The following is a 143,887-nucleotide window of genomic DNA, read 5'->3' on the forward strand; positions in this document are numbered from 1 at the left end:
TCAGAAACTCCAACATCTCCAGAATCAGTTCAAAAGGCCTCTTCTGGCAGCCTTCCCTGCCTCCCAGCAGACTCAGTGGCTCCCTCCTCTGGCTTCTGCAGCTTTTGCGCACACTTGACAAGGGGCTTAAGACATTGTCAGGCAGCCCGTCTGCTCCTTGCCTGTTCCCCCAGCTCTCAGCTCAGAACAAAGGTCCCATAACTGTTCCTTAAATCCACGAATGGAGGAGACAGATACAACTTCTGAGACAGGCAGCACAAGCCTCTAAGCAAAGCCCCAGTGCAGTTTTGTGCTGAGCATGTGAGACCTATTGCAGAGGATGGCTATTATACTATGTCAAAAGGATGTCTCTGTTCCCGGGGCTCCAAGGCAAATTCCCCTGCCAAACTCAAGCTAAATATGATTTTCTGGATTCAGGCCTTATCTTTGAAAAAGGTAGTCTTTTCCTTATGTCCGCATCCCCACCTTACACTAATGATGCCCATGTCTGGCTGCTTGCTGGGTCATTCCATAGGGTCACGAATGGTGGATAGTGGACAGAGAAAGCCAGAAGCAACTGTTAAAAACCATCCACTTTGGGTCCTAACTAAGATAAGACAACTATAAAGAGATATTATTCAGACAACTGGGTCATTTGAACATGGGCTGAGCAATATTAGAGAAGCATTATCTCATTATTTTTATTAAGGGTGGTTGGTGATATGTGTGTGTGTGTGTGTGTGTGTGTGTGTGTGTGTGTGTGTGTGTGTGTGTATTTAAAGTTTTTATCAAAAGTGCATGCCAAAGAATTGACAGGTGAAATGATATAACATCTGGAATTTGCTTTAAAATACTTTAGCAAAATCAAGAGTCAGGAAACAATGTAAAAAGATTAGGAGAATGTTGATCATTTTTGAAGCTAGGTGATGGTTACATAGGATTTCATTTTACTCTCTCTACTTTTGTATATGTTTGAAAATTTCTAATAAAAAATAGTCATCCTCTTGGTTTCTCCCCTCTGGAGGCTGCAAACTAACAGAATCCCCCTCAGGATCCAGAGGGTCACCCCTTCGGGGAGTGTCCTGTGGCCTTTTTATATGAATGCATTTGTTTCTATGTACCAGTTCAAGAAACCACAGACCTTTAGTATGACAGCTTTATTAATAACCCTCAGGTTCACCTTTTTTTTTTTTGGTATCATTAATCTACAATTACATGAGCAACATTATAGTTACTAGACTTCCCCTATCATCAAGTCCCCACCACATACCCCATTACAGTCACTGTCCATCAAGGTTCAGTTTTTTAAAAAGATGACCTGGCAATGATATCAAGCTTAAAAGAAGGATCGGGTGATTCTGCAAAGGTCAAAGGGATTAGGGGAGCCCAAAGGGGGGCCAGCCCCTGGTCTAGGGCATGACCTTCATCACAGTGGGAGAATTTTCCTGCCACAGAAATAGCCTCACAAACCAGGGTGGATAAAAGCAGAAGCTCTAGGTGGTGGGCTCTGAAGACTATGAGCAGATTTTGCCCCCCGGGGCAGAGCACCAGAGACCAGACCACCCAGCAGTGGGAGTAATTAAGCAAGGAAAGGTCACTGATTCATAATTTATGTCTAAAGGGCTCAATTTAAGTAGCAGCCCCCTCCTCCACTAGTGGCCACCTCAGTGCAGAGGGAAAGGGGCCATCGGAAGATTTCCAGGCCAGCAAAGACACCTGCCTACTGCAGCTAGGAGCAGATTCCTCCTGCTAGAGCTGAGGACAATTTCTGTTTTGAGGCCTAGACTATTGTCACGTGGTTAAGGTGCTCAGCTGGCGGACTATGATAGCAGACTTTGTCAAGGCCATCCACTTGTATTTGAGGTCATTCAGCAATCACTTACCAAGTCCAAATAATAATTGTAGAGCTATTGTTTATTAAGCACTTACTGTATGTGAAGTATTTTTCAGGTATTACTATATTTAATCCTCTTGACACCTCTGTAAGTGATTAAGTCACCCCCTTTTGCAGATGAAGAGAGGTTGGCAGGGTAAATGTACACTGAATTAATCAGACCCCAGGATTTATATCCATCTCCATCCGACCTAACTCCAAGGCCCATCCCCTTAACCTCTGCTGGATCTTGCCAACTGACAATCATCTTGGGCTGAAAAGGAGGATCATCCAACTCTCTGGGTGGTACTATGGTGTTGTTTCCTGTTTTTATCAGAGGTTGGCATGGCTTGACCAGCTCATCTGAAAACTGGCAGTGGCTAGAAGGAAGGGAAGTTTTCCACTCTGCCCCAATTCTTTAATCTTAATCAGTCACTCAGCTGCACAGCACATCAACAGCCCATAAAGGCAAATTATTTTAAATTGAAGTACAGTTGATATACAGTCCTGTATTGGTTTCAAGTATACAACACAGTGGTTCAACACTTATCCATATTATTAAATCCTCACCCCCGCTAGTGTGGTTACTATCTGTCAACATAGGAAAATGTTACAGAAACAGTGAGTATATTCTCCATGCTGTACTACCATCCCTGTGGTCAACTTATATATGATTGAGAATTTCTGAGCCCCTTTGTCCCCCTCTCTTTCCCCACCCACCCACGCCAACTCCTCCCTCATGGTAACTACCAGTCACTTCTCAGTGTCTATGAATCTAAAGGCAAATTCTGACCATTTTTCAAATGTTCAAAGGTTTGTGGCACTTGCCCATGGATGCAGCCTGCTTTGGTTCACCTCACCCCTGCTGGCCTCTGACATTCTGGGTCTGCAGCTGGGATCTCAGCTCTCTCCTCTGATCCTGGTGGCCTTTAGCTTTGGTATTGCACAAGGGACCACTTGGCAGTGGCTGCAGAGTTTATGGTGAATCAGGACCTACTCATTCCTGCCATTTAGTTCATGATCTCTGGGAACCCAGCTTTAGCCTTGCCCTAGAGGCTCAATCTTCCCAGGCCAGGAGCCTGGTGAGGTGCCTGTGACATGCACCTGTCCTTTCTGGCTGGGGAATGGTGACTCCAATCAGATGCTGTGCTTGGGAATCTGACTATTCAAAACTTTTTCTCATAATCTGTGATTCCTTCCTTAGTAGTTCTTGAAGTTCCTTTACAAATTGCTGGCCTGTGATTGCATGTGGAGGAGAATCGGGGAGAAGGATTTTGAATCTAGGCCACACAACAATCTGCTGTCCCTGATTCCTCCTCCTTAGTCCATAGGGTTAGCCATTTCCCCCACTTCTTCCTTATTCTTCTTTCCATTTCTGCCCACCTCTCCCCTGGGCAGTAAGCTTGGCCTTCATCAGCTGCTGTTGGTTTGTGCTGGTCAGTCCCTGGGCGACTGTCCGGCCCTCCATGAAGAGACCCACCTAGGAATGGAGACCTCAGTGGGCTCTGGGCCTCCCCTCCATGATTTTCTCAGCAGTTTCAAAATTTGCTCCATTCCATCATACAAAAATTGCTGAGATTTCCTAAAACTCAACAGCCCCCAGAAGGGACAGCATGTCAGAAGATCTGTCAGGTACTTTCAGGAGTATGGTAGAAAATTCCCCCTGTGGGATATGTCTGAACATGGCCTATCCACATGTATGTCCCAGTGCCTGGGTATGTATGCATAGGCATGTATATGTGTGTAGGATAAATAATTACCTACAGAGATGGGAATTATTCTGAAACAAAACATACTGCCAGCAAGCCAAACAGCCACAGCATTCCCCCGCAACAGCCCTGTTCCCTGGCCTTGGCACTGGGCTGTGTCCCCTCTGCTGCAGAAAATCTCCCTATTCCTGGGACATGACACAGGGTCCCTAAGTGTGGTGCATGGCTGCTACATACCTTGAAGGCTGCTGGGTGCCTCCCTTTTTAACTTAACTAATATTCTCATCTGAGGCCAGCCTCTCCATCCCCTTCATCCTCATCTCTTTGTTCTTTGCCTCCCTCCCAGCTCTGTGTGCACTTTGCTAATTTAGTGGGGCCTAGGAGTCAAAACTCAGCCTCTGAAAACACCACCCTGGGCCCTCTTCTGCCACAGCCAGCTCAGTAGTTGGGAGGGAGAGGTCAGAGAAGAATGTGTGTGCAGGGGTGAAAAAGAGTAGAGAAAGGTAAAATGAGAGGGAGGGAGGGAAGAAGGGAAGGAGTGGGAAGGGAACTTTGCATTCCCCATTAGCAGTGCTAATTGCACAGTAATGACTTTGTGTTATTATCAGAGATTTATCCTGGAAAACAGTCAGCTGCCCCAGCAGACACATACTTCCTTCACAGAGACGGTTTGACACTTGAGGAAAATGAGCAATTTCTTCTCATAAAGAAGCTTTTCATGACCCCAACTCTGGTGTATTGACAGAGGAGTTTGGGGCTGGTTCCCCCAGCCTCCTGTAGCTATGTCATAATCTCTGGAAGGCAGGGACGGGGGCTTCTTCCTCTTGCCTCTGACTGGCTGGAAAAACCAGGGCCCTCTACACAACTCCAGCTGAGCGAGACAGCATGGGAGGTGAATATGGGGATGCACGAGGGCTGAGTGGTCCTTTCTCTCATCTGTTTCTCATCGATGCTCCAGCCAAGAAAATCCACTCACTCTTCCTCATGTGAAGTGCTGCTTTTTGCTGAAAGCCTTGTCACAGTCTGTGCCTGCCCCATGGAGTGAATGTGTTCCCCCAGTTCTTCCAGTCTCACTTGCCTAAAAACTCAAAACCTCCAGGAAGTCTTCTCTGATTTGGCCCATTTAACTCTAGATTTTTCTAGCACTCACATACTCATTTTGCAATGTTACCTTCCCATATTCCCTCTCTTCAAAGGACAGACCTTCCGATTAGGTGTGAGGCCCTGAGGTTATAAAGATGAATAAGACACAGACCCTGGCTCAAGGAGCTCACAGTCTAGTGTCAGTTAACAGGGTGCTATTCCTAAACTCTTTGACAAAGGTGAGCACTGAGTGCAATGGGCTGACAAGAAGGGGATGCCTGAGACAGCTTTGGAAGTTAGGAGGGGGCCGTTCTGAGTGCTTTGTGTGTATCAACTCATTTAAACCTCTCAGTAAACTGATGAGAGTGGCACTACTGTTATCACCTCCATTTGTGGACAAGAAAACTGAGGCACAGAGAGGTTTAGTAACTTGCCCACAGTCACACAGATACTACATGACAGGTCTAAGATTTGAACCCAGGCAGCCTGACTCCAAAGCCCATACTCTCAACCTCTATGTCCTACTGCATCCTCCAGGAACTAGCTGGGTGATGAGGAAAGGGTTCAGGGCAGAAGGGGCAAGCAATTGCAAAATTCCAGACCTTATAGAGAGGGCACAGTGGAGAAGAGGAGCTGCAGAACCAAACAGAAAAAGAAGGAAAGTTTGATGGGATATGGGGAAAAGAGATGGGAATTATTCTGCGAGCATAGCACAGGCAGTCTTCAGAGATACAGGAGTGTCTGGAGAGGAAGCTAGATAGGTGGAAAGAGGCCAGATCTGGAAGGACCTTGTATGCCATGCTAGAGAATGTCAACTGCATCCTGAAGGCCCCAGGAAGTCCATGGAAGATTTTAAGTGGGAAGGTGACATAACTGTATCACCCCATAAGGCGACTAGATCATAACATGATCCAGAAGAGGCAGGTAGAGTGCCCGAGCTGGGCAGCGAAGGTGGTGAGGAAAGAGGACGGGGTCCAAACACACTGGAGACGAACACAAGAGGACTCAGTGACAGACTGAATGTGGACAGACAAGAGGGAAGGATGAATCAAAGAGGGCTCTGAGGTCTTTGGCTTAGTTTGGTGTAGTTCTGTACTTCTTTAAGGATATGGAGCAGCCTTGTAAAGCAAAACAGGAATTCTGTCTTGGACATAGGGGATTCAGGAGGTCTGGGGCAAAGGTACTCAGAACAGGAATTTAGAAACGCACACGCAGGACCAAGGAGAGACAGATGAGTAAGAGCTAGAGAATAGGGAGTTCTTAGAGTCCAGGCTCTGGAGTGAGACAGACTGGGCTCAAATTATGGCTCTGTCACTTGACACCAGTTGAGAGCAGATAATAGAGGACTGTTGTGAGAGATAAATGATACCAGCTGTGTCAAGCAACAGGGGAGATCCTGAAACAGGTATGTGCTCAATCAATGTTTAGTATTATTACTATTACTACTACTACTATTGCTACTATTACTATTACTATTACTATTGCTATTACTATTACTATTATTACTATTGTTTAGTGTTTGAAGTCCTCTGAGTGGATGAGATCACTCAGAGAGGATGTGCAGAGATGGAAGGAAGAAGGGATGAGAGCTGAACCCTGGCGAAAATGCAAAGGTTGGGAGGAGGCACAGGAGAGTGAGTGAATCAGGGAGGGAAAAAAATCCAGAGAGAATCATGTCACAGAAGAGAATTTCACAGCTGATGTGGGCGTGGGCAACTCTGCAGCGAAGAGGTCAAAGTACTCACTTTAAAACAATCTCATGTGTGGCCTCTCTCCACCACCGATTATGTGTTCTCTCCCAGGACACAGCTTATGTGTGACTGAAGGCCAGTGTGGAAGGAAAATAAGAGGACTGTGTCTTATGTGCCTGCTGCAGAACTAGCTCTTAGTAGGACCTCAAGAAATGCTCAGTGAATAAATGAACGATGTGAAAAGGCAGGCTCTAATTCTGGCTCTGCTTCTTGCTAACTGTAATCCCATCAGTTATTTTTAGCTTCTTGGAGACCTTGCCAGTAAAATGAGGATAACAATATCCACTTGTCAGGGTTGTTGTGGGTATGAAACAAGAGAACATATGTGAGAGTGTTGTGTAAACTGTACCATGCTTTACAAATGTACAGGAGTATCAATAAAGGTTGGAGGCTAACTCACTAAAACCATTTACTGTACCTCTAGCAGAGAGCAGAAATGGGGGCTGGGGTAGAAAAGGATTCTAAATACCCAATGGATGGAGGGTAAAATTTGGGGGACAGATTTGTCCTCTCTAGGGGCTCCAGCCTCTCAGTTACACAGGGGACTGCTGGCCCACTGACTCAAAAGATGTTGATTCTTCCTGCTTGGTTCCATTGAAATCAAGAATAAAGACTTCCCAGCTTTGACAAAGGCTTTTTGGTTTTGTCACTTCAATTAGTTTTGGCATTTTATTTGGTTTCTTTTCATTAGGGAAGCAGCCAGAGTCCTGAGATTGCAAACTCTCTCCAGGCTCCTTGGGGAGAATTCCAGTCTTTGGGGTCCTGGTCTGACAAGAAGCTTGGCTTGCACCTTTCCTGGAAGCTGGGCTTTGACTCCAGGATACAATCCAGGCATGCCAAAGACTCCCCAGGCTGCCTTCTGAGGAGCCCTGTCTCTGTCAGGAGTTACGCAGCTATGCATGCCCTGAGCCACGAAGCTGCCTGGCCCAGCCCTGGGTTTTATCAATGGCACTGTCTTTCCTCTATGCCAGCAACTGGGTCTAAGAGGCAGCTGGGATGGTTAAGGTCAGAGGGCCAACACCTTTGCAAAGAGACACAGGAGTAAGTCTTTCACTGCTCTGTAATTTATTTCCAAATATTTTCTATTTAGTATAAAGTCAATTTAAAAATATTATAGCCTTTCTTGTAGAGGAAGAAATATTATTCACACCCTCATCATCTTCCCCAGTAGAAGGAAGGGGTGTTAACCAGGGATCAGAAGGCCTAGATTCCAGTTCTCTGCCACCTCCTAAGCTTGTATGACCAGGACCAGTCACTTAATTCCCTCATTTACCAAATGGACTAGTAGCATCAACCCATTCTGCCTCTCTGGGTGGTCACAGGATTAAATGAGATAAATTCCCTCTTGGCAACCTTTAGGGACTTGCCCAGTGGAAGAGTATGAGTCACCCCTGGACAGTGTGGCTAATGGGTGTCCCTCTGTGATCTAAGAGACAGAAGAAAGGGATAAGAGCTGTCATTTGCTTTAACACCTGCCATGTATCAGTCACAGAGTATCAGACATTTAAGCTAACTATATAATCCTCGTAAACCTGAAGCAGTCCTTACCTGTCCCATTTTACAGATGAGGAAGTTAAGGTTCAGAGTGAAAGTATAGTGCCTAAAATGATGCAGTTGGTGAGTGATAGAGCCAGGATTTGGATACAGCTCATAGACTCTAAAACCTGTGCTCTTCCTTCTACACAGGGTCAGTGTGAAGAGGAGTACACTTGTTTCCTTCCCAGCCTCTCCCTTCCTATATCATTCTCACTTCTCAAGTAATACAGAGAGAGCCCTGGACATACCATGGGTGGTATTACAGATGTCCAGACTCACTTTTGGCTTCCCCTCCCCATTGCTCTCATCTCATCTACAGCCATTACTGGGCTGGTATGTCTGGACATACCATGGTTAGGTCCAGCTCTAAAACTTTTCAGGGAGGATGTTCCCTTCTGACATTGAACCTGTCTCTGCTTCCCCAGGCCCCAGTCTGCTGGAAGCAGCAAACTCTGTGCAGCATTCCCAAGTCCGACCTGGAACACTGTATGCTTGAGCAGAGTAGACAACAGAGAGGAGAACTTGGAAATGGGGAAGAAATAAGAAAGAGGCAAATATACCCCTAGCTCAGGAGGTTTGAATTATAGAGGGTCTATCCTAGAATAAAAAGCAAGATTGGACTCTCAAGAATACCTGTGCATTGATCAGGGCTCTGTCATGTCTTTCACATCTTTTCAGGCAAAGAGGAACTCTAGAAAACTCTTTATGGTGCTTGGATTGGAAGGGCTTGCAGAAGTCTTCCAGGTTTGGCTTAAGTTGCTATATTGGGGCTGGGGGCTTGGGGGCAGAGGGTGATTTCTGCTGGAAACACTGACAATGCTGTTCTGGCAGAAATCCCATAGGGATTCCATAGCAGTGTTTCTTCCGAATGGTATAAAGGTACTCCCACTCCCCAATACAGTACATCACCTTAATTCTCCACCAGCAGTAGAACATGCTCAAGTGATGTCTGTTTTCTTAGCATAAATTTAAAACTTTTGTAGAAAGTGGCCACATGCCCCAGTAAGCAGGAGATAGAGGAGGTGGGGAGATGAGATCAAGGACTCTCAAGGTTGGGTCAGAGCTCTCTTGGCTCCAGTCTGCTTGGCAAAGCACTGGGTCCACTTGTGTCTGTTTCTCTGTGTCTCTCCCTGAGTGTCACACAATCCAGCTATGAACATCAGACTGTTCCCTTTGCATCTCTGCTGGGGGCTTGGAGGGGTGGAGGGAATAGGGGAAAGGGCTCCCTATTTAGAAATTGCATTGAGATGGAAAGACAATATGACACATCGGCTCACGTCAAAGGAGCTCATTCTTCCCGCCTACAGCATTAGCAATTGCCTACCAAGGTTTAATTTTTTAAAGAAATTATTATTTTGTTTTAACTTATTTTATTTGTAGCATAACTGAACAGGCCATTGCTGCTCAGAGCAAGGTGGAAAACTGTCCAAGGGCAGTCAGGCCACTGCCTGAGACTTGAGGTGGGGGGCAGGGGACGAGCGCTTTGGATGTCTCTGAGGAGAGGAGGGCATAGGAGTGGGAGGCTGCTGGTTTCTGCCTCAAACCTTCTCTCATTCTGCCTCCCACCCCACCTCCAGGCCCCCTCCCTGCTTCTGAGCAGCCGGCATTGGGCGGAGGGGAGGGCGCAGACTCAGGATACCCTAGAATGGCTGTAGATGAGATGAGAGCAATGGGGGAGGGGAAGCCCAAAATGAGTCTGGACATCTGTAACCCCACCCTCTTCTTCAGAGCCAGGAAAACTGCTTGTCAGACCCCTTTTCCTTTCTCCGCTCAGTCTCCTTTTCCCTCATGTAAAATCCCAGAGGGTTGGTGCTGGAAACAGTGTCAAAGAGCCCCTCATCCAACTTCTATGTCTTGCAGATAAGGAAACTAACACCCTGCCAGGGGATGCACTTGCCCTGTAGCTGATTTGGTGTGCCAGTCCTGCAGCCCAGCCTCCTGGAGCGCTGCCCAGAGCCCTTGTTTGCCACTGTGCCATGCTGACTGTCTCTGCTCCCTCTCTCCACCCCACCCATAGACCAAAACTCAGAATGGCCTTTCTCTGGGGCCCATTGAGGGGCAACAATTTCGCTTCTTTTCACCTCCTTCCCACCCTGGGTCTAGGTAGGACCTTGGGAATCTGAATTTGGTCTCTTCATGTGGAAAGAAGCATAGGTGTGTTTCGGAAGGGGCTTGTGGGGAGATGGGTTCGAGAGAGAAAAGTTACCATCTTTACATAAGAATTTTTTTTTTCTGCTTTGTGGTGAGTTATGTGACCACAGGCAATTAACCAGGGGCAGGGAGAGGGCATTAAGATGACAATTAGAAAAGCGTTTTTTTACTGCAAGGAAAAATAAAATGTTTCTCTTTTATGTCTCTTTCTAAATGATGTCCCTTCATATGTGTGTCTGTCCTTCTGTCCCTCTTTGTTCTGTTTCTCTCTGTATCTCCTATATATGTCTCCATATGTATCTGTCTCATCCTCTGCCTCTCTGTCTCTCTCTCTCTTTCTGTTTCTGTCTCTTTCATCTCTGTCTGTCACTCAGGCACTCCAAATTCAATAGGTCTCGATTGACCTGGGATCTGCTGCCCCTTCCCGCAGGCCCTCCCCTCAGCACTGTCAAAGCAGAACCTCCTTCTCTCTGTTCAGTTGAGAAATGTCAGGTCTGGTGCTGCTGGGGCGCCAGAGATGCTGCAGAACTGCCTGCCTAGTGTGGAGGCTGAATCCGGGAACAATGAGAAATTATCTAATTCTCAGCTCCTGCCACCTGCCCTGCTCAGGCTCCATCGCCTTCAGTTTAGATGCAAATTTCCCCACTCTTTGTAAAGCAAAATATTGATTTCCCTGCATCACAGGCCTGGGCCCTTGGAACGGTCCTGTGTTTTTTCATTATCTGCAAAGACAAAACAAGGCGCTTTGTTCTGTGAATTTCCCCGGGAACTCGAGAGGAGGAGGGAGAAATCGCCGCGGAGTGGCATAGTTGCCACAAACATGGGCAGAGAGCAGTTCTTCTCCATTTGTATTTTACATAAACACAAACCTGCCGCCTCAAAACTGCTAATGAGCATGTAACAAAGGGGGCCTCTGAGCTCCTGTCTGTCCCAGATGCTAAGCTCTGCATTGGGTGGTGGGAGGGGAAGGTGACTGGACCTCTGAACTCCTCAGGTGGGTTCTAGAAGCGCTGGAGGAGAATAGGGACTCCACAGCCTTACCTGTTATTAGATCAGCAACTGAGCACCTCCCCCAGGAAGGTGACCTGGATTGCATAGGGTCGCTGGGCTCATCTGTGCTTAGTCCATCCCGCCTGAGTTCTTACCCCTCTCCTATTGCAGGCTCCAGAGGTCAGAGTGGAAGCTGGGAACCCACTGATACCCAACCCCCACTTCCTCCCCCCACCCCACCTCCCCCATCCAACCCTCTGCCCATGCGACTGTCGCACCAACTGGACCTTCAGAACAGTGGACAGGGCCAGAGATCGCTTCCTGAGGGGGAAAACGCCAGGTTAGACCAGGGTTCTCTCAGGCCTCAGCTTGGGCCTCTGAACCCCGGGCACCAGCTGCCCAGGACTCCCAAGTCCAAGGGCCGGCTTAGCGCAGCTGGCACAGATGGAGACCGCCAGGAGCTGGGGCTCCGAATCTCCTCCCTCCGGAACGTGAGTCACCACCCGAGCCACTTCCAATTAGAGACTTAATTAGGAGAAAAGACCCTCCTCCCCCCAACCCCCGCCACCCGGGTACACATCAGCCCCACGGCCTGCGGAAGCTCCAGCTGAAGTTTCCTTCCCAGCTTTGGGAAGTTAAAGGGACCCGAGCTTGGAGCTTCAGGGAAGCCGCACATAGGAACGGGCCCACTTGCCGACAAGCCGAGGACACGAGACGTCGGTGACAGCCCCCGCAAGGCCGCTCCGGGTGGAAGCCATAGATCTCCAGAGCTGAGTGACGGGCTTCGGAGCCCGTCGGCCAACCTGCTCCTGGACCTCAGGCCACATTTCTGCCTTAAGTCTGTTTAGCCTCGTTCCTGCGGTTTGGTTTTCGGTCTTTCTGGCCCTTGCTATGCGTAATAGACAGCTACATTATCACCGATGGTGTTGGACATTGCAGGAAGGTGGGTCTGGCAGGAACAGGGCGCACTCTTGAAAAGCCCCCATTCCCAACCACCAGAAACTTTCCCCTCCGGTTGCCATGGAGAGAGACGGCCGCTGCCTTCCGTTGCCATAGTAACGTGCGGGTACCAGGGACCGCAGGATTGCGGGACTCGGAAAGTCTTGCTGCAGTTCACATCGCCCCGCAGTCTTAGGGTCTTCTGCCTCCGAAGCCGGGACTTGAGGCAAGTCTGACTAACTTCTCCAGTCAGGAACTGTGGCCAAGATCCTCCCACCCCCAGCGGGTCACCCTTCTTTCTGTAAAGTTTTTATCTATTTTGTTGCCACTTTTTTGTCATGTTACAATTTACCCAGCTTTTTCACAAACACTATCTGTATATCCTCAGGGAGCCCGTGAAGCACTAGTAATCATTATACCCCTTTTACAGATAAGGAAATTGAGGTTCAGAGACGCCCAAGGTCACACCAGGCAGTGAATGGGTGGCCAGATCCCAGGCTCTTTCCGAGGCCTTGCACCCTCCAGGATGCGGGACAACCGGGCCCCGCTGCCTCGAACCCGCAGGGACTCAGACCCGTCCCTGGGTGTAGAGGGGGCGGCCGGGAGGCGCCAGACTTGCCAGCTGCCGCGGGATGCCACGTGAGGGGCGGAGACCCTGCGGGGAAGTGATTAAAAGCCGAAGTGAACCGCAGGGGGCCGCTGCGGGGAGGGTCTTCCTGGGGCCGCCTTGCCCCGCCCCAGTTCGGCCGCGGAGCTGGTTCGGGCAACTGCTAGGAGGGCTGGGGTGTCCGGGGCATGAGCGGGGTGTGGGGTACCGGGGGGCCTCGGTGCCAGGCGGCGCTCGCGGTCCTGGCCTCTCTGTGCCAGGCTCGGCCGCCCCCTCTCGGGCTGGACGTGGAGACCTGTCGGAGCTTCGAACTGCAGCCCCCAGAGCGGAGCCCGAGCGCGGCCGACGCAGGTAACGGGAAACCCGAGGCCCCCTCCCTCCCTAGATTCTCGCCCTGGCTGTTCTTCCTCCCCGAAGCCCGGGCCCAAGGAGCCCCGGAACCTAGAGAGAGAACTCCACTTCAGGATTCTGGATTCGGAACCAGTGTCAGCCAGCACCCTGGCCCCATCGCCAGCAGGGCAAGCAGAGAAATGCGAAGGGGACCACGGAGAGAATCCCCCTGCCTGCTCCCGTAAGACTGCAGGGTCCCCGCGGAAAGCCAGGCTGCGGGACCTGGCGCCCTTCGGAGCCTCAGTTTCCCCGCGTCTCTCCGCTTGCCCTGCGGGCCATCTGTCAGGGAAGGGGTCCGTGGAGCAAGAGACAAGGACATCCTAGCTAAGGAAGTAACTCGTCTCCTGGGGGTGTCGAGGTCCCAGGGTTCGTCTGCGGGCTATCCGTCCGTTTGTCTGTTCTCTCGGGGAACGCTGCCCGAGCGCCCTGGGTTGCTCAGGTAGAAACTTGGCACGAGGTCTTTGTTCCCTGGTGTCTCTCCGGCTGCGAGTGACTCTCTGCGTCTCCGCGGGAGGCGGGGGAGGGGGGAAGGTGTCTCGCATCCTCCCCACCACCCCCGCCCCTATAACTCGCTCCCTCGGTCTCTCTCTGACTCACTCGGACTCGGGGCCGATGCGCGACTGAGCCGCTGCCTCTCGCCGACTTTGGCAAGCGGGCTCTTCCTGCCCGAACGGCGCGGACCTTGCGCCGGACGCGGACTCAGGTGGCCGCCGAGCCCAGGCGGGAGCCCGAGCCGAGCCGAGCTCGCCGGAGCTGGTGAGTCCGGAGCCCGGGCCCCATTGCGCGCAGCTGCGGCGTCTCCCGGGAGTCGCGACAGCGGGAATGGCGTGTCGCGCCCTGGCGGCCGTAGCCGGGGAGGGTGGGCAGCGTGGCGGCCGATTGGCCCCGGGTATTTACTTGCCGCACCAGCGCCTTTCGGCCAAGCTCGCCCGCTGCAGCCAGGCTTCTTTGTCCGGATCCCGACGTTTGGAGGGTCCTGGGCTGGAGGGGATGTCGAGTCGCGTAACCTCCGGGGGGAGCGGCTGGGGGCCAGCGCGTGGCCTCGAGAGAATGCGGAGTGGGGGTGGGGAGATCCTGCAGGGGCCAAAGCGCCGGGGTTCTTTTGGCTCCGCAGACTCCACCCCTCCTGTCCCCTGACACTGACCCCAGTGGGGTCGGACCTTGGGGTATGCAGGGGTCGCCCCGCAGTTGCGCACCACGCGCGCTGAAAAGGGAGCAAGGGGCTGCAAGAGGCGGGAATTTCGTCTCCACAGGCTTCTCCTGGGACCTGCCCGGGAGTGGAATGGAGGTTGCGGGAGCAGGTACAGGTGGGGTAAGCTACCCAAGAGGCTGCAGGGTCCAGGGTTCTGTTTTTACTTGAGGTTAAAGGTCAGAGATGTAGGTAGGTTCTAGGATGTTCCTACCTAGGATGTAGGTAGGAACAGGGCCGCTGCCGGGTAGAGGAAAGGGAGAAGGGTAGTGGGCTAAAAGGATACTTGTGTGTGGGAAGAGGTTGTGTCCAGTCTTGGGAGGAGTGGAGCCCACCCCAGCTCTGTGTAGGTTGTAGGGGGCGCTGCGCCCTCCCTCTCACTGGCCCTGGCAATATTTAAGCAATGGGTCGATTACTGCAGCAGAAGGGACTGAGGTTAGACATGAAGAATTTTTAGAGGGTGGTACAGTGATGGAGGCTGGAGGGGTTGATTCTCCCTTGTGAAGAATCTCCAAGCAGATTAGGCCCACAAATACTAAGAGGCTTTGGTTCTCTGGTGCCATCACCTCCTACCACCCAACTCCCTGTACCCACCTGACTTCAGAGGGACACTTTTCCCAAATCAAGGAGTCCCTGCCTGTCTGCCTTCCCAGCTCCCTTCCACCTTTTCCTTCAATGGTCCCCAGGGGCCCTGAGTGCTGCTCCTGACCTTTCACACGCTAAAGGGAAAAATTCAAGGTGAGAACACACCTGTCAAGTTCCACCTTGGATGGAGACTGCCCCTCTTGTCTGTCCAAGGCAGAAATGCTGGGTAGAGGGGCAGGAAAAGCGGGTGGTATGTGCATAACACATCATGATACTAGGAGGCACTGGTGTTCTGACTTCAGAGGGACACCCCATAGTCTGGAATGACAGGTACCTGGATGGCCAGGCTGAGGTTCAGAAAAGGCTGAGGAGTGAGAGCCAACAGGCCCAGATGAATCAGTGCGCCCTCCCTGCAGGCTGCTTCAGAAAGCGAATTTGAGTTGTCAGCCCTGGGGAACTTTAACTTTGACTGCTGAGTCACAAGCCTCAGGAAGCCCCTGCTGAGGTAGGGGGCTGAAAGGGATGGGGGAGGCAGAAGGAGACCCTTGATCATAGCAAAAGAAAGAAAGTGGTGGAGAGTGGCTTTGGGATCTTGGGGTTTAGATGAGCACAGGGCCTGGGGAGATGCCATGGCATTTGGGATCAAGTCCCCAGGTGTCCTTCCTCCCAACCTACTCCCTGCATCCTGGGTCCAGACTCCCCAGTCAGAGAAATGCTGGACCTTTTTATTTGCAGTTTCATGAAGAAGACAAGTGGCCAGAGCATGCCCAGTTCCCCTTACCATTCATTGTATGTTTTCCTCTGCCTTCCTTCTGCTCTAAGTCTCTAGCTCATGGGATTTCTAGTAACACCCTGAGACTCAGCAATTGAGATTCAGCCTCTGCTATCACCAAGGTAGGTGCTAGAAATTACACAGAAAATCTCAGTCCATCAGACCCTGACTTAGAAACATATCTACACAAATTATCCCAGCTAAAAGCAAGTTCCTTTTTTACTTTAAAAACTCTAAAGGTAAAGGGTCCATTTTCTTCCCTAATACATTTCCTCCTGCCACCTCCCACAAGTGGACACTGACAAATATTTTTCCACCTTTGTGTCCCTTGCCTTGTGGAGGTGAATGAGTTTTTTCCAAAGGCCAGGTTGCAGAGAGTTAGGTATGGGTAGCATGGGCTCTGGGTTTGAGAGGTTCAGAGGTGTTCCAGGAACCCGAGGGGTGGCCCTGAGCCGCCCGGCCCCACAAAGGCTGGCAGTCGGGAACAGGTGTTCTTCCGCCTACATATGGCCATGAGATGTGATGTTTGTTCACTTTTCTAATGACTCTGGAGATGTTCTGTGACTCAACCACCTGGCTTTGAAGTTGGCCTTTTGCAAGCACAGAAATATTTTTCCTGCTTGTGATGGCAAATTAAATGCACAGCATTTCATCAAAAAACAAAAGTCCTCTTTCTATAACTGAATACTCCAGTCACTACCTCACTCCTTGCTGAAAGGCAGGAATTCTGCGATTTTAACTTCTTTGAGGAAGGGTGCAGTGCACAATCCTTTGAAATCATAGTGATGATATTCTGACTCTAGGTGTGCCTTGAGTATCAAAATTCTAGGACCAGGGTCCAGTATCTAGGAGTTGTAGAGCCCTTGGATTTACATTTCTAAAAGATCTCTTCTTCTCATTGTGGGAACTTTAAGAGTGGGGATGGTGGATCCAGAATGTTCTATTCCTCCAACTTCTGTACAAAAGTTATTCTCTTCTAAGAGTTCTAATGTTACTGTGTCCTCCCTGTCCAAGGCATTGGAGGTATAACATATGGCTGCAAATAATTGGGACAAGATAGAGGCATCAGGGTCAGGCCATGTTTCTTTAGGGTCTGTGTAGGTTCTGTCTGGAGTGGGGAAAAGCAGGTAAAAGAGAATCCAGACTGAGCTGGATGGCACCGTGCTGCTCCTGCTTAGGAAGAGAGGCTGCGAAGGCAGGAAGGACTGAGCCACACTTAGGAACTTGAATCAGAGGGACTTTTGACAGTAGAGGTGAGCAGGGCATCCAGCTGAGGACACTCAGCTATATGGCAGGACCTCAACCCTCCCTTCTCTCCACTGCTGATCTCTCTTGCTCCATGTTGAACCAGGCAGACCTCACTTCTCACTATGTGCAGGTATAAACTGGGAGAGGGGGGCAGAGAGAAAAGAGTCTTTCTGGCTCTTTGTCTTGTCCTCCCCTTCATCACCCCAGCCTTGGTCTCCGCATTGAGAGGGGCCACATGCCCTGACTAATCAGGCAGAAGGTGTAGTTACCATCTGCCAAAACAATAATACTAATGATTGCTAAATTAATGCCCAAACAGAATATCTCTGTTATAACATTCCACATTAGTGTCCGATTTATCTCTGAATCTCTTAATGATGGTGTAAGCTGGCGCCCAGTCATAAAGCTTGGTGTGGCCATAATTAGCCCAGCATCATCTCTCCTCACCACAGCTTTTTCAGGAGCATTAATTCCTTCTCTGTTTGGACTTTGCTAATTATCCCCATTGGTAGATTGGCCTGGATCTCTGAAAGAAGGGAAGAAAGCAAAGGCTCTCGGCTCTCCCTCCCCCTAACCCTGAATTTAATTACACCAGGTTCTCTCAATAAATTTACAAGCCATGGCAAAGCTTATTATTAATGGACCACATCTGTGAGCCTCAAAATAGTCCCAGAATAGTCCCAGTTCCTTCAGTAAACCCATGCTCACAGACAGACAGACAGACAGACAGACAGACACACACACACACACACACACACACACACACACACACACTCACTCACTCACTCACTCACTCACTCACTCACTCGCGCGCGCGCGCGCATTTCTCAGGAACATCTCTGGAGGCAACTTTCCTGGAGGCTGCCTGCACTCTCCAGGGAAGATGAAAGAGATGGGGGCTGAGGTAGGTCATAATCCTGTTCTCCAGGGCTCTGCACAGGTTCAGAGGGTCAGGCCAAAGAGTAGAGGATGCCCCCAACCCTCTCCTGATTACAATAAAGAAATGCCTCCCCAGCTTCTCTGCCCAGTCTTCAACTTGACAGTTGTTCAGCTTAGCCCTCCAGTGCCCAAAGACTGGCTCAAGAGCCTGGGTTTTGGTATCAGAACATCCCAGGTTCAAATCCCAGCTCTTCTGCTTTACACAATGTACCCTTGAGCAAGTTATTTAGTTAATACCTCTAAACTTAGGTAATTTATCTTTAAGAGGTGAATGCTAATTTCTTAGGAGGCTGTAAAAATTAAATGAGATACTATCACTAGAGTACAGTGCTGACCACGAACAAACAATAACAATATTACCAGCATATATTATTGATATTGATAGTTCTGCTCAGAGTCTTCCCTTCCCAGAGTAGGCAGTTCTGTTCGGGCTCTTGGGCCTCTGTGTTGCTTGCTGTCTGGTGTCAGGTAGTCCTTGTCCACGTTCCACTCGTGTCTGAATGAGAGTTTCTTGGCCCATGCAGTTCCTGCTCTTTACAGCCCAGCACTCACCATTTCTGAGGGTCCACCAGTAAACCCAAGCCCAGAAGCAAGACTTCTCCAGGTTTGGGGGGAGCAGGGAAATGGCTCTTTCTTTTCACTTCCTCTCCCTAGTTTATCTTTTCAACTATAATATCTTAGCAAGAATGCCTGTTAATGTTACAAAATGGATTTTCCTGACCTGGAAGCCCATCAGAAAAATGGGAACAACAGCAAGTGATAAGAATTGCTGATGAATCTTAACACTATGGGTGGAGCGAAGGGGAGGGGACACCGTGGCTCTGTCTTTGGGGAAAGAAGTGTCTGTGGGGGAGCTAAGAAAGCCCTGGGTTACCTATTAATAACCCAGCATTTTCCAGGGAGAGAAGAAGGCCATGAGCCTTCTATCCCGACAATCTCACTTAAGGTGACAAGCAGATCCTTCCTGATAACCTCAGGGAGATCTTAACTTCCCAGCAGAGATGAAGGGCCTGAGGTCTCTCAAGAGCTTTGCCCTCTGATACAGTGTCCCTTTCCTTGCCTCAGAGGACCCAGCTTTGGGTCTCTTCTGTATGCAGTAAATTATTATTTTCTACCAAAAGAGCAAAACATGAAGAATAAGAGCAGCTTACATTTTGGGAGCCATTAGCCATGTACCAGGCATTGTGCTCAAAGTGTTATTTATTTAATATGCATAATGATTCTATGCAGTAGGGGTAATTAGAATCCCCATTAAATAAAAGGGGAAACCAAGGTTTGGAGAAGTTAAGTAGCCTGCTCAAGGTCACACAATTAGAAATGTGGATGGATACGCTCTGTGGTCATTCTGGCACTGGTGCTCACCTGAGATGTCCACTTGGTGTCTGAGCATGCAATGAAGTCTGCTTCCTTAGCCAGGACTAGAAGCCATATGCCCCTCCACAGCACAAGGCCACTGGGTATGTTTCCAAAGCTAGACCCATATCTCTTTGCTCTACCCAGAAGCTGCTGGGTAATTAGCTAATGTGGTTTCCCAAACCAGGTGCCCATGGAATACTGCACTCCTCTGATACCTCAATGAAGGTGCTTCATGCTTAATATTGAATAAAGACTTCTTTCCCCAATTTCCAAGAACACTTTGCAAGAGCATAGCATGTCCTCGATTGTTGATTTTCTTTCCATGATTTTCATTTTACTTCTTTGGAGCTCACTCCTGTTCACCAGCTGGCTGGTGATGGTAATAACAAAACTGGACAAGTGGCAAGCAAATGATTATTGATAGAAAAACTTGGAGATGTAAGATCTTTAATATAGCACATATTATGTCTTGAGACCTAGAGAGATTAAGCTATATAAGAAATACGTGCATTATTTCTGTTAGCAAGATGTTCCTGGTCTGTAATGATGAAGTCAAAGCTATCTTTACTGATTAGTGTTCATAGCTGGCAAATGTTCTTTCAACTAAAGGAATTTCAAAAGTAGGGGATGTTCAAAGCTGGACTGGGTAGGACTAAATAACTCCAATAAAACAGTTAATATTACTGTATTGCTGGCAAACATTACAGGCTGTGTCCTCAGCACTTTGGATATACTTTCTATCTCACTTAACCTCATAGTGGCCCTATCAGGTAGATACTAGTATTATACCTATTTTATATATGAGAAAACTGAGGCTGAGAGAGACTAAGTAGCTTGCCAAGAAGTCACACAGTTTATATATAGCCAGTGGAGATGAACTTTGAGCCCAGTCTGACCCCAGGGCAGTGCTTCTTTCTCTCCAGGTTCAGGAGGAAATAAAGAAGGAAGAAGAGAGGGAGGAAGAACACAGATATTTAGGAAATCTTTTCTCTCTTTCAGTGCTGTGGTATGGGCTTTCTCCTTTACTGAAGGGTGCATGGTGCATGGGTGAAGCCAGTGCATGGTACAAGTAAGAAGAACACTGGACTGAGACTCAAAAGGTAGCTGAGTGGCCCATCAAAATACTCTCTGCCTTACAGTGTTAAGGTTCAAAGATGTAAGCAGGGAAAAAGGCTTTGAAGGCTACTTCTACACCTGCAATTTATTAGAAAGCAACACATCCTGGTGGGTTGGCCCCAGCAGGTACTGGGTAGGAAGGTGCATGTCTGAGGTGATCTGGGCCTTTGCACACAGCCTTAGGCCTAACAGGAGTTAACCCTTCCCAGCATCAATGCACCTTTCACCAGGCTATGAGGGCTGGCTGAGTTCAAGGCTAATTACAGCGATTTAAAAGGGGCTAAATCCTATAGAATCACCCCCTGCCCTGGCTGAATTCTGCTCTTACCAAGCCTTGCTCACTACCTTGTACCCCCCGTGGGAGTGAACCCACCCAGTATCGGGGTCTGATTCTCCTCACATTACCTGCCTGGGAGATGTCCTGGAAGAAGATTCTCCAGGCAGAGGAAGGACCTCCTGGTCCTACATGACCAGTAATGAGCACTGGGTGCTGATTCCCAGTAATCCATACCTCAGCTTTCCCTAAGCACAGCTCTGAAGGAACAACAGCCAAGGGTCACATGGAGAAGCATTCAAACGGCCAAGGAAAATTGATTCCTTCTGCCTGCCCCCTTCCCCCACCTCTCTTTTCATTTATGAATTCAGTTTTTTTGTTAGGCTGAACATTTAAATGCATTCTATGCTCTCTGGATTCCCCCCATTTCTCCCCCTTTCTCATTAAAATTCTAATTATTATCAGAGCAAGTAAAATGTATGATCAAAGGAAAGCAAAGTCCTAGAAATGCCTTTTGTTTTCAGGGGACTCATATTGCAGAGAGTGCGTCCAGAGCGGTTGTGACAGGCAGCAAATGTGAAGGGTCCGGACGTGGCCAGGTACTTAGAGTAAGAGCTTGTATATCCAGTAGCTTTCCTAGTACACTCCTGGGACATCAGGGCCTAAAGAAACAGTCTCTAACCATTTTGGTCATGAACTCATAGCAGCAAAAATTATTTGATTTAATACCACCAATATGTGTTTATTTGTTCCCATGTTATATACACATCTCCCGAGGGGAATTGCAGAGCTGAACTGCCTGGGCTGTATCCCAGTCCCACCACTTATTAGAGGAGTAATCTACTTACTCCTCTGTGCCTCAGTTTCCTCATTTGCAAAATGAGGATAATAATCATATCTATTTCACTGGGGAGTATTAAATGAGTAACACATAAAAAGCACTTTGTGCCTTGGGTGTAGTAATGGTCAATAACTTCACTAAATCCAAAATAAAATGCTATCATTCCTATTACTATCAACCTGAATAATCAAAAATTTTTATTTATTTATCTTTTCAACTAATTTAATGTTTGGAAAAATATTAAGCATTAGAGGAAAATTAAAAATTTTTATTTTTAAGATAAAGAAATATTAAAACAATCTGACATTTTTTTCTCTTGTGTCCCTGGGATGCATATATACCACATTGGTGACCTTTAGTCCCGAAGTTAACTTAGAATCAGCTTTGCTGGTCTCTGGCTGTCTCTGGGTGAAGAACTAACCCCCCAGCTCCTCTGGCTGGGAAAAGCCTCCAGTGTCTCTGTGCAGGGGCCTGGGAATTGGGGTAGGTGGCTAAGGACTTGAGGATTTTCTGCTGTTGGACCTTATTCATGAAGGTGTTCATAGCTGATCAAGGCCAGCACCCTATATCCAGGGAGTCTGAAGGCAGTGCTAGCTCCCCAGAGAGAGTAGCTGGTGTTCTCACCTCCTTTCAGATCCCTCTAGATGGGGGACAGCTTTCCCTGGGGCCTGTGTGCTGTGAGTGTACTCTGGGCTCCTCCAAAAGGGGGCTGGCATCTCTGTTCTCCAAGCCTACTAAGCCCCTGGCACATACCAAGTCCTCAGGAAATATTGGTTGAGAGATAATTGCAGCTCTTTTAGGTGCCATTCATTGCTTCACTCATTCATTCTCATGTGCTAGTTTCTGTGCTATGCCCTAAGTCAGACAAATTTAAAAAACACATGAGTTACTGTAGCCTCAGTTGAATCAGGGACAAAAAGGCTGGGACAATGGAAGGAGTCCTGTCTTGACCCTGGTCCAGGCTCTGTGTCTGACCTGTGAGCCCAGGCAAGTCCCTCCACTGGACCACTGCTCCCCTATGCAAAAGCACAGCCCGGCCTCTGTACCTACAGGGTTATTCCTCACCTTAAGCCCTAAGATTCATAGGGGTTGGGACAGGATAAGCCAGAGGCTGCAAACTCCTAGGCCTGCAGGGCTGGGCAGGTAATAGAGAGTGGAACTGGTGAGGCTGCACCCCTCCCAGGGGCACTCTGCAGGAGCATGTTCCGCCCGCAGGAGCATAGGTCCACTCACCAAGCCACCTGGCCTTTTCCATAGTAGTCAGAAATCTAGTGTGATGACACTGTTGGTGGAATTTCTCAACTTTTTAACCATTGTGCAAGCCATACAAGACTCCTCTGCTGGCTTATCCACAAGTGACCCTTGTGAATACCCTACTAGTAGTCTCATTGGTTCAAAACTTTCTGACCTCTCTGCTGAGAGTAAGAAGAGGCCTTGGGCTCAAAGGGGGCATTCCTAAAGGTGGGATGGGAGGCCTGCTTAATACTTTCTTCCGTCACAGCTCTCCTGGGATAATGGGCACCTGCTAGGGGTAGGCATGGGCTGGGGGTGGGGCAGCGAACACCCGCCTCTGAACCAAGCATGACATTAAAAGATACCAGTTTTACAACAAAGTTCTCAAAAGGCCGCAGGAATGGGGAAAGACAGCTATAGGAATCTTCTGTATTTAGTTTTGGAATGAACCATGTACCTCAAATTCTGCCTTAATGTGAGTATTTATTGAGCCTACTATGTGCAGAGCTCTGAGAATACAGAAACAGCATTAGACCTAATCCCTGACTCGAGAGTATGCTCGATCTCCTTTACTTCAAGTCAACTCAATAACTGCTTACTGAGCTCCTGTTCTGAGCTCAGTGGGGGTGGGCTAAGGGAAGAGAATGAGTTGGCCAAGCCTCTGGTCCCCAAGGCCTCACAGCCTGTTGAGGAAGAGAGCTATATACTAAAATGACTCTGCTATTAGTCTGGCCATAGTAACAGCTCGAATAGAAATTCAAAGAGCATCCAAATGTGGACGCTTCATGGATTTGCACATTTGCTTAGGCTGCTACTTAAATTACCTTCCCTTCCCCATGCCAGTAGGCAGTAGGAGAGGCAGTCCAGGTCCCCAAGCTGGCAGTGGGGAGGAGGGTGCCATGCTGGAGAAATCAGACTGCAGTGAACACTAGCTGCAGATATATCACAAAGTGGACTGTGGCGCGTCAACCCTAAAACCATCCTTTCTCTGCCTGGGCAGCTTTCTCATGGCCATTCTTTTCTCTTCTTCCGTCTTTGTCCCTTCTGTGTGTGCCCCCCTTCCAACACCCTTACCTGCTGCTCCTGCCCTCTGTCTGTCTCTGTGCCTCCCCGCCCGGTGCATGCCGAGGGCAGGCACCTCTGTCAGCCTCCTTGCAGTGGTAGTTATTGTGTGTGGCGTGGCCCTGGTGGCAGTTTTTCTCTTTCTCTTTTGGAAGCTGTGCTGGATACCCTGGAGGAACAAGGAAGCCTCCAGCCCCTCTTCTGCTAACCCTCCCTTGGAGGCCCTCCAGAGCCCCAGCCCCAGAGGCAACATGGCAGACAAGCTGAAAGATCCCAACACTCTGGGATTCCTGGAGGCGGCTGTGAAGATCAGCCACACATCTCCAGACATCCCGGCTGAGGTGCAGATGTCGGTCAAGGAGCACATTATGCGTCACACACGGCTGCAGCGACAGACCACAGAACCAGCATCATCCACCAGGTGAGGGGTGGACCCCTCCCTTCCCTAGCCCTCCACATTCCTTATTCAGTAGAGTAATGAGATTGTAGCCTGTGAGGGTCAGCAAAATAATGACACATGTACTTTGACTGGAGACTCTATTAGGTGAGGTACTCCGTGGTGGGTGACCACCTAGGAGGTGAGCACCAGGAAAGACTTCAGGGAAGGGCAGCCTCTGAAGTGGGCAGCTGTGGTGTGCACTGGCATGTGTGTGGGTGGAAGGTGTTGGGTAGTTGGAGGGAAGGAAAGACTTCAGGCAGAGGGAAGAGAATATGCAAAGGCCCAGAGGCATAAATGTTCACAGTGTGTCCAGGGTATGTCAGTAAAACCTTGTAGATAGAGTCTGCAGGGCATGGGAAATCAGAGGTTCCTAAAACTTTCTGAGAATGAGGATTCCTTTGACAGAGTTCCCTCTATAACAGCAGTTGTATACATGGTGTTCTTTAGCTGAAAAAAGAAAGACAGCCACCACCACATAATTACAAAAATTCACTCCAGATTCAGAAACACTTTTAAAAGAAGTGGTCCATACAGTTATGAGGCATTGTGTTTACTCAAAACTTAGGGCTCTTGTGGGTTCCTGGGGCCCTGCAGTGTTGCCCCAGACTCCCAGGGGACCAGTCGCAGGGAAGGAGGCCTGGTCTTCAGGTGGGAGGCTAGGAATGAGAGTGCTTCATTTACAGAATTTATCGTTTGACCTTGGGCAACTTTCTCATCTTTCCTAAGACTTACTTCTTCCAACTCTAAAATAGGGCTAATGACTAAGGCGAAGACTAATGAGTAATAGGGCTAAGGAGCCAATGGCACAGTCCATGTGATAATGAGAGCTAATGCTGTATCACTTATTATACACCTGGCCCTAGTTTGGATGTACTAATTCATTTCATCCTCACAACAATCTACTGCAATTGCTGCCTTTATTAACCTCATTTTATAGCGCAGATAAGTTAAATAACTTGAGCAAGTTTGCAAAGCTGGAAAGCGGCAAAGCCAACATTAACCTATGCAGTCTGGCTCCAAAGCCCTGTGGATTTTAACTACAGTGGTGGTAGTGGTGGTGGTAATGGTGATGAAGGGATGCTCCTTCTCCTAAGGGATCTCATGCTTTAATGTGAGAACCAGAGTCACACCTGCTAGGAAAGAAACCTAGAAAGCAGGTAGCAGAAAGGCAGGGAAAAAGATAATTACAACAAAGGCTAACATTAATTGCACTTACTACCCACAAAATGTGTGCAGAGAAAAAGGGGATCCCACAAGGGGTAGGATGAGCTGGGGCCACAGGGGTGTGTCTGCCTGCAGCCCCCTCCCTCTGAACCCTAATCATACTCTCTCTGTCCCCTTCCAACCTCCTCCAGGCACACGTCCTTCAAGCGCCACCTGCCACGGCAGATGCACGTCTCCAGTGTGGACTATGGCAACGAGCTGCCTCCAGCAGCAGAACAGCCCACTAGCATTGGCCGAATCAAGCCTGAGCTCTACAAACAGAAGTCAGTGGATGGGGACGATGCCAAATCCGAGGCCACCAAGAGCTGCGGGAAGATCAACTTCAGCCTGCGATATGACTACGAGAGTGAGACCCTGATTGTGCGCATCCTGAAGGCCTTTGACCTCCCTGCCAAGGACTTTTGTGGCAGCTCTGACCCTTATGTCAAGATCTACCTCCTGCCTGATCGTAAATGCAAGCTGCAGACCCGGGTGCACCGCAAGACCCTGAACCCCACCTTTGATGAGAACTTCCATTTCCCTGTGCCCTATGAGGAGCTGGCCGACCGCAAACTGCACCTCAGTGTCTTCGACTTTGACCGCTTCTCCCGCCATGACATGATTGGAGAGGTCATCCTGGAAAACCTATTTGAGGCCTCTGACCTGTCCCGGGAAACCTCCATCTGGAAGGACATCCAGTATGCTACAAGCGTAAGTATAGCCCTGCCCCCTGGGCTCCTTGAGAGTTTGTAGTTCTGGGTTGAGTGGGACATGTCCGCATCTGCCTCCCCCACCTCATCCCTAGAGATGAATGGGCCTTTGCCCTTCAGGGTGGGCTCCAGAAACTGACCAGTGGCCCAGCCCACCCTGGGGGAGTTGTACTCTGCCTCGGGTTGGGGTGAGGGCAGCAGAGCCCCCATATAGGTGGGAAGGGAAGGACTTTTTATCTATTGCTTCTGATCATATGTTCTGGGGTGGATCTCTCTTATCTCCTAGGCCACAGGTCTCCCACCTGTGAAATGTCATCTCTCTCTGATCATAGGCAAGAATTGGGCCAGGCCTACAGACTAAATTAGACAGCAGGATCCACCAAGGACACTGATGTGTACTAGAAGCTTGGAAAAGGCCCTCGAAAGTAGGCCCTATTACCAGGATGAACCAGATTATGTTGCAGCCACAAACTGTCCTAGGATTTGGTGGCTTAAAGCAACCAAGGTTTAGTTCTCACTCATGTTGCATCTTAGAGTCCTTCTCTACCTGGCCACCCAAGGCCCCAGGCCAACAGAGGTTTCATTTTGACATCTGCTCCCACAGTTACCACATCAGCGGGTGAAGGATGTGGCAAATCATGCACTATTCCTTAAAACTTCCATGCGGAAGTGACACATATCACTTCCACTAGTATTTCATTAGCCAAAGCAAGACACACGACAACTCCTAATATTACGAGGGCAAGGCACAGCAGCCCCACCACGTGCCCAGAAGAACTGGAGTTACTCAGTGGCCGAAGCAACTACTGTGAAGCACAGGCCCTCCTGCTGCACTGCCAGCCCAGGCCAGGCTGGGAGCTGGGAGGCCTGAAGGGAGCTCATCCACCTGTGGGAGAGGGGGTGCTTGGCTGCTCACAGTCAATGGGAATTAACCAGGGAAGGTTCAAGGGGCTGAGGCTCAAGCTGGCTTTTAAGAGGGCATATAGGTTTGGCACAGAGAATTAAGAAGGCAGATCTATGCCCTTCGGGTCATTGGAGACATTGACGCCAGCCTCCACTGGGTAAGTGTTGAGGAAGCTGGGCATCCCACAGGCGTAAGTGGTGTGCCTCATTCTAAACCCACCCAGGCAACTGAGAGCCCAGCAGGGGCATTTCCGCCAAGTGCCAATGGCTTGCATCTGGGGTCTTGAGTGCTAACTGGTTGAGTATCTCCCTGGATATTTCTTGCACCATTTCTGTGTGTCAGGGTTGACCCTACTCAGCCTGCAGGACTTCCTTTGGACAGGCAATACTCAGTATCTCTGTACTGAATTAGTGAGGAGAAAGGCTGCAGCCATCAGCTCTACTCTGGTGGGGAAAGGGTAAGAAAGCTCATTTGTTCAAGGAGAGAAAGCTTGGTGGGCTCTGTCTGTCTGAGACATCTCATTCTCAGAGCTGGTGCTGACACTGACCAGTCTGGTCTGATGCCCCAGTGCCTCCCTACCTTTTCTTTGGTGAAATGTCATCTGCAGGAATATCACAAGCAGCAGGGTTGGCAGACAGGGCGGGCCGATGGGGCGGGGTGGAACAGCAGCTGTGTGCCGGCCCCAAGCCCGGGAACTCTGCCTTATAAATCACTGTGAAGTTTACATCTGGTGCAGCTCCTCCCTTGTGGCCTCCTAAGGCAGCAGCTTCATTATGGTGACTGTACAGGTACAGAAAGGCAGCTCAGCCCTCCCCCTGCTGAGGTCAAGGCCCAGGGGCTTGGAGAGAAGGAGGGGTGAGGTCCAGGGGCTGCAGAGCCCTCTGAAGAGCCTCTCTTCTCCCCTTAAGTCTTCCCCTCTTCTCCTGTGATGTTAGCTCCAGCCTGATGGAAGCTCCAGTCTGGAGCAGGCAGTTCATGCAGAAGCACACTCCTCACTTGGATGCTGACTTCTTAGATGCTAGAACTCTGTGGCTGTCCCTGTTCTGGTCCCAGCCCAGCTTCAGAAAAAAGCAGATCATCCAAAAGGCACTGGACAAATTGTCACCAACTTCAACATCCTTAGTCAATACTGTTACAGTCCCCTTCCATCTCTTCCTTAGCAGAACACCATGCTAGGCACTAGGGAGTGGGGTGGCGAGTTAAAGACAAGTCTCTCCAATCCGCAGAAATGTATAACCTAATAGACGAGACAAAAATGTCCATGCAATAACTAGCAAAGCTAAGTAGCAAATACTAAATACTGTGTGAGGCTGCAAGACCTTAGAGTTAGGACAGCCAGTGAATGTTTCCTGAATAAGGGGGGATTAAGCTGGGTGGGGAGGGACTGGTATACACAATCTGATGGTCAAAGAGGAAGGAGAAGCATTCTAGCCAGGAGCAGAGGGAGTTCAGGCCCAGCGGTTTCTGAAGCTGATGGGTGGGTGGCCACGTGTACACACTGTCTGGCTGGGTGTCTGTCTAAGCTGGGTGTTCCACCCAGGTGAGGCCCCTGGGTCCCTCCAGTCCATAGCCTCTGCAGTGGACTAGCTCTCAGGAGCAGGCTCCTCATCCTGGTGGGCGAGGAATCAGGCAAAGGAGAGGAAAGGAAAAGTAGAAGGCTGGTGCTTTCACCTGTTTTTTGGTGTGGAGTCTAAAATTGTAATTATTCTGGGGCTAGAGAGACCCAAGTCACAGTCGCTGGGAATGACTGAGCACTGAGTGGATAGGAAACCCTGGAGCCAGCACAGTGTGGGTTGGGGCTGGAGAGGGTGGTGAGTCCAGCTGAGCACAGCCAGCTCCATCCGTCCCGTCCCATGAGCCAATTCCTTTCTTTCCTAGAGCTGCAGTTAGGCCTGAGCACAGAACTCTTGCAGCACCTCAGTCTGCAGGCTGGTCCCTGCACTTGCTGGATGTTCCTGCCTCTTGCCTTGGCTCACAGGGTCCCCTATTAGGCAGGCCTTTCTCCACTGCACTGCCTTGCCCAAGCCAATTTACCTTTCAAGGCTTCCCTGAGCTCTGCTCTCACAGCAGTCATTCTTCCAGATTTATTCTCTGGGTCCTTCAGTTATATCCAAAATCAAATTTGGTCTTGCAAAGTCCTCCCAATGGCTCAGGAATGGCTTGTGTCCCACAGTTGGCTTTCTCTTTTATTTTTAATAGGGCTGAGCATGTCATTTAATGTCAACATAAGAACTCAGCACATTCTTGTTGAATGATCAATGGCTCAGTTCATGCAATTAAAGCTATATATTGGTACACAAAGAAAGGATTACTAAAGAAGCAACAGGAGTTGGGTGCAGTTAATCTGGGAAGGCTTCCTGGAGGAGAAGGGCAAGTAGTATTTTGAAAATGGATAGAGCCAGGCTTGGTGGATAGAGCCCCAGACTGTGCATTCCTTCAGAGGTATGGTTCATGTAGCTGGTTTGAGTCTGAAGCAGTAAAGAGATTAACCATTCAGATCTGGTAATCTGGACTGAAGTGGAAGGTCAGGGACCCATAAGGCTGGGTAGAAGGAGAGGCATCGTGACAATGGGGGCTCAGGAGACTGCTCTGAAGTCACACAAGTCCACAAGTGCTGTGCCTTCATTGCCCCTCACGCTTGTGTTGGAGAGTCAGATTCAGCCCCAGCAGGTGGGACCAGGTGTGCCCCTTGTTTTGGCCCTGGTGCCAGTGTTGAAGTTGGTTTTAGGTAGCCAAGCCTGCAGCATTTATACTGTTTTCTCACAACCACTGAACACGGAGATGTAAGACTAGTGAAGGGTAAGTGTACATTCGGGGGGTCTAGCTCTTTGTTAATTGCAAATCTTAAGCCACAAGGGACACTCTCCGCACTGCGCCCCAGGTTGTTCTGGAGGGAAGCCTAGGCAGCAACACAGCTAATATGCACCCCACCAGGCTGGAGGGGGAGAAGCAGGCAAACGCATGTGCTACAGCTGTGGGAGGAGGCCTCTGCTGTTCCCCTGAATCAAGAGGCTGAGGCGCAGGAAGCAGGTCACAGGGGTTCTTAAATCCATTCCAGGCCCAGGTTGGGCAGCCCAGCTGCTCCTTTTGCCCCAACTCCTGCCTGGCTTGACTGCAGTCCCCTCCTGGTCTTCTGGGCATTCCCCGGGGCTTGCCATTTTCTTTCCTCCTAGAACTCTGATTGGCTGAAATCACCCTGCTCTTCCCTTCTCCCCTCTTCTGCCCCCAGTCTCATTATTTCTATATAAAGCTGTAGATTTATCATTATAATAGAGCCGCCAACACCAGGGTTTGCCAACATCTCTGTAATCATGTAGTTATTGCTACAGAGGCCTCAGACCCCAGTGCACACAACTATTCTTGTCGCTATTCCCACTCCTTCACCGTGGTGGGGAGGTGAAAGCTGTAATTGGGGCCATAAATATGTATTGTGCTTGGTGGTGTTCATAGACTCAGCCATCTTCCTGCTTTAGCAGGTCCCCACCAGGCCAGAGTGACCAAGCCTGTGTATGTGTGTGTGTGCATGTTATGTGTTGTTTGGGGGAGGGGTGAAGGAGTGCTCTGTGTATTTTCAGAGAGTCTGGACTCAGTCTGCAGAGAGGAAGAGAGGCTGTAGGTGGTGGACTAGTAAATGAGCAAGGTTGTGTGGAAGAACTTGGGCTTTGGCGACAAACCTATGTTGCATTCTATCTTCTGCACTTTCTAGCTTTGAGACCTCGAGCACATTATCTAAACCATTCCTAGGTTTCCACATCAACAAAATGGGGATTGTAGCGGTGCATAGTTCATAATGGTATTGTGGTACTAAATTAAAGAAAATACATAAGATGCCAAAACAGCACCAAGGCAGAACAGCTTTCCTGAGCCCCGTTCTCACAGAATCTTTCCTTCTAGCTCAGCCTGTGGGTCACTATTTGTACCACTCCCCACTTTGGTCCAGACCACTTATTCTGACAGGTTGTTGGTTATTATCCCTATTTTATTTCTTGTCTTTGTACGCCATGTGTTCTCTCTGTGACCTTGGAAAAGTGACTTGCCCTCTCTGGGCTGTGGTTTCCTCAATATTAAACCAGCTTCAAAGTGCTGAGATTCTGAGATTCTTTTCTTCTCCTATAGAGATGTGCTTGGCTCTCTTGCTTTCAGAGCAGAGCTACCCTGTCTCTGGAAGTGTGGTCTCCATAGTAGAGGCCTAAACCCCAAATTGATAGGCCATTGGGCAGAAGGTCCAGATATACCCTCCTCTTAAATGTCAGTAAGAATCAATCCTCTCTTCAAGCCCCTGGGAAATGTCCTCTAAGGGGATCCTGCCATAAGGAAAACTCCACCAACAAGTCATCTTCCTTCTTTTCCCAGGAGGCACAATCCTGTGCTGGGGCTCAGCTCCTGCCCAACCTGTCTCCCTTCAGATCCCTCACTAGTTACTGAGGCTATATGGGTAATAACTTAAACTCCTACCAGAAGAGAAGAGCACAACTTTATCACAATTCACCATCGCCACAAGCCTTATTACCATCACCTAAAGTTACTAAAGAAACAAAGATTTCAGGTTAAGTGACTCACCCAGTATAGCTCAGAGAGAAAGGTAGTGAACCAATATTCAAATCTAGGTCTTCAATAGAGCCTGTGGTCCTTACATGGCTAGAGGGGAGTTGGTCACACTGCTCCTTGGGACAGAAGACAGGTCCTGAAATTGTGTTGCTCGTCAGGGGATCCAGAAGAGTTTTGTGTTTTGTTTTTCCCTGTGGCCTGGTTGGGCGCTCTTTCATTTCAAGGAAATTTTGTGCTGACCTCTACAGTCTCCCCCATATTCTTCTTGTGAATGCACTGAGTATGGCATTCATTCCTCTTTCATGCAACAAACTTTTATTGAATGTCAACTATATGCTGGTCAATTGTATCTTTGAGCACTTGTTGGATACAGAGGCTTGAGCTACAATATGGGAAGGATTGTGAAGAGAGAGCCCTCCACCTCAGCCAGCTCAGAATGGCCAGGCTAATGGGATGTGCAGAGTAAGCCTAGTGGCCCCCAAATCCCTTGCATGCAAGGCACACACTTGGAGCAGACCAGTTCAGGATGCTTATAACAAAACTATGCAAGCTGCTGTCCTACAAGCCATGTGCAGAAGTGTTGAGAGATGGAGAACAGAAATCAGTGTCAGATAGGAATGATCTGAGAACGTTTCTGCGAAAGGAGTTCTTGGCCAGGCCATGACAGCAGTGAAGGTAGAGAGCACCAAGGGTGGGGGGCAGAGGTAGGGGAGTATTCTCTCTATATTCTTTGGGTAGGGGGAAGGCTCTAGAAAAAACCTGCATAAGACTGGGTTTCTTTTCTTTATGAAATAACTACTTGTGGTGTAATTACTATGCACACACTTCAGGCTAGCACTGGGGGTATAATAAACTCCAGTCCTGTCCTCAAAACCTCACAGGCTGTCTAGGGAGGCTGTAAAGCAGCTCTGCTATTCGGTCCTCACCAGCATATGGAGGGAAGGCTGGCCTCCCGGAATGAAATTGCCTCCCTTGCCAGAAAAGACTTCAGTTGAGTCCTTTTCTCACGCCCACATACTCAAGTTGAATGAGATCCTGCAATAGCCACAAAAGGTCTTTTCAAGTAGAGCCAAAGAATCAGCTAAATTGGTCTACTGTGACTCATTAAATCATGCTGGACCGAAGCTTCCCAAAGGCTCGTTGACCAGCAGTGTGATGCAGCGCCTTCAGAGTTCCCACCTTGGATCTCAGGTTCCCAGTTTTATCCTGACCAGAAGGCAGCCAGGAACAAGACGGAAGCATAATGAATCTTCATCCACTCAACAAGTCTTCAGTGATCACTCAAAGAACTTGTCTGGGTCCAGGAATATCAGGGTATTGAAAGGGTACACATAGCCCTTGCTTTCAAGGAGCTTACAGTTGGATGAAGGTTTCAGAGCAAGTAAAAATGTAACCAAAAGAACACAATTATTTACAGTGCTGTAAAAGGAAAAAGGGGGAGATAGAGGTGATTTTTGAAGCTGAGACAGTGAGTAGGATATAGATGCAGAAGGAGAATTCAGGAACAAGAACTGAGCTTTGGGGGTCACCCACAGTCAAGAAGGAGGGCAATGGGCTAGCTAAGGGTACCCAGCAAGAGGAGATCCAAGAGCAAAGGGAACTGAGGAAGTTAAAGGAGGAATAGATAGTTTGGAACCATGCATTCAGCAGTGACCTGTCTGAGCATCTGTGAGGTGCCAGGCACAAACCTAGGCACTGGCGATGCAGTACTGATCAAAGTCCCTGCTGTCATGGAGCTTATACTCTAGCAGGGGAGGATGAATGAGTGAATGAGATGAAGAGTATGTCTGAGAGTGATAAGTGGCATGGAGAAAATAAAGTAGGGAAGTGTGGTTGAGAAGGTGGTTTGAGGAGAGGATTGCAGGCAAAACAGTGTTCAGGGAAAGCCTTCCCAAGAGGGGGCCATCTGAGTAGACCTGAAAGATGAGAGGGAGTGAGCCATGCAGGTATCTGCAAGAACAGAGGTCCCAGCAGAACGAATGGCAAAGACCCCGAGGTGGGGGGATGCCTGGTGTGGTCACAGAACAGTAAGGGGACTGGCGTGGGGGAGAGTAAAAGATGAAGTGAGATGGTTTCTATGGTTAATGCGCTTCTACGGTTGAAAGTTTAACAGGGTCATTGTAGCTGACAGTTGGGAGTAGACTACACAACCAGGGTGAAGAGGTAAATAGATCAGTTGGGAGAATATTGTCATGAAAAAGAGACCAGGGTGGCTTGGACAAAGATGGTGGTGGAGATGTAAGACGTGGCTTGATTCTGGATATATTTGGAAAATAGAACTGGCAGTATTTGCTGACATGTTGTGTGTAGAGAAAGAAGAATCAAGGTTTCAGCCTGCGAAACTCTGGAGGGAATCGTCATTCACCGAGTTGGGGAATCCTGGAGGAAAAACCCAACTGGGGAGGAAGATCAGGGGCTCAGATTTGGACATGTAATGTTTGAGACACCTTTGAACATCTCTAATGTCTTAGAAGCCTTGGTTAAAGAAATCTAGGAGCTGTCAGCATATAAATGGTGTCACAAGCCTTAAGACTAGTTGAGATCCCAAATGTAGAGAAGTGAGAAGGACCAAGACTGAGCCGTGGGCCTCTAATGTTCAGACGTGGGGATCACGAGGAAAAGCAGCAGAGGAGGTGGGCCACCGGCAGCTGCAGAAACAGGAGGAGAACCAGGAAAGCACAATGTCCCAGGAAACAGAGGTGTTTCCAGGACAAGGAAGGGCAAGCTCAGCTGTATCAGATGCCATGATGGATCCAGTAAGATGCAGACTGAGGCTGGACCAGTTTGTTCAGCATCAGCCTTGACAAGAGCGGCTTTGGTGGAGCCCAGCTGGGGAAGAGATCATTTGTGGATGACTGGGGCAAGGGGTGTATGTTTTAGGGAAACCTGCTCAAGTCGGCAGCCTTGAAATGAGGTTTAAAGGAATAGGACACTGGTTTGGCCGTGCCTGCCGCTGGCTCCCTGTTTGGGCCATGCCCTGGGGAAAAGGTGGGGTGGGTGGGGTGGGGGAGGGAATGAGCAGCCTCAGCTCACTTAGCAACTCAGACCAACAACACACACACTGAGGCATTTCACCAAGCGCTCAGTAGCCCTAGAATTCTGCCTTAAATTCCTGAGGGTCGGAACGCTTGCAGGCAAGACCAGCCCCATAGAAGCAGAGAAGGGGAGCTTCCAAAAGAGGCCTGCAGGGCAGATCAGGGCCATGCAGAAACCCTGGGAGGTGTGAAGGGAGCAAGGCAGGGCCTGGGCTGCCTGCCCAAACCCGTGAACACTGCTCCCCAAGCCCTTCAGCCAGAGCTGCTCTGAATAATGTATGAAGCCAGACAGCTTGCCCGCCCTGCCCAGCCGAGTGAGTGCTGGCTGGGCCCTCCAGGCTGCCTGACCCCACTGTCTGAGTCAGAAGCCACCGGGGTCCAGTCCTTGTTTACTGCAGCTCAGCGGGACCTGCCTCTTAGCCTGCTTGTCTTTGCTAATGTTCATTTAGCCCCACACTCCTTCGGGCCTGGCCTCATTATCCTCATGACTGGGCTGCCAAGCTGCCCTCCTGCACTCCCACCCTCAGGCCAGTGGGCAGAAATGTGGGGTCCCTGCCCCCATCCGGTTTATTCCTTCAGTCCCTGCTAGTGCAGAGAGCAGCTCTCTGCCCTCCCTGAAGAGGGGAGGAGCAGAAGGGCCTGGTTGCCTCCCAGGAAGGATGTCTTGGTCACGTGGGAACATGGAAGCCAGAAGCAGTTTTGCCTGCTCTGGAAGAACTGCAGTCCTACCCTTGGGACTAGTGCCTATAATGCCTGGGGGGAGCATGGTGGGAGTTCTCCAAGGGGTCCTCCCTGCTCAGAGCTCAGGTCCTAAGAAGGCAGTTCACCCCGGCCAGGCCCCAGGTTCTAAAGCCAGCAGGATCTTGACTTTTCTAGACTACCCAAAGGGCCAAGGCTCTTCCAGAAAAGGATTGCTAAAAATCCACCAAGAAACCAGAAAGCGGGAAGTGGAGCCCAAGCTCCACCCCACAGGCTGCATGGAGGGGAGATGGGGCGGTTGTGTGCACACACAGACATACACGTGCACATGTGCACAGAGGAATGCCCTGAGCAGAGCTCCACCTCGTGAGCCCTCCCTTCTGGGCAAGCCATGGGTATGCACTGATCTTCCCACACTCTCTCACTTGGGCCCACTGGGACCAGGAGTGTTCTTGGGTACACGGGCTTAAAGGTTTCCCCTATGGTTCAGGAAAACACTGCTATTTGGTCCAGACAGGGCTCTGACCCAGCTGTAAACAGAGTTGCTCCCCTGGCCTTGGTATTCTTATCTAAATTGTTTTTAAACTCAGGCTTTCACCATAGGTCCTTCTCTGTAGCTTCAGAGGAAATGGCCTTAAGAGATTGCCAGAAGCTCAGAACAGTGGAGTCCATTCCATTCCTACCCTAGCATCCCAACAGGCCCACTGCCCACTCCAACTAGCTTCCAGCAGACCCCAGCTCCTGCTGGCAAGCAGACCGCAGCCATGTCCTGCCTTCCTCCTCTGCTCACAGCTTACCGCAGCTCTGAGCTGGCTGGGCCAGTCCACCTTGCCCTGCCCTGGCCCCTGCCCCATGCCTCCTCATTAGTATGCTGTGCATCTCAATGGTATAAGTATCTAATATTTCCCTTAAATGAGAATGAGTGGGAAATCATTAAGCAACAAATCAAATCATGAATCAACAAAAACCAATTCCTCTAACACTGGTGCACTTTACCTGCTTCCCCACCTTGCTGCGCAGAGCATATGCACTTGTCTTTGCTTCAGTCACTTGATAATCCATGGTGACATTTTCTCCTGTAGGGAGATTATTCAGTCACAAAGGAAGCAACAGCCAAACATCCCCTCTGGACACTGTCAAGGCCATTTGAGCACCAGGATTCATTCAAGAAGAAGGGACCACACTGGGTCCCCTATATCAGCAGCAATTCAAAGAGACAGGGTCACCGGGTGTTACTATGACCAGAATAGCAACCACCTTGGGAGAATCGGAGCCGTCTCTGAGGGGTTTCTAATTCCCTACAGACCACACTGCTGTGACTCCACATTCTCATTGATTCAGGGAAGTCAGGGCTGGGAAGGACCTCTAGATGATGTGGCTCATCCTCCTCCTGCCACAGATGAGCAGGTTAAGCCAGGGGAGTCATAGTTGTCTGGGGTTCAAATCTGGACCCTGAACCCAGGTCTCATGAGTCCCAGTCCTATGCTCTGCCCACTGTCTTCCTTGCCTCCCCACTGCACATAAATATTTGTACCTTGGAGAAAGGGGACAAGGCTAGATGTAGAGTCTAGGTCAACTTGTCCAGTTGCTAGCATACTTTTATGGTGTTTCAGTGTCAGCAGCAATGTAGGGAAATGTGGCCTTTCCAGCAGGCAGCCTTCCCCACCCACTGCCCGGCCAGCCTTGTGTCCATCTGGTCCTCATTCATCCTCATCAGTCATCCCCTGTAGCCACATTGTCCTCTCGTGTCTGAATTGACACCTACTCATTCTTCATGAATATTTGATGCCTTCCTTTCTGGACAGAGTGTCTGAGACCTTGAGGGTCTCCCTAGGGCTGCAGTGAAACTTGGGATGGAGGGTTTTCCAAGGAGTCCACTTGGCCTTGGGATGAGGAACTAGAGTAGGGAGGCAGCCCTGGAAAGGAGGGGCAGGAGCAAGATGTTTAACCATTCACCTCTCTCTGGCCAGCGCAGACTGGCATTGCCCTCTGTTGTGGGGGCCTGAGAAACACCAGGGATTGCTTCAGAAGACTTGGGTCATGTTAGAGTTCTACCCTGCTGATGGTCTGGCCTTGGCACAGCTTTGAGTTCAGGAGGGCACTGACGTCTCTGACTGTGAGACTGGTTTCTCCAGGAGCTGTTTTACACTGAGAGCAGAAATTATGGGTCCGAATACATATGGGGTGGAGGGATTCATGGTGAGATGGGGAATGGACAGTAATCTGCACATCAGATTATTGCTGATGTGCAGAATCCAATCGTAGGTGTAAGTGGGGCAACGGCTGGGGCTAATCTGTTTCCCATGTGCCAGGCTCTGTGTACCATGGCTTACGTTTAATCCTTGCCACCACCCTGCAGGTGGGTACCATTATTATCAGATGAGGAAATGGGCAACCTGCTCAAGGTCACAAAGCCAGGCGGAGACAGAGTCAAATCCATGCGAGCTGGCTCCACTGCATGTGCTGCTAACGCTCTTTATTGCCTCTCAAGAGGCAGCTACGAGGGGCTCTCCCCAAGGTCCTCCCTCTTCCTGGGATGGGGAAAGCAGATGTCCTCCAGTCCCCTCTGGCTGCAGTTTTCTCCCTTTTTGGAAATGGCCTCTTCTGGGGCCACTAGTGGCTGTTCCTTTGTTCACCCAGTCATAGGACCCAAGCCCAGCTTCGCCTCACCCCAGGCAACACTAAGTGATAGCAGTGCTTCAGCTGGAGGTTTGCTGTTGTGGGAACTGGGTGTCTAACACCTGTTGCCCAGTGACAGCCGCACAGGACTCTGGGGGCAGCTGGTGGGTTGTCCCTACCAGACCTCCCACAGAGTGCAGTTCCCACCTTCCTGTTGACCCCTCTCCACCCTCCTCGAAGCACAAACAGATAAACAAACAACACTCCTCCTTAAATTGCCCTGGACAATTAGTTCTCTCCAGCCCCCAGGCCTGGGCCCAGTTCCAGGCCCATCTTTGGACATTCAAAACCCAACGAAGTATTCAGTTGAATAATGGGGCATCTTCTCCAGGAACAACAGAACCCCCCGTTTGCTATATTGCCTTTGCCAGGCCACACCCCTCAGAGAAAGCAACTGGGGTTTCAAATGGTGTTTGTTTTCTCCTGTTACCTAAGAACTATTATGGCCATTGGCACTCTGTGAGTCCATAAAGGGGCATGTAGGGCCATCCATGTGTATTTGGGAAGAGCTTCTCCTTAGGGGAATGGGGGAAGTGGGGAGCCACTTTCCCTCTCACCCTCCCAGTTTGGCCAGTGGGGTGAGAATGAAGCAACCCTTCCCACCAAAATGGGGCCTAAGAGGGAGGCCTCAGACTGGTAGAAGGGTTGGATGGGTTCTCAGCCAAGAAGGAACAGGTTGTTAGGAGACCACAGGTGGATGTCAAGAAAAGAGGGTGCCACTCCCAGAAATGAGCAGAGAACTGCCAGGGAAAACACCCCAGGAGGGGCCTGAGAAGTTGTCCCAGCCCTTGGGGACAGTGATTAGAGACTCTAAAGGCATTCTGCATGTGCCATTTGCATTGAGGGTTGTTTCTTTTTGGTCACCCTCAGTGTTTAGAGAAAGAAGTTCTGGCTGTTTCAGGGATACTGTGGGGACCAGGAGTACCAGAGCTGGATCTACACTTGGTTGGAGCTTTCAAGACAGTGCAGGAGCGGAATATGATGGGCAGCTAGAACCAGAGAAAACCCAGAAGAAAAAAAGGGAATCTCAGTGGGGAAAGAAGGGAGCTACTGCTTCGGGCTCCTCCCCACCTGGCAACCTCCCTGGAGCCCCTCTCTCCTGCCCCCAGGTCTAAGGGAGATGCACCTTTGGGTGGGGGAGGTTGTTCCCCCCAAGCCCCTAGAAGGGCACGGGTGGGGCTCCTTCCCTGGGGGACTGAGTGAGTCTGCTCCATCCTGGAGCCGTTGGGTGACTCATATCTCCGTAGTGACACATTGGGCCATGTGCTAGGAACAGTCCAACTTACGGAGAAAAACAACTCTGATGGTGTGGCATGAAAACATGATAAGCATTTCTCTTCTTGAGAAGTTAGGGACAGGCTGGCTTGGCGACTTGAGGCACCTGTTTCAAAATGCCTCCCCCACATCGTCAGAAACCATCAGCTGAGTCACTCCCGAAGAGCCCTGCTAGTGTCACTCTAAGGAGCCCTGCCTACTGTAAGTCCAGGGAAAGAAAACCCTGGGGCAAAATACCTCTAAAAACCGAAATCAGTCAAAGCGAGAAACAAAGTTTAAAACCCGTTCATTGCTTACAAAACTGCAGTTCTGCCCATCTCTCTCTCCTGCTCCAGCAGCAGCAAAACCAGCCCTCCTCTCACCTCTTGGGTACAGATAAGCCCTCCATTGCCCGGGTAATTATCCATTAATATGGAGATGAACTTCTCTCCACCCCTGAGGAATGATGCAAATGCACTAAAGCCATACTTCTTTCCACCTGTGAACACCTATTGATATGCAGATGTACTGAAGCCAGGCGAGATATTCTGGAAATCTACAATTTTACCCACATCTACCATCTCCCCAAGATCCGTACACCAGGTTAACTGATAGTGAGCCAGAAGTGACAAAGCAGGAAGGAAGGTACACGAACATCTAAGTTTTGATGTCCCTACCAGGCAGTGGCAACAGGGAAGTATAATTTGGGAGAATCATGGAGCTGGCAAGCTGTCCTGGGAGGGCAGAACCTCCACAGGCATTTTGAAGCAGGGTCGGTGGGGTTTGGGACTCTGAGGTGGCTTTTAAGGGGAGAAACACCGGGACCAAACTTCTGTCCTGCTTCTGGGCCTTTTGGTAGATTTGGGGAGAAAAAGAGCCAGGGGGAAAGGCGGGCAGCGAGGGCCTCTGATTCCAATTCCTGCTGACAATGGGTTTTTGGGTTTTCTTATGGTATTAGTAAATCTAATCCAGACTGGGCAGACTCCCAGCTTTCTTTAGGGAATGAGTGTTCCCTAAGGAAAAATATTCCCCCAACCCTATTTGGACAGTGTTTACCAGAGAAACTGGCTGAGCAATCTTGCATGAGATGGGAAAGGAGATCTCAGCCGAGTCCCTTCCGCTCCCCAGTGGGCACCAGCCACCCAGAGTGGGACACCTTTAGGTTGTCCTAAGCAACTGCATTTGTGAAAGAAGAATTTGGGAAGACCCTTGAGTCTTAGAGACTATGCAGTTTATTACATGTCCACATGGGTGGCTGTAATATGCCCAGCAAGTGCTTCTGCTCCAGGCTGGGTCTCTCGTGAGTTGAAAAGGGATGATGAAGATCATCTCTTCATCTCACTCCTAGGGAAGCTGAGGCACTGTTAAGGGAGCAAAACTGTTCCAGCCACACGGTGAGTTGTGGTCTGTCAGTCAGGACCCGTAAGCCTCTACAGTGCATTTGGCAGACATGCGGCTGGCCCTCAGGAACTGGCAGGTGGGCAGGACTTGGAGTCAGAGACCAGGGCTTGAATCCTGCCTCTGCTGTGTGGCCTCAGACAAATCACATTGCCTCTCTTGTTTCCTCATTAGGAAAATGTGGAAAATAACCTGTTTTTCACAAGGCTGAAGTGAGAATGTAATAAAATACCAATGATAAAGAGCCTTCAGAGATTCGTGCCATAGTTTATTGCTCCTGATTCTAACAACAATAATACCTAATGTTTGTAAGGCACTTTCCAAATATATTTTCTCATTTAACCCTCTCGACACAGTAAGAAATCAGTATTTCGGTTTTATAGATGAAGCAAACTGAAGAAATTCCCAGAGTCACACAGTTTTAAAGTGACAGAACAGAACCAAAGCTGAGATAATTTTCCTTAAAAGCTATTTGGCTGTTAGATAAGTTTTTTTACTCTTCCCTGCCTCGAGGCAAAGTATTACACTTTTGTTTTAGATATTTTGGAAAATACAGAAAGCCACACACACACACAAAGAAATATGATTCACCATAAGCCCAGTATCCTGAGATAACATTTTGATGAAATCCAGAGTCCTCCTATTGCTTAGGAAAATCACATGAATGCAGTGAGGGACAGGAATGCACAGGAGAATGAGAGGGGTGATGGGTTGGCAAGGTTAGGCCTGGAAATTTCCAGAATTAAGCGATTCTGGAAGAATGCTGGAAAGAAGAGAAGAATGTAAGTAGGGAACAGGAGGAAGGGATTGTTAGGAGTGCAGGGCCAAGGCCCAGAGATGGGTATTGAAGGTGACTCATGGGTTCTCGCCACAGACCACGGCCGCTGTTTCTCTAGTAGCAGTGAATCCCTGAGTTCCCTGACGTGGGGAGTGGGGGACCTGGGAGAGGGGCAACTGGCCTCCTCTTCCCCAGTGATGAGGCTGAGACCTCCTGGGAGACTCTTTGGGGAGTCCTACAACCTCACAGTGAGCTGCTGATCGGGGCCTGGAGTGGCCCTGGGGCCATTGCCTAACCCTCTGCAGCTAGTCACTTCCCCAGTGGGCAGAGAAGCAGTGACAGTTTCAAGTAAGGCCCAGGTGTGGGATGTATGAGTTCTGGCACAGCTCTGATGACCAGTCAACACAGCTCTGGGCTACTTTGTGAAACCCATCAGCAGCTCTGGTTATCTTCCAGTGTACAGAACCAGGTCCCAGCTGGCCAGGCTCTCCTTGCCAGTCCTGGCCCAGACCACTCATTCTGTAGGTGCTCCAGACGCAGGGACCCCACCACGCTACTAATAACAATATTACTAACAGGTCCACCTTGGCTTTATTTAGCACTATTGAGTTGACAGATCCTTTTGCACACATCGTCTCCTGTAATCCCCAGCAAGCATTATGGGGTCATTATCCTATTTTGCACGTAGAGAAAATTAAGCTAAAGAGGCTAAGTGAAGTTTGCACAGCAAGTAACAAAAACCTCCATTTATTTTTGTCTGTTACTTTCAGTTGCTCCAAGATGATTTAACTAGCCCACAAGACCTATAACATAACTGAAAATAATTTTAAAGTATCATACGAATCTGGCAAAAGGAACATGAAAAAAAGTCAAATGGAGTTCAGAGAGGCCACTGCATAAAATGAATGTCCTGCAGTCCAAGCACTGACCAGTGGGATACACTTGACTTTAAGCATTCTAACAGCTAAGGCAAAAAGGGAAACGTATTCATGGAATTCTGTGTCCAGGACATAAATACAAGCCATATCCTTAGGAAAAACAAAGCTATTCCTGGTCCTAGGAGAAGAGGAAGGATGAACAACCTCCTGGGGACAGTTCAAAGTGTGGTCTTTGAATTCTAAAACCATATTAACAGTTTCTTCACTTGCAAAATGGAGGTAATCATAAGATCTAGTTTATAAATTTGTTGTGACAAATGAGATTCTTTTAAAAAGATACAGAAACAAGTAACTGAGATACCTAAAAGCATGGTCTTAATCAGGGCTCTACTATTAAGCACTACTTAATCAGGGCTCCAGAAGCATTGGGGAAATCAAAGTATTGGGTAATTGTAGTGTAATGTATACAATCCTTATGACAATGTTCGGAACACCAAACTGGCTTGGCCCGGTGGTTAAGAGGGAGGGTCCTGGGGTCTGGCTGTAGGGCTTTGAGCCACATTTCCTTCCTATTTAGTAAAGTGGGCTGGTTACTGCCGTGAATATCTGAGCTTGCTTCCTTATCTGTAAAAGTGGTTAAGAATAGTCCCTACTCTATGAACACCCAGAGCTCTTAGCCACGATGAATGCTAGTGACGAGTATAGTATCCTGAAGGTTCTTCCTTGTAATCATCCTTATTGTGATAGAGGTGGGCAGGCCTGGAATCCGGGCTCTCGACTTTCCACAGCCACCGATTGGTCTTACTTATTTGTATGTCCCCTGTAGTCCCTAACCCTGGCCTAGTAGGTACTAGATGGGCTAGTAGGTATTCAATTTAAACATGTGGAATGAAGTTGGAAAGTGAGAGACAGGGATCCCACAGTTGTCTAGGAGTTGGAAAACTCCGTCTAGCCACACAGCCTTTCAGATTGGTTTCCTGATCTGTAAAATGCGAAGGGACCTTTTTAATATCTAAGGACCCTTGAGCACTTGCATTGATTATCATAGAGAGGTCTTTACTCTGAAACTACTAACTGCAGGAGGTCTTCAGCTGGGAATTCTTTGAAGAGACCCAGCCACCCAAGTCTCCAAGAAGGGGGTGGACTGGAACAGCACTCTGCTGGGTGCTTTGCAGAGCTGTGGCTGGTATGGGTGGCAGGGAACACAGGTTTGCAGGAACCCTTCCAGGTCCTGGAATCTGATTTCCCATTGTTCGGCCTGGCAGGGAGGGGCATGGGTCTCCCTGGGAACAGGCGGCTTCCGCCCTCATTTGGGACCCACCCCCTGGGGGAAGAGTGGCCTCAGCTGACACAGACAGAGATGGCTCAGTGTGATGTGAGAGGAGAGGCAGATGGGGGTGTAGGAGGGGGAAGAGGTGAGAGAGGAAACGCTGGCTGCTCTGTGGGAGGGCAGGAAACTCTGGAAGGAGCCTGAGAGGTGGGGAGATCCGGAGAGCAGCAGGCCCCTCCTCAGCAGCACCATCAGCAGGAGGGCATCGGGCCGGGGAACCCTGGGGACACACAGCGGGGACCCCGGTGGAGCCCAGCTGGAGGGACTGAGGGTGGGCGGGGCCCGTGGGCGGGGCCCGTGGTGTGGCCATAGGGTGGGGCTTTGCTTCCAGGCTCATGCAGTGCCAAGAGGCAGTAGCTCTGGGAGGGGAAGGATCTTGAAGAACTGCTGTGGAGCTCAGGCACCCAACCAGCCATGGCTCTGGGACAGCGAGTGGCAGCAGCCTGGGCTCCCTGGATCCCTCTTCTCTGCACCCCCAGGGCTGCCTTTCAGCCTGAGTCTCACTGTTTCTGCCACTGAACTCAGTGCCTGGAAGTGAGGAAATTACCATTAGTGTCACCTGCTCACCAGTGGGAGACATTAACTGGCTCTGGCAGGACACACAGCCTGTAATTTTTGGAGGAGTTACAATAACAGTTAATTTGGTGTTTCATCACTGTGCTCCTGGGTAAGCAGAGGGTTGAGGGGAGGCCTGGGCCAGGTTCAGAGCAAGCTCCCAGCACAGAGCTCTGTACTTCCTTGGGCATGGTTAGGGGTGTGAAGCTGTGTTCCCTCGTTCCTTGTCCTCCTCTCACCACTTGCTCTCCTTCCAGTGAAGCACTGTCAGGATACAGCTTGGACATGGCGGAAGCCACGGGGTTGGCCCAGTCAGCTGCCAGACACAGCTCCACGGCAGGCCAGAGCAGGAAGGGACCTGAAAGTTTGAGGAGATGTATGAAGAGTACTAGGTACTATGCAAAGCGTTTAGGCACACAGATCCATTCATCCTCCAGACCAACTCTGTTTTATTGATGAGAAGGTGAGGTCATCTCGTACAATGCTTTCATTTTACAGCTGAGGCAACTGCAGCTTGGAGAAGAACAGTGCTCTAGATCATTCTGCTGGTGAGCAACAGCGCTGGGATTGGAGCCCAAGCCTCCTGGCTCTAAGGCCAGTGTCACCCCTAAGTTTGTCATGTAGCTGGGGACACCTGATCTGGAGCCTAGAGCCTGAGAAGCCACACAAGAGGCCTTCCATAACTCCACATGCAGGTGCTAATGGGTGGGGAAGCTCAGGGCTGCAAAGGAAGAAAGAGGCAGTCCACGAACCAGTGTAGCTTCCCACAGGCCCTGATGCCAAGTGCTGTGGCCTCTGAAACCCAGGCTAGGAGATGTCCTCATTCCCACCCTCCACCCAGACACACACCCGAGGCAGCTGCTCTGCTTCCCTTGCTGACTCAGACATCCTTGGGGCGTACCTGGCCCTCAGCTCATGTGGACTTTGTTCCCCACACCCAGGGCCACTGCCTGCCCCAGCATGGCAGGAGAATGTGGGGTTTACAGACAGATTGTATGCTTGCTACAAATAAATCTTGATTTTTCTGCTAGCTCCTGCTAGCAAAATCTTCCTCGTGGTTCCTCATATGCCTCCAGATCAAGGGATTAGAGCAGCTGTCCAATAGGGAACCACCTTGAGGATGGCTGATGCACATGCCAGAGAGGGTCAGGAAATCCCATTGCCTTTTACAGTCACACAGCAGAAAAGCAGTAGAGCAGGGATTTGAACCCTCGGTTCTGCCCGAGACTCCATGCATCCCCTTCTGAGGCTGTTTGTAATTCCCTTGTAGCTGACTTGTGATTCCCTCCCCTAGTTGGTGAAGAGTCAGGACCCTAGCTTCCCACCAGACTCCCAGTTAAGAGTTCTTTGTTGATGAACTATTGTGGGTCTAGCTAAAGACCACCAAAGTGCCTGGAAACTTTCGAAGGCCCAGGACAATGTGTTCCTCAGCTTTGGAGAAGGGAAGAGAGAGTGAAAATTGATATAGTTTTCAAGACTTTGAAGAATAAGGTCTACGTTATAATGAAATGGTAGGTGGGAAACAGGAAGGAAGGGCTTATATGCCCTAGGAGGCAATGGGGCATTTCTGCATACTTTTGTTGAACAAAGTGCTAAGTTGCTCCAGTGGACACTGCTTGGTGGTAAAGGTTGGGACAGCTTGGACATCAAGGGGAATTTCCTGAGTTCCTGGATAATGGAACACTGTAAAAAGTGTGAGTGAAATATTTTAAAAAGAGGACTTAGTTGTTCAGTTTAGTGTGGTCCTGCTTGGAAGCCAGGACTGGGTGAGTTGACTAGTCACTCATGGTCTCTCCGTGCCTAGGGACATGTGATGGACTGGAGTTCCTCTTGCTCAAATCCACAAAGATCCCACACCAAGGGAATGAATTCCAAGATGTGACACCTACAATTGCCCCCGAAAGCCCACAGGGACTGCAAGCCAACCCCTACCCCACCTCAAAACCTGAGGAAAAAAGAAAATAACTCCGCATGAGATAGAGGGAAAGTCCTCACCTGCCCCAGGCTTCTTCATATAAGGGTCTCTTCCTCCCAGTGTGGATGTCTGCACCTCAGAGAAGCTCAGCGGGAGGATCCCTGTGGAGAGAGCCCAGGAGCCTTCCACTGAGCTGTGCGTGAGCACACGAGCTTCCGGCGCAGGTATTCTACCCACCACTGACCCAGCTTCCTCCTGTTCCAACCTCTACCACCAGGCAGTGTCCACTGGAGCAACATAGCACTTTGCGAGACTAAGTGTGCAAGTGCATTTCCATGGGGAGTGACAGGATGAGGCCAGCGAGCCAGCATTGGCTGGTTTAAGGGAGCAGGAGCTGGCACCCTTCACAATCTGTAATGCAGGCTGACACCACCATATAGTGCTTCTTGCTTCTAGAGCACCAATAAATTTCACCTTCAAAACCCACACAGGTCCTTAGCCCACCTGATCCTCCACAACCAGAGGCAGAAGGTAGGGCGGAGAGGGGCAGGCCATATGCAATTCCAGAGGAAGCTGTGTAGCATTGTGGAGAAGAGCAAGGCCTTCAGAGCCAACAGACAGGAGTCCAAATTCAGACTTAGTTGATCAGTCTGAGAACTTAGGCAAGTTACTTAACTCCTGTGAAGCTCAGTATGGCCGTAATTACAGGTCCCTCTGAGGAATGTTGTATGAATGAAATGAATTAAATATATATTAAGTACAACACATGGTATCTACAAACTAGTAGATGCAATGCTCCATATCTGTGAGTTGCCTTTCTCTTTCGACTTTGGTTTTGATCAACAAAATAAGTAGGTTGAAAGAAGTGGAAGAAACTTCAAAATCCTGGCCAGCGTGTGCATGCTCAGTTGGTTCTGCTAATTCTAAGGCAATGGTTCTCAGTTCCTAAGTCTTCTCTAGAGGGCTTGTTAAACACAGATGATTGGCCCCTGCCCGCTGGTGAGGGTGGGGCCCGGTAATTTGCATTTCTGGCAAGTTCCAAGCAGTGCTGATGCTGCTGGTCAGGGAACCACACTTGGAGGACCACTGCAATAAGGAATATTTACAGAATGGTGTCAGATACTTATTAAACCCTCTACATGTGGGTGAGGCTCCTTCTTGCTGAAGTTGAGCTCTCCAGTGTTCCTGTGGTGCATCAGGAAAAGGTGAAGGGTGATCATGAATAAGTCCGCATGGCTTTGATCCTTGTTTGCACCTAACAAAGGAGAAGAGGCCCTTTGGTGACCAAATTTTGCTTGGTGGCACTGATATTCAATGACTCTGGTTATGTTACATGAGGACTTGTTCCAGGTGACAGAGATTCTAATAGGATCTGATCCAGGGCAACCTCAGAATCCCCTTGTTTGCTTGTGTTGCAATTAGGATACACAAGAGCAACCTGGGAAGCTTGTCAATCATTCACACACCCAGGCCCCACTTTCAGATTCTGACTCAGTAGATCTTGGGTGCAGCTCGGGAGTCAAGTTCACACTTCCCCAAGTGGGTCCAATGCAGATTTTTCAGTCTGTACCCTGAGGAGCCCCTTACACGGCTTCACCCTGAAGCCACAAGGACATTTCTGGACAGACCAGAGGCTCAGGCTAAGCAAGGGCCTCTTTCACCCCCTTCTTAACCAGGTGCACCTTACAAAGCTGGGTTGCTCATTAATTCAACAAATATTTGTTGAGCATATGTTATATACCAGGCTCTGTGCTCATCCTGGGAATACAGTGGTGAGTCAAACACAGGGCATCGACTAGGGTAAGGTAAGCAAGGCATCTAGGGGGCAAAACTGAAGGAGGCATTCATGCTTGGAGGTGTATGTGACCCTGAGAGAGGGACTCCTTCACTTTTCCACACAAGCACCTAGTTTCCTCACCCTAGTAAAGTCCTGGTCCTGGTAAAACAGACCCAGTCCCTGTCGCACAGGAGCACGCAGTCTAGAGCACAGGGTGTAGCCTTGGAGGATGAGGCCTGAAAGATGAGTGAACCCCTGCCAAGTAATAGTTGGGGAAGGAATGAGCATCAGAGGGGGCAGAATGTGCAAAGTCCTGGGGGCAGGGTGAACCTGGGGCACTTTGGGGGCTGACAGAAAGCCCGAGAAGCTAAAGCAGAGTAAGGAGGGCTGTGGCAGAGCAAGGGTGAAGGGGGGGGGTGTCTAATCATGTAGGGCCCTAAAGGTCTTGGGAAGCGTTTGAGCTTTTATTCCTAGTGCAAGGGGAGGCCAGTGGAGGGTTTTAAACAGAGGAGTGACGTGATCCATCTCACAGAGTTGAAAGAGCACTCCGCCTGCTGTGTAGAAAATGAGGCAGGAGAAGAGGAGGCAGGGAGGCCCATCAGGAGGCAAATGCTTGCTGGGAGGAAGACATGACACTTTCCTCTGTGTGGTACTGGAGATGGACAGAAGTGGGTAGATTCCATAGCCAATTTGGAGACAAACTTGACAGGGCTTGGCGGTGAACTGATGCAAAGGAGAGGGAGGCAGGCACCAGTGATGACATCTCTGTCCCGGTTTGGGCAGCTGGGAGGGGGAGAGGTCATTTCCCGAGTTGGGGGAAGGAAGAGCAGAATGTAAATGGGAGATCCAGGTTCACCTCTAAGCATCTGAGTTTTAGATTTCTGTGAGACATCCACATTGAGAGAGAGATGTCATGCTGAATATGTGAGTCTGGAGTCTAGAAGAGAGGTCTGTGAAGGGACCATAAACCCCAGAGTCCTGAGCACAAAGATAGGTGTTAACACTGCAGGGAGTGTGGAGAGAATGAGTGTGCAGAGCCCCATCATCCAGGGGCAGGATGGCGGGGATCCTGCAGTCTGGGAAGTAGCTGGAGAGTTGGGAGGAAAACTGAAGGAGGCGGATGTATCAAGAGCAGGATGGCCAACCCTGTGAAAGGCTGTAAGGAGACTCTTCACTGAGCAGCCTCAGCTGACAGATTGATTCTGGAATACCTGGAGCAGGAGCTGGGTAAAGATCTAAACCTTCATGTCAGCCAAGAAAACCATGAAAGCTAAAACTCCTGTTGCTGGCAATTCAAGCATGTACCATTGGCTGAGACAAAAGCCCTGCCTGTTTGACATCACCCAGGGCATCTGTTTGCAGAAATGCCCCTTGCTGCCCCAGGTGACCACCCCAGCCACCCAGGGAGGGGCCAGAGCACCTTTCCTGCTGCTGAGAGCCCCTGCTGCCGCAGCCCTGCTTGGGGCAGTGACCAGATTAACCACTGCTGAGATGCCCACCCCAAACCCACACCCAACCCTCGGGGGGAAATTGACAGCTGTTTGACAGCCACCCCGCAGGACAGTTTGAAGCAAGAAATGAGGGAAGATTCTCATTGTTAACTTCATTAATGTGCCATTTATTCCTCTCTGTCACTAGTGAAGATGCCAGGGGAAGGACGAGAGCGGAGGTGAGGTTGGAGGTCCTGGCCTCTCATGGACAAATACCCACAGAGCAGACTTTCCAGCGTGGCCAGGCATTGCCTCCAACTTTTCCAGAAGCTCCCCAAACTCCACTCTCCAAGCACCTTCCACCCCCTCATAGCCCCTCTCCCTTTCCACCCACCTTTTAAAAAAGTCATTAGAAGAGATCTGCACCTCCCAGTGTGATTCTGACTCACGGATATTTGCCCAAAAGTAATGGTGCATGTGAAACACTAAACCTCTTTTCAAGGGCAGGTTCAGGGAGGAGAGGCAGAGAAAAAGTTTCCTAAATAAAACCATCTGTTTCCCTGAAGATGCTCAGATACAGAAACATTTGCCTCCCGCTGATGTGCTTTAGTCTCTCATCTGGTCCCCTGCTACCAAACCCAGCCACCAGGATCTCACCCACCTGCTCCCACACTTCCCTGCTCCATGTCAGCTGGAGGGTCTCCTTCTTCTCCACAGCCGGCCACTCTCAGCAGTGTGGACACTGAGTGGAGTATATAGAATTTATTTAAGGTGCCTCAATTCTGCCGGATCATTTATTCATAATGCCACAAAGCCCTTGGGGCAAGAAGCAGTTGAGAGAAAAAGCAGGCATGGAACTCAGAACAAATAGAACATGCCCCAGCACCCAGCAGGGAGCCCAGAGTGACAACAGACATGTCCCGCCCTGCCACCTCGGCCACCCCCAGCATTCTCCCTGGAGCTCTGGAAGCCGGGCCTGAGGAGGAACAGGGAACCAACCCACATCAGTCAGCCACGCCGGGTGCTCACAGCGGGAGCCCTGTCTTGGTCCCTGGGAAGAAGCACCCACCCCCTCGGCTCCCCTCTCCCAGCAGAATGTTGAGCCAGTCGTTGGGCTGCAGGGAGGGCCAAGCGCCCATCTCTTCTCTCCTTGGCTGCAGCCTGCTCATGCAATGGGTCACCGGGTCCTGCTGCTTTGGTCTCAGATATGCCTGGCCTTTGCTTCGATACCTTTGTGACACTTGTCCCTCAGCCTTTAGACCCAGAAGCAATGGGAGTGTGCCCCCAAGTCAGAGTGGGTTGTGAAGAGAGATGGCCCAAGAGGAGGGAATGGGAGAGCTGGCCTGGAAAGATGAGAGCTGTCCAGGGCAGTCAGAGGTTCTTTCAGGCAGTGGAAAGAGCAGGGCAAAGGCACGCAAAACAGCCTGGAGGGTTTGGGGAAGTGGGGAGTCAGAGAGAGGCAGGGTGGTGTAGTGGCTAAAACTGGGGGCTCTCAAGCCTGGCTGCCTGGGTTCACATCCCACCTCTGCCCCTTAGGTGGGTCCTTGGGTCAGCTGCATAGCCTTCCTCTACTTCAGGGTCCACATGTAGAAAATGTAGATAATAATAGTACCCATCTCATAAGGCTTTTGTAAAGATTGGATGGCTCAGTATGTTTAAGCACTGAGGGCGGAATGGCTGTAACAGGGCACCTGGAACAGAGCGGCTGGCAAGAAAGACAAGGGCCCGGTCCCGATGAGCCCTGAATGCCGTCTGCTGCTGGGTCCTTCTCCAGCTGACTCCTCGAGGTTCCTAGGAGAAGGCTGAGGAGGCAGGAGCTCCGGTGCCCTGTCTCAGAGCCACTTTTCATCTATTTGGGCTTCTAGATAGTATTTCACTTGAAGAAGAGGTTTTCCCACTGCAAAACTAGCTTGGAATGGGGCACCACTGAAGGACTGTGAGCAGGAGAACAGCAAGAAAAGTCAGGGGGGTTGGGAGGAGTCAGAAATCTCACAGGTCCAGGCAGAGCCCATGGGATCCCAGCTAAGGCAGTGCAGAGGGGACGGGGAGGGATGGGGGGAGAAGGCCTCAGGGTCTGGGGACACTTAGGAGGCAGAGCAGCCCGGCTGGTAAATGGGTATGTAGGCTGCAGGAGGGCCAGAGACCGAGGGTACTTCCTGCTTCCACTGCCCCCATCCATTCTCTGCAACCTGCTGATGTCTCCAAACTGCTCTGAGCCCTCCAATGGCTCTGCTTTTCACAGGGAATAAAATCAGAGCATCTTGCAACCCTGCCTCCCTGGACCTCCCTCGCTCCCTTCCTCTCCCCCCTCCCCTGCCCTCTAGCATAACATTTCCCTTCCCTGTGTGTGTGCCAGACCCATGGTGCCCCTCGCTGTCCCCTCTGCCAGTGCTCTTCTCCCTCTGGGCTGGCCCTCTTTTAGTTCTGACCACCTTCCCGACCACTCTGTCTAAAGGTCCCCCAACATTACCCTCTATCAAGTCACTGGTTCACTCACCACTTGCCCTCAGATACTCTCTTGCCTAGTTTATTTTTGTCTCCCTCCCCTAGAATTCAAGCTTCTGGAGGGTGGGTACTTTGTCTTATCACTACTGTCTCCCCATACTCAGAACATTTAGGGGGTGGGCAATGAATGAGTGACACATGAAATTGGTCTCTGGTGTATCTGGGTGGAAGATGGCACTGTGGACTGAATGGGAAATAGAGGAGGAAGAGCAGATGTAGAGATTGTCTCCCACCATCTGCAGGGTCAAGGGGATGCTCCTGAGTATGGGCTGTGAGGCAGACAAGGGCTGGCACTGCCCTGTGCCCAGCTTCTTATGGGCTGCTCTCAGGCTCCCCCCACCATCTCACCCTCGCGCCACATGGGACCTCACTGGGCCCCTCATTTTGCCTTTATGCACCTGCTGATCCCTGTGCCTGGCATGCCCATGCTTGTTTTCCTCTGCAGTCACGCTCCTTTTACTCACCTTGCCAGATCCTATGGAATACCACTCCCCCTGGGAAGCCTACCCGGAAATCCCTGGCAGAGTATATTATTCTTCCCTCTGCTTTCCCACATCTTGTCTCCACCTCTCTTAAGACACTGATCAAACCAAGCAGTGCTACTTACTTATATGCCAATCTCTGCCCTGTGCCTGCCCCAAGACCATGAGTGCTTTATAATAGTAGTAATTATAGTAGTAATAATTATAATAGCAGCTAATACTTAATGAGAGCTCACTCTGTGCCAGGCACTATGCTAAGCACTTTGCACAAATTACTTCATTCAATCTTTGCAACAACCCTAAGAGGTAGTAGGTACTGTAATCAGCCCCATTTTACAGATTTGGAAACCGAGACTATGAAAGGTTAAGTAAGTTGCACTACTCAGAAAAGTCAGAGCTGGAACTCGGACCCAGAGCTGCTTGGCTCTAAACTGATATTCCCAACCATTCATGTGTTAGCCAGTATTTATTGAGCACTTACTAGGCATCAGGCACTGGCAAGACACAAGAGGTATAATGAGTAAAACCAGACCCTAGCACTGCCCTCTGTGAGCCCACAATCTGATGAGAACACAGCGTTCATCATATAATCCCTACAATCAGTGTGAATCAATGTAAAAGTTATGGTCACAGCTTGGGCTATGAGAGAGGTCTGTGGCGCCATGGGAGCAGATGCTAGAGAAATCTGCCCAGCCCCAGGCATCCAGCCTCCACATCTGACTCATTTCTAATTCTGGTTCCAAGCCCCAGGCCAACACAAAGGGATGCACACTGGATGCTTCTTTACCCATGGAGCCAAATTGGCTCCTACCTCATCTCTCTTCCAGAACTCTTGCCCCAGTGTAACTTAACAGCACTTGCTGTCCAGTGCTTCAGAGATCCTTTTAGGTCTCCCATGGCTTTCCTGAAAGTGTAGCGGTTGCTTCTCTGCTGATGATGAGAGATTCAGACAAGCCACTTAATGACTAAGAGACTAGAAGTGTTCTTGGAGAGATGGGGAAGCATCATCCTTGCTTTGCTCAGCCTGCACTCCCAAGAGGCAGAGGCATTGACGCCACTCGTTGCCTATTTAGGAGGAAGAAGGCCAGCCCTGGGGAAGAACAGAACTCCTGGGGACAAAGGGAACTAAAGGAATGGGAGCATCTGGGTTTCAAAATGAACTTCCTAGATTATTGAGGTGGGCAATAGTTACTGTTAGGCATCCTTGACCATCTCAGCTGGTGATGACTCATGACCGATTTTCCAGTTTCAATCCTTAGTTTTTATGGCTAGCAGGGATTGTAAGGCTAGACCATCTAGTGCAGCTCCCTTAGTTTACAGACTGAAGTCCAGAGATGTGAAATGACCAACATGACTTCTCTCTGCTAGTGGTGGAGGGACTAACACCCAAGTCACCTTGATTTGTGGTTCACTGCTCTTTCTTGGGCAGATAGGAATTTTTTTCTATGCTTAAGGCTAAGTGAGTGCATCACAGAGAGAGAAGTGCTTTAATGAGCTCTGGCAGACCGGCTGCTGGAGAACCAGTGAGAGCAATGCTGAGCAATGGGCAAGCCTTTCAGAATCTTACTGCCTGGACACCGGGGCACTGCAGCCATGGCAGACGCTACTATAATGGGCAGCAATGTCAGGTGAGCAGGTTGTACATAAGGACACACTTCTCCAGGAGCCAACACCCTGGGCCATCTCAAGTGGTGATGGCTCATGACCGATTTTCCAGTTTGAATCCTTGTTTTTCATGCCTCCCATGGTGGTTGACCCACCCCTGTGAGCACTAGCCAAGACTTTTAATCAGCTGCTACAACCCCCCAGGTTAGCAGTCAAGGGGGCCAAGTTGGTTTCTACTGCTTTCTGGAGGTGTGAGAGCTGTGACCTCTCCAGCACTGGGGAGCTCATTGCAGTCAGGAACCCTGAGGCGGCCTCCTCTGAAAGCACATGAAGATAAAAGCTATAACATGCTGGCTAGCCTGCAGCCTTGGTCACCCCTGGTTTTATTAAAACCAAAGTCTCAAGCATCCCTAATGAGGATAAAAGGATAGCAAGGCACACAGGATCTGAGGCTGAAACCTCCTGTGAAAGGAGGGGGTACAGAGAGATGACCTGCAAGGGTACCCGAGGGCCCAGCTGAGCCCACCTTTCCAGAGATGACAGTGGCTGTCAGGAGGTGCTGACTCTGTTTGCTTAGCCCTATGTCTCTATTTACTCAAAAGTAACCTATTATTTCGCTTTATGAAATAACCCAGTTCTCTGCTGTCTGTGTGTGCAGGGAAGTAGCCTCCCCCTTGTCCAGTGAGCCAAGGACAGCCAACTTGCTGTCAGGCCCAGTGAGGCCTAATGACCCACAGCAGACAGTCCCAACACCAGGCTTCAGGCCCCCCGGCCGCTGTTTCCTCTCTGCTTCCAAGTCATGGTGGGATCTTGGTCCACTTCCTTCACTCGTCTGGGCCCAGTGATGGAGGGTGGAGTCCATTGTGGTATGTAGGGACTTGGGGGGCTGGAGCAGGTGGTGGTGGTTCCCACACCACACTGCAGACTCAGCACCCCACATGCCCCCCAGCTGCCGCAGTCCTATCAAGAAACAGCACCCCTGCAGAAAAGAGGGGGGCCCTACTGGGTTGGTGCTCCCTCTGGAGGGGAACATTGCTGAGAGCCCCAGGTGATCCCATTTACATGGAGAGAGCCCCCACATCCCTAGGCAAGTCTCCCAAGTCCATAAACAAACCAACTTGGACTCCCCCTAAACAAGATAGCCTTTGAGAGTGCCACTCTACTTCTGTAGGTGAAAGTGGTGGGGAAACGACTCCGTCTCAGAGGGAAGCTCCATCAGAGATCTTCCAGATTCCTTTCCAGGGCCCCAACTTGATCATAACATACTGAGAATCACTCCTTGGAGGGGTCTTCTGGCTACAGTGTAATCACCCACTTCTATGGGCCTTTGTGTAGCTCTTATGCTGTTGGTGTGAGTAAGTATAATGCAAGCTCTGCCCCACAGGGGCCTCAGTCATGGACGCTAGTGGGAGGGCACAGCTGCAGCAAAAGGGGGATTTGGCAATGCCCGTGAGTGGTTCAAGGCAGAAAGGGCTGCAGGGATGTGGAGGAGAGGTGCTGTCTGCGGGCTGCAGCCCAGACAAGGATCCCTGCCAGGCACATGGCCTTGGATCCCACAAGATGCTGCACATTGTCCAGGAAAGGTAACAGGAAGAGGCATTTTTGGCAAAAGGGACCAAGCCTATCCCAGCCATGTGGGACAGAGGGTTGGCAGAGAAATAGAGAAGTAATCAGGTGAGGAGGAAAGATGGGCCCCAGCTGTTGTGTGTCCTGAATGCAAGCTAAAAAGATGGTGTTGATTCCGGAGCCCAACAAGGGGAGCCACTGAAAATGAGCTGCGGCATTGATCCACGGAAGTCTGCCAACAGAGCCCTCACTGGTCACGCAACCTTGGGCAAAGTCCTTAACCTCACCAAACTGTCACTTCCTCCTGTTTGCAATGAAGGTAACAAGGGTGCCTACCTGGTAGGGCTGTGGTAAGACTCATGGAGGAAATGTGGCAAAAGGCTTGGCACATGATAGGCGAGTGATAGAGTCAGTTCCTATTGCTGTTAGCAGGTCTGAAAGAGTTTCTCTTTGGGTAGGATTGAACCTCGGAGGACTATAAGAGAAATAAAGGAGGCTGGGGCCTCCTTGTACCTCGGGTCCTCGGCCAGAGATGGAATATTGGGCCAGGTGCCCTGCTAACCCGATTCCTGCTGCATGAGGGGATGGTCACATTCCCACATGATGCCACAGGGCTGTTTCCTATGCCTCCCTCCCTGGACTGGGGGACTTGGGAGACATGGATCTTGGCACCTTCTTTTAACTGGTTGCAACCCCCTGTACTGTGTTCATGTTGACGAGGAGACTGGATACTCCCCACAAAGCTTGGTACCTCTCGCAGGTTCTCAGTAAATATGACTACATAACAATTGAAGAAATGGAGGAAGTTGTGGTCTGAGGTCTAAAGAAGCTCCAGTGATCTTGAGATGCTCCCTGGCTGAGCTGGAAGGTCCTCATTTTGGAGTACAGGGGAGCCCTCTGCTCAGAACCAGGAGTCCAACTGCGTAAGCCTGGGCAGAGCTTTTTAGCCCTGAGTTTAAATGCTGAGTTCCTCATCTATGGAATGGAGGGAATAATGGCAGCAGTCACTGCCTCACAGAGTCGCTCTGAGCCTCAGAGGTGGAACTGCTGTTGGCAAGGAACTTTGAGGAGCACAGGAGCTCAGGGCTGTTGCTCTCGGCTCGCAGGCTCTGCGGAGCCACAGCTTCTGTGTGCTGGAGCGGTGCCTGCCTCTGTGCGTGTCCAGCTCTGCCCCAGCCAGACCCCCTCCTGGAGAGCTGTGAGGACTCACCTGCTACTCCTGGGATTTGACTGGGGGTAGGGGAGTGTAGAAAAAAGACAAACCTTGGGCTGGGGAAAGGGTGGCTATCAGCACCACCTCAAGGAGAGCATTGGTCCACACGCTCTGGGAGGAGTCCGGGTGCCCGTAACTATTCTTCAGGTGGGGCCAAGGGTCAGGTGCCTCTAGGAGTCCCCAGTCAAAGGTGGCCTTGGTGAGGAGAAGGGAGGAAAACCTCTGTGTCACCCATGACTGCTCTCTTTCTCAGAAGTCACCTCCTCAGGAAGGCTTCCCAGCCAGCCTGTCTAAAATTTCAACAACTATGGCCTCCCCTGTAAGTATTTCATATCCCTGTTCCCTGCCTTACTTTCTTCCCCTGGATGCTTTTAACTATCTCACTTATTTACCATGTTTCTTGTCCTTTGCCCTAGGAAAATGTAAGCTGCATTACTTTTTTTTTCTTCTCTTTTCCCTGTCTCTAGCACCTGGAGCAACACCTAGCCATAGCAGGTGCTCAACTAATATTTGTTGATGGATGGATGGAAGGAAGGAAGGGAGGGAGGAAGGGAGGGAGGGAGGGAGGAATAGATGACCCCATGTGAAATCAGAGCTACCCTATACATGCCCTCATCTTCCACCCTGGGTCTGGGATCCCTAAGGAAACACCTCCATGTCTTGGAACCCCAAGCCAGCCTCAGAGTCTGAGGGATTTCAGCAGTTTCAGAGTGACAGCACCCTCCTTCATCAAGTGGGGAGCAGGAAGAGGAAGCAATCCAGCTGCATGCTGTTTAACTCAACCGACAAACGTGCTTACCATCTTTGAAGTTTTCCTCTTCACTATTGCTCGGGAACTTCCTAGGACAGGAATCCCGGGCCAGGATGCTTCTAGGGGCAGGAGGAGCAGAGTGTGTCCTCTGTGCTGGGCTCATTTTTGAAGGATGACCACATTTAAGTAAAAAGGACAAAGTGCGTCCAAGACCTGACAAAAGCATGGGGTGGTGAGTGTACATCTCCCTGGTCAGAAGCATGTCCTTTGTGGGCCAAGACGCATCCACAGTGAGACCTGGGAGCTAGAGTGCTATGTGTGTCTCGGTAGGGGCCAGGAAGCCACCCAGGCAGAGAGTCTGATGTGGACAACTGAGTTGAGGGTAGAAGCAGACCTGTTGGCAGAGGGACAGCTAATGGCTGGGCTGTGTCTCGTACAGGACACTGTCCTGACCACAGACCAGGCGGCATGGTGGGGAATCAAGGGGACCAGTGACTGAGAAGGGTGGACTGGAGGAGAACAGGGCTGGCCCCCACGGGCGCTGGTGGTCCAGAGACAGCAGCTAAGGGCCACACAGAGCAGGTGAGGCCAAAGCAGGACGGTGGGGACCAGGACCAGAATCTGGTCAGAGCTGAGAGGGAATATTGAACAAGACAAATTCTACTGAAGAAGAAACATCGTTATCATTGCCTTTTCTATTGAGTTATTCCCAGCATGGGGGCCAGACCCTCCAGTCCCAAAGCCACGGTCTCTGCCTCAAAGAACCTTCTCCTGGGCCCTGGAGTGGGCCTGCAGCAGCTGCACTGGGAGCCGTGTGCCCCTCATCTGCCCTCTTGTCTGCTTCTTTGCAGGAAAGTGTGGATTTGGGAGAGATCATGTTCTCCCTCTGCTACCTGCCCACAGCAGGCCGACTCACCCTCACCGTGATCAAATGTCGGAACCTCAAGGCGATGGACATCACGGGCTATTCAGGTACCTCTGTGACCCGAGGGCCAAACACATGGCTTCCCAGCAACCCAGATGTTAGGATTTGGAAAGATGTTCAGAGGGAAGGGGGAAGAATTGTCAGTATTCTTAGAAGAAGAGCACCAGCTCTGGAGGTAAACTTCTTGGATTTGAATTCTAGCTCTGTCACTTCCTGTTGTGTAATGCTTTGGTTTCACAAAAATGAAAAAATCATGTATACAGGTGGCTTTAAGGATAAAGCACTCGAATCACGTAAATTGTGCCAGATATGTAAGAATCACAATTGTGCCAGACATGTAAGAAGCATTCTGAAAATATTAACTATTCCCATATCATTCTTTCTCTTTGAGAGAGAGAAGAGAATAAGAAGTAAACGTATAGGAGAAAAAAAATGTAAGGAAGATCTCCCCAGCTTAGATGAGGCCCAGGTACTTTGAAGGGTTACGCTGAGCAGGAGTTGGTAAACGTCTGTAGGTCCTCACAGCCCTATGGCAGCCCTGCGGACTGAGTCAAATGAGCAAAGCCACTGAAAAGCAAGTGCTTTTGTATTTGAGTTTTTCCTGCTCCTGGCCTCAGCCTCAGCACCTGCAGAGCTGCTAGGTTCTGGAGAAGTAAGTCCTATTCTGGCAACATTCTAGGAAACGTTTGGGAGCAACTGCAGACTGCAGGCTGAACGTGTGTCAGAGGTTTGATCCTTTTGCATGATTCTGCAAGTTGATGTTGGGGAAAGTATTTGAGTTTTGCTCAAACAGAGGAGTAGTACAAGTCCCAAGTACCTCTTTCCCCCTTATTGGCTCAAATTAGCTGGAGAAGTGAAATGGGGAGGAGAAACCCAGAGCTACAGCACTCAGAGTAGTAAATGGAGGCATGCTACCAGTTTGTTTCACTCCAGAGGTGCCCCTGAACTTGGACGGGAGTAGATAATTTCTTTTTATTCATTGATTATTTATTTCCTGGAAAATTCCTTAGTATAATCACAGTTGCCATAAAGTGGTAACAGTCACGCTGAAAACATCTGGGCCCAAATGCAACTGGAAGAAAATGAGGTTTTGGGCCTTGAAAAATGAGGTTTCAGGGAAAAGTGGTCAGAAATGCGGAATTAATGTGTATTTGTTGCAGTTTTGAATCCCTCAGAGCCTCTGCTCCCAGCTTCCACTGTCTCTCTGCAGCACTCATACCTTCCAGGCCAAAAGCTCCCCTGGAAAGTACCCACCCTAATGCTTGTCCTTCCACTGAAGCTGCTGCCACACACTGGAATGTGGGGAAGAGTATAAAGAACCTCTTCCAACAGGTGCAAAGCTCTAGGCAGCAGCAAACCCACTTCCTCCAAAAATACAGCCAATGTGGAATTCATTTTAATATCAAGATAAGTGCATGCCAGGGACAGAGATTCACAAAGGAATCTCAAGGCTGCTAAGGGAAATAGAATCTTGTTGCCCAAGTCCCCACACTGTCTTCTCTGGTGTAATTAAATTGATGTGCTAGAGAGGGAGCTCATTATGGCAAGCTTATGGCATAGGCTGTTCCACATCAGAGGGCTGGGGAGAGAGATTTTTTTCTCATGCTAAGTGCTAGTCTCCTTCTCACAATTGACCCGCCTTTCTACCTGGGTTTGATCCTGAAAACTGAGTGGTCCCCTTTCTGTCAGGGATTTCTGTCTATTTTGTTCACTTATATAAGCAAGTGTCTGAAACAGAGCATGGAACACAATGAGCATTGAGTAAATAGGTACTGAATGATGAATAAATGAATGAGGACCACTGTCAGAGGGTCATGCAGTCGGGGCATGCACGCCAGAGGCCTCTCCACTGACATCTCCTGTCACTGAGGATGAGTTAAGGTTGCTGTCAGCCAAGGCTGCTTTGCTGTCGGACTAAGTTAGGGAGTGAATGGAGCTTATTAATTGCCTGTTCTTGATATACATGACATTGATCCCTAAAATCAACGGTTTTCCTATTTTCCTTGATCTAAAGTAGTTGTCAGTCAATTCTCTAAACATATCTACTGGTACCATACAATAAAAATTAGAAGAATCAGTATGCCGCAGAGGGGTGGTGCATAAGTAAATCCACTCATCTCGGTTACATCTGGTCTGTACAGCTTTGAGTCTAGTTAAAAATGTGAACTTTTAGCCAGACAGAACTAGGCTCAAATCTTAAGCAATTTCTTAATCTCTCTAACCTCAGTTTCCCTATCTACAAAATGGGGATAATGATGACAGATATTTGATAGAGTTGATGTGAAGTTTAAATGACATGATGTATGTAAATTTCTTGGCATAGTGTCTGGCACATATTAAATGCTGAATTATGATGGCTTTCATGAGAATGAAGCTGAAATGCCACTGCTGGTCCTTGTATCCCCTCCCTCAGCTGCCCAGAACATCATAGGCTATTAGAGAGGCCAGGATCCCAAAGGTCACCAGCATGCCACTAGAAGCCACAGCTTTTGCACTACAGAACTGTAGGGAACAATCATCTCTCTGCTTAGCCTCTTGGACAATGGTGAGATTGCTGGGCAAGGTGAGACTGGTGGTGATGCACCCACTGAATTTTACAAACTGGATGTACCTCTAATGGGGTGAATAGATTTGGGAAAGGAAACTGAGAATCCTTTGCTTAGTGACCTATGAGACAGGTGGCTGGGACATATTTTTCTAAGCTTAGTGGCATGGAAATGTGCTCTGCTGTGGGAATGTAAGGGAATAGGCACGGCAGGCGGGGAGGTAGAAGTCGAGCAGCCTCAAGCCTGAAGACACTTTGAAAGGCAATGTGTACCATCTGGGAATGTAGAACTTTCCATGTTCATGACAGGTCTTGGAGCTGGCTTTCTACACTCTGTGCTTGGACCTGCACTCTGTTCTAGGCATAGCTGTCGAGAATGGCGCCCTCAGAAACCAGAAAGCTGTCTCACACTGGTTCTAGGAACTCTTCCTTCCTTCTTACTGAAAAGCTCTCTGAGAGGGCCCTTCCAAATGGTAGAAAAGGACAGGTATTAAAGCAGGTAGATTAAACACCTCATGGCCTCCTCAGTCCCCCCACAGACCCAAGTGCCCCCATGGTTGAGGCATAGCTGTGGCTGTCACACTGGTTAGTCAGCAGCTCATCTCAGGGTCTACGGGAACGCCGTCAAGGCTGAGAGTTTCTGATGAGGTGTCACAGTTCTCCCCAGCTTCCCCAAAGCCCTGTGCCTCATCTGCCACCAGAATGATGGCTGGGAGTGTGAGACCTAGTGGGTGCTCCAGTGCCTGGGAGATAGAGCCATACGCCCATGGACCAAAGAGCCGGGAGTGGCTGCTTGTCCTACACACCCTGACACATTCACATGAGCTCTGGCTTCTGGGTGGGAAGGTGTCTCAACACATCAGTGTTCAAAAGCTGTTATTACCTATGAGTCGCCTTCCCGTTTCTTGAGCTGTACAGCATAAATAACGATTATGATAGTGACTGCAACACCTGCACTATGAGATACAATAGGCGTCCCTCCACTGGATGAATAGAAAATTTCAGGGTAGAAAGATGACCATGAAATACCCATTCAGAAAACTAAAGAGGAGGCAAGGATGGGAGGCACATGGAGGTTCAGTGAAAAGATACCTCCTCATGGGAGGGAGAGAATCCAAGATCCCACTGAGAAATGAAACGTCAGCCGCTGCCTGAAACTCGGGGGGATGGCTCCCTCACTCCCCAGGCCGCAGCTCCCTCCTCCTCCAGGGCCCAGAAGTGGGCCAGGTGTTTCTTCCCAGCAAGCCAAGAGCAGGGTCACCACTCCCCCTTCTTGAGGCCAGATGGAGGTGATCTTGTTGGGACAATGAGGCCTGTAATCCTATTGTCAGGTGGGAAGGAAACGCACAGCATTGTGATTGTTGCTGCTCACTTGCTCTGACCGGTTGCTACTCCATGGGTGTTACCAAGTTCTATCTTTACCTCCCTCACCCTTTGATTAATAATGCTGACAAGACCCCCCCAGAGAAAGGGCTCCACATAGGTGAAAAAGAGAGAATGCCTTTGTTCAGCACTACCTTTTAGAGTAAGCTGGCTACCACGGAGCCAAGATTTAGGGCCATGAACCACATTACCCATTGACATGTGTCCGGTCTGATTTGAGGCCAGCTTCCCCATTAGTAAAAGTCCATTAAGCACTCTCCCAAGAATCCTGAGGTTGCTAAAGACTTTGTGTTTATTAAGCATGGAGTGTCCTCAGAGACAGGTGTGCAACATAAATACAAGGTGGTTTAATTATCTTAACAACCAACTGTTACCATCTGATAAGCAACAGTAGGTCTGGGGCTTCTATCCCTCTGCAGCAAATGATGTTCAAGGGCATCTGCTTAATATGCTCCCTTCCTGTTATCCCCATTGGCACAGATCCATATGTCAAAGTGTCCCTGCTTTGTGATGGGCGGAGACTGAAGAAGAAGAAAACAACTATAAAGAAGAACACTCTTAATCCTGTCTACAATGAGGCTATCATCTTTGACATTCCCCCAGAAAACATGGATCAAGTCAGCTTGCTCATCTCGGTTATGGATTATGATCGGTAGGTATGGATCCCAGAGGGCTGTGATTCCCTGTCCCTCACCCCCAGTCCAGTACGGCTCAGGGCTCCTTGACTTTGAACCATGTGGTTCAGGGCTCAGGAGCCCACTGGCCTCAAACCTGGCTCCACCCAAAAAGGATGCAGGAGTTGGGAGAAGAGCAGGAATGTCTCCCTAAGCAGAAGCTCAAGCTTTGGCTTCCAGCAAGCCCATTTCCATCAGAGGCTCCTCCACCCATCATTTTCCCTGAATTCACCCCTGACTATTCCTGCTCCTCTGTCTGGCATCAAGTCTGATCATCCATCCTTTAAAATGACTCTCTCTTCTCTCCATCTCTGCTGCTACTACCACTCCACTTGGGGTGGCTGTGAGCCTCCTAGCTGATATCTTCCCCATCACTCTTGGCCTCACTCAGTCCAGCCAACATACTAAAGGCACACCTCTCTAAAAGACCACTTTCTTCCTGGACCTGCCCTTAGCTCCTGTTATCTAGGCTCTTCCCCTGGAGTCCCAAGGCCTCCTGTAATCTGGACCCAGCAATACATCCAATGTGATTTCCCATTCTTGGGATGTATTTCTTTTCTTCCACTTATCCAGATCCTGCTCTTGCATCAAGGCTGGCTCAAAAATATTCTCCAACTACTCCAGCCACCAAGACTCCTTCTTCAGTCACCACTTAGCTGAGGGAGAAAACACCCACACAGTAAAGCCTCAATTCAGGATTTTTAGCACAAGTTCTCAGGCATAATAGGTGCTTGGTGAACATACTTGGGTGATGATGGATGTTCTTGCTGAGTGAATAAATCACATCCCAACCACTGGGGGTATGGAGAAATGATGCTCAGAGCAAGTTGATTTATTTCCAAATGCGATGTCTCAAGCAAGGGTGTGATGCGGCAGCTGAGTCTAAGAAGTGAAGACACTTAAACTCTCCCACTCCCCAAAGCCAGGCCATCTGACCACCATTTCCTGAGATTCTAAACATGCTTATAACCTTTGCTCATCTGTCTGTGTCCAATGCCCACTCAAGGAGGCTGGGCAAAGTCTCACTGCCGCTGGCCCCCTGAGGCCCTGCCCAGCATCTGTTTTCAGAGCTCAGCCTTGAGTGAAATCACTGGGCAGGGTTCCAGACCCCCGGATCTCCCTTTCTGAGTGCATGTCTGCTCACCAATACCGGAGCCTATGTCTCTCCCTCAGAGTGGGCCACAACGAGATCATAGGGGTCTGTCGAGTGGGGATCAACGCTGAAGGCCTGGGCAGGGACCACTGGAACGAGATGCTGGCGTATCCACGGAAGCCCATCGCCCACTGGCACTCCTTGGTGGAGGTAAAGAAATCCTTCAAAGAGGTGGGTGAGGTGGTGCTTGTCCCTTGGCATGTTTGCTGCATGGCAGCGTGGGCTGGAGAATGGCAATCGGCTGCAGTGAGACCTTGCCGTCTTCATGGGTCCTTCCTGGGGGATGGGGGGATGGGGGCCATGGGCTTCTCACCCAGTGCGTGACAGGCAGGAAGGAAATGGAGGAAGAGGGGGGAAAGCTGCCTGACAAAAAGCCTTTGGTGTTCAGCATAATGAGAGCAACACTGAGTTCTAAATGGAAAAGAAAAATCTGGAGGAAGCTTTCCCAGCAGCATCGCCTTGCCAGGCCTAGAATGCTTTCACAAAGCCCCTGGGCCAATCAGTCCTTTAGGAGAAAGCCCCAAGGGGGTGAGATCAGAACTTGGCAAGAAATTCTGCCCCTGTCAAAGCAGGAAGCTTCATGAGGCTCTATCCAGGCCGTCCTGTGGCGGTTTTCATTGTGTGGATGGATATTGCTAGAGAGGATTCTGCCCTCCGGAATGCTGGTTCTCTCCATTGTTGGGGAAGGGTATGGCTTCAAGATGTCACCCTTTGTGGCTGGGTCCTAATTGAGACGTAATGTACACGGCACTGCCCAGAGTACGGAGACTTGGGCTCCAATCTTGACCCCTTCTGACCGGTATAATTTTGAGCCAGTCACTTCTCTCTCAACTGCAAAGAAAATGTCCTTTCCAGTGATATTTACAGCCTGCCCCACCTCCACCAAACTTTACCACCTTAAAATTCTGCAGTTTATCCCGTTGGAGGCCCCCAGGCCTGCTTTCTCCCAAATGGTTAGGGACCCTGCTGTAGCCAGCCAAATGTTAAGTCTCATTTTGCATATCTCATACCCTAATCCATATCCTAGAGAGCCAGGTGATCATTCACTCATCTTAACAGGCTTTAAGCCCAGGAAGTGTAGAGAGCTACATAAAATTGGAAAATATAACACAATAGAAAAATAAAGCTTTAACCCTTATACCACATGGCCCCTTGGCTTAAAAGCAGTGTCCTTAAAAGCAGAGTCTCCTTAAAAGCAAAGTAATGCTCATGTTCTGTGACACAGAAGAGGTGATGGCAGCAAACCTAGGATCTGATGGCTCCCTGTCGTCAGGGTGGGCAAACCTATTTCCACCTGTTTGCAGCAGCGTGAAGTGTCTCAGGAGAGAGCTGAGGAGACTGGACACGTGGAATTCTGTGGGAGTCAGAGGCCTCCAGGGAGCCAGGCTAATTGATTTACCTCCCCAGGAAGGTGTGAGCTTTGCTTTGCCTTTGAGGCCTGATGGGAGCAGTAAGGCACAGACACCGAGTTCCTGTCCGGGTCCTGTCTTGTGGTTGCCTTGATTTTACCACAGCCGTGGAGCTGTAATGAGTGAGGCCAGCCCCTCGGCGCTCAGATCCCCCCACCCCCGGGAGCTCCAGGCCCCTGTTTTCCAGAAGGCCCTCTCTGCAGGGTGTGGGTCACGTACCCAGACCTGCCTCCACCTACATAGGAGGCAGCTACTGGGTAAAACTCTAAGTAGTCTGGAGGCATCTGGCGCCTGCCTGAGGGCAGGGTTGATTTAACCCACGCAGGGCGCCTTGGCCCCTCCCCTTGTCAAAATCTTTAGGAGATGTTCAAGAATAGACTAAGTATACTCAAATATTCATGGAGGTTTAGGGCAGGGGCACAGAACGGGAGCTAAGAAGCCTCTGGTGGGCTGCAGGGCCTCAAGCACCTCACTGCCCTCCTCTGGTCTTCAGTTTCCTATTGGTGAAATGATGGGGTGGGCTCTTCCCGTCTCCACTTTTCTAGGTAACTGAGCTTGCATGACCGGTGATGGCAGGTGAGCCTGTATCTTGCACCGCCTTTCTTATCTTTGATCTGCAAGAACCCAGCGCTGTGTCCAGGCTGGTCTGTCCCGCCCAAGCTGGAAGTAACCGCCCAGCTGCCGCTGGTGTTGGGGGTGGGGTGCGGGGCAGCGCGGAGGTGCTGGGACTCGGCCCCAGAATCACTCTCCATGATGAATACAACCTAATTAAGCCCAATAATTGATTCCAAGTCTGTTTCTTTGAGAAGTCTGACTCACTAGCCCAGACAACAAAGGAAAGAAAGATAAAGTAGAATCAAGCCCTCGAAAATGAATATTTGATGAGACCGTAAAGGAAAAGCAACAGTATATGGAAAACCAAGAGAATAGATTGATTCATATATCCTTTGGGTTTACTTTTTTTGACCGCACACACCAAGCTCCGGAGACTGCTGCTTCCCTCACTCACTATCCTACCATTTTCTGCTCAAATGATCATTTCTCTGTATGAAGAAGCAGAAAATGACATTCCTCTTGGTCACGTGGGGTTTCATCAACGCAAGTAAAAATTTATACCTACATGTTTAGTACCCACAGTTTAAGTATCTTTATAAAAGTGCACTTAAAAACCTACTAGGTAAACAATAAATAAACCTCGCACTAGTCATTTGTACTTGAACATTTAAATCATGCTTAGAGCTCACATCCTGCATGCCTTTTAGTCTTCTGGACACTGAGTAAGAGTCTTGCTCCTGGAACTTGTTCCTCCCGTTTGTACAATACATAAAGAAATCATACTCTCCAGCTCCTGGGAAGATAAATGACATTATATCTGTAAAGCACTCTCTATTTATATTGCACCTTTCTTAGTGGAGTTTCAAGTGCTGTGATCATTTCTCTTTTATTAATGAGAACAGAGGGCACCGTACTTGCTCACTAGTTTGGGGTTGTAAAATAAGGTTGAGGAGAACAAATTAGCTGAGAAGGTATTTTTCCCTGCTGGGATTGTTTCATGAGTAAGAATTGATTAAGCCAGAGCCAGCATCCTTCCCCAGGAGCGGTGGGGGCCCCCTCCCGCTCAGCTCTCCTGCCGGGTGCTGCATATCATTGCCGTCACCACTCTCAGAGCCCAGGTCGACCAGCGACCTCCTCCAAGGCGTTTCATTATGAAGGGCCATGCTTAGATCATCTCATGTGCCAGACATTTTAGATTTCTGTTGGAACGTGACCCATTTTAGAACAATAAAAACTCTTACACAACCACCCTGGACTGGTCATCTTTCTGTGTGCCAAAGACCACCTCTCAGCTGTTTCAGAGCCAGCATGATGAGCCTGCCGGAATCATTCGCCTTCCCATTGTCCGTGAACCCCATCTCCTTCCTTTGTTTATCTTCATAGGAAAAATCAGGAACTTGCAGGGAAGCCAGTGTGCTCTCTTCATTTGTCCTGGATAAACAATTATGCTCCGTGTGACTTCTCTTTGGCTTTATGTGAAGGGAAAAAAGGTACTCTGTGTGGCCCTTTAGTTTTTTCTCCTCTGAACTGGCCTATCAATCAGGCTGTTTAAGTGGCATGCTTACCCCAGGGGAGAAGCCAGTAATTACAATGTACCTTTCACCAACACGAAAGATTGTAACAGAAAAAGTAGAACTCCTAAAATGAAGGTCTGTTAAATGAAAGCATTAGTAATCATCTTATGTCACCTTCTGGTTAAGAAACACTTGAGTCAGAAGTCATAATGGGCTCAACAACCAGGCATTTATTTATCCAAAATATTTCACCAGGGAAACCCTCGGTTGTGATTTCATTCACGTGGATGCTGCCAGCAGAGAGACTGCCACCTGGAGTTAGGAGTAAGTACCTGGTGCGGACCCAACAAGGTTAGGGTTTCTTCTTCCATGTTGTGTCTCTTTCTTCCCCTGGTGTGGCCAGATGCCAAGATGGCAGCAGGATGGAGTGGGAGAGCACTGAGGTGGCGTTAGGAGACCTGGTTTCAGATCCTGGCTCTGCCCCTAACTAGCTATGTCCTGACTTTCCCATCCGGGTCTTGGTCTACTTACCTGCAAGAACAAGAAAGTCAGAGTGGAGGATGCCCCAGGGCTGCCTGCAGGTCCAGCAAGCTACGGTTGCGCAGGTCCAGGTGACAGAATGGTGATATACCTGCTGGGCCAGCCTGTGGTTAGAGAGGTCTGCAGGTTGGCCTGTCAGGGAGCAGTAAGGAAGAACTAAGGCTGGAGAGGGATACCAGAGGCCCTCCTTAGACTGGGGAGCAGGTAGGTGTTTGGTGGGCTATATAGCACTGTGGGTCTCCCAGAGGAGATGCTAAATGGCAATGGTCTATCCTCGTGGCCCAGCTCTGTCTGGAAACGGCTGTGTTGGCAGGGGAACTGCATCCTTTGCCATCCCATCCCCATACACACACAGTGCGTTGTGCAGCTTCTATCTGGCCCCATCACTCTGCAATGGCGACCCCTAGGGTTCATGAGAAGCAGAAGGGGCTGCTCTTCAGCTCAGAAAGGCCATCTTGATCACCTGCCTTACCTCTCTCCCTGGCGCCTCATCCCGCAGGCATGCAGGAGAGTACTGAGGAGGTCTCCTCAGCTCACAGACAGGATGGAGTGAGTGGTGGAGGCTGACTCACTTTGAAGTCACACAGCCCCCCAGATGGGTCCACACTCACAGGGTCAGATCCTTGCCCAGATCACACTGCTCCGGTATGACTGGCTTTCCCGTTTAAAGAAGGGTTGAGCCGCCCAAGCAGGGGTCCTTCCACCCTCAGCTCTCTCCTCCACTCCATCATGCCTCATGACCTCACCTTTCACAGAGGGATTAGGGTCAGGCTGAGGAGGCAGCCTGAGAGACGGAGAGCTGGGAGAGAGGGCGGAGGCGTCAGAAAGGGAAAGGGGCTGCTGGCTCCCCACCTCCTCCCTCTTCGCCTGTTGGGAGGGAATGCCCATAGGAAGCATTAAGACTGAACACGAGAGCCCAGAGCTAAAGCAATATCAGGTTTTGAGCTGTACTAACAGCTCCCAGACAAATTGCTAATAATTCATGATCCTGGGTTCTTGGCAGTCAGGGCAACCTTTGCAGACTGCCTCTTCGGCTGCTACCATAATCTGATTCTCAGTATGAAAAATGGCTGAAGCACTCAGAAATGGTTCACTCATAGCGCCTCATGAACACACACACAGTGGAGGAAGCTTTAATCATCTCTGCAGTAGGTCTTCTTTCAAAAATCAGGTATTCCAAAGAAGAAGCTCTAAAGCTGTTTTCTTTATGTTGTGCATGGCTGGCTGACAGCAAAATTTAAGAAAGCTTATGAAAAGCTGGGAAAGGTGAATTCAGTGCATGGGCCAGATAAGTTTTGGAAGTTGAAATGTAAATAGCCTCAGCAACCACTAACAGGCTTTGTCTCCTCTCCACAGTGGCAGGGCCGAGCTGCCAGCTTCGACAGCGAGAGCTCGTGCCCATCTCCAAAACCACCTCCGACACCATGAGCTCACGGCCGCACGATGCAAACGGGACTCAGCAGTGCTCTTTCTGCACTTGTTCAACTGTCTACACAGTGCTGTGCAGCGGCGGGGGCAGTGACAGCATGTCTCCAACTCCAGAGTCTTAACTGCCCCATGTAGGTCAAGGCCCAGGCTCTTGTTGTGTGGTCAGAGCTGTCTTAGTCTTTCTGTCTCCCAAGGTGATGTTTTCTGTGGTTTTCACTTCTTATGGATCTGCTGCCAAGAAAAGGAGAAAAAAAAGTAGGACAAAATGAAGAGGGGAGTTCTCTAAAACAGTGTAAAATAGTCGTCTTTTCCAAAGAGGTGGTTTAAGTTCCATTTTGTGTCTCCACCAAGCTCCACAGCCCTGGAGAAGGAGGAAGAGTGAGCTGTGGAGCTGTGTGCTTTTTCAGTGGCCTGCAGGAATGGTGCAAACTGGTGAAAGAGTCTTACAAGGTTAATTCTGACTCTTAGAAGCTCTTCGCTGGTGTGACATAAATGGAGATGTGGACTCTTGGGGGCCTGTTGGAATTATGGCCACTCTGAGGTGTCTGTGAGCCTTCAGCTGGTCCTGCCGAGCTCCTTGCTCCCCTTCCTCATGAATTGAAAATGTCTTGTTACCTCATGGGAACTTAGTCACTTTCTTTAGGAATGATTCTGCTGAAAGTAACATGCCATATGTTTTCTGGCACGCCACAGTTAATGACCACATTTGTTTGAAAACAGTATCTTTGGTCTCAGAAATAACCTTCGTTGTAAAGAAAAGTAGGCACATATGTTCCAGGAGGATTTCTGTGTTAAACGTAGCTTTAAAATTCTATGGAGTATTGTGCAGCTCTTTAAAATGCCTAAGCACATCAAAGAAAAACCTAGATAAAAATGTCTTCTGAATGGGCAGTTATGAAATCCAAGTAATAGCACGAGTCCATCTTTCTATGAACAGTCTCTTGATTGAAACCAGATCAATGTAAGTCTATTTTAGCCCCCTTGATTCTGGGACAATATTCATCTTAAATTTTAGTTCCATAAATTACTAAGTACTTCAATATTTGTTTGTTTCAGTGGTAGTGAAGGTTTTTTTCCTTTAGATCTTTACCTTAGGCCAAATTCAGTTTAGGAAAAATAATGTTTTAACTACTCTGTATTGTAATAGTACATTTCTGTTGAGTTAATAGTGGCCTTCCCACCAACCCCCTATAGCTAAGTTGATTTGCTCAATCTCAGTCTGTACAGCCCTGGAAAATGCGTGGAAGGGAGTTTCCATTTCAGCCTGTGACTACACCATGCCTATTTCCAGATCTCTGTGTGTGATCTGAAAGAGGGAAGTCTGCTTGGAAAGAATCCCATCTTTCAAAAATGGTAGGTCAAGAACATAAAAGCTGTTCACACACCTTGTGTCTCATTTTTCATATGTGTCACGCTTTAGGAGCAGCACTAAATAAAGTAACCCTATTGTAAGCCAAACTATCAGGTTTCTCTGCTGACATAACTTTGGGTGGTGTCTTCTGGTCCTAACAATGGCTAGATTGAGCATAAGGTACAGGATATTATGGTCACAGAAGTTTTCAGCTTAGAAACCCAAATTCTTATAATGAGCCTTTTGGCTATGGGCAAATATATCACTGGTATAAAGATAAGTTTTCTTTTCTCTCCAAATGTCTTGTGACTGATAGGCCTTCCTAGTCAGGCAGCCCTGCAACTGGATGTTCTTGAGAGCGAAGGTCTCTCTCCTTCACTCTAGAGGTCATGACAAGACTCCCAGCAGGCTGTAAACTTCATTCTGATTCTTGACTCTAGAATGACCCCATCAAGATGGCCATCCCAATCACTGAGCAGATGCAGAGGGTCCTGCAACTATGAAGGGAGCAGTTGAGTTTCCTGGGTCATAAGGAGCCCAGAAATTAGTGTGAGCGGATCCTTCCAGAAATGAACTCAAAAATGCAGGTCCAGCTATCATCTTCAAATCTGTAGGCAGATGAGGACGTCCACTTAACCCTTCAGGGAAGGAGTGTGATCAGTGTAAATCATGGAATACTCATCGGTCTCAGAAATTCCTCATGTCCAAGCAGCCATCTCACATGAGTGAGCCTCTCAATGGCTGTGTAAAATCATTTCCTGAGGCAGATAATGGTCAGCCCCCTGCCTGCCCTAACCAACTGCTACCAAGCCTACTACAACAGACCTGGTAAATTTCTACATGCTCAGGAGCCAGCTCCCCACCTTCCCAGGAGTGCTCTCAGCTCCTGGAGCCCACCCCCAGCATCCTCAGGGGACACAGTTCTCAGCCTGCAGCATGAATGAAACCTAAATGACAGCCAACTTCATTACCTAGCCCAGTTTCTCCCCCTCACAGAGGAGAATAAAATGAATTACAAGTTTCAGAACAAAATGAAACACCAGGTTGACTCATTTGCTAGCTTCCTCTGCCATGAGGAACGTCTTTCTTTGGTTGGTGTGTGAGCCTTGCTGAAGTCACCATAGCTAGGCTTTTCTGCACATAGATGGTTTTTTAAAAATGCTAAGTTCCCTTCTCCTTTATTTGGCAGTGTTTCTGGAATGAAAGATGCCTCCCCCCCTCCCACTCAGGATGTTAATTAATTGCATCATCATTTAAAAAATTATGTTGTTAATTACTGCTCTGTGTCTTCCCACCCCTGTCACAGCCTGGAGTTTTTATTCAATTAAATCTCTGTCTCTTGCCCGTTTCTCTTGTCATTGTGTGTTCCTGAGGTTGAGCAGTCAGCATGCACATAGGAGGACACTACAAAGCTTTGATTTTTAATCTTTGCTTCACATAGCCACTTCCCTTTAATCAGAGGTCCTGCAGAAGGCTTGTCTGTTATTTATCCTGCCCATGGAATACCTACATACCCCAGAAGGCTAGAATCCACCCGTGTTTTGTCAGGCCTCTGGCTCAGGTGTGCAGGGATCTGCTGTTTCCTCAGCTGTTCATCTCAACAAGCAGCCCCTCCAGATGCCGAAGCTTCTCCAGGGAAGTGGGTCACACTCATATCTGGGAAGTGTGTTGCTTCTGCCCACCAGGAGCGGAATCCTGCTAACTCTCATAAAACATAACTTGGCTGGGTGCTGAGAAAATCTTGTTGCAGATTCAAAGATTTAAAAAGAACATTCTAATTTAATAGAATATACTCTATGCTTACCCCTGGCTTTTAATTAATTTAGAAGGCAGCCTGTAGAGAGGAAAGTGCAAGATACCATTGGGTCTTGCACATGTGCATCTAAATTATTGGCACTCCACAGTGAGATGCCTCTGAGGGAACTGAACTGCTGAGAGAAGCACTCTGCTGCCTAAAGATGTGGCTTCTCCTTGCTTCTGCCTGCCACTGGGTCACCCATCAGCCAGTGGGATTCGGTGATGTCCTGGTCCTATCTAGAGCAGATCGACCAACAGGGTGAATGTGTCTGGCTGGCTGGGCTGGGTTATGCCACAGTCACAACCTTCAGGGGTCAGTGGCTGAAGACAACAAAGGCCTATTTCTCATCTGTGCTAGGTGCCCTTCACATGGCAGCAGGGGCTGGGGGACGGAGGCTCTGCTCATCAGGTTCGTTCATGGGGACCCGGGTGCCAGAGCAGGCAACATCTTGTGTATCGCTAGTTGTCATCCCTGAAGGAGGTGAGCGATCAGAAGGGTCTCATGCTGGCCTCGGTGTTCTGGCCCAGGAGGAACACAAGTCACTTCCCTTCACAGTTCACTGCCCAGAACTGTGCAAGTGGACCCCTAAAACATGAGGGGTTCAAGCGCAGGGGAATAGGAACTGTAGATATTTGGTAAGCAACACTTGGGAAGACCACAGCAAAGTTAGCAGACCCATAGAGTCAGGCAGCTACCCAATGGCTGGTCCAGAGAAACAGATAAGGAGAAACTAGTCTATTCATTGTTGAATAAAGTCAAGGGCTGCATATTGAGCCACACAACTGAGCTAGCCTCAGGCTTGAATCTTGCCCACCAAAAAAAGCCTTTTAGTCTAGTAAATTGGCAATATAAGTAACTATAATCCAAGGTATAAAGTGATAAGTGCAGGAAGGGAGATGAAATAAAAGGTTACAAAAGTTCAAGAAAGAGTATCTCAGTCCGGTGGAAGGAGAAACAGCTTCGAGAAAGAACGGGTGTCTGATCTCTGCTTTTTAAGGAGGTGTAGGATTTGGGGATGTGGAATTCATGAGGTGGGGCACATTCTAGGCTGGAGTCCCAAACAGGTGAAGGCCCAGAGTGGAGTGGCTTCCAGGGCTGCCGAGTCCTCTGAGTCCAGGGGAGCTCAGTAACCCCTTGAGCACAACAGCCTAGCCTCCCGGGCAGTGTGCCACCTTCTGTCCAGGACCCTGCCCTGAACCTCACGCTGTAGGCTATAGCCTGGCCCCTGCCTGGTTCTTCCAGCTTCCTCACTGGGCAGTGGGTCTCCAGCCCCTTCTCTCTCCTTTGCTTGCTTGGCTTTTGCTCCCTAATGAGCTGATCACCTGGAATGGCAAGACTTGCGTGATTTTGAAAAGCCGTCTAGCTGCCAGATCTCACCCACTTACCCAGCCTCACCTCCTTGGGCTATTTCTCAGCCCCTAGGGACTTCATGATTTGTCCTGTGTCCCGCTCCTCTTCGAAGTGAGCCCTGTGCTGATGTCTGATTCCCTAGTACAGGGATCAGGACTGGCCTCTCCCCAGCACAGCTGTGGGGAGCCTGCAAGGAGAGTCTGGAGGTGAAAAGAGCATTGGGGAGCTGCAGCCGGCCACCCAAGCGGGTGACAGAGGGCTCAGCTAGGCATAAGCAGTGCCAGGGAAGCAAGGGCACCTGTGCAGGATGTGGTGGTCACAGTTGGAAAACACAGGGGGCTGACAGCTGAGCACACCTGGAAGACAGGGAGAAGGGAGGGGGATTCAAAGTATTGTATGTTTTTATGCTTGAGGCACCAGAAAAAGAATGGCACCTTCAGTAGAAACCAGAACTCAGCCGAACAAGGTAAAATGATGAGTCTGATTTGGGCCAGACCGAATCTGAGATGTTGGAGGGATGCGTAGCAGACAGCTGCCATTCAACATGCAGCTTGGGCAGAGGTTAGCTGGGAGATGTTAATTTATAGAAAGCTTACACACCAAAATGAGATGTGGAGACAGGAGGCTGACACTGCCACGTGGGTACAAGTAGACAAGGAGACTCTCAAAGAAAGCTTCTTCAGGAACCATCAGCATTTAGAGGTCAAGGAAAAAGAAAGTGATGTGAATAATAATGCAGGTGTGCCCAAGCAAAGCTGATTGATGAGAATGCTCATGGACAAAAACAGATCAATCAAGAGCTTCATAAAATGATTGTTCATAACAAGTTAATCCAAAGTGCTTAAACATAACTTAATTCACAAATCTATTTTCACTCATATTTGCAAGGACCCACTTCTATCTTCCCCCCTCAATTATGCTCTTGCCTTTTTAAAAAATTGTGGTAAAATATGCATGTCGTAAAATTTATCATTTGAACCATATTTAAGTGTACAGTTCAGTGGCTTTAACTATATTCACATTGTTATGCAGCCGCCACCACCAACCATCCTTCCACACAACTTCCTTCATCTTGCAAAACTGACACTTTGTATCCATTAAACCGAAGCTCCCCATTCCCTCCACCCTCTAGCACCTGGCAACCATCATTCTATTTTCTGTCCCTATAAACTTGACTATTCTAGGTACCTCATATAAGTGGAATCATATGATATTTGTCCTTTTATGTCTGGATCATTTCACTTAGCATAATGTCTTCAAGATTCATGTAATATGTGTTAGAATTTCCTTTCTTTCTAAGACTAATATTCTATTGTATGTACATACTGCATTTTTTCCATTCATCCATCATTGAGCACTGGGTTGCCTCCACCTTTCTCTGTTCTGTGAATAATGCTGCTGTAAATACAGGAGTACAAATCTCTTTTTACGTCCCAGCTTTCAATTCCTTTGGGATTATATGCAGATGGGAATTGCTGGCTCAGATGGTAATTCTATTTTTAATACTTTAAGGAGCCACCATATTGTTTTCTATAGTGGTCGCCTCATTTTACATTCCCACAAGGAGTACACAGAAGTTCCAGTTTCTCCACATTCTCACCAATACTTATTTTGGGGTTTGTTTGGTTGTTTGTTTTTTGATGGTAGATATCCTCATGGGTATGAAGTGGTATCTCCATTGTAGTTTTGATTTGCATTTTCCTAATGATTCACAGTGTTGCGTATGTTTTTATGTACTTACTGTCTATTTGTATATCTTCTTTAGAAAAATGGCCATTGAAGTATTTTCCTCATTTTTGAATTAGGTTTTATTGTTGTTGATGTTAGGCTGGAGAAAGGAAAAACAAGGACATGCAAACAGAACAGAGAGATGCCATAGGGGGAGAACAGACCGGACCCCAAAGTCCGTGCTGTATATGGAAAGGGGGCAGCTCTCCCTGAATTCCATCCTGATGTGCCAACTAAGACTCAGATGTCAGCCTCCTCCCTCTTGGAAAGAAAAAAGTTTCTAGTTGACTATTATGTCACCTTTAGCCAATCATACCTCTCCACACCCCCTAGGATAGCTTGCCCACTCCTCCCCCTCCTAATCCCTTATAAGCGCTCCACCTCCCTAACCAGGTGTGACTTCTCTGGCCTCTGGCAATAAGGCCACAGAACCTCACCCGGGGGTATTTAAATAAATTACCTGGCCCTTTGTTGCCTCTCTTTGCCTGCTTATTCCGGCTAGAATTTATCTTACATATGGTGCCGAAACCCGGGAGGAGTGTGAGCGTGAGGCCCCGATCGGCCATCAGTGGCCCCGCCCCCTTCTTCCTCGACCCAGGACCTCAGCCTGCTCTCCGCTGCATAGATTATTTTCTGGTGAGTCCCTCAGTTTCCCCCACTCTGCTTCCCTTCCTAACTCCGTTTCACCTGGTCCATCCGAAATCGTAGCTACGTCCAGGTCCGGGCATTCAGCCCATCTGTTGTGAGTATCCGGGATACTCGCCCCTGGCCCTGCGGTGGGGGAGACATCCCTCACCCAGGCTCCCAGGCCATCTCCCCTGACTTAGTGTACTTGGGATGCTGGGTGCTCCTCTTAGTGGGATATTTTTTGGGAAGTGGTCACAGACATGAGGAACCAGCCCATGAAATCAGAGGCTCAGATCCCGCTGTGGTGTCTCATTTCTAATCTGGCTACTCTATATTTGTCCCGGGAAGTCCGCACACGGAAGTTAGTCTTCCTTTGCTCTGAGGCCAGGCCTCAGTATCCCTTGGACAACCAATCTCGCTGGCCCCCTGAGGGAACTTTTGATTTTAGCCTCCTCACTGACTTAACTAATTATTGCCACCGGAGCAGAAAGTAGAATGAAATCCCATATGTGCAGGCTTTTTAGACTTTGCACTCCCATCAAAGCCTTTATGTTAAGTGTTCTATAACTCAAGTTCTCCTGGCCCGATCTCCAGTTAAAGATTGTCAGCCTCTTACTCTGCCCAGTCCTTCTTCCCTTTCAGATGTGCCAGAAAACCTCAGTCGCCCACCTCCCTCAGCTCACAATCCCCTCCCCCTCTCTCCACCACCATCTCTAAGTCCTTTGTCTTCCCACGTGTCGCCTCCATCTTAAAGTCCTGCATTCTCAACCATGCTGTTGTCCTACTCTCCTCTTCTGGTGGCTGCACCACCCCCTCCCCCTCTCCTTCCACCCTCACCGCCCTCTTCCCCCACCAGAACACGCCCCTCCCGCCCTCTAGTTCCAGAAGCCACAGACAAGAAGCTGAGAAGAGAGACGGCAAATGGATATCAGTAACTTAAGTCTTTGTATTGGTTTGTCTATCTGTGTATATGTTTTTATGAAAAAAGTGTTGCTGACTGTAGTCGTTGTATCTCAGTTTGTACGTTTGTGTGTCTAAGTGTATAAATGAAAAATATTTTATTTAAAAACAAGCGCTTGTGAAGATTGAGCATTCTAGGAACTTCCAGAGAATCTAGTAAAAAAAAATGTTAAGCATGAAAGCTAATATGAGTTTAGCTGAGGCGGGCATGTCCTTGTTGTTATCAGCTGCCCAAGTTTACCTAAGGTCATTTAGTTCAGTGTTATCTGCTAAATCTTTTAGGAGTAAAATGCTTAAAAGCTTAGCTTTGTCTAACATTCAGTAAAAGTTTTGTAAGTAATCTAATGTAGTTGCTAAAAATAAGTAAACAAGCCTAGCAAATAAATATCTTAATAATAATACTGTATTAATGTATAACAGTATATATATATATGCAAACAGTCTGAGAATTTTTGTAGTAACCAAAATTCTTAAAGTTTGCTAAGTTAGACATATTTTGTACCTAATAAGAAATTGTGCTATAAAGCACATTTCCAAAAATGATAATATACATTCATAAATGTATCAATCTGAAGAATGCTAGTGTAACAGTTTACAGTAGCCTATTTTTCAGTGTTCACTGAAGGTTAAAAGTAATAGTTTTAAGTTCTGATCAAAACTACTTAAAGTAGTAAGGAAAACATTTCTGCATGCTAAAAAATGTCTTTTGATAAAAGAAAGTTGTAAAAAGTTTGTAGAAGAATTTAATATGGTCATGCTATATAAAATTAAAGCAAATGAGTCTCAGTATCAATTACACAGCAAAATTTGAATTTTGTTTTCAGTTAAAAAGACAAAGTTTTCTTAACTGTTAGCTCTTAATATTGAAAGACTGCAGAAAGTTCTTCTAATTGTTTTATCAAAGCAGTTTCTTATGCTTAAAGTCTCAGTGAGTTGTCAGAGTCTTTAAGAAAATGAGATCTTAATATTAAGAAAACTAAAAGCTAAACTTTGATAATAACTGTGTAACCTTTATTTGCCTTTGAAGTACTTTGTTGTCATTCTAGTTAATTAGATAAGTGTTGCTTCATAGCATCCTATAATCCTATTTAAGCAAGTGCCTTAAAACTTTCTTCTGACAATTTCCCAAAATCAAATTCAAAAAAGGTGCTTTTGCCTCTAGTTAACTCTGATATTTTCCAGAGGGCCCCTGGAACATGTCAGAGAAATTTTTTTCTCATTAGAGAAAGTATTTGACTAATTTGGCTTATTTATCTGATATATACTTACCTGCTTAATTACCTAGAAAGCACTGTCAAAGAGAATAATGCTAAACTTTGTTACTGAATGTTTTGTATTACAGAAATATCAATTTCCTTATGTCAACTGTCTTAGAGTAAGCTCTCATTAGATCTTTAACCACGGTCATTTGTAAGTCTTTTGCCATTTATAGTCACTGTTTTATTACTCCTACACTAGAAAAGAACTAGATTTCAGCAGAACAGGTATTAGTTACATAAGATTAAGTAAGCTAAGGAAGATAGTTTTGTGACTTTTTGTTTCAGATGTTGCTGATAAAGTGTTTTAAGCTTTTTCTCTTAAGCTGACAACAGTTTAGTAAATGACTGCCTTTATAAGCAGAATTGAAACTTTATTTTTCTCTCTACCTGATCCCTCCAGAATTTAAAAACTCTCAGTAACTATTTTTATATTTCATGGCAGTATAATTATTTGCACAAGTTCAATAAGAATCTGCTTTCCTTGTAAGAGGACCAATTAAAAACACTGGTTATACTACCAAGGCTTTGAGTGGAATGTCATACCTGAGAAACACATGCGTAAACTCAGATATGGACAGCTTTAAAGAACTAAGGTTGACTTTATAAAGCCAACAAAGCCCCTTGGAAGAACTGGCCTGGTACCTTGCTTACAGAGTTCCCAGCAGCCTTACCAGGTGAGTTAAGAAGGTCACTTCCTGGCAAGTGCAGGAACCTCAAGAAGAGAGGAATTCACCCAAATCTACAGGTACTGCAGGCACAACCTGATGGCAAGTCTGGCTTGGCTTTCTGGCCTCAAGAGGCCCTTAAAAGTCCAATCTGAAATTCCTTACAAAAGGTTCCAGCAAAGCATAGTTATAAGAGCCCATGTAATCAATTGCTCTTCTTGCTGCACTTATGCAAATAATCAAGCCAACTGTTAATTATTCTCTTAATCTAACTACTTCTAATAAAAATAAGGGTGATTTTAGAGAAAAGTATTGTTTCAGTAATGCAGTCTTATCTATACTAAATCCTAATACTAGTCATTGAGATGTAAACTCCATCCAGAATTCCAGATCCCTATAATGGCCTGGCTAATGCCCCTACTGGGCCCCTTAATAACAGTTTGTGGTTTACTCTTAGTTGCCCCTGTGTCCTCAGGTTCCTCCAACAGCAGCTAACCCAGATGACCCGGGTCGCCACCAACCAGATGTTACTTCACCATTATGCACCTCCTCCCACTGAACCACCTCCTTCAGCCTAATACCAGCCTCAAACCCCCACGACGCCCCTTGTCAGCCGGATGTAGCCAGATTGAGTCGTCGCCCATTATGACCAAAAGGCTGGAATGTTAGGCTGGAGAAAGGAAAAACAAGGACATGCAAACAGAACAGAGAGATGCCATAGGGGGAGAACAGACCAGACCCCAAAGTCTGTGCTGTATATAGAAAGGGGACAGCTCTCCCTGAATTTCATCCTGATGTGCCAACTAAGACCCAGATGTCAGCCTCCTCCCTCTTGGAAAGAAAAAAGTTTCTAGTTGACTATTATGTCACCTTTAGCCAATCATACCTCTCCACACCCCCTAGGATAGCTTGCCCACTCCTCCCCCTCCTAATCCCTTATAAGCGCCCCACCTCCCTAACCAGGTGTGACTTCTCTAGCCTCTGGCAATAAGGCCACAGAACCTCACCCAGGGGTATTTAAATAAATTGCCTGGCCCTTTGTTGCCTCTCTTTGCCTGCTTATTCCAGCTAGAATTTATCTTACAGTTGAGTTTTAGGAGTCCTCTATATATTCTAGATATTAATCCCTATCAAACATATGATTTGCAAATACTGTCTCCCATTCTGCCGGTGGCCTTTTTACTCTGTTGATCATGTCCATTGATACACAAATATTTTTTATTTTGATGAGGTCCAATTTGTCCATTTTGTTTTTTTGTTACCTGGGCCTTTGGTGTCATATCCAAGAAATCATTGCTACACCCAAGGCCATGATGCTTTCCCCCTGTTTTCTTGTAAGAGTTTTGTAGTTTCAGCTCTTATACTTAGGTCATTGATCCATTTTGAGTTAATTTTTGAATATGGTGTATTGTAAGTATACAAAACTTCTTCCCTTTGTGTGTGGAAATCCAGTTTTTTCTATATCATTTGTTGCAAAGACTGTCTTTTCCCCATTGAATGATCTTGGCATTGATCATTGTTAAAAATCATTTGACCATATATGTGACAGTTTATTTCTGGGGTTTATCTTTTTTTCCATTCTACTAGTTATATTTCTATCTTTTTACCAATACCACACTGTTTTGATTACTGTAACTTTCTAGTAAGTTTTGAAATCAGAAAGTGTGAATCCTCCAACTTTGTTCTTTGCCAACTTGTTGTGGCTCTCTGGGGTTCCTTGACATTCCATGTCAATTTCAGGATGAACTGGCTTCTGCAAAAAAAAAAAAAAAAAAAAAAAAATTGGTATTTTGATAGGGATTATATTGAGTCTGTGGATTGTTTTGGGTAGTATTGACAGGGACCCAAATCTTGAGCCATAATCACCCACAAGGCACCATTTGCTGACATTCTATTCACAAACTCATCCTCACCTCTGGGTTTCCTACTGATAAACATGTGTTGTGATCCTTGGTACAGGATCAAGCATAGTCCTGTTGCTCAAGCCAGCTAACCAGACCTTTTACACTAAATTAAGCTCTTGCCAATATCCTGGGAAAGTCATCTCCAGCAGCTACAAATGTCTTGGCCCAAACCACTGAACCAACTCAACTGCACAACAAAACAGCCCTCTTATGCCCTGCTCAGCCTGGAATACTCAGACACTTCAGCTAGACTTACCCCCATGAATACAGACTCATTTCTTTTTCTGCATGAATGTAAGTATTCATCCACTAAAAATGTGTTAATCACCTAATGTAATATATCAAATAACATGTAAGGCTGAGGGCACACAAATGAATAATAATAACTAACACTAAACACTTCCTATATGCCAGGCAGTGTTCTAAGTGCTTTACATCCATTATGTCATTTAACTCTTCCTGTTACCCTAAGAGGTTAGGAAACTCAAGGCCACGCCACTGAACACAGATAATGAAATTCCAGAGTTCACATGCATAAGCATAATGCTAAGCTGCCTTATAACAAAATACAGAGGAGGAGACAGACACATAAATAAAGAATTACTCTATAATGTGTTAAGGACAATGCCAGGGATATACCAGCGATTTAAGGCATTCTAGAGAAAGATTATCTACGCCAGCCATCAATGCAAATACCTTTCATGGTGCATGCTAAATGTACCCTCTGAGACGCTGGCCTCATTCCTTCCTGGAGAAAGCCCTGCCATGGCCTCTTTGTGAACCATCATCACACATACTAATTTGATCCCCTACATCAGTTACATCTCTAGAAACAGCTAGAGTTGTGTCCGCTCAGCATACCCAACCCCAGCCAGCCATGACATAGTTGTGTTGTATGCAGACTGTGCAAGGAAGAGTGAAGTCTTGCAACATCTTAGCAGCTCCACTGGGCTCAGAAAAGGCAGGAGGGCTCATCACTGTACAATGTGCAGTTCCAAACAAAGCCTGTGCCGCCAGACTTGATGAAAAGGGAAATCAGTGGTGAGCTGCCATGGGGGAGGGAGGGCAGAACAATTAGGAGGGTTCAGAGGGCCCCTGCAAACCAGGAACTCCCACAAGCCAGCTCAGCTCTCCTGCCTTCTTGCTTCTCTTTCCTTTCAGTCCCAGAGTGGTGGTTCTCCTGCAGAAGCTCAGCTGAGGACAGTGAATTAGTACGGGGGGAGGAGTGGGGAGGTATGTGACTCTCTGTGCCCTAAAGTGACTCTTTTTTCTGTGCAGCTTGGATGGGAAGTTTGGTGACACATCAAGGAAATTTCCAGAGAGATGCAGAGCACCAGTGTGGGCAGGAGCCTCAGGCATCTTGAGACAGGTAGCATTTCTTCCTTTTTTTCTCTGTGGCTCCACCTTGCAGCCTGTGTCTCAGCCAGGTTTACGGGGGCCTGTCAGGCAGGGATAATAAGGAATGAAAACCCATGGCTAGAAACTGGAAGTGTTTTTTGGAAACTCAAGTCCCTGAGATGACTGAGGGCTTACTAATCACAGTTGAAAGGGCTACAGCCCTTTGTACCACGGTCTTTCATCTCCCTGGAGAAATTACTGACAATGACACACAGCAGTTAGAATGAATTGTGAAATCAAAGAACCAGACAAGCTTCAGACAGTGTTTTCCTTAAATTACCCATACCTTTCTTTCCTAGATGGTCCAGATATGCCTGACTTCCTATGCAGAGAGGTTCTTTCTGGGCCTCTTGGTCCCAAACCTGTAGCTGCCCTGATGCTCGCCACTTGCTCTCTCCTTGGCAAGGAAGCGGCTGTGGGGCAAGGCGTGGCACAGAACTATATTCTCCAGTCTATTTAATCCCCTTGGCCACCTGATACATAAGGCTGTTTCCTGCGGATTTGCTGTGTGAGGATGGATTCACCTCTGTGATGCCAATACATTTGTAAACTCCAGAGCCTGGAGCCAGAAGATGTGGCTCAAGTCCTGGCTCCTCATGTCTCCACACTCCACCCAGGGCAGGTCCTCTAACCTCTCCGAGCCCCCTTCCCCTCGCCTGTAAAACAGAGGCATGGTCACTTCGGCGGCAGTGGCCAGGCTCCGCTTCTGGCCGGCAGCCTGAGAGTATGATGTGGCACAGCCACCTGGACCATCTCCTCTTGCCCTGATGGCCTGATCACCTGTCATAACTGCGTAATTTGAGAATGAAAGGAATAAGCCGCAACACTACCCATCAGTCTGGAGAGGGTGAGAGGGAGCAGGGAGGGCGAATGTAAGGAATAAATCAAGTGGCTGTGTAATTAATTTAGAATGACTTAAGGCACTGAACGTTGAAGAGAAACAAAAGTGGTGACATTTAATAAATGTGTCAGTCGATATCTCACTCATTCCAGCTGTCTTTTTAAATGTCACGTATCTCACAGTTCCTTTTCCTTGCAGCTGGAAGGGTTGTGCTAACAACAGCCAGTTTTAGTTTCTGCTCAGTAGGTTAGCAGGGGCACATGATTTCAGAAGCAAGGTCTCCTAGAGGGGGCAGGAACAGGAGACAATGCCCCTCACCCCTGGAGAGCTGGAGCCACAGCTGCTCCTCGGGGCCCCCAACTGGTCCGCTCTCCTGGCCCTCACCTGCTTTCCTGCCATCAACACTAAAATAGGCGTCCTCACCAAGAGAAAGGCAATCAGTAGGTTTTTATGTAGATCCCCCATTTGTGCCTCCAGACTTCTCAGAGCTTGAAGTTTTCAAGAGAAAATCTTGGCTGAACTCTGAGGAGAGAAAGGCAAGAGCTGCTTGTTCCAGAGAACCCCAGACTCAGGAATTTCCATTCTGAACTAATCGGCCCTTGGTTCAGTCCTCTATAAATACCGGCTACTGCTTCAGAGAGAAACTGGGGGAACAAACCAGCTGGATTTCACTCTGGGGAAAAACATGAAGCCAAGCAGCACTGAACAGTTTTCATTCGAACTTCACCCCCAGCCCCCAAAGTGAGCTCCCCCACTTTCAGCAGCGGCCAACCTGGTCTCTTCAACCTTGCTGGGCACCAAGGTGCGAGGAGGAGGAACAACTGAAACCCAAATGGAAAACTGGCTGGTGTTCAGCCAGCCTGGAAATTTAAGTGGCCTAGGCAGACTGAAAAGTTAGGCAACTCCAGCTCATTTAACAGAGTGCAGTTCTGCCTTGAGGCGCACAGAAGGGCTCTGGTGTTCTAGGCTGCCTGGGGAGCGGGGCTTGGTGAGCCAGCTCATGTCCAACTGCTCAGCCTTGGCCCAGCCCAGTTATGCAGGGGGTACACAGTGGCGTGCAGAAGAGAGGCCACCCTTCCACTGTCCAGTTCAGAGCCAGGTTGTGTAGGGACTCCATGCTGACCCCTGAGGGGAAGCCAAATATGCATGACTCCCCCACCTAAGTGTCCCCTCACTTGAAGCAGGGCCAAATCACTTGAACATGCACCCCACTGCCTTCTCACCAGTGCGCAAAGCCAATGGCTTACTAAAGTAAGCATTCCCGGTGCATCTATTGATGGCTCCCAGAGTGCCTCCGGCATGATCAGCCCTCCCACCCTGAGGTTCTCTCCTGACTCTAGTCTCCATCATAGGACCCATTTTGGCAGCCACCCCAACTCTCATCCACACACCTCCAGCAGTGAGAAGACCCCCAAGCCCAGTCCTTGTCCTCTCTCCAATTCTTTACCCTCTCCCTGGCCAATGTCACCCACCACTCCTTCCACCACCTCACCTCTGCCTCCCTGCTGAAGCTGATCCGCAGCTGCCACACTTCCCCGGGCACAGGCCAAAGCTCACACCTGTGAGATGAGGCCCTGGTCAGCCTGCTGAAACCTCAGCCCAGTGTTGCCCACAGCGACCTCTCGGAGCTGGCTCCCTGGGGTGCCTGCGGGCTTCAGTAGCATTGCTCCATTGGTCTCATCCTTGATACCCTGCACCCACTCCTCTGGCCAGCTAAGTTATATTTATTTGTTCTCCTGTGTTGTCTCACTGCCCTACTTTTTTCTCTGGATCCTCATTATTTCCTTCCTGGGTTATTGCTTGCAGTATAATGAGTTGTAAGACATACATATTATTTGGTGATTCAGATGACCAAATATAGATTTCCCAGGTATATTTGGTCTTCATCCATAGTTCTGAAAACACTGCAGAATCTTAAAGGTGAGATGGGGGCCTTGGCATGTTAGTAAGACTTTCGGGCCCCACCCAAGGGCTGGACGTTGAATCAGCTAATGGCCAATGATTTAGCCAATCATGACTGTGGAAGGAACCCTCACAAAAGCCCAGGAGAAGAGCATATTGCACTCTCAGATCCTGCTTTTCTGTTGGAAAGAGATTCTACCCTTGGGGAACCAGGACACTTCCATGTGCCACTGAGCCAGGCCCCAAGTTCCACGAGTATAGAAGCTCCTTTATTGGGACCTTGCCCTATGTCTCCCTTCATCAGGGTGTTAACTTGTATTCTTTGTAGTATCCTTTATTAAACTGGTAACTATAAGTGTTTTCCTGAGTTCTGGGAGTAGCTCTAGCAAATTAATCAAACCTAGTGGGCAGGTCATTGGACCCTCCAATGTGCATCCAGTAGGTAAGAAGCACACGTAACTGCCTGGGGCATGTGACCAGCCTCTGGAGTGGGGGGTGGAGAGCAGTCTTGCAGGACAGCCCTCAACCTGGGGAATCTGGTGCTGTCTCCGAGCAGATAGGGTCATAACTGAGTTCTTGGACACACTGCTTGTGTCCAAGAATTGCTTAGTGTTGTCGGGGTTGGGGAAGACACCCTCCCAAATGCACGCACACATTGGAATCAGGTCCAGGAACACAAAAGGCCTTGTACTATTACTGCTGTATAATATACTATTATTGTTGTGTTTGTGTAGGAAAAAATACACTGCTGTAGTCTCCTCTATTTAAGGTTTCCACTTCTGACTCTCCTCAATGAAGATCCATGGAGTGAAAGACCACGGAGTGAAGACCTTAGTGGCTAAGCATGGGCCATGAATCTGTGAGGATGTAAAATAAAGGTAAATTGGCAGGTTGTGCACCCTGGAGGGTACAAGCTCTATTTAAAGATGTTCAAATTCAAATTAAAAAAACATTAGGCAAACTAACCAGATGTGGCCCCTGGCCAACTACTGATCAACCCCTGAAGAGCCACTAGGTCTTCAAGTCCCTAGTAGTTTCATCACTGTAATACCTTTGGTATGCATTCCACTATTAAGCAAAAGCTTTTACTGATTTCCCTTTTGTCCATAGGGAGAAAGGAGTAATATTTGCATGAAGTTTTTTAAATTATAAAGGACTTTGCCTTACATGAAACTGGCAATGGATCAATCTGGTGTCAGGACACTTCATGGGTCTGCACCCCCATTTCCACAAGCAAATGCAACCCTTCCTCCCACCAGGCTTTACTTCTTCTGTAAGTCAGGATGCCCTCCCCTCCCCTGGGAAACCTAAACTCATCCATTCATTAAGACCTAACTCAAGACTTTGCAACTGGAAAAGGCTCCCCAGACCCCTGCAGAGGACAGCGACCTTCATACTTCCGAAGCTGTCGCTGGCACATGCTCCCTTATTAGATGCCAGTGTGCATTGTCTGTCTCGTTATTTTTCATGCACACACTTCTGTCCTCCACCAGCAACCAGGCACAAAGCTCTTTTCTTATCTGGCTCCCTCCCACTGTCTTGCATATCCAGTTGCCCCATTGTGGGGAGCCTGCCAGAGATGAAGTGCCTACCGCCAGGGAGGGGGAGGACCAGAGTCAAGTACCTAGGTTCAGAATCCCAAGCTTGTGGTTTGGAAAACAGTTGCTAGAAAACCAAGTGTAGTGGTAGCTAAAGACAGTCTTCAATAGTGACTCTCAAATTTTACTCTGCTTTTGCATCACCTGGAAAGCTTGTAAAAATGTAAATTGCTACCACAGAGATTCTGATGCACTAGACCTGGTATGGAGACTAAAAGTCTGTATTGTCAGCAAGTTGACAGGAGATTCTAATGCCACTAAAGTCCAGACCCACACATTGAGGAGCACTTGGTCCCAGAATCATAGATGGGGCTTTACCTGGAGTAGGACAGTTGAAAACCCTGACCCCGAACTCACCGGGAGGATCGTGTTCTGATTCTAGGTAATTCCACACGGCAGGCAGTCATGGAAGGTTGTGTTCACAGACATTCTTGGGATGGGATTATTCCCCACCCTGGATATGTCTGACACCCCCTGGGCAGCACACTGTTGACCTGAACAGGAAGGTGTCAGCACCAAAGGCACCCAGTCTGGAAGCTCTCCCAGTGCTGTAAAGGTCACCCCCCAACAACGATGTTACAAGTCAACCCCTACTACAGTAGGGCAAGCCGTGTGCTTCCCACTCCTGTACCCTTGCTTCCGTCACCACAGAGCAAAAGCCAAGGCAGACAAGTTCATCATGACTGAGAGCATCTGCTCCAAAGTAGGCTGACCACAGGCTGGCACAAGTGGGGACAGGAGTCAGTGACAGAGGGCTGCCCTGGGCCTGAGCTCCTCTTCCAGCCCCTATGCCCCAACCCCCAACCCAGTCTTTTTTTCCTTAGAGTCAAGCAGCATTGCCTGGGTCCAAGGGGAATTTTAGGAAGGAGACTGTAATCAGAGACTGATTGGAGCAGAAGGCAAAAGGGAAGGTGGAGGCCTGGGAGAGCACTAGCCCCACCCACTAGCCCTATGCACTGTGTCTGTGAATGGGAGGCCATCTGAGCCTCGGTTTCTCTGCCCATAAGAAAATGTCGTGAGATGACTCCCAAACTCCCAACTTCCTGCTGGGAAACTCCATGTAGGTGACTGTAGAACCTCTCAATGGACTCTCCTCCTTCCCAGACACCAGTCCTTCTGTGCCCCTCTCTTGATTATGGCACCATTGATATTCTCATCCTCAGGCCCCAGGCCTCTGAATCATTTTCTTTCTATCCTTCCCTCTCCTTGGCCCCAATCACTCATCACATTCTGTCCATTCTATGTATAGACTGTCCCATACCTGTTCCCACCTCTCAGGCCCCCTTCCCTTCTGGCCAGGGAAGTCGGGGGCACTTACTGAAGGGTCTGAAGGTCTCTCCTCTTTGACTTCTTTACCCCCTTGGGTCCCAGATTGTCTAGTGATCTTCAATATTTAAAAGAACTACTAGAAACTATATTTACCTCAATACAGCTTCCTGTACTATTAATAAATGTGCTTTGTTAAAGGGCTGAAATCAAACTGTGAGATCTGTGGGGTAAATTAATGAAAGGTATTTCCTGGTAGTGAAAGGTTGGGAGACAATCTATCCTCACATAGTCCCAGGTAGCTATCTCTCTGAAACAAAGGTGTAATGTCACTTCTCCTTGCCTTTCCCCCTCCCTCCACACCCATTCCTTAAGATTCCTAACTGTGGCATTCAAGACCAGCACCATTTGGCCCCAGGTGTTCACCTCCCCTTTCCACACAGGCTGCATTTCCCAAACACCTAGGCATTCCCACTTTGCCATGACTTTGCTGATGCTGTTCCTTGTTCTGGAGTGCTCTTCCATCCCTCCTTTGCCCCTTGAAAGCTTTCTTGTCCTTCATGTTCCTGCTTAAATGTCCTTCCTTCATCTTCCTTGAATTCTGCACCTCCCAGGCAAAAATTAATAGCTTCTTCTCTGTCCCTTTAAGGCCAATGTTTGTATCTCTTTTCTAGAACACATTACTTTCTGATGTACATTATAGTTAGGGTCTTCCCTGTCGGAGTGCAGACTGCTTGAGAGCTGATAATCTCACTGTGGCTGCACATAATAGATACTTGGCCAATGTCTGTTGGATTAATTGGAATGTGAATGAATGAGTAGGTGTCTTCTCCTATAGGCTAAAATCAATATCACTACAGTGACCCAGAATTATCCTATGCTATTCACAGAACATAGGCTCATTTCTGGGAGAAATAGGTACAGAGCATACATATTTGGAAGCTTTTCTAAGTTTGATCTAGAGTGACCACTTAGGACTACAGTGGCTATCTTCCAACAATACTAATATTAATAAGCATGGCTCTCATCTGTTAAATGGTTATGATGTGCCAGTTGCCATGCCAAGTTCTATGCATGCATTACCTGATTAGTTCTGACATCAACCCTGTGAGGTAGGTACTATAAATACCGACTCATTACATAGATGAGGAAACAAGTGAGAGAAGTCAAGTCAAGTCACTCACCCACAGCCAAGGGGAGGGCCAAGATTCAAACCAAGCTGAGTCTGACCCTCACTGCCCTATCCCACTTCTGCAGGCCTGGGAGCCCCTTCAGCCTGCCCCCCAGGGCTCCTCTTAACCAGTGAGACTGTGAGCTCCAGAAGGCACACTGGGGCCAGGCCATGAAGGACAGACCACTGCCCTGCCCTGTCCACAGTGCAGGTTCCTCCACAGACCCCTCTACGCTGCCCAGGAAACACCTTTGTTTCTGCCCTAGAGACCTGTGCCCTGAGTGTCACCAGCTTGAAAGTGCTTCTTCTGCCCCCTGCCAGCCTGCCTCCTTCTGCAAGGTGGTGTCTGGGATTGGTGCCTCCACCCATGGATGCTTTGGATATTTTGGCCAGTCCCGCTAAGAAGGTTTGAAAAGAAACTGGGCCATCAGGAAAAGGTAATTAGGTAGTGCTCCTGACAAGGTGGGAGGATCAGCAGGTGTAAGATCAGGGATGAGTCCTGGTGTGCATTTAATTAAGTGTCCCTGTTCTGTTCACACATTGAATGGCAGAGCTTGAAAAAAAAATCTCAGTCCTTCAAAACTCCAGGTGGGGGTAGAGGAAGTAGGCCAAGGGTGCCAAAAAACCCCACCTCAACCAAACTGAACCAAAACACAAAACAGAGCAGCCTGAATCCCAGGTCTTCTACTATTCATATCAACCTTTGATTATGAAAAAACAACCGAAAGAGGACAGAAAGCGCCCTGGGGAGACAGGGCCCTGGGCAACAAGGGGCACACAAAAGGGCTGGAGGAGGGGGAAGGAAGGCTTAAAAATCAGGCAAGAGCTGGAGTCATCCTATTTAAATTCTAACAAGGCCACTATTCAGAGATAACAAAGGCCACTGTGTTTAATTAAGGGTATAAATGGTAGAAATATGAGACAGGAGCTTTTACGAGCTGTTAATGAGGTGGATGGGAAACCTCTAAAAATAAAGGGCAAGTTGAAAAGCTAATTAGGGGTGCAAAAATAAACAGAGGGTGTCGATTTGAGAGAAGTTGGCTGCAAAGGCTCCTCCAACATGTCCTCAGGCCAAAGAGAGAGAGGCGCCCCCTTACAACCCCCCCAACCCCCTGCCACAGGCTGCTGTCTGTCCTTCAGGCCTCTTCTCCTTCCTAGACTTTCTGGAATGATAATGGGCCCCCCCAACCCCAACCAACCAAAGCTCTGGGGGGCGCGCTATGCCTTAGTTAACAGGGAGTCCCCAGAGAGACCTGAGCAAGTACTACAGCATGAGAGACCTTAAGAGCCATGTGATAAAAGTCAGTCTGGCTCCTGCCTTTGAGCTGATAGGAGCTGTGCCTAAGTGCGTGGGTGCATGGACACACACACACACTTGCTCACCATACACACACACACACACTCCCACCCATCAGTCCAGATCTGCATCCAAGGCCAGGTGATCGTAGGTAGAGAAGTAGGTGGTTGCTAACCTTCCAGTGGCTTTGAGCTGTTCTCCAAACCCTCAGCCCCGCCTTGCCCCCCAGTATCTCCCTATTACTGCTTTAACACCACCTCATTCCGATGACATTCTGTGGTCAGATAAATTTGGGAAATTCTTCCCATAATATGCCCCTTGGGGAGATGCACATTATTAACACATTTAATGCTCTGTGAAGAACTGTAGTAAAAAAGTCTCTGTGTTTATTTAAGTCGGCATTTCCTGAACACCTGACTATGTTACCTTTTTTCCACAAAATACCATTTACCATTTCTCTCCTCTAAACAAACCCCTCTAAAATTTGGGGGTACTAAACAGTCTGAGAGACTGAGGGAACTGACCTTGGGAGGGGTAACTTTGGAGCACAGCCCCCCCACTTCAAGGATAGGACATCAGTGGTTTCCCCAAAGATACTGTACAGCAGCAGGCTGGTCATGGGTTGTGGGGGGCCAGGGAGGAGGAACCCACAAAGGGAAAGGAGGGGCTCTGGGATAAACAGCCCTCATCTCATTTACTTCTGTCACTTTTTTTTTTTTTAGTATGGGGCAATGACAGTTCTTAGAGTTACAAAGTGGTGGCCACCTCAAAGGGAGAATGAGGCCTTAAAAAGGGATGCTCACTGCTGTTGCTATAGGCTATTGTGACCTAGCAAAGCGACTACCCCTTTCTATCACCTTTCCTCATTTGTAGAATTAGGATAGTAATAATAGCTCCCTCACAAAGGTAGAAGAGTTTAGAAGGGTAAACAAAATATACACACAAGCACTTTGTGTCTTTTAAGGCATGCAATGTAAAGTAGTTATAATGCCCAGACTAGCAACGTTTTCTCTTTCCTCTACATCTTCCCTGGGTGATTTCAACCACTCCCAGGCAGGGTCTTGGTTCCATAGAAATGTAGATGGGCCCCCAAACCATATCTCCACCCAGATCTCCCCTGAACTCTAGATTTCTGCTACAGTTTAGGATTTATTGTAAGAAATCAGAAATCTAATGAGCTCCAAGGACAGAAAATAAAACATTGTCCAATCTGAGAGGATCTAGGCTGAACACAGGGGAAACCCATCAAGAGAAGCAGCAACTCTGTCTCTGCCTCTCTGGGGTCTGATTTGTTCTCTCCCACACCACCAGCTTCCTCTTCCTGTTCATTATCCCCCAAGTGCATAGGAGCCCAACTCCAGAGCCCACTCCAAATGGCAATAGACTCCATGTCTCCTTGTTCAAATGCTGGGAGACAGAGCCTGCTTGGATGAGTCTAGTCCATTCAACCCACACAACAGAAGTCACAGGATGGACGGCCCTGGGTTAGGTGTCCACTGCAGGTCCAACAGTGATGGCACTAAAGAGAGAGGGGATTCTGTGGCATGTATAGCCATCCCTTCCACGACCACTGGACAGGGCAAATAATGAAAGTGTGCAAATTTCATTCTTCTGCTTGCCTACCTGGCACACATAAACTTTTCCCTATCCAGACATTTCCTAAGATGCTCTAATCTAACTTGATCACATTTACAACTACAAATCATACATCTCCCCACCAGAAACAGTGTGAAGCCGCCTTCTGTCCCTCATTCAGTCCATGAGTATCATGAGGCCATCTCAAAGGTTGCTTGCTTGCCCCAGAATCCACAATATTCCGTTTCTATCCAATCCTCCTTGAGTTTTGTGAGCTCCTGTCCAAATATGACTGCTCACTTTCTTACAATATATGAACTAAATGGTAAATTTAACCTCTGCCATCTCCCCATGGCATATCCACCAGAGGAGCAAAAGCAGGATGACAGCAGGGGGAAAATCATTTACTTAGAAAAATAGAGGAAAGAAAAAGATCTCTGGACAAGAACCATGCAGTAGCTCCTGCTCCAAGAGTATACCAAATCCCGAAGAGGGGACCCCTGGCTGGCACAGTCAGGCCAGTATCCTTGGGAGGCTGCCTGTTCTTAACCCAAATGACTCCTGAGGACCAGCCTGCAAATCTTCTGTTTAGAACCCATGGTCGGCTTCTTCAGTCTGGCTGTCCTCCTAATGGTGGATTTCATATGGTACAGAAGGGCTGTAGCTAAAAGGCACCAGGTATGTCTCTCCTAATCTGTATTTCCTTATCCATATTCCAACCCTAGCTGTGAGACTTGTCTCTCAGTGGGAAGGTCCTTCTAATTTTGTGGGGAAGGCAGATTGAGATATGCCTGGAAGGAGCTTGTGAGGGTGTCATGTTCCCCAGCAACTCCTTTTCCTCCCAAATAATTATTTTCCATTGGCCTGAGCATCCATTTTTGTCAATCAGAGCTTTAACTTTGGCACTACAAACTCAATGAGGCCCTTTGGTAAGGCCCATTGGTTTCTGGACTTGGCTCTAAGTAATCGGAGAGCTCCAGCTACAGGCAAAATGGGCTTCCTGCACCAGAGTTACATAACCATCTGCTTTTCTTATTTGCTCATAGGTGGGCATTCTGGACAGGAGACTGTCTCTTTGCTGCTGTCCAATGGGTAAGACAAAGGGAAATGTGCGTCTAAGGTTATAAGCAATAAATAATCTACTTCGTTATCTTTGCATTCAGGCATCAAGCTCCCAAAGATTCACCTTTGGTGTATGTATGGGCTAGATTTCAAGGGATAATAGATGACAACTTAGTTGTGTTTTTAGCAAAAATCACAGACTACAAACTTCCTATGCTGTAATGAAAATTTATTTATTATATCTCATTCCAATGGTACCACAGCTAGACTCATGTTTTAATGCTCTTCATTTGAAACTCTACTCCTGGTAACAATTTCCATTCTGATTATCATTTTTCCAGTTAAACACTTAACATACCTAAAGTAAAAAAATTACTTTAAGTTCATGTAGTATTTAAACACATATAAATGCATTTATATATGTATGTATGCATATGTGTGCATGTATATATATGGCTCAAGGAAACTAAAAGTAAAAATTAGAAAGTAAACCAAGCATCTTCTCTTTCTCTGCCTCTTTCTCTCTTAGGGGTGGTGACGTGGTCACCCAGGTCTTCATCAATGTGAGTTGGTTCCATCCTCTTTTATTTTCAGCCTTTCAGGAAGACAATGGAGGACCAATTCACTGCCCTCTCAGCAACTTACACATGGCCCCAAAGGCTGCTACCATGGCCCCTGACTCTATAAGACCTTCTGACGCCAATGTCCTTTAATGACTGGCAGTACTCAGTGTTTGCTGAAACTCTTCCAGAGACAAAGCATGATTGGTGTGACTCATTTGTTTGAGCCAGACCACACACAGGAAGTTACTGGTCAGCCAGCATATTCACTACCTTGATGTGTGACATCCATTCCACTTCTAGTTAGCACTGGCAGTCATGTGAGAACCATGTAGCCTGCAATTCTGCCCCTTCCTGGAGTTACAAGCAGCCAAGTATCAGGAAGCAAAGAGCAGAATATCCAAGTACTATGTAATTCTCTACATAGACTCCACACGCCCTGAAAACGAGTCACAGCCCAAGTGGGAATTACCTTTATATACGGCAATCCTCCTCTTGCCATGATCCTGATCTGAATAAATGGCACCACCATCCATATAGTTAAGCTAGAAATGAAGGTGTTACCCTTCACTGTCTCTTCTACTCTAATAACCGTATCTGTTTAAACAAAAAATTTTATTGATTTTACCTCCCAAATATCTCTTGACTCCATCCACTTTCCTTCAACCCTCCAGCATTACCTTAGATCATGCTATTGTAATCTCTTAACTAGTGCATCCCAGTAGCCTTCTAACTCATCTTCCTCAGTCTTTCCTTTCCCAAATATTCCCTAAATGACTTTCAGACAAATCTGATCATGTCACTCTCATAACCTTTCAACAGTGCCTCAATGTCTCAAACCCTCCCTAATCCAGCTACTGCTTTCTTCTCCAGCCCTACTGCTTGACTTTACATTTAGAGCCATACTGAACCACTTACAGTCCCAGTCTCTCTTTGGCTTAGTTTTGCATGTGCCCAATACCTCTTCTAGGAGATCTTCCCTAACCTCTCTTAGTCTAGGTTAGATGTGTTTTCTGTGCATTCTCATCAGGAGCTTAGCATTACTATAGTTCTTATCACTCTGTATAGTAAGCACCAATTGTTGTATCTCTACACCACAAGACTTAAGCTCCTTAAAGGCAGGGACTGTCTTATTGATCACCGTACTTGGCATATACTCAGTACAGGTTTGTTGAATAAAAAAGACATACTTACCTGTCACTGTATATATACCTTCCAACTCCTATAGACATTTCTTTGTTATTACAAGGGTTGCTAGCTTTTGCGCAAGCTCTTACAGTTTGTAAAGGATATTCACAAGTCATGCCTCATTGGATTGTCCCAGCAAACCCCCTACCCTGGCACAATGACAAGTGGGTAAAATTGCAATATTTCCAGAATCTCTCACCTGGAATCTCCATACCACTAGGTGTTTCCAAGGGGTGGAGAGAAGTAGTCCATGTCCATATCAATAGGTAGGCCTTTTTGCAGCCAAATTGTGGGAGACATGGGTGAGCAGAAGTGGACAACTGCTTGTAAGCAATAAATGGGTTTCTCCCACTTTATTTCTCCCTTTGACTGACTAATTTCAGTTTCAAAGGTAATTTTCCCTAGGCTGGGAAAATGTTTTCCCTCTGGAGTTACAACAAGAAAGAAGGAAGGGAGGAATGTTACTTTTATTTACCTAAGAAGAAAATATGATTCAAGTGTATAAAGTGACTTGCCTGATGGTGAGTGTGTAGGGGTGGTTCCTACTGGGGAAATCTGTAAGTGATAGCTGGGGACAAGGTGCCAATCTCTGATAACAAAGAAAGAGCATGAATAAACATGTTGTAAGGAAAAATATTCTATGAGTAGTGAGCTTTGAGACCCTAACTCAGGAGATACAAAGTTGAGAGGACAATGCAGAACCTATTCCAGGAGCTTACAGCTGCCACTTGGACACGAGGGAAGGAAAGCTTTGTGTTTTAACCAGTAGAGTGGATATTATGGTCTTAAGGGATGGTTTATGGTGTTCTCTAATGGCAGCACACATGGCTGGGCTGAAACAAGGACTAGATGCAACACAGCAGGCTCAATAAATGGCCAAAAGTTTTTGGATGGGAAAGGTTAGGTATAGGGAGATTTGATTTTCTAGAGAAACATGGGACAACGTAGGCCAAGCAGAGGCAGGGAAAGAAGGGTCAGGGAGGATGCTAGGACACAGAACAGCTGAAGCAGCTGCTGCTTATTAGGGATGAGGTCTGCCTCTCATACAGCACCATCCCGACTGTGCTCCAAGCACCATTCAGAGCCTCCTTTCTTAATGATCAATAAGAGCCCTTTGGGTTTGTTAATTTTTCCTTTTTGTTTATTTTTTTGTTGTTGTTGGGGAAGATTGGGTTTGTTTGTGTGTGGGGGGGGGAGTGTTTTAGTGCCAGGACATCAGAGCACTTTGTCAACCAAAAAAATGCTTCACTAATAGGGAAAATACCCAGGCAAAAAAGACCTGGATCCATTAACAAGATTATTTGCAGAAAACCCACACCACTGATAGATCCACAGTGACAGACGCACATCTCCCTTTGTTTTACCCACTGGACAGAAAGGAACAGAAAAGAGTGACACAAGAAGGAGCTACCAACAAACAGCTTTGCCTCTGGGCAGATCGCAAGCAGTCAGGAGTTTGCTGGGACCAGTATTTGTGACTAAATTAAAGCTGGATTAGAGCTCCCTAAATGTTGATGTAGCAGTTCTAGGAGCTAAATGGGTGTCTGCATAATTGATCTAACCAAGAGTAAATTGGAGATCTGTTTCTGGGCTCCACAGCTGAAACACTTTTGTATGGCCTAGAGTGGAAAAGCAATTACTCCAGCCCTGTATAAACTAAGGATTTTACTTGAAGACTGAGGACCACAACTAACGGGAAGTGGTTTCTTCCAGTTGCCCACTTTGTAGAATTACAGAATTTCCTGCTATTCCAAACTTTTAAAGCCAGCCCTCCAGTTCCCTCTGCTTCTTTGTTAGCTCCACAGTGGCACTGCTCAGCCTCCCAATCCCAGAACATAAATTGGACATGAGATAAATAATTCGGAGAGTCTTAGTTCCCCATTTTCCCACCCCAACTCTATTGGGGATTAATTTGGGAATACAAAACCTGGGGAAAAGGGGGCTCCCTCATTGTTCCCAAGCTCAGTCTTCCCAGGCTTCCTGTGGTTCTTATCCATCTCACCCAGGCTACTACCATATTCCGCACATCTGACCTGCAAGCTCTGTTGGCTTTCTCCAACATCATGCTCTTCAGTTCCATCCACCCCTGCTGCCACCCCTACCCTGAGCCACCATCTCCTCTCTCCTTTCTTTGGATTACTGTGAAGGCCTCCGAACTGGTTCTGTTTTCACTCTTGCCTCCTGCAATCCATTTTCCACCCAACGGCCAAATTCTTTTCTTTGTAACTTTTAATATGAATTTTTAAAAACATAACTAAGTAGAGAACATAGTATAATGAAGCCCTGGTTATTTATTTATTTATTTATTGTGTGTGTGTGTGTGTGTGTGTGTGTGTGTGTGTGTGTGTGTGTGTGAAATATATTAAAGCAAATCTTAGATATTATGGCATATTGCCTGGGCATTATGCATCTCAGACTAATACAGACTTTCTTTTAAATTAAGGATCATGCTATTTTCACACTTAACAAAATTAACAATGATTATTCAATATTCTCTGGTACCAAGTCTGTATTCAAATTTCCTAGTTTGTCTCAAAGATCTCTTTTCACAATTCATTTGTTTAAATAAGGATCCAAACTTGCATTCCATTGAAGGCTCTTTTATTCTATAATAGTCCCTCACTCCTTGGTTTCCAGGCGATTGATTGAGCTCTTCAAATATAAATCAGATCAGGTCATTTCCTGCCTAAAATCCTCTAACAGTTTGAATAAAACCCAAACCCTCACCGCACCCAAGGCTCTGCAAGCAGCCAGCTCTGCCCACCACTGGGTGTTGTCTCCTCACTTGCTCAGTTTCAACCAGCCTCAGGGGCGTTCCTGGAGCACCAAACCTGCTCCCACCTGGGATGCCGTGCAGTCCCTGCTGTTCCCACTGCCTACAGTGCTTTCTCCTCCCCCAGTACACACACACCCAGATCTGGCAGAACCTGCTCCTGGTCCTTCAGGTCCCAGCTCCCACTGCCACCTCCTCAGAGATGGACGCCTGTGGGATCACACATTCTAAATCAGCTCTTCTTCCCCAGGCCGCTGTCTACCGCATCACCCATCTTCATCTCTTCATGTGGTTTATTGCCATTTGAAATTATCTTCTCTTCAATTTGTTTACCTTGTAACAGGACATTAAAACAAATGTCCAACAAAACACCAAGAGACAATAGATGTAAAATTTCTAAGCTAGGTAGTCATATGCAAAACCTACAAAGAAAATGGTCAAGAACATTTCATGACTGTTGGTCCCCTCAGCCAGATCAGGTATATAAAAAAGAGGTAAGACAATGAAGGAGGGATTTATAGAGGATTTCTTTGGAAGGAATTGCTGCCGTCTTGAGAGAGCCTACTCCTTCCACCCGACGGGAAGGGGGAAGGCGGGGAGTGATACCTGCTTCAAGCCAGGAGAGAGAGGGGCTTAGAAGACCACTTAGCGAGCTTACCATGGGTTCTCTCCACTGGACGAGAGGGGCAGAGGGCTCAGATGTTGGACTTGTGCCTCACTCTCACTTGAGAAAGCCAAAGTGGTTAGCCTGGGAAAGCAGGTTACACGGGGCTGGGCTGGGTTCAGTCTGCACTTCCAGACCCTGTTGGGATGAGACACACTTGAGTATTTCCTGTGGACCAATTTTTCCCCTCAAGAAAAACCAGAGAGGTATTATCTTGGGTCCTGCCCAATGAAGGACTTCTTGGCCTATGTGGGAGAGCACATGAAAGCACTGGGGAGCTAACTTTTGGCCAGTTAACCTCTGACCAAAGAGGGATGGGAGCTGATGATCAATGCTTTCTTTCCTTTCTCCAGATAGACAGTCCTGAGATGTCACCGCAAGGGACAGTTCTCTTAGCTGAGTAGCTTGAGGCCCTCTCAAGGCATCAGAAGTAGCCTTGTCAAGAAGACCTTAGCAGTAAGTCCGCTTGGTCAAGAGCTCCTTTATTAAAGTAGTGCTTAGATGGGTACTATCCATGTTTGCCCCTGTTACATTCCTATGTTTGTGCTTCTAAATCATTAAAATTGCTATTATTACATCATGAAGAAGGCAGTATTTTGAAAAATTATTAATACTTTTCTCTTTGGCCTTTCAGAGAATATGACCTTTCCTTTGGTAGCCCCAAACATCCATCCACCTGGGGAGAGATCAAATTGTCACCAAAGAATGAAAAAAAGAAATAAAGAATTAATATTCTTCTGTTGACATTTAAAATGAGTTTCTTAGCAAAACATTAATCTTTAGATCCATGTTATTGTCTTGAGAGCATTAGAATTGCCGACTGGCTACAATGACAGTCTCAGAGGCATAAAATCTGGGCTCAAATCCAGGTTCTACCATTTACCAGTTATATGACCTTGAGAAAGTTACTGAATTTCTCTCTGACTTCGTCTCCTTATCTGTAAAAGGGGAGTAACAATTATGCCTACCTTAGAGAATTGTTCTGATAATTTAACAAGTTAATACACATAAAGCATGCATTCAGTAAATTGGATTACTTCTAAGTACAAAGCATGTAACACTCAGAAGTAGTTAGAAAGTGTCTGGAACATAGTAAGTATTCAATAAACATAGGCTATCATTTTCAAAATTCCTTTACCTTCCTCTTTAGTTCATCAAGAACCAACTCTTAGAGTACCAGTGAAGCCATGAAGCTTTCTCTGTAGTAGGTGAAGGGTACAACACAGAGAAAGTGATGAAAGCCTTTCTTTTGGGTCCTGAGGGATAATAGGGAGAGGAGGTGAGGAGAGAGAGAAAGGAAAAAAACCTCCCCCTCGCCCACCTGCCCCCCAATGCACGCCCCCGTTGAGACTGACCTTCTGAAACACCCAGAAAATGAAAAGCACTAAGGATAGACACCTCATGTGGCAAAGCATAGATAAGGAGGGTCAAGCAGCATGTCAGGCAGAAGCGGGGTCTAGAGAAGACTGTGAGCAGACCACCAGGGTTGGGGAGCCACTTGGGGGACATGACAGAAACTCAGAAGGCTCTCCACCCAGCCAGGGCCTCTGAAGGGAGGCTGAGTTAGCCAGGCTAGGGACCACACCACAAATGCCCCTCAGTGCTGGCTCTAGCAGGGCGAGCGGTGGCCAGGACCAGGGACGGGAGGGAGCCCTGGAGACTGCAGGGACTAGAGACACCATCCCATGATTCTCCAGGGGCGGTGGGGGTGGGGAGGAGTGGAAGAAGACTCCAAAACCGGGGAGAATAAGCATTTTTACACAAAGAGAGTGAATATTGTTCACATGGTAGCCTTGGGTTGGGCTAGATCTAGATTTTTCCCCCAGCTATCCAGAAGCTGGAAACAAAATAAAGATTCTAATTCCCTCCAAACGGTGTGGTATATAACACTGATTCAGTATGTATTGGTGCTGTTGGTGTTTTAACGGATGTTATCACCTGTGGAGTCAGTCCCTCTTCTGCAGGGTTACCTTCTGCATCTGGAGGACAGTCCCAACACACAAAACATCTTCCTGTTCAGAGGTCCTGCTCCCTCTGGTCTCCAAACCCCAAACTCATGGATGATTGGCCCCAGGTGGACACATGGCTCAAGGTGGGCCAAATAGAAGTTCTGCCTTGGGATTTGGAGATTTTGATCTGAGGAAGATGAGCTGTTAGGTGCTAGAAATCATGGCAGATTTCCAGAGCAGTGACTCCCAAAGAATTACCAGAGCTCCCTGGCAAGCCTCAAACCAACCCAAAATTCAAGTCCTTGCTTCTATTCTTATTTGCAAATGACTTATCTATACAATGCCACAAATTTTTATGTAATGAGAGACTATTTTCTAATAAGCTACTAAGTGGGTCATTATGGGTTACAAAAATTTAGAGTTCACAGACTAAAGTGATTGCTATGGAGTGTTCTGAGGACAAATTCAGTGTTCTGCTGAGGACGCTCTCGGCGGAGCCAAGCTGGCAATGAGGTGATGCTCTCACAGCGCTGGCTCACAGACAGCTGGACTTCCTGCAATTGCGGTAATGACACTTTACTGTGAGTGCTTCATCAGTGGTGTTTAGAATTGCCTATAGATTTTGATGGCTTAATAACATTGATCATTAGTTATAAAGTACATTAATTATAAATTACTGTAAATTCAGCTTCTTGATTATTTAGCTTATCAGCTTAGTTTATTGTATTTGTTGGTGTAGTGATATTTTGGCCCTACCATGCTTCAATAATTAGACTTTACAACTGTGCCACTGTAATTCAAATAGCATCATCAGGCCCCTATAGACACGCGTATGCATGCGTGTTCCCCTTTGCAATTTTATCAGTACAGTGATGGTTCATGTAATATTGAATTTTTTCCTTAGGAAATTGGGAATAATTGAAAGGTTTCAAAGCTTTTGCTCCTCTTCAGTAAGTTACAGTGAAAAATTTGAGACCTTTCCTCTGGAGAAGGACCCACAAATACCTGATGTTAGACCCCCAGAGCTGCCCTTATTCTTACCATTACATTAGTCAGCTCCTCTCTTGAACCCATGAATGCAGATGGTAAATTCTCACTTTGACTGAAACCAGCTTGAGTCAGTTTGGGTTACATGGATTAAAAGAACCTTAACTAATAAAGTCATATTTTAAATACGGACAATGATACTGTGTTCAGAATTTTTCCTTCTCCCTCTGCATTCTAAGAAAAATTCCTCTACTTTTTTCTCTTTTTTTTTTAAGGTATAGATGGAATGGAGAAGGTAAAAGCTAATCAGACATGTTACTAGAGGCATGGCACCAGGGGAATAGAAAGAGACCCAGCCGGCAAGAGGAGGCAGAGAGGCGCGCAGAGGAACCAGATGGATCGGAAGGTTCTCGAAGAAGAGCGAGGATAGCTCTGTGAAGAGCAGCTGCCACAATGAGTGGGGAGAAATACCGATTATGAGGGTTTTTAGGAAGTTTTACTGTAGGCAGAGACCACTCAAAAGGGGCCAGTGGTAATCAGGTTTGAACCTGACCAATTATTTTTAGTATAGACAGATTCTTCTTAAAATGAGTGCAAAGACTAGAACTTAATCACCAAGTTACTACTCACTAAATTACAATCACATTTTAGTCCTACTTCCCTGAGATTTCTCCCATAACACCTTGCATGGAGTTTGGGTGTTCCTGAATTTTTCAATCCCATGTTAGAGAGACTCTATTAATTTAGTCCCATACACACACAATTACATCCGTTGAAAGTTGTTTATACCAGTTTATCTCTGAGGCCACCTGTTGTGATTCCCACTTGTCCAACACCAAATGCAATGGTGCGTTTTTTTCCCTACATATATGTATAACAATAACAAAATTATATGCAGCAGAAAAAGTAATATATCTTCATTTATGTACCCAGATCCAATTCCAATCTGTGTAAATATGTGGGAGGGGGCCTTCCCACACATACACCAAACAGTTCTCGAACACCAGCAGGGTGCTGGAGAATATAACTCAATTCTGACCTGCCCGGAGACAACCCCAGACTCCCAGGTTAAGGGCTCCGTCCTACAGGACTGCCCTCCAACCCCCATCCAGACCCTGGTCACAAGCCCCAGGCAGTCACCTGTGCTTCTGATCTACTGGTTACAGATCGGAGGTTCCCACGACCTCCCCCTTAGGTTCGATTAATTTGCTAGAGAGGCTCACAGACTCAGGAAAACACTTAGGGTTACCGGTTTAATAAAGGATTCCACAAAGGATACAAGTTAACAGCCAGATGAAGAGAGACACAGGGCAAGGTCCCAAATAAAGGAGCTTCTGTCCTCGTGGAGCTTGGGGCCTGGCCAAAGGGTACATGGAAGTGTCTGGTTCCCCAAACATAGAGGCTCTCTCCGACCGAGAAACAGGGTACAAACTAGCAGCTCAGGCAGCGCCGTAAATTCTTCTCCAGGGTTTTTGTGAGGGCTTCATTGCATAGTCATGACTGATTAAATTATTGGCCATGGGCTGATTCAACCTCCAGCCCCTGACCTTGGGTGGGGATCTAAAAGTCTGTCATTCACATGACAAAACACCTATTACACCTTTAAGACTCTGAAATGTTTCAGGAACTGTGGATGAATAATAATAATTAGCAGCAGTAGTATTAGTTTATAATAAATTAATAAATATTAATTTAAAAAAGAGCTAATGATACCTGGGAAATACATATATTTGGTTGTATGTGTTTCTTATTATTCATTATATCATACCATCTTAATTTCAAGTTCTTAGAGGGTTGGTTGTTCACCACTGCTAAGCTGACACTAGACCCTTTTATCTGACTTCTAGACCCAGCTGTGTAGCCTCTGAGCCTAACTCCTGGTCAGGTGCTCTTCCCTCTTCCCCCATGGCCTGCCTACTTTTCTGCTGGTTACCTGAGTGCATGTTTCACCATTCCTGTGAAATAGGTGGCACCATGAGGCCAAGATCTCTTAGTTCAGTTGTTCTCATCATGGTGATAAATCAAAATCAATTGGAGCACTCTCAAAAAGTACAGATTCCTAAGCCCCAAGTCAAACCTACCAAATATGAATTTCCCTAGGAGAGACTCAGTCATTTAGGGGAAAAACACAGCTCCTGGCTGAGTTTAAACATTAAAGTGTGGCATATTTCTTAAGAACATGTCAGTGTCTGTGGTGTTGTATATTCTACCTATCATGCTGGAGTGTTAGGCACAGTGAAGTGTCAGTAAAATAAATTCTTATTTGTTTGTCTAAACAGACTGTTGATAAACTCCTTTGACTTTACAAATATTTGTTTACTACATTGTCTAAAAAAGTAGAGGACTTTGTGAAGCCAAAATTGTGCAGAATTACTGCATTAATTAACAGTAAGTAGTGTACTAGTTGTCAATTAACTATATTAATCAGTAGTAATTAGTAATGGTATAATTAGTTGTGGGTAAATTTGTAACATTTCCAGAATATCTTGCCTGGATTTAGTACATCAGCATATCAATAGGCACTCAAGAGAGAAGTATGGCTTTAGTGCATTTGCATCATTCCTCAGGTGTGGAGAGAAGTTCATCTCCATATCAGTGGGTAATTACCTGGGCAAAGGAGAGCTTATCTGTACCTGAGAGGTGAGGGGAGGGCTGGGTTTTGCTTCTACTGGAGCAGGAAAGAGAGCCAGCCTGGAACTGCAGCTTGTGATCAATCAATGGATTTTAAACTTTACTTCTCCCTTTGACTGATCTCGGTTTTTAGAGGTATTTTGCCCAGGGATTTCCTCTCACCGGACTTACATTAGAATAGTAATTATTATATACCAATTCAGTTGACTGGGTTCCAGATGAAGTCTTTCTTCTTGCTTTGCAGAGAGCTGTGTCCTCATGGCAGAGAGAATAAAGGAAGCTCTCTGGTGTCTCTTCTCAAAAGGACACTGATCCTATAGGATCAAGACACCACCTTTAGATCTCATTTAACTTTAATTACCTCTGTATAGGCCCTGTCTCCAAATACTGTCCATCGGGATTCAGGCTTCAGGATATAAACTTTGGAGGGACACAATTCAGTCCACAGCACAGAACTAGCAGCTAGTGGTGAAACTTCATGGTGAGCCTGGAACATCTTGTTTTGCCAAAAACTTAGAAAGTAGTTATGGGTAAAATTGTAATATTTCCAGAATATCTCGCCTGACTTTAGTACATCTGCATATCAATAGGCATTCAGAGGTGGGAAGAAGTATGGCTTTAGTGCATTTGCATCATTCCTCAGGGGTGGAGAGAAGTTCATCTCAATATTAATGGATAATTACCTGGGCAAGGAGGGCTTATCTGTACCCCAGAGGTGCTGCTGCTGCAGTAGGAGAGATGGACCTGACTGCAGTTAGTAAGCAATAAATGGGTTTAAACTTTATTTCTCCCTTTGACTGATTTCGGTTTTAGAGGTATTTTGCCCCAGGATTTCCTCTACCTGGACTTACATTAATACTGAGAGAATGATGGTGATGTGTCAAAAAATATATAAAAGACAGATCGAAAAGGATCCTAATGACCAAATCTGGAAAAAACTGAGTATGAAAAGAAATAAGAGAAACATAGTATAACCGTTTAATGAAATAGAAAACAATGAGTCACTTGTGATATAAATAAATTAAAGAATGGAGAGTTTGATAAGGAAGAGGATATTTACATAGTCTCTAAGTACTCTCCCACTTATTAAAGTGTAAAAGGGGAAAAAGAGTAACATTGTTGTGGAAAGAGCTGGTAGACATCATTTTAACTAAGTGATCAAACATGATCAGTAGTGATACAAATAGAAATTGTGTGCTACCTATAAGATGCAATAAGAACACAGCATCACCCCTATATAGTATTTGTACTGAAGGTTCATAACTGTAACTCCAGGGGGAAATTAGGTTCCCAGCCCAGGGCAAACAAACCTTTAAAGCTGAAATCAGTCAAAGGGAGAAATAAAATGGGGGAAACCCATTTATTGCTTACAAGCAGTTGTCTAGTCCTGCTCACCTGTGTCTCTTGTGACCTGGCTGCGAAGAAGCCAAAAATATCTCTCTGGTCCAGGTGCCCCGCACTCGCTCTCCAACCCCCTTGTAATCACCTATTGATATAGAGATGGACTAAGGCCAGGTGAGAAACTCTGGAAATATTGCAATTTTACCCACAGTAACCTAAACATAATCATGAAGAAACAACAGGTTGAAGAATATTCTAAAAAATAACTGGCCTGTAATCTTCTAAAGTACCAAGATCACAAATATCAAGGAAAGACTAAAGAAACTCTTACAAGCTAAAAGAGACTAGAGACATGATAAATTGCATCCTTTTGTTCTAATGAACAATCAGTGAAACCTGAATAGGGTCTGAGAATTAGATGTGGCAGGAAAGAGAGCCGGCCCAGGACTGCAATGTAGCTGCTAGAGTTTCTCTATTTTGACAGCTATGTTGTGGTTATGTGAGAATATTCTTTATTGTAGAAAATACACAAAAAAGTATTTGAGGGTGATGAGGTACCATGTTGGCAACTTACTCTAATGATTTAGAAAAAAAGTTATTTGAATTGTACTTGCAACTTTTCTGTGTGAGATTTTTTAAATAAAAATGAAACTTTAAAAAGGAACTGGGCACTATAACATGACAAATGTGTATTCCACCCTGTGTGTCATCACTTTTCTCTCAGGTATCAAACAACCTTACTTCCTCCTCAACAGAGAACACAGAAGCCATCAGGTTTAACTTCCTGCACCCCCAGCAGCACCCATACACTTACCTTCCTGCATTTCCATCTCCACTGCCTGCCCTCTAGGTCCATACAAGTGACACTCCTCTACCTGTCCAAGGCCAGCCCTGACATTTCCCTCCATCCTACTCCCACCTCCCTCCTCAAGAACAGGGCCCTGTCAGTCAGTCGTTCTCAGCCCTCTGTCTTCAGCTTTCTGCCTCTGCTGAATATGTTGGGGGAGAGGTGCTCACCTGTGTCTCTTGTGACCTGGCTGCATATCAATAGGCATTCAGAGGTGGGAAGAAGTATTTTCCTTGGTTTTTGTCCCCGCCGTGACAAAGAATTGAAGGGCAGAGATACAGTAGTGAAGCAGAGTAAAAGTTTTATTTAAAGTTACTTAGAGAGAAAGTGCAGGCGACCTCAGAGAGAGAGGAAAACCCTTTAGAGGTTGGGTAAGTTAGCTACACACCCTAAGTGCAGGTGACCTCAGAGAGAGGAAAGCCCTGAATGGTTGGAGAGAAAGAATTTAAGATTAAAAGGTTACACACTTAGAAAGTGTGGGCAACCTCAGAGAGAGGAGTGCACTGAAAGATTGGGGGTTCCCCCTTTTAAGGATTTTTCAGGAATGTGACAAAGGGCTAGGGTGTGTGCTTGTTAAGTGGTCTCAAGTATCTTTGATGAGACAAGTTTCTTAACAGTCCTCTAGGTAATTCTGCAAAGTTAGCTTAACACAAGAAATTTACTGCTCTGGTTCCCTCCAAAGACAGAAGGTTCCTAGTTTGGGAGCTTATCGATCAAGACTGTCTGCCCTGCCTCAAAGGTGGGCAGAGTTATTTGTTTGCTAAAGAGCATGTTAAGAATCATTCTTCTTAAACTTCTTGTTTTTTTTTTTCAAAATGCAATTTTGCTGTTGACAGCAACACAATCATGATAATTCTCAAGCCATAGGATTCAGCTAGGTTCAAAGTCCCATGCAGATAAAGTCCAAAGCTCGTCCATTCCAGCCATCACACGGCAGCTGTAGCCAGGGCGCGCATCCGGGACACAAGGACTGTAGAAGCAAATAACTGTGATTGTGGGGGGCCAATTTGCTGTTACTCCAGGAATACACAGGAGGCCAGCTTCCAGGTCTTTTCCCCAAGGTGCCAGAAGAGCCAGCCATTGCAAGTCCATGTGTCAAAATGTCCAAAGCCATGTCCATTTTCTTCCTAATTGCTGCACCCATCCTTGCAATGTATGTCCAATAAAGTGGGTGCCTTGATTGCTCTTAATCATCAGCAACCAGCCATAGGGTGCAAAGAGACACTCTAGGCCCCTCTTGGTTTGCTGATCTGCACAATGTACAGGGCCCTCCTTCCGGACTCAGCTGACTTCTTCAAAGGTCAATGGCAAGCCCCACTGATGCACTATAGCCCACATTGTCTTTTGCCCCATGTGCAACAAATGCTGATAAAGCCATTGGGCTACGTCAGAGGCAGACTTTCTTTCTAGCCAGTGCACCTGCACCAGTGTGTCTGCTTCATCATTCCCTGGGGATGCCAAAGGTAAATGGCCAGTCTCATGATGTATAGTAGGTGTCTTTGCCACACCACTCTGTGGCCTTTGGGTCCAGTCTCTCACCCACCCACGATGGGATAGGGGGTTATTACCTTGGTCGGAGCTTTTCCAGTGATGGGCTCTGTAGCCAGTAAAGCATGGTAGACAGCAGCCAGTTGCTTCTCTATCAAGGTGACCCAGACCTCTGCTCCTTTCCATAGTTGTGACCAGGCTCCGGCCGGCAGCAGGAGCAGCAGCAGTGGCAGAAGCAGTAGCCTTAGGCTCAGGCCACAGGCCAGGGTTGGCATGGCCAGCAGCTGTCATGGTGCCTCTATGACCACAAGAGTGTAGACACATGTCCCTCAGTGTGAGCACCACTTCTCCCCATCAGTTCTATGGGTGGGCCTCCCAAAGGTCACACCCATTATGACAGATTTCAGATTTAGAGGATTCCTACCAACTGCACCAGATGTAAGTCTGGGGAGAGGAAATCCCAGGGCAAAATACCTCTAAAAACCAAAATCAGTCAAAGGGAGAAATAAAGTTTAAAATCCGTTTATTAATCATAAACTGCAGTCTGGGGCATTTCTCTCTTTCCTGCTCCAGCAGAAGCAAAACCGGCCCTCCCCCTCACCTACAAACTGCAGTCCAGGACCATCTCTCTCCTCTGCTCTGGAAGCCAGCAAGCAAGCCAGCCCCCTCCCCTTAACCTTTCCGGTTCAGATATGCCCTCTGTTACCTAGGTAATTACTCATTGATATGGAGATGAACTTCTCTCCACCCCTGAGGAATGATGCAAATGCTCTAAAGCCATACTTCTTTCTACCTCTGAATGCCTGTTGATATGCAAATGTACTAAAGCCAGGTGAGATATTCTGGAAATACTGCAATTTTACCCACAAGCCTTCTTTGTTCTGCTGGCCAGAACAGAGGGGTCCCTCTCAGGTTTTGCAATAAACCTGCTTGAACTGTTGAGCTCGCATCCCCTCTTTTCCTTTCATCCTCTCTTACTGTTAGGCAGGAAAATAGATATGAGCAGGGTGGAAAGAGAACAAGGTCAGTAAAGCCCCCTAGAAAGGATTCAGTTAACCAGTTAAAACTAGAAATCGGAAAAGACTCAGAGTTGATGAGTTAATCAGTTAAAGCTCAAAAGGTCAGAAGCAATTTAGCCTTGAATGTTTGAATATTCCCCAGATAAGGAAAATTATCTGAGCACAGCCCATGTCTTCATTGTGTCAGTTAGATCACTGTAAGATTTATTCTAGCCTGCTAAAAGGCCCACCTATAAACAGCATAATAAACACAGGGAGATCCCACCTTAAAGCCAAAATTGCATTTTGAAAAAAAAACTAGGAAGTTTAAGAAGAAAGATTCTTTGTAAAGGAGTGCAGAGAGCATTAAGAGTCAGGAAAAAGAACTAATAAAACTTAGCTAAACCTTAACAGCAGACCATTCCGGAATAGTAAGAGATTCAATGTCTAAACTTAGAGAGAGGCCAGATCAAAGGAAGAGAGAGCGAGAGGCCAGCCAAGGCTATTTGAATCCTGGTTTACTAAATCCCCATGGTTTACAACCCTGATATCCACCCTGGCAGGGCCCTTGCTTATTTTTATACTGCTTCTCACTTTAGGTCCCTGTATCTTAAACCGCCTAATAGCCTTTGTTAGGGAAAGAGTGAGTGCTGTTCAGGTGCTAATGCTGAGACCGCAGTATCATTCACTCACACAGCAGGAAGAAACAAACATTCCATGACTGGAATGGTCAAAGGAAAGTGGGGAAATGTAGAATCTAAGCATTAGTAAGATTAGTAAATTAGCATAAGCATAGCCATCTTAGAAACCTAGAAACCATTTTCTCAGGGTGTGACTCAGGAAGAAGAAAAAAAAAAAAAACCTGGGCCTGGGTAAGGCCTTGAAAAACAAGTTAATCATGAGCACTGGGTGGTGGGCAGCTGTGACCCTTGGTCAGCTAACCTTGGTCAGTTAATCTTACATACCAAGCTTATCGTGCAGAACCTCCCTAACCATTGAGGAGTAGTCTTATCCTGCCCTTGCTTAACCCCAGGATGTATGTCTTGCAAGAATAATGCATAGTTGTGGAAAATTACTATGAGTTAAGTGCTTTGAAAATGCTATATAAACCCTTGGCTCTGAGTGCTCGGGGTCCTTGTTGAGACCCGCTGCATCGGGCTGACACTTGGACCCCAGCTAGCTGGCTGAATAAAGACTTTGCTTGAATTTACATCTCTATGCCTGTGTAGTTTGTTCTCTGGAGAAGCCTCGGAAGCCCGGACCCTAACATCTTAATATACTCTTTAGCAAACAAATAACTCAGCCCACCTTGGAGGAAGGGCAGACAGTCTTGATTGATAAGCTCCCAAACCAGGAAGCTGCTATCCTGGGAGGGGACGAAAGCAGTAAATTTCTTGTGTTAAGCTAACTTTGCAGAATTACCTAGAGGACTGATAAAAAACTTAATGTCTCATCAAAGATACTTGAGACCACTTAACAAGCCCACACCCCTAACCCTTTGTCACATTCCTGAAAAATCCTTAAAAGGGGGAACCCCCAACCTTTCAGTGAGCTGCTCTCTCTGAGGTCGCCCACACTTTCTAAGCGTGTAACCTTTTAATCTTAAACTCTTTCTCTCCAACCTTTCAGGGCGCTCCTCTCTTTGAGGTTGCCTGCACTTTCTGAGTGTGAAACTTTAACTTTTCCCAACCTTTCAAGTGCGCTCCTCTCTCTGAGGTCGCCCACACTTTCTAAGTATGTAACCTTTTAATCTTAGACTCTTTCTCTCCAACCTTTCAGGGCACTCCTCTCTCTCTCAGGTCGCCTGCTTTCTCTCTAAGTAGCTTTAAATAAAACTTTTACTCTGCTTCACTACAGTGTCTCTGCCCCTCAATTCTTTGTCATGGCGGGGACAAGAACCAAGGAAAATAACACAGTGCTTCTCCCCCAACATTACTATTTCCTCTCTTTCACTTCACAACCTTTTTGCAAAATGAATCTACACTTACTGCCTCCACTGCCTTCCTTCCCTTTCACTCTCTGCTCCCTCAGTCCACTGAAACCCTCTTTGCCTAAATCACTTGCAACCTCCTAGTTGCTAAGTTCATGGACTTTCTCATGTTTTAATCCTCCTGGAAATCCCTGCCGCCTCTGAGACTTGCTCTGTCCTCCTTCCTGACACTTTCTCCTCGCTGGACTTCCCTAATCCCTGCTCCTGCCTCCCTGGCTCACCCTCTTTATTCTCCTCCAGGAGGGTCCATTCTTCTTCCTCACTCACCTCACAGAAGCTGGTGCTCCTCAGATCCACTCTTGTCACTTTTTCTTCCTCTCAGTCTGTATTCCTTCCTAGGTATACATCCACTTCACTGGCTTCAACTCCTACACAAACGCTGTTGGCTCCTAAGTTTTTGTCTCCAGCTCAGATTGTCCTGAGATTCTGACCCACATATATGGTGTCTGCTTGCCACCTATTACTTCCACCAAGCTGGCCCCCAAACATGTTGACATCAGTGAATATTCTTGGTTACATGTGAAAGAAAATTCAGAATGTTTAAATGGAAAGGAAATTCATTGGAACACCATAGGTAGTTTGTACTCAGTTGATGTCACCAGGACTCAGTTCTCTCTCTCCCTCTCCTCAGTGTGTCAGATGCATTCTGGTGCTGACTTTCCATTCCTGATAGCAAAATGGGTGCCAACCTGCACTACCATCAAATCCATCAAAAACAGCTGAAAAAGGAGAGGGTCTTTGTCCTGGTATTCTCTTCAGAAATTGTGATATTCATTCTATTTTGACAAACTAAGGCCATATGCCCAACCTCGAGTCGATTACTATGGCCAGGGGACTATGAAGCATTGACCAGTTTAGGCCAAGGTGATCTGTAACTGAATGGGGGTGAGGGATAGATTCCAAATGAAAACTGGAGCTCTGACAGAAAGAAAAAGCAAGGACATGGGAGAAAGCAAATATAGGTATTTCCTGCTTTTTGCAAGTTTGTGTTATACTATTTCACTTTTGTGAAAGACATAAATTAGAACCTGTTTTCCCTAACCGAAAGAAATTCCAAGCGGTTTTATGCTTTTATAACAAAAAGCAAACAGCAAAAGTTGCACTCAGAGTTTGTGTTGCAACAGGTGGAATCCTTGTAGAGACAGCTCACACTCCCAGCAGCTGGAGTGGTGCCATCAAGCTCCTTCCCCAGGAACCACACTCAGCATCTCAGCATGAATTCACCAAAGCTTTCACCTGTGTCTGTGAGCATCTGTGCTCTATCTCGATTTATTTTGTGCATCCTTTAGCAAGATGTGTCCCAATGAGACAGGGGCCGTGGGTGTAGTCAGAGTAGGGTGAGGGCCTCTGGAAAAAGATGCCTACCAGAACTCTGTATTAAACAATTAAGCAAAGTCAGACTCACATTAATTCTCTAAAGTAAAATATCAAACTAGGAATTTAAGCATTCTTCATTGAGATTAGTTAAAACTAAAAAGCCAGGAGTAACTTAGCCTGGAATGTTTGAACATACCCCAGATAAGAAAGTACCTCAGCATAGCCCATGTCTTTACTGTGTCAATTAAATGATGCTATTGTAAAATTTACTTTAGCCTGCTAAAAGGCCCAGCTTCTTGTCTTTAACTTTGCCCAGATGCTACTTTTCCTCCTCCAGCGCCTAATCAAGTAATATATAATCTGGGCAATTAATATGGCAAGTGAGCCCAGTCACAAACAACATAGTAAAAACAAGAAAGACTCCATTTTAAAGATAAGATTGCATTTTAAAACCCAAAAAGAAAAAATAGTTTTCTTAACATAACAGACAATAACCCAGCCCACCTTGGAAGCTGGGCAGACAGTCTTGATTAATATGCTTCCAGACAGAAGCCGATATCCTGGGAAAGAATCAAAGCAGTAAATTTCTTGTGTTAAGCTAACTTTGAAGAATAACCCACTGATAAGAAACTTGGTATCTCTTCAAAAATAAACATTTTGGGACCATCTGGCAGGTATGCATCCCTAGCCCTTTATCTCTCAACCACCTATAAATCCCCTAGACAACGCACCACCACGGGCTCTCTTGTCCTCTCCTGGCCTGAGCCAGGAGCTCTATCCTCTCACTGTCTCTCTCAATAAAAGCCTCTCCCTGACTCTCTTACCTTGGGTGTCTGCTAAGTTCATTCTTCAACGCTGCAAACAAGAACCCAGCATCACCAAGGTATCAGAAAACCCTAGGGGAAATTACTTTTGAGATCTGGGAATGCTAAAAAATTTTCTACATAAATTAATGGTAACTGCTTCTTCACTTTATGTCCTTTCAACTTACAAAAGGCTCCATACATACCGTTTACTTTTGGGTAGTGGGGGAAACCTGTATGGATACCTACCACAATGTCCAGATCTGAACCCCTACTTGGAAATCTTGAAATCATCATACTCTCCTTCTTTGTTCTCAAACCTATTGTCTCTCACTCTTAGAACATCTCTCCATTCTACTTCTTTCTCCCATTGCCCCTGCTTCTGTTTTGTTTCAGACCCTCATCATTTCTCACCTTTGAGAGCTACAAGCCTTTGACTCAATGCTCCTGTTTTCATCGAGGGTGCAGTCCTTGCCCTGGGGGACCTCATAGCTTGTGCAAGAGAGGAAGAAAATAAATAAGTAAACATATAAATACAAAAATGACAACTTGTGCTAAATGCTGTGAAGGACACAAAAGGGTTCATGAGAGAAAATAATGGAGAATCCACAAAGATTGGGTGGTAAGCAAAATCCTTCCAGGAGGGGACACTTAAGCTGAGATCTTAAACATGAGAATGAGACAGTCATGTAAAGGAAATAGAGGCCAGGAGGGGAGCATCCAGACAGAAGGGACAGCCTGTGCAGAGGCCTCCAGGGCATTTAAGAAACTGAAAAAAAGAGGAGCGTGACTAAAGCCTAGAGAAACAGGGAGAAAAACCAGATGAGGCTGGAGAGGCAGGCAGGAGTTGAGTGTGTAAAATTTATGCGTGTGGTCAGGAGTCTGGATCTTGGATTCTATTCGAGATAAAGTGGAGAGCCTTTGAAGAGTTATCTTTAATAGCTTTATTGAAGAGTAATTGACATGTAATTAACTGTCTTTATTTAAAGTATATAATTTCATCCATTTTATCACATGCATACACTCATGTAGCCAGCACCACAGACAGTGAACATATCTATCACCCCAGAAAGTTTCCTTGTGCCTCTTCATAATTTCTTCCTTCCATCCTTCCCGAACCACTCCCTTTCACAGCCTTCCCCAGGCAACCACAGATCTGCTGTCACTGTGGATTAGTTTGCATTCTCTAAAGTTTTATATAAATGGAATCACAAAATATGTATTCTTTCACTATCTAGTTTCTCTCATCCAGTATAATTACTTTGAGATTCATCTATGTTTTAAGTATCAACAGTTCACTCCTTTTTATTGCTAATATTCCATTACATGGGTATACCACATTTGCTTATCCATTCATTTATTGATGGAAATTTGAGCTGTTCTAGTTTTTGCCTCATTTCAGCAGTTCATAGACTTCTGAAATTTATCTTGATTGGGATTGCATTGAATCTATGAAGCAATTTGGGGAGAATTGCTGTTATAATCATATTAAGTTTTTTTTCTTATTTTGGTATCATTAATATACAATTACATGAGAAACATTGTAGTTACTAGACTCCCCCCATTATCAAGTCCCCACCACATACCCCATTACAGTCACTGTGCATCAGCATAGTAAGATGCTGTAGAATCACTACTTGTCTTCTCTGTGTTATACTGCCTTCCCCATGCTGCTCCCACTACATTATGTGTGCTAATCGTAATGCCCCTTCTTCCCCCTTATCCCTCCCTTCCCACCCATCCTCCCCAGTCCCTTTCCCTTTGGTAACTGTTAGTCCATTCTTGGGTTCTGTGATTCTGCTGCTGTTTTGTTACTTCAATTTTTCTTTGTTCTTAAACTCCACAGATGAGTGAAGTAATTTGGTACTTGTCTTTCTCCACTTGGTTTATTTCACTGAGCATAATACCCTCTGGCTCCATCCATGTTGTTGCAAATGGTAGGATTTGTTTATGGTTGAATAATATTCCATTGGGTATATATACTAAATCTTCTTTATCCATTCATCTACTGATGGACACTTAGGTTGCTTCCATTTCTTGGCTATTGTAAATAGTGCTGTGATAAACACAGGGATGCATATATCTTTTTCAAATGGGGCTCCTGGATTCTTAGGGTAAATTCCTAGGAGTGGAATTCCTGGGTCAAATGGTACTTCTATTTTTAGTTTTTTGAGAAACCTCCATACTGCTTTCCACAATGGTTGAACTAATTTACATTCCCAGCAGTGTAGGAGGGTTCCCCTTTGTCCACATCTTCACCAGCATTTGTTGTTGTTTGTCTTTTGGATGGTGGCCATCCTAACTGGTGTGAGATGGTATCTCATTGTGGTTTTAATTTACATTTCTCTGATGATTAGTGAAGTGGAGCATCCTTTCATGTGCCTATTGGCAATCTGAAAGTCTTCTTTGGAGAAGTGTCTGTTCAGATCCTCTGCTATTTTTTAATTGAATTATTTGCCTTTTGTTTGTTGAGGTGCATGAACTCTGTATATTTTGGATATCAACCCCTTATCAGATATGTCATTTATGAATATATTCTCCCATACTGTAGGATGCCTTTTTTTCTACTGATGGTGTCCTTTGCTGTACAGAAGCTTTTTAGTTTGATACAGTCCCACTTGTTCATTTCTGCTTTTGTTTCCCTTGCCCATGGAGATATGTTCATGAAGAAGTTGTTCATGTTTATATTCAAGAGATTTTTGCCTATGTTGTCTTCTCAGAGTTTTATGGTTTCATGACTTACATTCAGGGCTTTGATCCATTTCAAGTTTACTTTTGTATATGGAGTTAGACAGTAATCCAGTTTCATTCTCTGACATGTAGCTGTCCAGTTTTGCCAACACCAGCTGTTGAAGAGGCTGTCATTTCCCCATTATATATCCATCGCTCTTTTATTGTATATTAATTGACCATATATGTTTGGGTTAATATCTGGACTCTCTATTCTGTTCCACTGGCCCATGGGTCTGTTCTTGTGCAAGTACCAAATTGTCTTGATTATTATGGCTTTGTAGTACACATTAACTTTTCTGATACATGAAAAAGTCATTTGTTAGACCTTTAATTTCTCTCAACATTGTTTTATAGTTTTCAGTGCACAGGTCTTTGACATCTTTTCTCAGATTTGTACCTAAGTATTTCATATTTTTGATGCTGTTGTGAATGATATTGTTTTTATAAATTTCATTTTCCAATTGTTAATTGCTGGTATATATAGATACAATTGATCTTTGCACATTTGCATTTTACAACTTTGCTAAACTCACTTACTGTTCTAGTAGCTATTCTGTAATTCCATCAGAATTTCTACATAGACAATCAAGTCACCTGAGAATAAAGGTATTTTCACTTCTAACTTTCCAATCTGCACACATTTTATTTACATTTTTATCTGATATCACTGGCCAAAACTTTTAGTACAATGTTAAATAGAAGTGTGAGAGAGTGGGAGTGTGCTATTCTATAAATGTAGTTAGGTCAAGTCAGTTAATAGTGTTGTCTATACCCTGATCTTAGTGGGAGAGCATTTTCAACACTGGGTAGGATTTTCAACACTGGGTATGATCATAGCCCTGGGTTTTTCATAGATGCCCATTATCAAGTTGAGAAAGTTTTATTCTATTGCTTATTTTTGAGAGTTTTCCTTATATTGACAAACAGTTTTTCTTTTCAGTTTTTTATATAGTGAATTACATTATTTTTTTTTAATGGTAAACTAACCATATGTTTCTGGGATAAAATACATTTAGTCATGGTATATTATCATTTTTACATATTGTTGGATTTGATTTGTCACAATTTTAAGAATTTTTGCATATGTGTTCATGAAGGATATTGGGTTATAGTTTTCTTTTCTTGTAATGTTTTTGTCTGGTTTTGGCATCAAGGTAAAACTGGCCTTAAATAAATGAGTTGGGAAGTTGCCCTTTCCTTCAATTTCATGGAAGATTTGTAGAAAATTAGGATTATTTTTTTCTTAAATGTTTAGTATAATTCACCAGTGAAACCACTTGGGCCTGGAGTTTTCTTTGTAGAAAGATTTTTAGCTATAAATTCAATATATTTATTAGATATAAGACTACCTATTTCTCCTTGAAAGACTTTAATTTGTACATTTCATCTCAATTTTTTATGTATTGCATAAAGTTGTTTGTAATATTCTCTTGTTCTCTTCCTAATATCTGTAATTTATGTTTTTAAGAGATAATTCTCTCTACTCTGTGGAGAATAAAATGGTGTTGGATGTTGGGTTTGAGGAGGTAGAAACATAACATCTATCGATCTTCTAACTGGGTTCTGAATTATGTGAAAGACTCTAGAATCATTCATACAGTAGGAAATCAGGATAGCATCTGTTATTACTGATTAAAGCTGGATTGTAGAATGTGGCTTAAGTGTGGCAACAATAGGCTTTCTAACACTTTATCCCAGAATTACACAGAGAAACCAAGCCCTTACCTCCCAGGTATAGGCAGTTCTGCATGACAGTGAGTCCTCTGGGAGGAAGGGGCGGAATTACTACAAACCTCTTGCTAGGAAAGTAGAGCACAGCACATTCCTTTAGCAGTCAAACCCTGTGGGGACCCCCAGTGATTTCCTGCCTCCTGCTGAACATGTTTTCATGTAATTCCTTCCCACTGAGTGCAAGTGGAATCTGTGACTTGCTTCCAACCAGCAGAATATGGCAAAGGTGATGGATGGGCTATCACCCTCTAGGTTAGGTTACATTGCATGGCAAAGGTGTTAGCATGTCACTCCATGGTTCCATCATCTTACATCAGACTCTGTCATAGCAGGCTGGATCAAGAGCGTGTCCCTGGTGGTCTGATGAAGCAAGCACCCATGCCGAGGAAGCCCACACGGCAAAGCACCACAGGCGGCCCCTCGGAGCTGAGGGTGGTCTCCAGCTGGCAGCCAGACTCTCAGTCATATGACTTCAAGTAGGAATTCTGTCAACAACCCACATTAACTTGGAAACAGATTCTATCCTGGTTGAGCCTCCAGATGAAAATGCCCAGCTGATACCTTGGTTGCAATTTTGGGAGAACATGCACAGAGGACCCACACCTAAACCATGCCCACGGTCTTGTCCCACAGCAACTGTGAGATAATACATGTTGTATTATTTTAAGCTGCTAAGTTTGTGATAATTTGTTACACTGCATTAGAAAACTAATACAGTCTTCCTGAGACAGTCATTCTGAAAGAAGGCCAAGCCACGCAATGCTCTTCCATTTCCTAAACTCACCTCTCAGGTCACTGTGGGAGGCCAGGGCTATTCATCTGATGGAGGCGCCTCCGCACGGGAACATGAAGCCAATGATGCCCCTTTCCCCACTCCTACCTCCATTGGAAGAAGAGTAGAAGGGGAGAACTGTTAGGCTATACCCATAGCCCAGGCAAGAGGTGATGGTGGCCAGGGTGGGGAGAGGTAGGCGGGTCTGACACAGATTTGGAAAATAAGATACAGAGAGTGAGAAAGAAGACTCCGGAATGACTTCCAGGTTCTGGATTGAACAGCTGGACTGTGGTGATGCCATTAATCAAGCCATTATCTGACCCATCTGCTTGGCTACCTCAGAGAGAAAGTATGGGAGAAGAGTGGAAATCAGGATTTTATTCTGAAAAAGTTAAGTTTGAGCTCCTGTGAGACATCCAAGTAGAGCTGTCAGCTAGGGGGCTGATTATGCCAATCTGGAGCTCAGAAGAGAATTTGGGGCTAGAGATATAAATGCGTGAGTCATCAGCATACAGATGTTATTTAAAGCCATAGAAAGGGATAGAACCACCAATGGAGGGAATGCAGAATGTCACCCTTCCAGTTTCTCCTCCACACTGCCCTCAGACTTGGACTAGTCATTTTCAAATGAAGATCCAGTCTTGTCATTCTGCTTAAAATTATGCAGTGGCAACCAAATAATTTTCTTCTTTTTGTAAGTTTCAAGTTTACTAAAGTGTTTAAACTGTAAGAGGAAAGTTACGTTAACACGTTGTACATTAACCTAGTTTCACAGAAGAAATTACACGGCACTGATTAAAGGCTGGTACAATATTTGAAAAGTTGAGGAGAAATGGAGAACACAAAGAAAATAAAATGAAGGCAAGTGAATAATTAAGTTATAGCAAATGCATCTCTTTCAACACTCTTTTCTCTAGTGACTACAGTAGTTTATATGCCCAAAGATTTTCATTGTTTAAAAGGCCTCTTGCTAGTTGTATGACCTTATAAAACTGCTTTAACCTTTCTTTATCTCCTTTTGCTTTTTCTATGAGGCGAGAATAATGATGTTTGCCCTATCTCCTGGAAAGGTTGCTGAGAGGGCCAAAGGAGATTGTGGAAATAAAAGCACTGAGAAAAAGGAAGTTATAAGCTTCTGAAGTTCAAGGACTATGACATGTTATACTTGCATCCTTTCTGCCCAGCAGACTGCCTAGAGTTTATTAGAGGATTATTATCAGAAAGGAAAAAAGTGTTTTGAGGGCCCCCTATCGCCTTTAAAATTAATTTCAGTACATCAGAAAAAGATGGCAACGTGAAAGAAGAGACAGAGGATTCCTCCTGAAACTGGATACAATTAGAAAATTTAATTGACACAACTAATCCTGAGAGGGCAACAGGGAAGAGGACGTGTCAGACTGCACATACCTGGAGAGAAGAGCAGACCTCAGTGAACAGGGTAACGTACCAGAGCTGTGGCTCTGTGGGACCTGAGCCCTTCCCCCACCCCAGCTCACTGGCAGGAGGAAGAGAAACGGACCAGGGGGGGAGTGGAAGGCTTGGGACTGCTGAATACGCAGCTCCAGAGATCTGCGCTGGGAGCACAAACCTACATTTCATGGTGCTTTCATGAGACTCGCATGACTAGCAGGTTGGAAAGTTAATACAGGCAGAGTTCCTGGGGATACTGGGATTCCGGCTGCTTGTGGAAAGCAGGGATCCATATCTGGCTGCTCTGGGACAAAAACTTATACCTGTGTGCCCGGCCCACTGGCTCAGGCAGTGGAGACAGGCACAGGAGCCAGGAGGTGGGGAACAGCTCTTTCCTCCCCCCAGTACTGCTCCCCTGCAACCCCTGACATTGCTTCAGGGGCTCAGCAGCTCCAGAGACTACAGCTTCTGGACACTAGAGAGCGCCATATACAAATGTGAAAAGCCAAAGGAACCTTGTCCAGAGTAAAATTGTTAATACAACTCCCGAGAAAGATTTAAATGATATGGACTTCGTGACTCTTCCTGAAAGGGAGTTCAAAATAAAAATAATCAACATCTTAATGGAGGTACAGGAAGACATCCAAGAACTCAGGAATGAATTCAGGTTGGAGATCCAATCATTGAAGAGCACATGGAGGGTATTAAAAGCAGGTTGGATACGGTGGAGGAGACGATGAATGAAATAGAAACTAGAGAAGAGGAATACAAAGAAGCTGAGGCACAGAGAGAAAAAAGGATCTCTAAGAATGAAAGAATATATGAGAGAACTGTGTGACCAATCCAAGCGGAACAATATTTGCATGATAGGGATACCAGAAGAAGAAGAGAGAGAGAAAGGGATAGAAAGTGTCTTTGAGGAGGTAGTTGCTGAAAAATTCCCCAATCTGGGGAAGGAGATGGTCTCTCAGGCTATAGTGATCCACAGATCTCCCAACACAAGGGACCCAAGGAAGACAACACCAAGACACATAGTAATTAAAATGGGAAAGATCAAGGATAAGGACAGACTGTTAAAAGCAGCCAGAGGCAGAAATAAGATCACATACAAAGGAAAGCCCATCAGGCTATCATCAGACTTCTCACCAGAAACCTTACAGGCCAGAAGGGAGTGGCATGATGTATTTAATGCCATGAAGCAGAAGGGCCTGGAACCAAGATTACTTTATCTGGCAAGATTATCATTTAAATTTGAAGGAGGGGTTAAACAATTTCCAGATAAGCAAAAACTGAGAGAATTTACCTCCCACAAACCATCTCTACAGTCTATTTTGGAGGGACTGCTATAGATGGAAGTGTTCCTAGGGTTGGATAGCTGTCACCAGAGATAGTAAAGCCATGGTAGGGAGGGTGGAGCAGCTGATGGTGAGGCAAATGCAAAATTAAATTGACTATCCCCAATGTCAATCAAGGGATAGACAAAAAGTACAGAATTTGATATGTAATATATAAGGAATAAAGGAGGAAGAAAAAGGAGGAGAAATAGAAAAGAACCTTTAGATTGTGCTTGTAACAGCATACTAAGTGAGTTAAGTTAGACTCTTAGATAGTAAGGAAAGTAACATGGAACCTTTGGTAACCACGAATCTAAAGCCTGAAATGGCAATAAGTACATACCTATCGATAATCACCCCAAATGTAAATGGACTGAATGCATCAATCAAAAGACATAGAGTCACTGAATGGATAAAAAAACAAGAACCATCTATATGCTGCTTACAAGAGACTCACCTCAAACCCAAAGACATGCACAGACTAAAAGTCAAGGGATGGAAAAAGATATTTCATGCAAACAATAGGGAGAAACAAGCAGGTGTTGCAGTACTAGTATCAGACAAAATAGACTTCAAAACAAAGAAAGTAACAAGAGATAAAAAAGGACATTACATAATGATAAAGTGCTCAGTCCAACAAGAGGAAATAACCATTATAAATATATATGCACCCAACACAGGAGCACCAGCATATGTGAAACAAATACTAACAGAACTAAAGGAGGAAATAGACTGCAATGCATTCATTTTAGGAGACTTCAACATACCATTCACTCCAAAGGACAGATCCACCAGACAGAAAATAAGTAAGGACACAGAGGCACTGAACAACACACTAGAAGAGATGGACCTAATAGACATCTATAGAACTCTACACCCAAAAGCAACAGGATACACATTCTTCTCAAGTGCACATGGAACATTCTCCAGAACAGACCACATACTAGGCCACAAAAAGAGCCTCAGTAAATTCCAAAAGATTGAAATCCTACCAACCAACTTTCCAGACCACAAAGGTATAAAACTAGAAATAAATTGTACCAAGAAATCAAAAAGGCTCACAAACACATGGAGGCTTAACAACATGCTTCTAAACAGTCAATGGATCAATGACCAAATTAAAATGGAGATCCAGCAATATATGGAAATAAATGACAACAACACAAAGCCCCAACTTCTGTGGAACGCAGCGAAAGCAGACTTAAGAGGAAAGTATATAGCAATCCAGGCATATTTAAAGAAGGAAGAACAGACCCAAATGAATAGTCTAACATCACAGTTATCAAAATTGGAAAAAGAAGAACAAATGAGGCCTAAAGTCAGCAGAAGGAGGGACATAATAAAGATCAGAGAAGAAATAAACAAAATTGAGAAGAATAAAACAATAGAAAAAATCAGTGAAACCAAGAGCTGATTCTTTGAGAAAATAAACAGAATAGATAAGCCTCTAGCCAGACTTATTAAGAGAAAAAGAAAATCAACACACATCAACAGAATCAGAAATGAGAAAGGAAACATCATGACGGACCCAACAGAAATACAAAGAATTATTAGATACTACTATGAAAACCTATATGCTAAGAAGCTGGAAAACCTAGAAGAAATGGACAACTTCCTAGAAAAATACAACCTTCTAAGACTGACCAAGGAAGAAACACAAAATCTAAACAAACCAATTACCAGCAAAGAAATTGAAGTGGTAATCAAAAAACTACCCAAGAAAAAAACCCCTGGGCCAGATGGATTTACCTTGGAATTTTATCAGACATACAGAGAAGATATAATACCCATTCTCCTTAAAGTTTTCCAAAAAATAGAAGAGGACGGAATACTCCCAAACTCATTCTATGAAGCCAACATCACCCCAATACCAAAACCTGGCCAAGACCCCACCAAAAAAGAAAACTACAGACCAATATCCCTGATGAATGTAGATGCAAAAATACTCAACAAAATATTAGCAAACCGAATTCAAAAATACATCAAGAGGATCATATACCATGACCAAGTGGGATTCATTCCAGGGATGCAAGGATGGTACAACATTCGAAAATCCATCAACATCATCCACCACATCAACAAAAAGAAAGACAAAAACCACATGATCATCTCCATAGATGCTGAAAAAGCATTCGATAAAATTCAACATCATTCCATAAAATTCAACATCCATTCATGATAAAAACTCTCAACAAAATGGGTATAGAGGGCAAGTACCTCAACATAATAAAGGCTATATATGATAAACCCACAGACAACATCATACTTAAAAGCGAGAAGCTGAAAGCTTTTCATCTGAGATCGGGAACAAGACAGGGATGTCCACTCTCCCCACTGTTATTTAACGTAGTACTGGAGGTCCTAGCCATGGCAATTAGACAAAACAAAGAAATACAAGGAATCCAGATTGGTAAAGAAGAAGTTAGACTGTCACTATTTGCAGATGACATGATATTGTACATAAAAAACCCTAAAGACTCCACTCCAAAACTACTAGAACTGATATCGGAATTCGGCAAAGTTGCAGGATACAAAATTAACACACAGAAATCTGTGGCTTTCCTATACACTAACAATAAGCCAATAGAAAGAGAAATCAGGAAAACAATTCCATTCACAATTGCATCAAAAAGAATAAAATACCTAGGAATAAACCTAACCACAGAAGTGAAAGACCTATACCCTGAAAACTATAAGACACTCTTAAGAGAAGTCAAAGAGGACACCAACAAATGGAAACTCATCCCACGCTCTTGGCTAGGAAGAATTAATATAATCAAAACGGCCATCCTGCCCAAAGCAATATACATATTTGATGCAATCCCTATCAAATTACCAACAACATTCTTCAATGAACTGGAACAAATAGTTCAAAAATTCATATGGAAACACCAAAGACCCTGAATAGCCAAAGCAATCCGGAGAAAGAAGAATAAAGTGGTGGGGATCTCACTCCCCAACTTCAAGCTCTACTACAAAGCCATAGTAATCAAGACAATTTGGTACTGGCACAAGAAAAGAGCCACAGACCAGTGGAACAGATTAGAGACTCCAGACATTAACCCAAACATATATGGTCAATTAATATATGATAAAGGAGCCATGGACATACAATGGGAAAATGACAGTCTCTTCAACAGATGGTGCTGGCAGAACTGGACAGCTACATGTAAGAGAATGAAACTGGATCAGTGTGTAACCCCATACACAAAAGTAAATTCGATCGCTTCTCGGCCTTTTGGCTAAGATCAAGTGTAGTATCTGTTCTTATCAGTTTAATATCTGATACGTCCTCTATCCGAGGACAATATATTAAATGGATTTTTGGAGTAGGGAGATGGAATAGGAGCTTGCTCCGTCCACTCCACGCATCGACCTGGTATTGCAGTACTTCCGGGAACGGTGCACCAGAAAAAAAAAAAAAAAAAAAAAAAAAAGTAAATTCGAAATGGATCAAAGACCTGAATGTAAGTCATGAAACCATAAAACTCTTAGAAAAAAACATAGGCAAAAATGTGAACATTAGCGACTTCTTCATGAATATATCTCCCTAGGCAAGGAAAACAAAAGCAAAAATGAACAAGTGGGACTATATCAAGCTGAAAAGCTTCTGTGCAGCAAAGGACACCATCAATAGAACAAAAACGTACTGTACAGTATGGGAGAACATATTCATAAATGACAGATCTGATAAAGGCTTGACATCCAAAATATATAAAGAGCTCACACTCCTCAACAAACAAAAAGCAAATAATCCAATTAAAAATGGGCAGAGGAGCTGAACAGACAGTTCTCCAAAGAAGAAATTCAGATGGCCAACAGACACATGAAAAGATGCTCCACATCGCTAGTTATCAGAGAAATGCAAATTAAAACCACAATGAGATATCACCTCACACCAGTAAGGATGGCCACCATCCAAAAGACAAACAACAACAAATGTTGATGAGGTTGTGGAGAAAGGGGAACCCTCCTACACTTCTGGTGGGAATGTAAATTAGTTCAACCATTGTGGAAAGCAATATGGAGGTTCCTCAAAATGCTCAAAATAGACTTACCATTTGACCCAGGAATTCCACTTCTAGGAATTTACCCTAAGGATGCAGCACTCCAGTTTGAAAAAGATGGATGCACTGCTATGTTTATCACAGCACTATTTACAATAGCCAAGAAATGGAAGCAACCTAAGTGTCCATCAGTAGATGAATGGATAAAGAAGATGTGGTACATATACACAATGGAATATCATTCAGCCATAAGAAGAAAACAAATCCTACCATTTGCAACAACATGGATGGAGCTAGAGGGTATTATGCTCAGTGAAATAAGCCAATTGGAGAAAGACAAATACCAAATGATTTCACTCATCTGTGGAGTATAAGAACAAAAGAAAAACTGAAGGAACAAAACAGCAGCAGAATCACAGAACCCAAGAATGGACTAACAGTTACCAAAGGGAAAGAGACTGGGAAGAATGGGAGGGTAGGGAAGGATAAGGGCTGGGAAGAAGAAAGGGGGTATTATGATTAGAATGTATAATGTGGTGGGTGGGGGAAAGCAGAGGGCTTTGCAACACAGAGAAGACAAGTAGTGATTCTACAACATCTTACTATGCTGATGGACAGTGACTATAATGGGGTTTGTGGGGGGAACTTGGGGTAGGGGAGAGCCTAGTAAACATAAATAAAAATAAATAAATTAATTAATTAAAAAAATAAAAAATAAACAAATTTCAGTTGGGTTTCCTGAGAGCAGAGTCTAAGATGAAGACTTAGATGTAGATAGATTGTGAAACTGTCCCCAAAGCAGGAGTGAGGGAGCAAAAGAGACAAAGAGAACAAGCCAATGTGGGGTTACAATAGGGACACTACTGTTGAAAGCAACAGGGCTCAGTTCTGCAAAGAGCCCTGGGATGCTTACTGGGTCACTCCCAGAATGGTGCACCTGAAAGGCAGGACCTGGGTCAGGGACCCACCAGCTCCAGCCCCTCCACCGCATGAGGCAGTCCCAGAGTGAATTAATCACCCATCCACCCATCTCCAAATGGAGCAGTCCTTGTGGCCCCAGAGATATTCAGGGGCAGAAGGTGGTGCGAGCTTGAGGCGGAACCTGTCATTAAGGGGTGAGCCTAAGCCTGCACAGAAACAACTGCGGCAACTGAAATCAGAAGTGGACCAAGGGTGCATGACACGAGGCACCGAGAGCTCTCTGCTACAAGGTTTGAAACCTTTCACCTGCCATCTCTCCTCCCATAGCTCATGGCCCCTCAAAGGAAATTTTTCCTGCCATCAGACTCTGCTAAAAACACCACCCTTATGGGGCTTTTTTTGTAGTTCATTGCCCTGCCTGCCTCCCTGTGCCACAGCTGATTGGACCAAGGGCAGACACCTGTCCCTATAACAAGTACCATACACAGACTGAACAGCCTAAACAACAGAAATTTATTTCTCATGTCTCTGGAAGCTGGAAAGTCCAAGATCAAGGTGCTGGCTAATTTATTTCCTGATGAGTGCTGTCTTCCTGGCTTGTACATGGCTGCCTTTTCATGATGTCTTCACATGGTAGAGAGAGAGAGAGAGCTCTGGTTTCTCCTTTTACAAAGGACATTACTTTCATCATGAAGGCCCCACTCTCAAGACCTCATCTAGACCTTGTTGCCTCCCAAAGACCCCTCCTCCAGATACCATCACACTGGGAGTTAGGGCTTCAAGGTGAGAATTTTGAGAGAACACAAACATTCAGTCCATAACATGTCCCAGTGGCAGCCAACCTTTAGAGCAGCTAATAACCCATAACTAGATAAGATCAGCCAGTTGGGTTCTTTTTCTGGGGAATCTGAAAGTGGAAAAGCCAAGCAAGTGAATCCATCCACAGTGGGTGTTGAAACTAACAGAATGAAAGGTCAAGATGGGGCTATAAGAATAAATCAGTTTTACCAGGGGACACATTGGTCAGGAAAATTTATCCTAAAAGAGATGATTCCTGAACTGAATCTCCAAGGGTGACCATGTGTTAACCACGCAGACAAAATGAACTAAAATCTGACCATGATGATGAGAAAATAAAAGATAAGGTAAAGAAAAGGTGATTGAGGATGAGAATGGTGTAAGCTGGTGGTGATGGGCGAGGTGGAGACACCTAAAGAGACACCGAATCCCCTTAAGGCCCAGCATTACCCTGAAGAGGCAGCATCTGCTGCTCCTGAGGCCAGGTCAGGGGGCATCCCCATGCCTGTGTCTTCTGACCACCCCTCAGTCCACCCCTAAGGAGTTCCAGAACACCCTGGCCTCTGCTCCTCTCTGTATATTCCACATCCTCTCATGCCAGCCTCCCCTCAACTTCCAGGGCTGCTCTCTTCATGCTTTAAAACTCAGTTCACACTTTAGAGCCTCTCCAAACTCCACTGCATTCCTGTCATCCTGAGTTCCAGGCCTTTCCACTGCCCCCTACAACACCCCACCCTTGTCTCTAGTCTAGCATTTTTTGAGTACCAATTATTGATATTTTTGTTTGCTACCATTACCTTGAGAAATCTCTGAGAAGAGAAACATTTAGCATTTAACATTTAACATTATATTCATTTAGCAAATATACATTGAGTACCAACTATGCGCCAGGCACTGTTCTAGACACTGGATACATGAATTTAAACAAGGCAGACAGAGTTCTTGCCATCTTGGGGCTTACACCCCCAGTGTTGCTTGAATGGATGAATGGATGGGTACGTGGGTGGGTGGGAAGATGGATGAATGAATGGACAGACAAAGAGTTGGACAGATGGATGGGTGTGTGAGTGAATAATTAGATGAAGCTTTGAGGTAGATAGGTTTGCTGTAAAGGAACAAAAATCCTCTCTTCAATTAAACTTTGAGAGTCACCTCTTGGTCCCAAGTCAGATCTATTTTCATCCCTAAGTTATCTGTTACTGCATAACAAATTGGCCCATAACCGAGTGGTTTAAAGCAACCATCATTATGTCACTGTTTTTATGTGTCATGAATTTAGACAAGGCACAGCAGGAATGATGCGTCTCCACTCCACAGTATCTGGCGTCTCGGATGGGTGACTTGCAAGCTGGGACCTGAAATCATCTGCAGATTTGACTGAGGAGGAGGGTCTGCTTCTGAGGCAGCTCGCTCAGTGGCTGTGATAAGTTAGATTTTCTCCAAATGAGCTTCTCCTCAGCGCTGCTTGAATGTCCTCAAGACCTGGCAGTTGGCTACCCCCAAGCGAATGATTCTAGATAGAGCAGAGCAGAAGCAGCGGTGACCTTCTTGACCCAGCCTGGGAGGTAACACAGTCACTTCGGCCGCACTCTGGGCATTGGAAGCAAGCTACTCAGTTTGGCCGACATTCAAGAGGACAAAAATTAGACTCTACTTGTCAAAGAATTTGTAGACATATTTTAAAGCAACCGTGATCCTTCCTCAGGCCCCCAAATCGATTTGTTTTTCCAGCTGCCACCCCCTACTGTCAGACTCCCTGCCACAGAATTCACTTCCCCCAGTAGGATACAGTCTCCTCAATTTCATCCCTACCAGCTTTCTCTAAACAAGTAATAACCCTTTTCATTTGAAGGTTTTTTCTAGTTCCTAAAGAAAACTAAAGTAAACAGAATTTTAAAATGGCAGATCTAGGGAATTATAAAGTAACACAAATCTGGTAAATAATTGATAAAGAGGTTATTATCCTCAGAATTCCCTGCAACCACATTGTTCTCAGTTCTGTGGCTCTTGGACCCCCTTAGATGGGCCCACAGGGGAGTCAGTTCTTATCCTGGGGATTTGCCTGCACTTCTGGTCTGGTTGGATGGCACACTTAAGCTACTTTGCTTTAGCCCAAGAATATCTAGATACCTCTTCTGTATCTGATGGAGTTTTTGGCATCTTCCAGAACTTTTCCAAAATTTCCTCACTTACTGTAGGCACCTTTAGCCTTCAGCTGTTCTGCTGATAAACTCTGCCTGTGCTGGTGCTTGTGGATTGTGCCCTGTCCCTGGACACTGGGAAATAAAAGTCTGTCTCCAAACCATGCCAACAGATTTCTTCCCCAGTTTAGGGGTATCCTACAGAATACCATCATCCCTTGCTTAGGAAACTTCAATAGCCCTTTAACTGGTCTCTCTCCAAACTACCCTCCACACCTTAGCCAGAGTGACTACATGCATATCTGATCTCACTGCTCCCATTCTTGAAACTCTTCAATGGTTCCCCATGGCCACAGGATAAAGTCCTCTGTAGCTCCAGGCAAGTTCACTCTGGATTTGGTGAGACTGAATAATGACAACGGAATTGTGGGGTAAAAAGTCTTACATCAAGCTTTATTCTTGTGATGGCAGTTTGAGCACTAGAATCACATCCACATTGGCAAGTCTGCATGCAGCAAGTTCATCACTCCATCTCTGCCTCCTCTCCAGGCTCTGTGCTGAGCACTGGGTGGAGCTCTTTTTATATCAACACAGGAAACAAGGGCTTATTGCCAACACATGCATGCAAACATGCACCTGCTTAATAGGCCAAGTATTACATCATTGCACATGCACAGTGGGAGAGTAGATAAGGATCAGGTGAGGATCGTGGCCATGGAACTTCCATTTTTCCTACACCACAAACCTTGCCAGAGTCCACAGGCCATTCATGGCATTGCTTTGGTTCATCTCAACTGACATCAGCTTTCAACCAGAAAGTTCTGTTTCACCTGTGGTCCTTTTCACACTCTTTTTGCTCTATCTGGAAAGTTCACCTTTTCTATTGCTGCTTTCACCCAAGTCCTGCTTCACTCCTATTCACTTTGAGGTGTCAGCTTGAGTATAACCTCTTCTAGGAGCTTATGCCTGACCTTACCCCACCCCAAGCTAGAACCCTTGGCTTGCTCCCACTTTTCATGCTCAATTTTGCTTGTTTGCCATGCCGGTACTGTTAAAACCTTGAAGGCATAAACCAGGTCCCGTAGCTTTACCATCTAACATAATGCCAGGCCCATAGTACTTGCTCACTGAACATGTAGAGTGCAAGGGCAGCCACCACAAGATGTGCCGGTGTGATATGCAGATTATTTTGAGCTGAAAAGCATCAATGAAGGGCCCCCACCAGTAAGATGGCAAACTTTCGGCTTCTCTTCGGGGTCCTCGGTTCCCGCCGGTGCCACCTGAAGCCCAATCACCTCTCGCCCCCCTCCCAATCCCAGCACCTAGCCAATAGCCACCAGCCCCATAGAAGTAACACCACAATCACCCCATGCCCCTTCCTATATAACCCAGCACCTTTCCCTAATAAAGCAGAATTCTCCGGTGAATTGCTGCTGTGTGTCTCTCCTTTCCTTTCATTGGTGCCGAAACCCAGGAGACGGGACACCCCAACTGGGCCCTGTCTTCCCCCCGACACCAGCGGCAGCTTGCCCTCATCCTCTTTTTCTGGCGCTGGCCCATCACACTCACCACTCCTCTCTGGCCTTTAGGTAAGTTTTCCCCTGGAGTGGGCCACTCTTCCCCGAGCTATTGCAGTGCCATTGACCGTGATCAGCCGGCAAGGCCCTGACGCTCGGGGACGAGGAGGAAACTCTCCCCGCCTCAGGCCTTCACGGCTGTGGCGGACCCTCAGGCCCCTCCTCCAACAGTCATAAACGCACTCACCATCCCTTCCATCAGCGCGGAAACTTTTTAAGCAAAATTTCCCCAGGGTGGGCCACTCTCCCCCACGCTATCGCAGTGCCATTGACCGTGATCATCCGGCAAGGCCCTGACGCTCAGGGATGAGGAGGAAACTCTCCCCGCCTCAGGCCTTCACGGCTGCGGCAGACCCTCAGGCCCCCCTCCAACAGCCATAAACGAGGTGACTTCTTTGTGGATGAGAATGCTCCCTTTTCCCCCTCCTCCTTCTGTTCCATCCGCTGAAATCCGTTCTGTCTGCCAAAAATTCCTAGTACTAGGTACCTCATGACTCCGGCACTCTGCCTTCTTAGAGAAGTGTGGGTGATGACCCACACTTCCTAAGAAATTCTGACTTGTATACGAGTTTCCACAGACCATCAAGGATCATTGGGGACACCCTTTGTCTCCTTGTGGTCTGCCTCCAGTCCGAGGATCTCCGTTCGTCTTCCCCTGTTTGTCTCCTTCTCTGTCCTTCAGCCATGGGAGCCTCCTCATTCCTCCCTGAAAGTTCATCTCTTGAATGCCTGCTTAAGCATCTGGCTACCCTCTCCCTGATGCCTGATATAAAATCAAAACTTCTCCATAAATATTGCTCCCAAGATTGTCCAACATACCCCCTAGACAATAACAACCAATGGCCCGCAGGGGGAACTCTTGATCCTAACATCACTCACGATCTTTTTAACTACTGCCAGCACCTGAAAAAAATGGAAGGAGATTCCCTATATCGAAGCTTTTTGCCTCCTAGCTCAAAATCCCAGCCCCTGCACCACCTGCTCCCCGCCCCAAGTTCTCCTAGCCTAGCCTGCAAGCCGTCTCCCTCCCCTCCCCACACTCCCAGTCCCTCTTCAATTACCTTTGACCCAGCAGACGAGCCTCCATCATACAGGCTTCCCCCTTCAGCCCCTCCCCCTCCTACAACCCCTCCACCCTCCACTGCCACCGCTGCTTCCACCCCGGCAGAAGACTCCCATCCTCTCCCTTCACCCTCCTCTCCTCCCTCCACCACCATCTCCTCCCCCACCTCACCCCCTCCTCCTCCATCCCCCTCACCTCCCCGCCTCCTGCAGATTGAGCCTCAGCCTTTCAGCCTCCCTCTAACTAAGTTCCAGGAGCCTCTTCCGTCTTTGCCCCCTCAGACTCGGTCCCGAGGGCCTCCCAAAATTATCGCGTCTTTGCCCCCATCACCTGTTTCCCCCCAACAGACTGAGCCAGAACCCTTCAGTCCTCCTCAGACTTGGTCCCAAGGGCCTCCCAAAATTATCGCCCCCCTCCGGGAGGTAGCAAAATCCAAAAGCATCATGCACATTCACGTCCCTTTCCCCTTAGGAGATTTAGCCCAACTAGAGAAATGCCTAGGTTCCTTTTCCACTGATCCCACGACATACATCAGGGAGTTTCAATGGACCCTCCAGTCTTACAGCCTCACACATCATGACATTTTCATGCTCCTGGCCAATACTCTCCTCCCTGAAGAGCATAGACAAGTTTGGGACTTCGCCCAAATGCACGCTACCAAAACCCACAGGACTGACCCTACCTATCCCCCTGGCCCCACTGCTGTCCCCGAACAAGACCCACACTGGGATTATAACACTGCCATGGGTCTCCGCTCTCGAGATATTTTTGCCTCCTGCTTAATAGCAGGTCTGAAAAAGGCAGCTCGTAAGGTAGTCAATTTTCACAAGCTCCAAGACATAATTCAAAAGAGAGATGAAACCCCCTCCAAGTTCTTAGACAGACTCACTCAAGCACTATTACAGTATACCAGCCTGGACCCAGAAATGCCTGATAGAAGACATGTCCTTATGACATACTTCCTAGCTCAAAGGTACCCCGACATTAAAGCTAAACTCAAAAAGTTAGAACAGGGCCCCGCTACCCCACAGACTGAGATTCTAACAGTGGCTTTTAAAGTCTTCCATAACCGGGAGGAGGAGAAAGAACGCCGTAAACAAAAGGCTGATCAGGCCAATTTCCAAATGCTGGCCCAGCTGATAAAACCACAACCTGGGCGCCCCTCTACAAACAAGCCCCCCCCCCCCCCAGGAGCTTGTTTCAACTGTGGAAAAGAGGGACATTGGTCAAGGGCGTGCCCCTCCCCCATATCTCCTACCACCCCATGCCCCAGATGCCACAAAATGGGCCACTGGGGGTCTGATTGCCCAACCACCCAAAGGGGAGGCTGGACGAACAACCCCCATCCTAAGCCCGCCATAGTGGGGCTGGCAGAAGAAGATTGACGGGGCCCGGGGGCTTCTTGCCCAACCATTTCCATCACCAAACAGGAGCCCAGGGTTACTTTAACAGTAGACGGTCCCCCCATCTCCTTCTTCCTAGATACAGGAACCACCTTCTCAGTCTTGCGAGAATACTGGGGCCCTACCACGCCTGCCATTACTCCTATAGTCAGGGTAGGAGGTAAACAGATTTTCCCATTAAATCCCCCCCCCCTTTTATGTACAATTCAAGACAATCCCATACCTTTCTCCCACTCCTTCCTAGTTATGCCCCAGTGTCCCATCCCTTTACTAGGACGGGACATCCTTTCTCTCCTCCACATTTCCATAACTATATCCACTCCCACAGCCGCCAGTACTCCCTTTCTGATGGCCCTCATAGCCGACGACCCCCCCTCTACCCAATGAAAGCTCCAGTTCCGCCCTCATACACCCTGTAAATCCCAAAGTTTGAGACATTACAAGCCCCTCCGTGGCTCTGTGTCCTCCTGCCTCTATCAAATTACGTGACCCCTCTCAGTATATCTGTCAGGCCCAATACCCCCTAACCACTTCAGCCCTCATAGGCCTCCAACCCACCATTCAAGATCTCTTAAACAAAAATTACCTCAGACCCACTCACTCCCCATTTAATACCCCCATATTAGCTGTTAAAAAAACCAATGGATCTTTCAGCCTTGTCCAAGACCTTCGCCTCATCAACATGGCCATTGTCCCTATCCATCCCTTAGTTCCAAATCCATACACCTTTTTATCGCAGATCCCTGCCTCAGCATCCCACTTCTCAGTCCTAGATCTCAAGGATGCATTTTTTTCTATCCCTCTGGACCCCTCCTCCCAAGATTTTTTCACCTTCACCTGGACGGACCCATGCACGAGACATTCTGAACAACTTACTTGGACAGGTTTGCCACAAGGCTTCTGAGATAGTCCCCATATTTTTGGACAGGTCCTAGCTCAGGACCTCAAACAGTTTCATCATGATCACTCCGAGTCCACCTTATTACAATATGTGGACGAACTTCTACTCTGCAGTCCCTCGTGGGAACAGTCTCAACTTGACACTGCCTCCCTACTTAACCTTCTAGCTTCCAGAAGTTACCGGGCATCCCCCGTCAAAGCTCAAATCTCTTCCCCTTCTGTCACCTCAGATTCCTCCTATCTCAACAAAGAAAGTCCATTACCTTAGACAGAAAACGGCTCCTCTCTGACTTGCCCGTTCCCAAAACCAAGACAGAAATCCTTTCCTTTCTATGCCTGGCTGAGTATTTTAGAGCGTGGATCCCTAACCTCTCCCTGTTAGCAAGACCCCTATATGACCTCAGCAAGGGCCCCCCTGAAGAACCATTATCCTCCTCACCCTGACACTCCTTCATTAAGCTCCGTTGAGCCCTTGTGGAAGCACCAGCTCTCCATCTTCCTGATTTGTTGAAGCCCTTCTCATTATACATTCATGAGAGGTCCAGTCAAGCTCTAGGAGTCCTAGGCCAATATTATGGCCCATCCTTTGCCCCAGTAGCTTATCTCTCCAAGCAATTAGACCCCACAGTTTGGGGATGGGCCCCCTGCCTATGGGCATTAGCCACTGGATAGCTCTTACAGAAGGAAGCTCATACACTGACATTCAGGGCGCCCCTTACCATTCTGTCCCCACATCACCTAAAAGATCTCTTAACCTACAAAAGTTTACAGACTCTCCCTCCCGCCAGACTCCTGACCTTACTGTCCTCTTTCCTCCAAAATCCCGTTCACCCCCTTTGCCATCCATACCCGAATCATGACTTTTTCCTCCTTTACTGCTCTCTCGCTTTTTTTCCTCATTCCTATTGTCTTCCCTGCCACCCCAGCCTCCTTTGTATGGCAATTCAAAGTCAGACAGACTTAGACACAGCATCAAACAAAAGTTACTGCCCTCATTGCCACATCAGACTGCCCTCTGAAAGGCTGCTCTGAGACTTTATACCTCCACTTTCCTCCCTCCACCGAAGTGTTCACTAACAGCTACCTTTATTCTCCCTACCTCTGCTTCCTCTATGACCAAAGACAAGCCTATTGCAGGCAATGGCAAGACACCTATGGGGGATGTCCCTACTGGTCTTGCGCCATTCACTATATGGGTAACTCCCAGTACCCACAGTATTACTCCTCCAACCGTTTCATGAAATATCCCAACGGCTCATTCTCCTTATCAATCCCAGATCCCTGGGACTCTCAATGGGCCTCTGGAGTCACAGCCTCAGTTTACTATGGGGGTCCTTGAACCCCACGGTACCCTTCATATCTCTCGAGAGTATGTTCCCTCTCACTCCCAGATCTCTCAAGTTGCATCAGATATCAGACATTCCGAAAAAGTCATTATCCAAACTCTTGACGGCACCTCGTCATCTTCTTATTCCTCCTACTCTTGGTTACAGCTCATTCAAGACACCATCATCTTTCTCAACCACACCCTCAACACCGCCAATTGTTTCTTGTGCGCATCACTACAGTGCCCACTGCTGGCCGCCATGCCCCTTATTATTTCCAACTACTCCTTCCATGCAGAAGGACAACCCCTCCGCCCCCTGGCAGACATACCCCTATGGGAACCAGAATACGCAGATAATCTCACCATCCACCACTTGTAGGCCCAACTCCACCCTCCTCCAGCGCACTTCACTGCCTCTCTATCTATACCCCTACCTCCGGCTCTAAGACTTTTACGCAACCGGGACACTTCTTTTGGTGTAATGGCAGTCTTTTCAACTCACTGCCTCCCAACTCTGATACACCCTGCATTCTCGTCACCCTAATCCCACAGTTTACACTTTACAGCATGGCAGAATTTCTTGAGCTCCAACCTCCCTTCCCTCGTGCACAAAAAGGGTTGCTTTCCTTCCCATCATGGTCCGTATCTCTTTGACCACCTCAGCCATTGGGGCAGGGTTTTCGGGAGGAGCCTTGGGTCACTCTCTATGGGCAGTTAGAGATCTCAACGCCAAACCTGAGGGAGCCCTGACATCCACTGCCGATTCCCTAGCCTCTCTCCAAAGACAGGTCACTTCACTAGCTAAGGTCACCCTTCAAAACCGGTGGGCCTTAGATCTGCTTACAGCCAAGAAGGGTGGCACCTGCGTCTTCCTCCAGGAAGAGTGCTGCTATTATATCAACGAATCCGGCATTGTAGAAACTGACATTACCAAACTCACCGACCTTGCCTCCAGCCTCCACTTTGCTTCCAATTCCAACCCATTCTCTTCAATACTAACAAACCCCCTCCTGACCTGGGTCTGGCCCATTGCAGGCCCCATAATAATCATTCTTCTCGCCTGTCTCTTCTTACCCTGTATAATAAAGTTCATCAAATTCCAAGTCGGAAAAATATCTAATTAAGCTTTCAACCAGCTTTTACTCAGGAACTACCAGCTTCTGGCCACAGAAGATCCCTCACCCTCACGTAACCTCCTCACCACATGCTGAGATGGACCCCTCTCTCTGCTGGAAACTGTTCCTGGAAACAATGGCCGCAGACACCTTGCTCCTGACACCCATATCTTCTTGGCACCATTGGAATCAACAGGTCCTCGACCTATGGTTACAGGGAACCTTCATTGATTTCCAACCTGAAGAAGTCTACGTCTACTCATCCTTACTGTGGGGAGTCCTATCAACCCTTTCCTCCCAATCCTCAAGCCCTCACTCCCTTCTATGCCCCTGTTCAGCAGGAAGCAGTCAGAGAGAAAGCAACGTCCACAACCCCATAGAGGAGAAAGGGGGGAATGAAGGGCCCCCACCAGTAAGATGGCAAACTTCCGGCTTCTCTTTGGGGTCCTCAGTTCCCGCTGGCGCCACCTGAAGCCCAATCACCTCTCACCCCCCTCCCAATCCCAGCACCTAGCCAACAGCCAACAGCCCCGTAGAAGTAACACCACAATCACCCCATGCCCCTTCCTATATAACCCAGCACCTTTCCCTAATAAAGCGGAATTCTCCGGTGAATTGCTGCTGTGTGTCGCTCCTTTCCTTTCAATCAAGGCCCAAAAGACTCAGAAAGAAACTTTGACCTCCCACCCCTCAACTGTATAAAAAGAATTTAGATGGAGGACATGCTCTACAAAAACAGTATCACCTTAGATAGCTATATTATAATGTAAACCATGTGTAGTAGCCAGGAAGGGATGTGGCTAAGTTTGTTAAAATTCCTCTTTGAGCCCCCTCACTGTTTCTGTGTGGCCCATCAAGTATTTTGTTTATCAAACATTTACTCTGTTCATATTCTTGTGAATTACTTCCCTTTTCCTTTAAAGTCACAGACCCATACCTGCTTCCTCCTGGCTCAGGACAACATGTAAACCTCATTCTCCCTACCTATCTTTGGAACCCATGTCTATGGCTTCCCCATATGCAAATAATTAAACATTGTTTCTTTCTCTGTTAATCTCCCTCCTGTCAATTTGATTCTTAGGCCAGCTAGAAGAACTTCAAGGGTACAGGAAATTTCTTCCTCCCCAACAAACATTTCTGATTGACTGAATTAATGAACAGAGTCCCTTCACTATTCACCTCCAGGTGTCCTTGTGAGATAGAGCAGGACAATGGGACAAGGGCCATGCCATATGAAAATCTACTTAGCCTACGAAAAGCCCAGCTTATTCTTTAACTGAATCTACATGTTGTTGTTCCTCTTCTTCCAGCCCCTTAATTAAGTAACTGTAACTCGGACAGGAGATAGACCTCTGAAGTGTAAATGAACCTATATGGATAAGAATGCCAAGATCTGGATCAGTAGTCACCTAAATAATCCCATTCTTAAGACAAAACTTCAAAAGAATTATGAATCACCTGTATACATCATGCCTTATGCTGATCCCCACCCAAAGGCCCTATAAACCCCAAGCCCTAAACCCTTAAGTGCGCCTCCTCTCTGAGGTCATCCTCACTTCTGTCTTATATCAAATAAGCTTTCTTGTTGCATAACCACATTGTACTTGTCTCTGAACTCTTGTCCATGATTGTGGGTAAAATTGGAATATTTCCAGAATCTCTTGCCTGGCCTTAGTGCATCTCCATATCAATAGGTGTATCCAATAGGTGAAGAGAAGTTGCCCATCTCCATATCAATAGGTAATTACAAGGGCAAGCAAGGGCTTATCTGGAACCCAGAGGTTGGGTGGAGCTTCTTCTGCAGCCAGTCCCAGGAAAGAGAATCGGGAGAACAGAAGTGGATGACTTCTTGTAAGAAATAAACAGGTTTCTCCCACTTTATTTCTCCCTTTTACTGATTTCGGTTTCAAAGGTACTTTGCCCTGGAATTTTCCACCCAGAGTTACAATGATAAAGACAAGAGTTCACTGACCTCCACCTCTGGTGGTAAATGACTTTGTCACTTTGCTATTTCATTCAGCTTTCAAGTGTTAACACAATCCTTTTCTCTCTCCCTATTTTATTCATACCAGTAGAGAAATGGAAGTTCTCAGAACACAGTCTCATTCCATCCAGTGCTCCACAGATACCCCAAATCCTGGAGGGGTAGGGGCTTAGTTCCCATGCTGTGCAGATTCAAGCAGACACTGGACACCAGATGACCCTGGCTTTAGGAGCTGGCAAGGGATTTGCCCTATGCCAAGCAGGAGTTCAATGAACTTCCCTTTCCTCCTTCTATTCTTCCTTGCTTACTACTGCCTGCATGACTGTTGCAATTCACTATCACTCACTTTAATGAATTCCTTACTTACTTACACTTGTCTGAACTGTTCGAGAATTCTTTCTTGTTCAGAATCAAGAACCCTCCCCTGTTCAGGTTGAAGTTTCCCCTAGCGGGCAGGTGGAGACCTCCCCAGACACAGCTGCCCAACAGTACTTCTCTCTGTTCTCTGGAAAGCTTTGCCTTGACCCTGGCCTGTTTCTGCCACATGCAGCTGCCTGAAAAGCACTGACTTAGTAAATGTATGGGTGCTAAGGTTGAGCCAGCTTTTCTGTGACCTTTGCTACACTGGGCCACTATCAAGGCTGAGTCTCATTAGCTGCCATGTAATGGCAGACTGGCACCACCATCACCAACTAGGTCCACCTCTATAATCCATGCAACAGGTACCACCAAATTTCTAAGTAGATGAATTCACCTGCTATTGTCATCCTCTTGAGACAGACTGTGGGCTTAGACAGAGTAGGGTGAGGGCCTCTGGAAAAAACAAGGCAAGTTATTTACAGTCAAAGCAATGTAACAATGTAAAGTCACTATCGAAACTCTGTGTTCAGCATTATGCAAAGTCAAGGTCACACTAATTCCCTAGGGTAAAGATACCAGATTAGGAATATAGACATCTTCAGTGAGATCAGTTAAAGGTCAAAAGGCCAGGAGCAACTTGGCCTGGAATGTTTCAGTGTTCTGCAAGGGTATCTCAGCATAACCTGTGACTTCACTGTAAACGGCCCTAGCAAACACACAATGCAGCCCACCTTGAGAGCAGGGCAGGTGGTACAAGTCCATACCCCTAAGCCTTCTTTTCATGTTCCCCCAAATCCTCAATTGCCTATAAATCCCCTAGACAATGCACCATCACGGGTTCTCTTGTCCCCTCCTGGTGTGAGCCAGGAGCTCTTTCCTCTCACTTTATTTCTAAATAAAAGCCTGTACCTTGCTCTCCTACCTCGACTGTTTGCTAAGTTCATTCTTCAACTCTGCAAACAAGAACCCCAGCATCAGTCTCTGCATGGGTAATCAAAGCTGTAGATTTGGGTGTCAGATGACCACTGAGTGTGGACTCTATCTTTCCTAGTACAACACGGCTGGTCTATGCCAGACTGCGTAGTCGCATTTTTGACAGCAGTTGAAGCAGTTACATATCAAAGGCATCCAAAGCTAGAAATACCCCAAGTACTAGAATTGTGACCATTTTGCTTCGATCTCCATATTATCAGTATAGTACAGGGTTGAGAGCTGAGTTTCTGACTCACACTACCAGAGATGGGCCCTGGTCCCACCACTCACTAGTGAAATCATCTTGGGACAAGAGTTCTTTAACTCTTCGACTTTGATTTATCAGCTATAAAATGGAGACAGTGCCTTCTCTTAGGACAGTTGTGAGGTTTAAGTTTAGACCATTGATGTAAAATAGCTCAGAACAGAGTAGGTCCTCAAATAAATGAGAGGTGCTATTGTCTGCACATAAGGCGAGGCAAGGCCAGGTGGAATGTTCCTCATTCTCTAACTTTCTTCCTTATCCCACTTCTTCCCCCCTCACAGCGACCTCCCTTTAAGTCTTTCCTCTGTGGGATATGCTTCCCCTCCCATAGGATGAGGCCAGACTCAGCCTATCTCCTCCAGAGCCTGCTATCCCCTCAGGCGAATGTCAGCCAGGTGTTCCTCTGCCTGGCCCTCTGTGGTCTGCTGAAAACTACATGTACGCTGTCTCTGTGCTTTGAGGGATGGTTGATGAGCAGATAATGGGTGTTTCAACTCCATTTCAGCTTCTCTCATGAGCAAATGCTGCAGTCTGCTTTTCCCTGAATGACCTAAAAGCAAACACCCCTGTCTACAACAATTAATTTTCTCCCAAAGACTGGAGCCTAGGGTACAAAAGGAGTGCCTATTCTTCCCATTAACACAGCGTTGACCCTACTCTTTGGGAAATAATTACCCTGGTTTTATTATGCTAAAGAACCATTTGCCCACTTCCTGGCCTGCTTTTTATTACAAAACGTGTCCCTCCACTGAAAATGCTTCTGCTCAAATTGAAGACTAAAGGCACCATCTCCTTAGTACAGTTCCTCTGGTCCCAAATTTCCCTTTTAATAATCGTTGTTTTCATTTCTGCTTATTCCGCTGTCCACTTCAATCTGCCTATTTTGAAGTTCCAGCTCCCTGTGAGAACTTCCTCTCACTTGCAGGTTTCAGCCTGAAGGGCACCTCTTGGTCCCAGCTCACCACAGACATGACTAACTCACTCTAAACCCAAAGATGAATCACTCAGGTTACCAGCTCCAGCCAGTTTTCTCACAGACCCTGAGATCATACCAGGTGCACAGTCACCCCTGCACCCCTATACCATCCCCATCCTCCTGAAACTGTGGTTCTCAACTTTGTCCCTATCCACCCACCCTGTGTGCATTTGTTCCCACATTCCTAGCACCTGGGCATCCACAGATTTTTTTCCTTTTGTGCTTTGTGGCATTAACAAAACAGTCTTGAGGAGAAGCTCAATCCCCAGTTGTCTCTAATTCCAAATCTTCCCACAGCTGAGCAACACTCCCCCACATGCCCCTGAGATCCTCTTTCTCCATCTATTGTACTGCAGTGCTACAAACTCTGTAAATTCTTAAACATACAATAATAACAAACATAATTCCTTCCAGGGGGAGAGAAGGCCCATCCCTATTCCCCAAGGCTCCAAAAAACCAATAAGAGTTAGTGCCAGGCAGCCTTAATGGGCACTCCAGCTCACCCTACCCTCCGCCCCAATTTTCTAAGTCTGCTCAGCAACCAGAGCCATGAAATCCAGAAACTAATTTGTAAGGAAAACAATGAGAAGAGTAATGTCTCTCTGTAGGATTCCAATGGAAGGTCCCTCCTGGACAAGAGGTGCTCTGTAAAGAATGGAGAAGGGCACCTGGAGAGAAATGCTTATTAGCATTTAAAACCCTCCTGGTGGAATGGAAGCTGACCTGCTACAAAATGGAAATCTGCCCACAGGAGCCAGTACTCAGGTTCACAATAGTCATCTTGCAAATGGAGCTGCTAATCAGAAGCAATCACAGGCCTGTTCCCATGCCCAGGGAAGCCAACAGAGCTGTCTCCAGGACACGTGCCTGGGTTGCTTCGGAGCAGTGCTATTTGGAAAAGGAGAAAAGGAAAAACAAAGTGGGAAAGTAGGAGGGGAAGAGAGCCACAAAAGCTGGAGAGAGAGTCAGTGAGCAAGTAGAGAGGACAGTATGTCCCTTCAGACACAGCTAACCTTGCTGGAGCAAAGTATTAATGTGGTCTTCTATTCTTCGTGGTTGGGGGCCAGAGACTTGCAAATAGGCAGGAGACAGAAATAGATCATACGACCCTCTCTTCCTTGTCACAGACATCTTGCAGCATCTTTAACCAGGATTCCTGAGTAGTGGGGATGGGTTTGGCCACTCCTTGCAGCCAGGTTGGTTCATTTGATGAGCTGTCAATCCTCCTCCATTCCAAAGGCAAATGATTTAAAGTTGAGAAGGACCAGGATCTTCAAACAAACATCCCTGGCTAAGGCTACCTCTCTACTCACATCAAGTACATCTGTTTACCACGGTCAGTAAGGTACAACTCATTTGTCTCCTGTTTCTCCTCTGCCTCTACTACATTTTCATTTCCACACACCTGTGGGTAAAACTGCAATATTTCCAGAATCTCTTGCCTGAACTTAGTGCATCTCCATATCAGTACCTGTTTTCAAGGAGTGGAGAGAAGTAGTCCATCTCCATATCAATAGGTGATTATGAGGTTGGTGGAGAGGTTGGGCACCTGGCCCAGAGAGGTGTTTTTTTGGCTTCTTCACAGCCGGGTTGAGAGAAACACAGTGAGAAGAAGTAGATGCTGCTTGTAGCAATAAATGCATTTATCCCACTTTATTTCTCCCTTTGACTGATTTCAGCTTCAAAGGTTTATTTGCCCTGGGCTGGGAACTTATTTTCCCTCCAGAGTTACACCTGGTGGTAGATGGCAGGGCATCTGACCCGAAATCTGTCTTCATGGGTTTGACGCTTGAGCGGGCTGCCTCTAGGGATGATGGGGAGATACCTGGAAACATCCCTGTAGATGGTGGGAGTTCCCTGTGGCTTCCCTCGAGCAGCGGTGGATGGTGCAGCTTCACACAGGAACCCCCCCATCCATGGGGCTTCCACCTGGGGAGGTCCTAGTGAGGAACTGGTCGAGGGTAAAGCACCTCCTAGACTAGGGGGGCCTTCCTCAGAACTAGGAAAAGTGGAGATACCAGAAGCAGTGGAATTAGCCCCCCAAGCGCCATCACTTGGAGGGCTGTGACAGACAATGTAGATTGGCCACCCAACAGCCAAGGCGCTTCCACTGCCTTTGTCACCTGAACTGAGAATAGTTTTCACCCTCCCTGTGCTCAAGGCAGGTACTCCTTCCCCAGCCCAGTCATGTTTTTGGACTCATCATGTGATGATATCACTGGTTTTAAAATGTAGGTGTTTTGCCTGAGGGGGATTGTCCCCAGGCAAGTTCACTCTGGATTCAGTGAGATCAAATAACTACTGAAAGGGGTAAAAGGATTTATACCAAGTTATATTCCCATGGTGGCAGGTCAAGTGCTGGAATTTCATCTGCCTCTAGGGCCTTTGCAATCCATCTTCTCTGTTGCTAGGCAGAGCACTGGGTGGAGCTCTTTAATATAGGAACACAGGTGTGTAAGCATTAGCCTACACCGTAGGCCAAGTACATCATCAAGTAGTTTAGGTTCAGGTGAGGATCTTGACCATAGGCACTTTCATTTTTCCTTTGGTAGGTTTTATTGTTTTTCAGGTATGCTGAGGCAAACAGATCAGGAGACAATTGCCATTGAAAAGATTGTTACTCACAGCTCCCCAGGAGGAAGCATCCATGCCACACTAGGGGGCCACATAGGGAGGCACCAGGGTTATCTGGAGGGAGAAGCAGCAAGGGAAATGTGGGCAAGAGCCTTTTTCCAGTGTCTGTAGGACAGAACAGGTGAGGCAGTATAAGCAAGATTGGCTAGTCGAGTAATTTCAGTGGGCCCTGGGCATAGGGAAGTCCCTAGTTGTCTAGTACCTGGCCCTGGGATGGTTAGGGAGATGCATGGTGGCCCAGAGTGTGAAGCCTGATAAAGGAGGTGGTTGGGGTGTGGGGTATAGAATCTGGATTGGGTGGCTTGCATATGAAAGGCATGCTTGTAGGCCAATAGTTTACTATCTTTGGCAATTAGGTAGCCCTGTGAGGGGCAGTTTTTCCAGGGTCAGCAAGGGTCCAAGGAGTCAATGCATCAGGAAATAGAAAGTCATAATTAATGCAATTGGCCTTGGAGCCATCTTGTGACCACAAGACAAAGCCAACACAATTCCCAAGAAGCCACTTTAGGCCTTCTGAATTTGCTGAACCACCAAGTTAAGCAACCCTGAATTGCCTCCCTCTGATGTTCTTATTAAGTAAGACAAAGCTTTACTGCATCAGCCACTTTTATTCAGCTATTATTATGTTACCTGCCACTGAAAGCATCCTTACTATATATTTAAGCCTTTGGTTTGCTCTAAAGGTAAAATTTTAACTTCAATCTGTTTTGTTACATTAGAATTACTTTTTAAAGAAAGAGCTGCTGGCAGGTGGCACTCAAGATGGCAGT

At 46.9% G+C, this 143,887-nt stretch overlaps 1 protein-coding gene, 1 long non-coding RNA gene and 1 other non-coding gene across 4 annotated transcripts; 2 read left to right on the plus strand and 1 right to left on the minus strand.

Annotated features, from left to right (window-relative positions):
• Positions 1-11,575: 11,575 nt before the first annotated feature.
• On the plus strand, positions 11,576-72,094 carry SYT6 (synaptotagmin 6). Of its 2 annotated transcripts, none has more exons than XM_017641024.3 (7): positions 11,576-12,969; positions 23,696-24,044; positions 25,418-25,976; positions 58,129-58,249; positions 62,611-62,782; positions 63,978-64,128; positions 69,332-72,094. In XM_017641024.3, exons 1-7 carry the CDS (start codon positions 12,807-12,809, stop codon positions 69,401-69,403), a joined length of 1,587 nt encoding a protein of 528 aa, XP_017496513.1. In that variant the 5' UTR covers positions 11,576-12,806; the 3' UTR covers positions 69,404-72,094. The 2 variants fall into 2 exon arrangements, 1 of the variants encoding a protein (XP_017496513.1); XR_012130273.1 differs by lacking the exon at positions 11,576-12,969 and adding an exon at positions 67,691-67,759 and having other exon boundaries at positions 23,520-24,044.
• Positions 72,095-80,540: 8,446 nt separating this feature from the next.
• LOC140848721 (uncharacterized) lies at positions 80,541-99,931 on the minus strand. Its single transcript, XR_012129832.1, has 3 exons — positions 99,479-99,931; positions 98,335-98,478; positions 80,541-80,894 (listed from the first exon to the last, which is right to left on the minus strand). It is a non-coding gene; the product is annotated as an uncharacterized lncRNA (long non-coding RNA).
• A 23,965-nt stretch (positions 99,932-123,896) lies between these two features.
• On the plus strand, positions 123,897-124,087 carry LOC140849369 (U2 spliceosomal RNA). The gene has a single exon (XR_012131105.1). It is a non-coding gene; the product is annotated as a U2 spliceosomal RNA (small nuclear RNA).
• Positions 124,088-143,887: the final 19,800 nt, after the last annotated feature.

This window comes from Manis javanica, chromosome 4 (assembly GCF_040802235.1).
Source record: "Manis javanica isolate MJ-LG chromosome 4, MJ_LKY, whole genome shotgun sequence".
Classification (NCBI taxonomy): domain Eukaryota; kingdom Metazoa; phylum Chordata; class Mammalia; order Pholidota; family Manidae; genus Manis; species Manis javanica.

Bases quoted from the DNA above. Each gene is read 5' to 3' on its own strand.
- SYT6 (XM_017641024.3), top strand. From the start codon at position 12,807: ATGAGCGGGGTGTGGGGTACCGGGGGGCCTCGGTGCCAGGCGGCGCTC. The intron at 12,970-23,695 runs GTAACGGGAAAC...TGCCGAGGGCAG, and splicing joins CCCGAGCGCGGCCGACGCAG to GCACCTCTGTCAGCCTCCTT. The intron at 58,250-62,610 runs GTACCTCTGTGA...CCATTGGCACAG, and splicing joins GGACATCACGGGCTATTCAG to ATCCATATGTCAAAGTGTCC.